We start from the raw sequence: 143,406 nt of genomic DNA, 5'->3' as shown, positions 1-143,406 counted from the left end.
GAGTGGGTAATCTCCTCCCTCTAGGAGGGAAAAGGAACAAAAAACAATGTAAGGCTGAATTTCTACCCAGATTTCCAGAACAGCTTAGGTAAGCATTTCTGGGGAGTGACAACGACCTAAGTGACACGGATAGCTGCATGTGGGACAGACTGACGAGGGACAGTTGTCACACGAGGACACAGACGGCACTGCTACTGTCTGCAGTGTCTTCTATGTGCAAATGCATCATCACTCACAGCGTAACCTACCCAGCCGTATGAGGAGACAACATATGCCAGCCTACATATTGCAGGGCTTTTGAGGCTTTCCAGCCCCGCTGTTTGTCAGATTAGAGCTGCTCCCTCTTAACCCCTTCCCTGCTGGTCTCCTACAAGCTCAGCATCAGGATCTCCTGGCAGGCTGAGGTCGAGACCAGAGCACTGTGGGGGACTCGTCCAACCAAAGGGGGACTCGTCCAACCAAAGAAGTGCCTTCTCACACCAAATTGCTGGCATTTCCTAGGTGTTACACACTTTCTGGGGAACACATTGCCTCTAGTACTCATGAGATGTTCAGGTACTGTTCTTCTAGGTGAAAAAGACAGTTTGGGAGACAGGAATGGTAATTTGTCTATGCTGGAAATAAGAGAAAAACAGTGTTTGACACCTGAGAGTTTGTCCTTGTTTCTTTTGTAAAGAATCCTGTCCTTCTGTGTACGTGTCCCTGTCTGATTTCTCACTGTCTGAGAAATGGAGCCCCATGCAAAGATACATAACAGACACCAGAAACAGAGCGGGTTTGCAGCAGAATTGATGTCTTCCAAGCCTGGAGCAGATATCACCAGGACCTGCTGAGTGACTGCTGCATTCATGTGGGAAGGCTTGCGCCTGACAAATGTGTTTGAATTCTCTGAGTACATCAGGGCATTGCTAGATAAGTATGTAATAGAGGACATCATCTATCATGATTTCAGGGAAGCGTTTGACAGTATGCCACAAAGGGAATATGATTTACAAAGTAAGACAAAAATGGTGTAAGGAAACTATTGATATCACTTACAAATCAGATTGGCAGTTCGAGGGAGAGGACAGGAATGGGACACGTCGTAGCAGCAGAAGGCTGGGCAAAGGCTGGATTTCTCTGAATAATCCTCAAAGTAACCCTAATCTAATCACCCTGAGTACTTGGGACAGGGAGGAAAGAGAAAACAAATGCACAGAAGCCAAGCATGCTGGCCTGAAATGAAATTGTGTTCCAATGTTCAACAAGGCAAGAGAACATTAGGCAAAAGCAGCTGGGAACCATACCCCACACGCCACCAGTAAAAACTAATTTGGAGGGCGACTCAGCACAGCAGACTGCCCCAGGACTCTTCAGTCACTCCACATCCGAGGCAGGATGCTCTGACCCTGCTGGGAGCAGGCTGACCAGCAGCTCTGAGCAGGGAGGGTACATCGTGATGGCAAAATAATCTGTCACTGCGTTACTCAGAGGTACATACAAAATCTTGTTATAAGTGGGCTTTGCCAAAATATCTGACTGTCAGCATCACGTCCATGCTGGTCCAGGTTTTTTGTCAGGATCACTGGGAAGAAGGAGGCAGAGAACTGCCCATTTCCTAGGGCACTCTCTATCAGGGCAGGATGTTCTTTGGAGTGGGACCAGCTCCTTCTGGGGGGGCGTGCAGCAGTTTTGCAAGTGGTCCTCATGGCCCTCGTGGCTACTGAGCTGCTACCAAGTAATGCCTTCCCTGATGGTCTTGGGAAGGTCCCTTCTGGCTCTTTCGTAGCTGGCTGGTTGGGAGTGGTGCTCCTCACCTCTGCACAGGCTGCTCTTGCTGCTTGGGCAGACAGCAAATGTCAGCCCGTACCAGCAGCATGCAGCCCAAAATGGCAGAGGGAAAGACGCAAAAAATAAAAATAAAAAAAAAAATCTCATTTTCACTCCTGCAAGGCTGGGGGTGCAAAGCCTACAATTTGTGCTTGTTTTCTGTTTTTTTCCACTGCCTGATTATTGCCAAGTATTTCATATAGACACAGCAATTTAGTTAGATTGATGGCCCTTGTCTCCCTAGTGACAAATGCAATGCCTGCCAAACGCTTGGCTCAAAACTGTCTTTACAATCATTCTGCTTTTTTAAAAGTTTAAATGCCCACTAGAGAAAAACTTAGTTTGTCGTTTAGATTGGCCTTGGCTAAATTAGTTCATTCCTGATCAACCATAAGGCTCAAAATGAGTACAGTACTCCTAGAAGCAAGGGGGTTCCTCATAAAAAGCAGCAACAGGGTGGATTTAAATTTCCATCAGGGAGAGCCATCAGAGAAGAATATGGGGCAGGAAGATAATATTGAGATGCAGATATATACCCCACAGGTGTATCACAGGATCACAGGCTGGATCACAAGGACAGGAGAGACAGAGGCTGGTGTCGGTGCACCAGGGAGGGATGAAACCTTGGTCTCGCTGCAGTCACTGAGAGCAGTGTCACAGTGTCACAGTGTCACAGTGTCTCACCGAGGTGCTGCATTAGTATCACAATCTTGTGGAGCTGCACAGTTTGCAGAAGAACCATCTCCTTGGTTTAGGGTATGGCTCATCTGAAGTGATGAGCTGGTTTTAGTCAAGCCCTTGGGGAGTGAGAACAATGTCTCTGCCTTAAATAAAAACAACACTAGAAAGGTCCCTGGGTGGGGCTGAAAATATTTATTACTTGGAAAAGCATCCCAGCCCATCAAGTTTCAATTCCCTTTACTTTCGTGCAACTTTTAAAAAAAAAAAGCAACAGCCATGCACATTCAGAAATACCCTTCGGGAATTAATTTCTTCTCAGCTGACGCTTTAAATGTCAGCCCTGAGCCTGGAGTAAATTTTCACAGGCAAGTTATAAAACTCCGAAAACGGGATTTAATAATGGTAATGCTGACAAAGCCCAAACCACAGCAAACTTAGTAGGTGCCTCTGTGTGTACCTTCCAGCCAGATGGGCTGAAAAACAGGTAGGGTGGGAGCTAACTTATTATTAGCTTGGTGCACTTCTGAAAGTGCTATAATTTGGAGATCTTCCTTTTCAGATTGGTAAAAGCCTGGATCTAGAGGCAGATTAATATTTCTAATTTCTCCACCTGCGTTATTTTATTTGACTCTGTATGGTGAACTAGCATTGTCATTGTTGATGGGTCCTGCAAGCCTATTTCTTTATGCAAGGCATGCAGAACGTGTTCCATTGCGTCCATCAAAATAACTTCGTTAGAGACACAGAGGCTGAGCCTGCTCTGCCTGTTAGTGGAGCTGAAATGAAAAATATCTGGCAGGAATGGAGTCTGGAGCAAACAAGAATTTACTTAGACTGAGGAAGAAAGTACGTTCTGATTTAGCGCTCAGCTCGGATGCATGTTTTATGCATGTGCATATAGAAAGGGAAAATTCATTGATTTGCTTCAGAGGTAGTTTATGTCTTGATGGAACAAACCGTGTAAGTGCCTGCTTAAGTCTGTTCCTGTTCAATAAAGTGTTTAAGCAGCTGCCTATGTCCTACTGATATTAATGTAAGATTTAAGTGTCTGCTTACAGTGAAATGTTCTCAGATGCTTTGCTGTACTGGGGCTGATGCATGCTGCTGTATTCTGGATACGGGAGGCATCGCAGGCTGAGAATGCAGAGACGAAGGACAGAGTGGTAGGTACTGCGTCACCACTGATGGCTTCTTCAGGTGTTCTCCAGATGCAGCTCTGGAGACATATTCTAGTGTTATCAGCGCACTTACACAGGGATTTATTTTTAAATGTGTCACAAGTTCTCCCTCATGCGAGTAGTTCATCCTCATGTGGGCAGCAGAAATGTGCAGGATCAGGACTGGTACAGGATCTCGTCCCATTGCAGGGATGTGCATGAGAAAGCTGGCACCAACCCTCCAGATCCAAGGAATTTGTGTGAAATGATCACACACACCCTCCCCCTGAAAAAAAAAAAAAAAAAAAAAAAAAAAAAAACAAACAAACAAACAGCAATTTGGAGTTCTAATTCTGAGGATGAAAGTCATGTAATAATTTTCCTTGCAATGTCTATCAATGAAAACTTCATCGACTTCTTTTTCAATGTTGAGTTCACTTTTGCAGCTTAGATGGGGCATTCGGGGTTCAGTCCTGCTTGGGGTACCTCACAGCGGGTACCGTCCCCTCTGTTTCTTGGTGGCTCCAGGAAATACCCCCAGGAACCGGCAGCTCAGCAGAAGCTGCAGCTCTCAGGATTGGATCCACACAATGATCTATGCAATACAAAACCTGGAATCGATGACCAAACCTAGCTGCTTTTCCAGGCTTTGTAACAGCTTTGGGAAGGTTCTTATTTTTGCTTTCTCCCATGCAATCAGCTCAGAGATTAAAATTCACTGTTGCTGCTATTTCCAGAAAGGAGTTGGGAGCTGAGCTGAGGTTTCCTTTCTTCAAGAGGTTTTTAGTGTTGATAGTGCAGAAGAGTCATCTGTGACAATCATTTTATTCTGTCAGTGTAGCTTCCTACATGGGATTTATTTTTACAGACAGGATCCTTCAGAATTTTTTTTTTCAATTCCATTTTCATTTAGTAAAGTAGCTTCTGTGGGTTGTCCTTGCACAGACATTTTTATACACCCTAGATAGATGGGTTGCTTTGCTGATTCTGGATATGAATTGCCACCTTCTGTACATTTCAATGGGGTTATTTTAAATCCATATTAGTGTTGGGGATTTCAATAGGAACTTTGCCTTGGACATTGCCCATGTCAGTCTATACAGAGGTTTGAGTCTCACTCAGCAATGAGATTTTTTTCTGAGGCATGAGATCCATGGATTAACTGACCATAAAATTCCCTTATCAGATAAAACATCCTTGGTGCTTCTCTTCTTTCAGGTCTTTTTCCTTCTCCACTTTTTTTTTTCTTGCTCATTTTCAATATCTCATCTTATGTTAAAATTGTAGATAAATTGCAGCAAAGATCATGTTTTATTAGCAATATTACAAGTCAAATTGATTAGAATTTATGTAAAAATGTAAATCGTTACATTTTAGGGAAAGGGATATCCGTGTAACAGCAACTTTAAACATTCAGCTGTCCACAGATAGGCTCATTAGTCTTCCCCTGTGCTTCCCTAGAGTCAAATTAAATGCCAATCACTACTCAGCCCTTACATCACACAACAAAGCTTTCCACAGGGCATGGGATTACACAGCCATGGTGCCATTTATAATACCAACCCTCTGGTGTGGATATTGCCATGTCTGCCATTATATTTCAGATACCAAGCAAACAAAAACATGTATTTCCATAGAAACTGTAATGTGCTGCGGAGTACTGCCCTTCAGACTGCAAATATCTCTTGTAGTAGACTCAAGTGAGGCTGTTACTATATTCTAAAGAAGAACTGGGTGCCATATGCTGATATGTATGCCGATCAGTCACATATATCCCAGTGTCTGTATTGCAGCTCTCATTTCTACCTTTGCATGGTGCATGACTTCTGTACTATGAGGAGGACTTCATGAGCACTGGTCTAACTCTGGTCCCATGGGAACCGTGAGGAACCCGGGCTGCTTAAAAGTGAAGATGTAAAAAGGGATGTCAGTGCAGAACCACTACAAGCCACAGGATTAAACACCTCATGTAAGAAAAGCGGAGTGCCTAGTAATGTCTGCTGTAGTTTCTTGTCTCTGTCATTCCCGGGCAGATCTCTAATTTCAAATGATTGCCACGTCTTTTTATTTTCCCTCATAGAGCAAGTCCAACTGCCATGTGCCCTGTCTGAAGCCCTACAGGTTGTACATTCCATGCGTACTTCATCCCAAGGGCAAAGACACTCAGGTTTAACCAAAATTGCTTGTGTACAACTGACACTTTTTGTTTGGCTTAGAATTAAAAGATCTGATTCATTGTAAACAATTTAATGATTTTCTTTTGTCAATCAAATCAGACTTTAAAAGAAAACAGCTATTCTTTCAAATGAAGCATCCAATAGCAGTTTGAAAGCTTTGAGACAAAATGCTTCACATTTCCAAAAGCTTTGTATTTTAAAAGCTAGACAAAATGCCATATTTTCCCCCATTTTATTCCCTTCCAGTTCTCTTCAGCTGCAAGTTTCACTCTTGGTAATAGTTTTGTCCCTCTGAGATGCTTATTGTGCAGAGATGTTGATAGTTATTTCAATGAGTAAGATCATTATCCAAAAAATAGTAATATTTGCAGCATGCAAAATGTTAAAACACTAAGAAAACCCACAAGGAAGCATGGCCATGGTTTCCACCCTCAGGCAACAAATTCTCCATAGGCAGGGACCCCAATCCACTGGTCCTTGATGCTGCAGTGCTGCAGATGGATGCTCTTCCTTAATGATTAGAATGGCATTTACAAATATTTTACCCTCAAAACTATTGGGAACATAATGAGAATAGAAATAAATTGCTTGTTGTATGTTTGAGAACTTGCCTTTAAGAATTAAGACAAGAATTATGTTGCTTACTTGCTTCTTTCTAAAAAAACTACATCTGTTTTGAAATGATGTTGTGCTTAAATAACTTGAATTTTCGAGTTTGCTTCAGTTCCAAAACCTCCGATTTGAAGGCAGCATTAATAATTGATGACAATGAATAGGCACAGCATATGAAAATACTCACCAAAATTACACCTTCAGCCACGGTGATTTAAAGCACCCCTATTCACACTGCTGCATCACTTTTGGGGGACCAAAGCCAGGGAATCACCCCTTATCCCTCTCCTGTTACTGGAATATTGAAAAAAAAAAAGAAACTCTTACAGGAAGGCTTAGAAAATGAATAGTCAGAGCCTGGACTGGGTGCCAGCTCTCCACACGTCATTTTTCATGTCGTTCTGGCTTTTATTAACTGTTATAAAATTGGCCTTTGGTGGCGGTTGGATGCTTCAGCCCTGCAGGTCCAGTGGTAGAGAACTGGCCTTATTCTCAGACGTAAATACTGCTTGCTGCAAGAGGCTCAGTCTAAGAAGAGTTTCACCTCAGTGTTGCTCTGCAGCACGTTAAAACTGAAAAAATCAATATGTATTCTAACAGACAGGAACAAATTGGGTCTTAAAGTGTAAATAGGTCTGTGTGAAATACAATAAAGTAAATTTAACTAGTGAACTGTATTAACTGTGGTGATTATTCTGCATTCAGGGAGGATAATTTATGTAATGTTCGTCAGTGCTGCTGGAGTTTCCACCACAGATCTTGAAGGTCATCGCCTGAGCTGGGACCTGAACCTTTCCAAAGGTAAAGAAAGTGTTTTCAATTAGATTAAGCCTCATTATTATTTTCCGAGTCATCTCACCTCCGTCACAGAGCCGACTTCTGAGAGCAGGGCAGGATGGTGCCGAGTTGTCTGGGAGCACGCGGGGCGTTTGCTGGGTCCCCGGGGCCAGTCCCGGCGCTGGAGCTGCAGCTTCTGCATCACCAGAGCACGGCTCCTGGGCTTCCTCGGCTCACGGCTGCTTCCTCTAAGGCAGACGTAGGAGAAGAAAGGGTCTGGGAAACACAGCTCTCTTCCTCTAGGCTGCGCGTGCAGAAGAAGGCCATGATTTTGTGTGAATAAATATCAAGTGAACTCATTTCCAAAGGAGTGGTGTTTTTTGTTGTTTTTATTTTTGCCTTAGAAATGTTCTTGTAAAGGAGCCTGGCGTTGGATGAAGTTTTTGAAATCTGAAGTGAACTTGTAGAGGATAGAACAGAGAAACTCATTTCTCTATTATGTCAGAATACTTTTTTCATAATAGCTTGAAGCTGTTTCACCTGGACTTTGATACAGTAGAATATTAGCTGTAATAACAGGATAAGTACCAGACTATGGCTGTTCTCGTGTTATTGAAACAAAAGTTAGTGTTGTATCAGAACTACGTGATCTAGCATGAGTGAAAAGAAACACTCCCATGTTCCCAAACCAAATAAAAAGAAAAAAACATGTTTACAGGAAAATTCCGGTACATTTTTTTTTTCATTTAGAATGAAAACAAACCTCAGGATTTTCTTCAAAGCTGAAAACCTGACCACCATCCCCAGTGACTGCCATAAGCACAGGTTCAGCTGCTAAAGACTTGCTAGGTGAAGTCTTCAAATGCAGAGCACCTTGCCAAGCCCAGCACCAGCCTCCAGTCTGAAGGTGATTTGGGGGCCTTCACCCAGCATTGAATCTGATCAGTGATTTTCATGAATTTATGGCATTCTGTATCACATCTCTCTGAGTGCATGATTGATGTATAACACAAACAGAAAGTAGGCTGGTAGAGAAAAAACTTATTGCATTGAGGAAGAATTTTTCTGTTAGCAATATGGGTAGCTTGGATAAATACTCCATTGGTTTGAAAACAATAAACATTGGGAGAGGCAGAGGGAGGAACTGTGCCTTATAAAATAAGCAAAGAAAATGAGACAGAGTCTGTGACCCCCAAGAGGAAAGGGCAGGTCTGCTCTCCTTGCAAATACTGCTGGGAATGGTCCCTGGGGTTTCCAAAAAGATCCACTCACTGTTGCAAATGCAGTATGGCTTCAGCAGCTTGTTGATCTTCGAAAAAATATTTTAATAAAAATAAATTAATCAGACAATACTTCTGAAACTATCTCAGTAATTTCCTTGTAGTTGAGACCTGAAGCAATATTTGTATTTAAGTAGTACACAATGTATGAGTAATGTTTTGTTGTTGTTTTGGAAAGGTCCTCTAGCACTGCTTCTTCACAAAATAAGGACTGCTAAAGGGATTTCCAGTTGATAAATCTGACTGCATTTTAGGCATAACCATTAAACTAATTAAAATCCAGCGTGACCGGTATCTTTCAGTTGAGTTTGATCATAAATATATTCAGCTGAACTGTTTCCATTGCCAGCTCTGTAATATCATCCTGGCAAACAGTCCGGCTGAGTTTCAGTAATTTCTCCCTCTCCATATTCTTCTGTACAGCCTTACTGTATTATGGTGTTATTTAGATGTATTTTCTCAGGATAAGAAAAATTTACTCAGGGCCATATTCTTGTCTGGTGGCATCGCTCACTTGAATCCACTGGAGTCAATAAAAAATAAAGAAAAATGAAAATGGGAGCTTACAGGTGCATAAGAAATTTTGGGGTGAAATTACCCAAGATTAAGTACTTCCCCTCTGGTAGCTTGAAGGAAGAGTTCAATTTCTATTATCTGTGTGCTCCCTAGTTCCCCCAAACTCTAACAGTGATTAGCTTTATCCTAAAGTAATAAAATTCAGGTAAAAATACTTTTAATAGGTTTGTTTGTAATGGTTTTCCTACAATGGAAACTATATGGGAGCTTGGACTGACCCAGAAAGGTAAAGAATAACACCAGACTTTCCATTTAAAATTATGTGAATATGTCATATGGGTAATGTCCTTCTTTTGACTATTGTATTCCACCACCAGGATTGCCAGGCAAGGCGAAATTGTGGAATCGTTAAGGTTGGAAAAACCTTATTTTCCAGATATCTGTTTTCTTGTTAAAATGTCAAATCTATTTTTTTTTTCAATCATCTTTTGCATTCCCTCAGTGCCTGAGTGGCCTTGCCAGCAACACAAGATGTGCCATGCTTCAGTGTCTTTGGGCAGCAGGACCGAGGCCCTGGCTTGGTACAAATCTCACGCTATGGCATTTTTTGAGTGATTTGGAATGAAGGAGGAAGGACCCAGGCAGATCCAAGTAGTGAAAGTCAGCATTATGGGGAGGCTTCCGCGGATAAGTGGAGGATCTTGGCAAAACTGAGATGCTTTAATAACAGATGGCAGGGAGCAGGCTTAGCTCATTCTTCTTCCATCCTTCTCCTGTGAGAAGATCCCTCCACATGACATCCTGCACTGTCTGCTTGGATCTGTAAGTACACAGCCTCCCAATACCCTGGCCAGAGAAGCAACATTGGGCCTGAAGTGATAGACAGCTGATAGTGTCCTGCATCCAGACGGAGCGACTTGAACAGTAGCCATGCCCTGCTATGCCAGAGCTAAATCTGGGTCCTGGGGTTTGAAAAATCCAAGGGTTCTGTCCCAGCAGCGACTGAAGGAGAATTTCTCCATGATTTTTAATCTTCAGGTTTGAAACCTTGAAAGGAAATGCGCCAGCCTTGAGCTGGAAAGGACTTAATAATGCCCCGGCTGGTGAGAAATAGCCCATATATTGCTGTGAAAGGTAATGCAGCCCTTTGTGAACGTCTGCACGCAGGAAGGTGATTGAAGTGCTGCTCCACAACTGCTAGTTGCTGCAGGCAGTAAGCAGAGGCTGGGCTGTGAGAGCTGTGAAATTCCACTTTCAGAGGAATCTGAGAAAAGCAGGTTTAAAAATAAGCGATCAAGCTGATTTCCTTTGTTAATGACTCAGTGATTCACCCAAGACAAAGCCTTTCAGCTTTGAAGGGTTCCACTCCTGGGAGTAGCTTTCTTTGGAACCAATTGTTTTGAATGAAAATGGGAGCACAGCTGAAACCAGTACTGATGAGACAGTACCCACTATGCCTAACTTCCTTACTTCGTCTTTGCCCCTTTTTCTCCTCCTCCTCCTCAACTATAGACCTCCTCAATCACTAACAGCTCCCAGCCAGGGTAAATAGACATTTTGCTCTTGGCTGACCATTTTAAATGCTGACCACCACCACCATGCTAGCTGCTTCAGCTGGGAAATGCAGAGCTCCAGTGGTCCCCCACCCTCGTGTCAAACAAATAAACTGGTGAAACAAACTGCAGCTGGGGGAGTTTCACAGTGGCTTTTCTCCTGCAGCGAGCGCGGGAGCAAGCCAGCAAGGCTGGAGGGGATGAATGTGTGACATGCCAAATTGCTGCATACATACTAAGCTGTGGTCAAGGGAAAGTTGGTAAGGAGAGGCAGTGCCTACCCTGGAGCAGCTGATACAGCTGGAACAATCAGGTGTTCGCTCAGACACACAACCCATTCTTCTGGGATGAAGATTTAGCTCCAAAGTCCAGTACAGGAACAATGTGGGAATAAAGGCTCATTTAAGGTAGGCTTCACTTCTACTTTTCTGTGTTCTGTGTGAAGTGCTCAACCCACACAGCCCTCCATCAGTAAGATTTTAGAGCTGAAAAAGAGCTTTTGTTGGCTCTTTTTCCAGCTATTAGAGATGCAAGATATCACCTCTCCCTAAAGGTCTCGCCCCTTTCGTGTCCTTAGACCACGAGGGTTAAAACAGAGGAGACCCAGGTACTTCACCCTTGGTTATTTTGATAACCAGTTAAAGGAGCAAATGGTGGTCTAAAACCCAGAGGCTGCTGAAGCCCCTCAGGTGGATTTGCTGTACCAAAATCCAGGGAGCCAGCAGCCTCTAGGGCTGATCCCTTTGACAAGCATCACGGGTCTCACTCCGTTTCACGTTCACTTTTAAAACCGTCTCCCAAATTTCCGCCCACAGGGATCTCACCCTGTGATAATGGAGGAAATGCAGAGTTTTGCAGCGGAACGGTGATGCACTAAATAACCCCTGCCAATAGCAGGCTACTTCACTGCCAGCTCCAGATGGGTTTTTTAATCAAGCAGAGCAATATTGATGGCCTCTTGCTTGAGCTCTTTCACTAATTGCCTTCCAACATGAACTCAGCAAAAGGTATGATAAATCTGAATTCCCACCAAACATAAGGCTGGGATGAAGGTGTATTTTGCCTGCGTATAGGCAGAAGTCAGCAAACAGGGAATCTTTACACTTAAGTCTTTCTTTTGAAGATGTTTTCACTGACTTCTCTGGATCTTGAAATGCATAATTTAGCATCTTATGTTTTACCTCGTTTAAAAGAAGCTGCCAAATCCTTATCTCCTTACCCGCAGCTTTAAGGCAGTCTTTAACACTTACAAAGGAGCTGTATTAAGTATTCAATGTTCTGTGCTCATTTCCATTATGTTTACTAAGCAGTTAGTATTATTAGGTTGCTGCTATTTCTCATACTACAATATGTGCTATGCAAGTTCTCAGATCTTCAGCACTCACCTACAGAAATATCTAATGGGTTTTAGCTTCAGGAATTTGTGTTTAAATTGGTATTTAAGAGGGATTATTAGCATAAATGTGAACATAGCTCTAAACTGGTGAAATATGTTCAAACACTACAGAAGACTTGGAACCTGCCAGCAGACCTTTTCTGACTTACCTGCTGTTTCTAATAGGAAATATTCATTAAACATCGACCTGTTGGTGAAAAGGAGGAGATATTTCAGCTGATGTTTTCACCAGTTGAGTTAATTCTGCTCTGTTCTCTAACTGTACTGAAGATGACGCTGTTTTCAGTTACACACTTTGTTCTCTGTTCTTGAGGGTTATCACTAATCCACTCTGTCCTTGCAGAATTTCTGGGCTTGGGCTCTGCCACAAGTTTGGGAGAACAAAGCTAGCATTTTTTTTATACTCATTAATTCCTATTCTTTGTTATTTTTACCCAGGGACCTTTTCATGTCCCCTCTCCATTACCTTCAACATTTCAGCCTTCCCAGGAAAGAGTAAGGAAAGCCCTTTCCTTTCAGCAGTTGTAATCCCTTGTGTGATTTCAAACTAAAACTGAAGAATTGAAGGGTCGGAGGAACCCTTGCTCTGCAGAGAGGGTCAGTATGGGGTTGGGGTTCAGTGACGCTTGCTACCCATGGGGAGATGGAGAAGGATGCATTTGGCAAAGTGCTGGTGCACGGTGCTGCCTTGTGCCAGCTCCTTCCCTTTTTGAGGAAAAAAAAAGCCCATTCTGCAGCCCCTCAAAGAAAAGCTCATTCTGCAGGCTGGGAAACTACCCTGACTGCATTCAAGCTCGAGGAGGGTTGTGTGTTTTTGACCCAAGGGGGAAGATGCCATCTCTGTCCCATGACGGAGGGGACCAGACACATCAGGGCCTCCAGGGGCTGTGCAGGGACTGTCACCTCCTCACACCTGATCATCACCCTTCTCCCACCAGACTCCATCAGACAAATGACAGGAGGCTGATCTGGTGCTTTGGATGTGTCTATCACCTCTCAGCAGTCAATGATTCACTGGCCAACTGTGGCTGTTTGTGTTGCCTCTTGAGAAGTGCTTGAACTAGTCCTGAGCATCCCCCTTCCAAACCTCCCTGTGCTCAGGGCATCTACAGTGCTCTGCCCAGCCGCCCTGGGGCCAGGCTGCCTAACCGTGTTAGGGGACAGTAATTTCCTGTTGAGACAGCCAACAATCTCCCTCATTTCAAATTTTCTGTTTAATTTCATTTTGCGCTTAAATTAATGCAGTTTTCTCTGTGCTCCTCTCAGAGCAGTCTACCTCCCATAGGGGCTCTCTGGGATTTCTGCCCTGAGCAGGCTGAAGGCACCTCTGCAGCTTTTGGTGTGCTCAGACACCAGGTCCCTGGGCGATGCTGTCAGCAGAGGGGTGTGGAAGTGATGGCACCTCCATACTTTCAATTCCTCACCCGATCTGGAGAGCCGAGGCACCAGGCCCTTGGCTTTCACCATGCAAGAGGCTGATTTTGACACAGACCTTGGGCACACTCGAATCCTGCTGCGCGCAGGAGAAGCACATGCTCCCTCCTGGCATGTCTGGGTTGTGTCCTCCCAGAACAGCAGCTCTGCTCTGCCTTTTGATTCTGCAAATCCTGGTTTGGGGAGCAGAGGCATCGGCCCTCCTGCACAGCAGGGATTTGATTTTCTCCCTGCAAGTGTATGTTTCTTGCCCTGAAACCAAGACCGTACTGCAGAGCCCCTTTGGGTGCGTTTCCCAGAGGATCCCAGGTGTCTCTCAGGGAGGTGACAGCACAGATGGTTCCCAAACCACCCTGGTTTAAGCTCTCCCACAGGTGAGTGCCTCAAGGCATGTGGATGCACCCTAGCTCTCCTTGATTAAACAAGCAGCTGCCACTTCTTCCCAAGCAGAGAGGAGAACATAGCTTTGTACATCTTGCCTTCAGCCTCTGATGATTTCCTCATCAAGGAGAACCTCGGTGTCAAACCATCTCTGTAAATATCCTTTGAGATGTTTGGCTACAATAAAAGCAGTTAGATGCAGGCACCAGGTGTTTTCATTAAGCACTATGTGGTGCTACAATTTTCATTATGTAGAAACTGCTTAAATGACTCTGCAAGGATGAGAATGCAGTGCCAACAGGGCTTTCAAAGAGCGACAATTTATTAATATTACTGAAAGCCTCGGAGGTCAGCCTTCCATTGCACTTGATATTCCATGGCACAGCTGCAAATACTGGGTCTCTTGCAGGTATTTTCCATTTCAAGTTACTGGCAGAGAAAAGTGGGAAAAAAACTTAATGCACAAATAGTGGAATGGATTTGTGGTACCATACCATTTGCTTCAGCAATCTGAACAGAGAAATAAACTTTCCAGAAGACATTTATAAGCATTTCTTTGTGTTTTAGGACTAACAGGTTTATGTGGGATGAGTCACGGTGCCATATTCTGTTTTTAAGAACAGTGACGCATCCAGCGTAATTCTTTCTGAAGTTGCAGCTCAGGACCTGCCTCAGGAACCCAATGCCACCTAGTGAGGCAGTCAGTGTGTGGTGTGTGTACAGGCCAAGTTCCCAGACACCTGGGCAAGGCTCCCTCACATATATCCCCTCCTGGTCTGCCCACTTATTCAATCTCTTGCTTAACTTAATGAGATGAAGACCAGCTAAATCATCTCCGGATGTTTTCCACTGATTAATCAAAAGGGAAACCTACAGTAAAGAGCTTTCCAACAAAAATAATGATGGTATTGTATGTGCTGCAATATTGCATTTGGATATTCAAAGTACAACCTTGATTTTCATTTTAAAACAAATTTCATTCTATAATTTCACATACTTTTTCACCTCAGCCTTCCCCATGCAGAGATATTTTTTAAAATGATTTCTTTTTAGAGAAAACGAATTAACTTAGTTGCTCTGAATTGATTTCTGCTTTCAGTTTGACAAGCCAAAAATGTTTTCATTTGGATGAAAACCTGAAAAACATCATGAGCTGGAGCACAACTACTTGGCTCTCCAAAACGGGAACCACTTTGTCCATCGATTTCCTCCCCAATAATTGCTGGGTGAGTCAGAGTGAGGTCCACCTCCCACAGATGACGACTAGGAGAACAGAAGAATTGATCAAGTAAAAAGGTAGCAAAATCCCAAATGCTTCTGTATTTGCAGCAAGCACTGGCTATTCCCACAATAAACATGCCCGCATCCCTTAGAAGCGCTTAAAGACGTAGTAAGCATTTTTTGTTAGTAGGGGGTCATCCCGGAATCTCTGCTGAGCAAATGGAAGAAGATGTGCCTGGCCTTCCCATCACAGTCTGGTCAGGTTGAAGGTCCCACCAGGAGCCCCAGGGACCCGCTGGTGCTGCGGGAAGCTGCAGGATGCTGAGCTGAGCCTCTTGCAGCACAACGGGGTTTTCTCTCCCACACGCCAGCGATAATGAATCACAAAGCCTATTGTTTCTTACTTAAGATTCACCTCCAGGGAATTCAGATGAATGCGGGCACGGAGGAAAGCCATCTCATTGCCGTGGGAGTGTGTCATCACTTCACTGCGGCTGGCAAAGACGAGTTCCCTCAGGTTAAACCTTCGTGGTGGAGATCAGCCCGTGCCCTGAGGCAGGGTATACGGAAAATACACAAACCTTGGATTCCTTTTTTTGCAACAGAGGCATATGAAACCTCTTCGGCGTTAGGAGATGACCTGTTGGTTAAAACGGGAGTGCCCAGTCAACCAGCACCAGGCTCAGGGCAGCCGGTCCGCTTGCTTTTCTCCTTCAGGTATTCCTCCGTGAGGCTCAGCTCCCGCAGCTGTTTCAAATGTGCCAATATGATGTCTGTCCTATGAATCACCGAATTACATATAGAATCTCATTCTGTTTGACATTCAATCCAGTCTCTAGGCCAAAACATATGGCAGCATATCGAATGCCTTAGCATGGTCCAAAAATTGAGCAGCGAAGGGCTTTTTGGCTGCTCAGGGAATGGCTCAGATCTAATTGCAGTGACAACACAGCAGTTGTTTACCTCTGGATGTTTTTTACTTCTTTTCAAAAGAGCATGGAGGCTGGTAAGAGGTGGCCAAGGAAGGGTAATGTGCAATGGTCCAAGTATGTCCCATAAGCAGGGGACTTGGTTTAGTCTAGGGCTTACCAAGAGACCTTGAAAAGAACAAGCAGCCAAAGTACAACACTATTTTTTTTTCTCCTGTTCAAGACTTAGCCATGTTCTCAAATATTTTAGAGCTGGTTGGAGCTTGGAAATACTTTCCTGGGCTTTCAACTTGTTCTTGCCTGCTTCATTATGTCAAATTATCCAGGAGAGCTACAAATGACTGAGATGCAAGGAATGGTCTTGGTACCAGTAAAGACTGAGCAGATGCTGTTATCCTTCCTGTTGCTGCTCATACATGAGAGGTTCTCCCGGCTAAAGGTTAGACAGCCATTACCTCCATGTTTCTTAATCACCTCATTTTCCCAACAAAATTTAATTTTAGACTTTAAAAAAATCTGTGGAAAACAGGCCTAACAATCTTTTTTTTTTTTTTTTTTCTGCATCATCTCCATTTTTAACAGAATTGTCTCAAAATACTGCAATGAACACCTGCCTCTCACAACCACTGTGAAGATTGCCTAAAGTTAGAGCAATGCCTTGAAGACAAATCGTATGTAGGAAGGCTAACTATCATTACTGTGTTGCTAATAAGGTTATTTTAAACTCAAAGTAGGTCACTGAAGGAGTTTCATAAAAAAAACCTGCAAAACACAGTATTTAAAAACATTATCTGAGAACAAAAGACGAACAGTCTCAAATGAAAGAAACAGACCAGGAATTAAGCAGTGTCTTTTAACAGGCAATGGTGCAGCAGCTGCCACAACCTGGGTGCTGTGAACCCATGGGTGGCACAGGGTGCAGAAGGGTTTGTATGCCCACCGAGGGCATTTTGTCCCCAGCAAGCAGCTCATCCCGAGATGATTGCTGGAGTGATTAGCAAAGAGTTGGGATGAGGTACATTACTGCCGGAATAATAATAAATGGAGGCTTTTGCTAATCTGCAGGGTGCAGATTGTCCTTCCGTAAAATGAGCCAGATGCTGATGGTATGATTTAAAACTGAGAAAAGTACAGTATTTCTGTTCAGCCAGGGTTTGCAGTAGGACACACCTGCAAGACATGGGAACGTTTTCCCCCGGTAGTAACCAATCCACAGCAGGCTGCTTGATTATTTTTTTATTTTTTTAATTTTTTTTTCCACAAAAATGGTTATTGTTACAACTTCCCTCTCCTGGAAAGCACAGAAATGTTCTTACTGAGCCAGAGCAAAGGTTCAGCACACCCAGCCATGGCTGCAGCAGGAAAACCTCTTTCACTGGAGCAGCTCATCCCATTTGAAGCCTTTCATCTTGGGTAATCCACGACTATTTCCTTATGAAATATCTGAAGTGGAGCACACAGATGTCACTAACAATTTGCTGAGTTAAATCGAAGTAACAGCAGACAGCTAAGATGTGAGTGCAGGTCCCTCTTTTCTGTGAGTAAGGAAAGTTTGTATGTGGAATTTGGAAGGCTTCCATCCATGATTCACGTTGGCCTTCTAATGCTCTAATGCTCCTAATACTTGTCCATGAGTGTACCTACCTGTAAATAAATTAGGCTGAAATATTAGACTGCACCTGAGCCAAGTGATTTCTTTCCTGGCAGTGAGATCCTCCAGATCCACAGCCCAGCATTTCCTGGCCAGTGCAATAATCACCATATTTTACAAGCTCAGCTGAGGTGGCTTACTGGAACTGTTTGCTATCCACTCTTGTCTTCATTCACTTCAGTTCAGTGTCCCCCAATTTATGTCAGAAAAGGGAGCCCAAAACCTCAGCAATTCCTCCTCTGAGTTCTAATTTACAGCTATTCATGCAAGAGGGAACTCATATTTCTTATTTCTATAAATAATTTTCTTACAATTTTTATTTCTATCTCCATGTATTGTTTGCAAACCAAAATATTGTGACAAGTTGGGAGCCCCTTGTTTTATGATCAGCATTAAGGAAAACAACTCGCAAAAACCTTGTAAAACCAGAAAAGGGTAGACTTCTATTTCATCCATTCCTAACAAATCTGTGTAATGTAAGTTTGTTTTTATACAATATAATTTTTAATGTAATTGTCATTTTAAAATGCAGTAATTAAGAATAAAATCCCCACTGATTAGTGTGGTAGCAGCCTGGGTTAGGCACAATGAGGATGAAGTGAACATTAGGAAATGCCACAACAAATTGGACCTAAATTCCACGAAGCTGCTAAAAATACAAACCTTTAGTTATTATCTCATAACTCCAAGTGAGAAAAGAAATTACTGCCGTAGTGACAAAGTGCAACACCAGCTCATCTGCACGCGGTAATCATCCTCCTTAATTGTGGTGGCACGCGGTGAGTATGCATCACACAGATGGGACCTCATTTTGTTGGCTCCAGCCCTTGCCAGCCTTCCCCACGTGCACGGTGGCTGCTGTGCAGGCAGGTGGAAGAGACCACGGTGCCCAAATGTGCCCCGGCTCCTTGTCTGTGCCGTGGGGAGGACCTGGGGACCTTGCAGAGCCACCTCCTACTAGTCTCTCAGCGAGCGGTAGTGCAGGACGCTGCCTAATATATACCTGGAGAATTTCACATTTGCATTTCACACTCCTCCGTACACTCAGATGGACGTATTCCCAATTAGCTTAACTTCTGCTAGAGCTGGCAGAACCGAGACAGGAGGAAATATTATCTTTAATGTCAGGGACTTAAAATATAACCTTTTCAGAGCATGGTCAGACTCTGACCGCATCTGAGGCCTCTAAACGATACTTTAAAGGAGATAAATAATATAATAATAGATAATAATAAATGTCAAGTTTGTCATAACTTGGAAATGCAATTTACCTTCTCGGCTGGAGGGAATATAAGCTTCTATGTTGTTCTCTGCCATTAATGTTCTGCCTGTTAATATGCTAGGTTTCTATAATTATCAACCCTCCGCTCATTATATTGGTGGTTGATTGAATGTTTGGAGATACGCACTTGCACCTCAGCCCACATCTTGGCCCTTGATTTATCAAATCTGAGCAGCCAAGGCTCTGTCTATTTAATAAAGATGGAACGGCTCAAGGGAGCTCTGGGTATTGTTGCTGTTTGCAACAGAAAAAAATGAATTACTACAGCTTTGATCTGCAAGGTTACCTCTGTCCGCAGTACAAACATTAATTACATCTAATGATGGGGTGCTGCAGACAGATTTTAAGAAACTCCTTAATAAAGTTTGGGAGACAAATGCTTGTAATTGTGTTATCCGTGCACAGGGCTGAGCAGCTCCGGGAAGCGTTGTGCGTGCTCCTTGGCACTGCCTCAGGGTCCACAAGGTCCTGACTCAGCTGAAGCCAGCCATGGTGCTGTGGTGGTACAGTGTGTTGGCTGGGGTAGGAAGATGGGCTTTGCAGCACTTCATGTGTCTTATCTTCTGCACTGCCAAGAAATACTGTTGGAGAAAGGACCTCTGTTATCATGAGAGCTCATAAGATAATCAACAGCACAGATAAAACCAGTGAACAAATTGATCGAAGGCAAAAAGACAGGGGAGATGTCAGCTGTCAATTAGGAAAATACCCCGCTATCTGCAGGCTTGCAGCAGTGCAGCTGCAGCGCTTTCAAAACAGGGAAAAAGGAGACAGAAAACCACTAGAGAAGCATTAAGGTGGTTCAGATGTTAACTGCAGCATTAATAGCCCTTTGAGAAGCAGAACTTAAAATATGAGATTAAATATTTTAACTGTGAAGTCTTATAATCCATAAAGTGGGAGATAAAGGCACTTCTGAAAGCTAGGAGCCCTCATAATGCAGGAAAAGCAGTACCTAATGAAGAAGACCTAGCAGGCGGGTCCCATCTTCGGAGGGCAGAACCCTGCTTCACAATTTTTACAAGTGATTTGAAAATGTCTATACTCGAGGATTCGCTCCAGCAAAATAAATAAATCTAATGAAGCAACTTCTCCAGAGCGTGTCAGCTGTTTGATAAAATAGTTTGCAAATTGTACATCTAAATGGAAATCAAGACCAGCCGTCTCACAACGGTAAGCGTGACAATGAAGAGGTCTTCGTTAGCATCCAGCATGCTGCCAGAGCATGTCTTGCTCACAAGCGCAATCTAGAATATTAAGGAGAGTGGAGTCTGCATCTCATGAGGCACAGCTAACCTTACATTTCTCCTGAAATTCGGATGATGCAAGATTCCCCATCTGTTCGTATTTGCCCTGCTGAGAGACTTGCTGCATTTCCTTGAGCAGGCAGACAGGCACGTGCCCCATCGGAGGCATCTTGGTGGGGAGAAAGGATGCCTGATGAGCACAGGGCAAGGAAGCAGAGCAGGGCCCTGCAGCCTGGTCCTCATGCCTACCCACCCTCGTGCCCTCCTCCTGATGCCTTCCTCATCTGGATAAATAAATTAAATATGAATCGGATCAGAGAGAATCTGAATCACAAGCACAGTGTGGTTCTGGAACCAAATCCCCATTTTTCAGTATCAAAGCCCCATCCAAAGATTATTGCCAGTAGTGGCAGAGCTTGCATAGGCTTCAGCAGCCTGCAGCCTGGGTGTTTGCTGCTGGAAAGAGTCTGCGGCATCTCCCTGCTCCTCTCATGTCTCCAAGATAATTCCCAGTGCAGCCAGTTGGTCTGAGCACACGGCTTCGATGGGGAGCCGGGCACGGCGGCTGGGAGCCATCTGGGTGCACAGATATTAATAATGCCTGTAATGTCGCAGGGTGATTAAGGCAGACGAGGAGCAGCCAGCACCACTGCTCTGGGGGATGCTGCGGCTGCCAGCGGGGAGATGCAGGTTTTGCAAACCCCAGAGCAGCCACCTCGTGTCCGTCCCCTTTAGGGACCCAAATTCTGTTTCCCTGGGGGGTGCAGACTTAGACGGAGCCAGGCAGGGAAAATCAGCCTCTGGGAGACATTTCATCTTCTCCTGCAGACTACGAGGCATCTGGTCTATTCTGGTTTTCTGAAACGCTGCTAATATTGGATATCCTCGCTGCAAATGAGGGTGATCCATCCATTAACATGAATCTTAAGATGAGGCGGCTCCCAGGCTCTCAGGCTTTCAGATACAATTGGTTCATTTTCACCTGCAGACTTTTGAAGGGACTGCATAATCTTTCCACAGGCATCACAGGCCATTTTGGCTCTTTCAGAGATTGTGGGAAAATGGAGCACAGAGCAAGCTGAGGCCCCTGCATTTTAAGCACCTGATGTAACCACAGAATTCTTAAAATGCCACGTACCTGATGGTGATTTTTTTAAGCTGATTCAACAACGTTGTCCATTCATAAAATAGCAGCTATCCAGCCATGGCTGTTTCTAGGAATACGAAGTGTGAAAAGATGCATTTTGAGGACAAAAATCGGAGAAAAAAAAAAAACACCAAAATAAATTAGAGTGCTTTTTATAATTCACTGCCCCTCAGATCATCCTGAGCACCTAATAATGATGGATGCTCACAAAGCTGACAGGCAATCTCTGGCACGATTGCGGCCTGTTTCCCCTCCCACTGCCTGCACGGTGATGCAGGGGGTTCCTGTGGGGACCTGACGAGCACCGTGCTCAGCACCCTGCAGCAGCAGCACATCCCTCTCTGGTTCCCAGACTTTAGAAACAGCTCGTGTCAGGGAACAACCACCCAGAGCCTTCTGCCTCTGGAGGGTAGGATGTGGGGAAGCCTGAGCAGCACAAGCAGGTCTGGGGAGCAGCACGAGTGGGGCCTGGGCTGGGATCAAGCTGATCTCTTCAGTGGGTCATCCAAAAAGCATCACCATGGAGCTTCATTTCTCCAGTGACCCTAGGAAGACCCCAGGCAAGGCTCCTGCTGCGGCTTGGAGAGGTGAGGAGGATTCAGATTCATATGGGAAAATGTTACCCAAAAATCAAACAAGAAGCCCATGACCTCAGTGTCCAATGTAAAATCATTTTCCGTAGCGAAACCTACTCATGAAGTGCATTTTCCTGATCAGACCTATGAATGCTTTTGTTGGAAGTGCTGTGCCCAGCACACACAGCCAGCACCCTGGCTGTCGCCCGTGCTCCTGCTGGGGCCCTGGGCCCAGCACACCTCGAAGCCGCAGGGCTGAGGATCAGCGCGGCGATGCGGGTGGCATGTGGGCACCGGCTCTTGGCTGAGCTTGATGGTTGTCACCAGCCTCAGAGACGTGCCAAGCACCTTGACAGCTTTTCTTTGCTGCATTTCCCCTCCTGTCTGCTGCTTTTGTACAAAATGCCACACATTTTCCTCCCTGATTTCCTAGCCACACAGCTGTGCTGGCAGCGTGTGTGTGCTGTGACAGGGGAGGGCACAGCCTGGGTGCTGCTAATGCCAGGCTGCCCCCAGGTCACCCCCATCTCTGTAACTGCCTTATGCCCAAACCTGCAGTTTCCATGAGCTAAATCCCTCCCCCTGCACCTCCCAACATGTCCTGGGCTCCGAGGGGCTCCCTGCTGTGATAAATCATGACTAGAGAGAAAGCTCTGTGCCTGCTGTCGTACCTGCTCTGTCCTTATAATGGCATTTCCTTGAGGTGAACCAAAAACCTGTAAGAACAGACACCTTCTAAGATGTTTGTTAAGTGTAGAACACCGAGCTGACTTACCGACACGATTACCTTCTCTTGTCTGCGCAGATGCAATTTGTGCTGAGCTCACTGTACCAGCCTTCACAAGACCCACCCAGGCCGGTGCTGTTCCACACGTGAAGCTGTCACATCCCCGTCACGTCAAACACCATCATCCAGTTAAGGGGGAATATTTCTTCTAGACACTGATGACAGGCACCAACCCCCCCGTAGGTCTGAAAACCGAGGCTGTGTGTTTCTGCATTATGTAAACTTCTGCCCTGATGTGCACCCGTCATCGTCAGCTCGCAGAAGTGCCAGCTCACACACTGCCGTGGTGCCAGCACCACTGGGCAAGCGGCTTCTCTCTCCCCTCTTTCATTACCATATTCCCCTTTTTTCCCTTTTTAGAGGCTCTTGCTATCTCAGACATCCCCATCATTTTTCAGAGTGCCTCTCCCCAATTTTTCCTCCAGTTGTCTTTCGCATGTCACAGCTCATGTGGCTGTAGCAGGGTGTGTGTCTCTCCATTTCTCTTGCTAAACCCCTTCAGGTTTCAGGGGTGGTATTTTCTGAGTTGCCTTCTCTTTGTACTGCAATGTTTCATAAGGAATCTTGGTGTTGTTGAGATCTGCTGAGAGACAGAGAGAAAGACAAGTGAAACAGCTTCATGTGCTCGGGAGGGCGATGACAGCACATGAGAACCAAGTGTTCAGAGAGCCTGGGGATGTGAAAAGACGGAGGCACAGAAATCTCAGGTCAAAAGTGAAGCCCCTCCTTCCCCTGCTTTGGGGCTTTTGTGGCATTATGAATTTCTCTGTAGTGTTGCAGAGCCCAAATGTATCTGAACAAGGGATATTGGGTAACAGCCATTTCCCTAAGAAACTCCACTAACGCTGAACACCTGTATGCACCAATAAATACAAGAAAAACAAAATAAATTAAAATTTCACCAAGAAGTGGTGCTCTGAGAGGAGCAAATGTGTTTCTTGGGTAAACAAAGTGCAAAGCATTTTGCTGTGGCTGAAAGTTTGTAGGCACCCTTTGAACAGAGGGCCCCTTTCAGATGAAGCCTTGGTGGTTCTTCTTTTCCCTCTCCTCCCCAGCTGCTCTCCTGCACTTTTTCAAATAAATTACACCAGCATTCCTCTGATGGCCCCTCACTAATACATCATGGCTTGGATTAGTCTCTTTGCCAATACTGATGGCAGCAGCAATCGTTCTTAGGCTGTGCAAGGTAGTGAAATGATACCTCTTGCATAATGTTGGTCTAATGAAGGATCATTACTTATTACATGGGGGGAGAGAGCAGAAGAGAACCAGAAAAGTCTTCTAAGCAAAAAGGGTTTTAATTAGCTCTCCAAGCCTCTAAGCCAAAGGAGAGCTTTCAAATCACATGCTGCATGCTGTTCCTGTAAATTATACTGGACCTTGTTTCAGCCCTGTAGCAGCAGAGGGCATAATTGAACCAAATCTGAATTTCCTGAGCTTTCCTTTTGCATTCTCTTTCTGGTAAGAAAAAAAAGAAGTTTGCAGATATAAGGCAGAGAAGGCTCTTTCTGTAGCAAATCAGCGTGTTTAAAATCAATGCAGCCTCCTTATGGTCAAAAGATTTCCCCTTCTGCTCTTTCTGGAGAGAGAGAAATCCCAGCAACCCTTCACAAGTCCCATGGTCCTCATTTCTCTGTAACAGCTACTGAGAGGTCTTTTGCAGGGCTTTTAGCCTGTGTATTTTGTGGGAAGCAGGCACAAGAAGCTGTCTGGCAGCAATGCTTCCCATAGACAACAGTCTCCTACGAGAAGCTCAGACAAAATGGAGAACTGATCTGAAACCAAGTCACCTTGTCTGAACTGAGGTATGGACCTGCCCTGGATAAGTTTTCTAGCAAATTTGTGCAAGTTTTTGTACAAAAAGAGCTTTTCTTTTTTTCTGCCCTTTTTTTTTTTTCCCTCTCTGAGCACAGGCAGGATCTCACTGCACTGTACTTGCAAACATAAATAGCAAAAAGAGCCCCAACTCTAAAGAGCTGGCAAGTGTCAAGAGGTGGCTTCTGACAGATGAGGGAGCAGGAGGAAACAAAACAAAAAGGAGTGGGGAAATAGGTCGTGCTGTTGCTATTTTTGTATGCATAATATTGATTAACCAACAAACTCAAGCAGTGCTTAAACTAGCTATGTGCTCGAGCTCCCTTGACTATTCAGTGATGCTTCATTAAAACAGTCAGGAGAAAGAAAAAAAAAGATATTCCTGTATGAAACTCTCAAAGCCCTGAAAGCCCAGCCAATTTGAAGCAAGTGCTCTGTGACCTAACTTCAAGGCTGGCAGCAGGAAAGTTTGTGCAAACCATAAATGAAATAGTGCATTAGCCTCTTATTTTGTTAAATGCAGCACAATAGTACTACAAAGAGTAGGACAATGTACCAAGATACGTACCAACGGCTGGCCAGGCACCTGGCTGCTGGCCCCTGGAACAATGTGGGTGATTGCATTTACCTTTCTAAATGTCTTAATTTCCAGCTCAGTCTGGAAAATGGTACAGTGAAAATCTGTGTGTATTTTAAAATATCTAGGTGAATCCCTTGTTTACGAGACAATTTTGAAAGAGAAAACAGAAAAAAAAAAAAGAGTCTTTATTTCAAAGGGGGAGCCCTCTGCTTGTGCTCTCAAACCCAGAGAAAGTCAAAGCGCTTGGGGACGGGCTGAACACGTTGGGCTGGAAGCTGTGCTGTGCTGATAAGAGCCTCTCCAGATCTGCTGGCAGTGCTGCCTGTCCTCGTGCTGGGGCTCCCCGCACCCTCCTGCTCCCAGCCGCGGCAAGGAAGAGAGTGGGAGGAAGGCCAAAGCCAGCAGCACCATGGCAGGGGCTTGGCTTTCAGAGCCCCACACACACTGCTCTCGTGGGCTGGATGCAAACATGCTCGGATGATTTCCCTCCCTAGGAAATCCCTGTGGGCTCACACAGGCTCCCTGCAGGTGACAGCGCAGTTATGTGACCCTGCAATGTCCCCATCCCGTGGGGACAGACATGGGAGGTCTGGACGAGGTGCTGGCTCTGCCCCTCTCTGCCGAAGCTTCAGCTGCAGCCATCTCTCTGTCCCAGAAAGTTAATCAACCAAATATTGCTCTTTGGTAGTAAACCTCCAGCTGCTTATTTCTGACAATTACCCTCATTTCCCCGGTGCTGGCAGGCAGCCACGAGCCTCCCCGCGGGACACACAGCCCCGTGGCCAGCAAAGCCCTGGGGTACCCCACAGAGGTGCTCCCAGGCATGCAAAGTGGGGCAAGGCAAGGTGCTGTGCCGTGCTGTGCCGTGCTGCCACCACCTATGTCCCCTGCCGAGGCAAGGAGCCCCCTTTGAGCTGAGCAGGTCCCCTGGGCACCGTCCTGCTCGTGGCCAGGGCTGCGGAGCGAGCTCAGCTTTGGTTTAGCTCAGCTGAACCTCCTGTAGAGATCTCCGTCGAGATCAATGTCAGCATTAGAAGAAGCTCTCAGCGACGACACGCTTGGATTCCCGTTTCCCTGATCCCAACTTCACGTCTCCCCATCTGTTAGCAGCTGATACAACGAGAGAAATTGCTTCCAAATAACAAGCTCTCGACTTACGGAGGAGTTGCTTGTTAAATGCATTACCTGGTGCTTCGGTTCTGTTCAATTACATCCCACGTTCATTCCCCAGCGGTCAGACCTTCTCTGTGGTGAGAGTGCCTCCAGCTTTCTTTCCTTGCTGAACTTCGTTAGCACACGCTGTTTGCAAAGGCTGCCAGCACATGAAGTGGGCTCAGTCCTGGAGAGGCCTGTGAGGAATACCGCCTCTACCACCTCTTCGGCCTGGTGTTCTGCTGAAAGGGTGCTGTTCTCACCCTTCCTGAACTTTTGGAAATCATCTCCCAGTTTTCACAAGCCCTTTCTTAGCTATCATAACTAATAATTTCCCCTGGGGACACCACAGCAAGTGATTTGCTGATGTCCAAGCCTGCTAAACCTGCCACGCTTCCCCTGGTTCACAAAACAGCCATTTATTTGACTGACAGAGATGACAACCTCTTTAATGCCTCTTTTCCCCAGTTCCTCGGAGACTTCAGAACAATTCACTGCTGAGGGAATAAACTTCGGTGGAAGCAATTAGAAGCGCTTGGCTGCAAGTAGCTGATCATGTAGGGAAGGGAAAAGCCTGTTTGCTCCAGCCCTACGTGCTCCCTTGGCCTGGTGGTGCTGCTGCCACCCTGCCTCATCCTTCCCCTTGCCTGGTAATGAGCTTCTTTCCCCGTGCTCATCACACGATGCCGGTTCTGGTGTTATGAAAAGAGCTCCATGTTTCAGCTCGTATTCAGAGCTGATGCAGTTTAGCACCACTCCTTTGCCTGCCAGCACACAGCATGTTTGCCCAATATAAGGGGGTTTCTTTACAGACAGCAAAGCATTAAGGCTGCGATGTGGGCCCCGTTGGGTGGTGTGCTCCAAAAGGGATGCCGAGTAACAGGTGGGGAGTTTGAAGCCCTCACCCTCAGCCAGACCATGGATGCAGCACAGCACCGTAAGTCAGGAACATGGGAAAGCCAAAAAGGTGTGCAAAAACATTTTGTTCCTCTCCCAAAGCCTGTGCATGGATACTTGTCTAGTTTCTTTTTCCTTACAGTCCTCACATGGTTGTTCTTCATTAACAGATTGTATGATGGCCCTACACTTGCCAATTCAGCCAAGGAGATATTAGGTTAAAGCACATCTGATGAAATATTGGCCAATATTCCAACAATGTAAGAAAATAAAACCAGCTTGGAGTTATTTCCAGTGCTGTTACACCTTTTCTGCAGTCTGCTTGCCTCCTTCAGCAGAAAATAAAGGACTGAGATAACTCAAAGTGCTTCTAAATTGAGAGAACGCTGCCCAGCCCTCTTGGTACTTGAGGGTGGTCTGTGGAGGTGCCCACTGGTGGAGGGGATCACCCCAGACCTCAAACCGAGGTGGGGAAACTGTGGCACCACTGGGAATAACGAGGGCAGAGGTGGAGCTGCATGCCCTGGGTCAGGCAGGCACCTGGGGTTGGTCTGTTCTCCTCCTCCACATTTGACACACAGCTTTTTTCAATGGGGGAACCCAAAAGTGGGTGATCTGTGCCAGGTGCATCGAGGGGAGGGGAAAATTAACTTCCCTTGGCTGCTGGCTGTGCTCGCAGGGAAGTTTTCAGATGTGCTCACCCAGAGCTTAGAGAGGAAAGTGCTGCCACCATCCTTTTCCTGGGGCAGAGCAGAGATATTTAGAAAGCAATTTTATCTGCAACCACAGATTAGTGCAGGAAGAGGCAGAGAAATTGAAAAGGGGTGACAGGCTCAGGAGCAGGGACTCAGGCGGGCAGAGGGGGGTGAGATGTGGCCCCTGCCCTGCCTGCCAGAGCCTCCCCAGCGCCAGGGCCTCGGGAAGAGGAGGGAAGGATCCTACAAAAGGAGACGGGCGGCCCCATCAAGTGGCAGCTCGGCAAACTGCAGGGAAATGCAACTGGACGGGTTCAGCAGGACGGCTAAATATTGAGGTATTGCTTTTTCCTATTGCGCTGAAACAATCAGAGTTATCGGTGTTATGCTCGCTTTCAAATAAAAAGGCTGCTGGCTGTTTTTAGCAGCACAGATTTAAGTGGTTACACTTGCTAAGGGGGGAGCTTAGAAATGGTACGTTTCTTTGCAACAAGAAATTCAGTTAATATTAAAAGTACTAAATTGCTTTTTCCAAGTGCCACCATTTATAAGAGCCGCTCTTCATTAGCGGTGTCATCAGGTTTGTAAGATTTTATATAATACGCGTGCAATTATTTAGCGCAATGCTTAGAAATTTGGTTTAGATTAAAGTATGTATCTGCCTCACACATAAGAGCCCAACTGCAGTGCGTGCTGCATAAGCGGGTTACAAATGAGACACTTTTGGTGAAAGGCAACGTAATGCTGGGTTTTAGCTCCAGCTGGGGGTGCAAAACGCCACATTCCCAGGCCCTGCGGCTGCAAACCCCTACCCAGGGAGGGCTCTGAGGAGGTGTTGTACAAGTGCAACCTTGCAAACACAATTTCCTACTGTTGGAAATTGCAAAATGAAATGTGGATTATTAGCTGTATTACCCACCACACGAGCTTAGAGACCAGAAGCGTGTATTTCAGCACTCAAATGTTACCACAGCAGTAAAAGGAAATGAAACGTTGCTGTTACTGGCATTGAAGTGTTGTCCAGGGTTATGAATCCTAGGGCCTGCAGTGAGCTAACAAATATTTGAGATACTTGATGTCCTGATTTCTAATGCTGCCTACACGGGTAGGGAAGAGTGGAGAACAGGCTCTGCTGTCAGCACAGCCCTATGTCTCAGCTCAGCTCCATTTCAAGTGCACTTGAGAAATGTTCATAGGACAAAGTCATGAAAAAATTTATGAAACTTGCACACGAGAAAAGTTTCTAGTGGCTCTTGCTGTGGCTCACGAGGCGTTCTCCTTCCTCCACATGCTGATGTGCCAGTAAACAATAAAGTGGCTTGGCATTGCTCACAGGAGCCTGTGCAGCTGGGGAAGCTGCTCCATCTCCAGCCAGAGATCCCTGGTTTAAACTGAACCAGTCTGAGACCATTTGTGATTAACATCAGCATGCTCAAAATATTCCCATCAGTTGGGTGCTTTGCTTCTCTAGTACCTGTGAAGAGCTTTGAAAGCAATTCTGTGATTGAGTCTGCTAATCATTTTCTCTCCTCCTCACCTTCTGTTATGTTCATTTAAGCAAATATCAAACTAAAAGCTACTTCTTCTGTGCAAATGAATGCAGACACCTAAAGGAAAGACCAGCTGACTCACATCTACCTCAGCATGAGGTATCCCACAAGAAAAAACCTTCAGCTCTGCTACTGAAAAACAAAAATCTCACTTTTGCTCAATCTCGACTTCTGGATTCAGAGCAGCACTTTGCTGGTGGAGCAGGCACAAGGAAAGCCACCACGCGATCCCCCAGCTATAAGGACACTTGCCAATGCCTTGGTCCCAGCGTTCCCCCAAGTAATTCAATATAATTCCAATAACCTGCTGAAAGGTCACTGTGTAGTGAGTAATTCAGCACGCAGCCGATAGCGAGACGATGGTGGTGCTGGCACAAGGCCCACGTGCTCTCGCAGCTAACTTGCTAAGTGAGGCCATTTTCCCCAAAAGACAAAACTGGGGCTAGAAACGCAGCCCTCGCACTGGGAGCTGGGCTTTTCGCTTTAATTTCACGATCGAGGATCTCTAACTCCCCCAAGGCACCCAGCTGGATCCTGGAAAGAGAAAACTTGTGGGTGCGGAGGCCCAGCAGGCGTGTCAGTGAGTTTCAGCATGTCGGAAATAGCAGCCAAAAAACCAACAGCATCTCTGGGGAGGTCACTTGTCTGGAGAGAGGAAATGGAGACCCCGTTTTGGGGTGTGCTTGGGTAAAGAAAAGGGAAGGTGTTTTTGGGGTGCTGCCTCTGGATACCCCCTGTGCCACGAGCCTGTGGCAGCGAGGTCTGCAAAGTGCCTGCTGGCTGCTCCCGGACCAAATCGTGGCTCTGGTGCCTGGTACTCATGGCACATCCACCTCTGGGGGCTCTGGGTCACCCAGCTGCACCCCAGTGTCCTCCCTGCTGGAGAGCTGGGTGCTGGCACCTGAGCACCAGGCTCTGCACCCATTGGTGGTGCATCCCCCAGTGCAGGGGAAAGAGGATGCGCCCCAGCCCAGCCAACTGGCTGTATGTAAGGCATTTGGGGTCAAATTCTTGGCCAGCATGAAAGACTTCTGCTCCCGAGGTCAGTTTCTGAACAAGGACTCATTTCAGCCTGAGAAGACAGCTGAGTTTTGTGTTGAGGCAGGAGAAAATATGCAACTGCTTCTCTACTCTAACAAACTCACTGTTCTTTACATTCCCAAGGATCTCAGACAAGACCTCTGATCTACTGCAATAAATAGAGCATGAAAATCAGGTTTGGGCTTCAATTTTATCCATGACATTAGCTCTGCCTTCCCTTTTTTTCCTCTAGCAGGGTGAAGTCCTAATAAAAAAGGCGAAAGTCACTGCTAATAATCTGGATATTACTTCTCCCTTCCTTTCTTTCAAACCTGAGCAAGGCAGATTTCAGTAAGAATGAATCTGCAGTTCGGAGCTCTCCAGCAGACCTTCACCTCCATGCTGCCCAAGTCACCGCTACCTCAGCATCTCCTAACTGCAGGAGATGCAGTTCCACTACCAATGCCAGCAAAGATCTGCCTAACACCCAGCTTCCCACCCCCTCCTGCAAAGAACAGGCTGATAAAAAGTAAATAAAAATAATAATAATCCATGGATCAACTTCTTTCCAACCATGAAGCCCCTTTTTCTCAAAACAGTAAGGTTGCACAGGAATTCTTGACTTTTTGTACTTTTTAAAAAGTTTCTGGGACCTGGGAGTGCGCTGATGCTAGAGGCCCTGGTCTGCATCACTCACACAGGATACAGGACGTGTCTCCTGCCCCCATCCTAGCAGGGTGAGGATTTTACAGTCTTATATCAAGGCCAATAGTTCCTGGGCATCCAGGGTGGGAGAAAACTTGCAAGAGAGCTCCTGGCTTAGGGGTGCACTGGGAGCATCCCCAAACATGCTCAGCTGCTCAGGAGTTGGGTTAAAGCAGCAGCCAGGCCTGTCCAAAGCTGTGAAAAGCCTGACGGACATATCTTGCCGTGTATCATGCTGTATTCGCTTGTCAAAAGCAGAGCACAGCGCAGAGGCATCTCACTCTTGAAAGGGCTTGGCAGCAAGCGTGGGTGGAAGTGCAGCCGTGGCTCCGATCGGGTTATCAATCATCCCTCCGCTGCGTGGCCGCCGGTGCCACCCAAATGGTGCCCGACTGAGTGCCCCGCGTGTGCCAGGAAGCCACATGGCCTGGGCAGCTGCTGAGCAGTCGGCCCAGCAAATGCCGGGGGAAAGCAAAGCATCCAGCCACTTCTCCTGAAGAACTATGTGTAAATTTGATGACAGGCTGGGTTATTGCCCCCGGTTTAATTGGCTGCTGGTTGGGGCTCCATCCTGGGAGCTTGGTGCTTGCTTGTGGTCCCTGTACCGTGTCCCTGGCGTGTCAGGGAGCACTGCAGGGCCACAGGCGGTGTCCCAGGGAAGGGACAAGCCGAATGTGACCCACATGGGAAGCTCCCCGAGCTCTTCTGGGGCTGGTTAAATGTGAAGTGTGGTGTGACTGCCTGTACCAATGCAGGCAGCAGCCTGGCTTTTCCGAGAAGTTTGTTGTAGAGATCAGAGTCATCTTCTAAGTCAGGAGGTGAGAATTAATCACATTGCTTAAATAATATTGCACGGTGGTGAATTAGTAGTGCCTGGACTGTAAAACACTCCCAGGCTTGGCAGAAGTCTCCTCTCTGTGCTCATTTAGAGGAAAAAAGTACTTTCCAGAAATTCATGAGCAGAAGTTCTTTTGCATCACAAAAGTCTCCTGTTCCTCCAGTAACATTTTCCAGAGGATTATTTTGGAACAACATGTGGGATCAAGGCCTCTGTGTGACTGCATGGTCTATTTGCCAGCTATAGTCCTACTAGTGCTCCTTTCAGCTCTGCTTTCTGTGGGAAATCTTGCCTGTTGCTAATGCTCCTGACCTCCCGAAAGGCTCTGAGACCCAGCGCTGACAAACGGTGTGCAAGAGCAAGATGTTACTGCAATTAGCCAGACTTGTTAAGCACATCCTGGCAGGTAACGAGTATATGCCATGTGTTTGTGCAATAATTCAGCAGCTTAAGAGTGTTGAAAAAAAAAATGTTTCTGTTTTCTAAATGCCTTCGGTTTTGAAGAAGGGAAGGACGCCACAGCTGCCTTTGCACGGAGGAGCCACGTGAGGGTGAGGCTGAGAGATGCTAGGGCTGTGTGAAGGACAGAGGGAGCCCAGCATCCCTCTTCATCTGCAGACACTCAGCACCCTTTTCATGCAGACAACCTAACCGGGGGCTGTCACACCATGAGCTTTGGTCCTGGAGGTAGCTTTCAGGCGATGAAACCAGCTGCCTGCAGAAGCTGGGATGTCACCACAGGAGGGTGGCAGAGCACCCGTGTCCTGAGCATGGCCACGAGGACTCACCCAGCGCGGCGGGGCTCAGAGTGGACTCCTAAAAGCCCCAGGACTGAACCACGACGTGAAGTGCCCCCAGCTCCTGCAGCCACCACGAGCTCCCTGCTGGCCCCATGCTCCCCGTGTCTATGGCAGGAATCCCTCCTCTCCTTAGCTTTCCTGTCCGGGCTGATCCCAGCAGCAAACGCACAGCCCGAGTGTGAATCAGTGTCGTGATTCATCCTGCCTGCAATGTATCCTTTCACTGTGATTAAACAGCTATTCTGTAAGACATGAACTTCACTTAAGACTACATGGTTTATTTGGGTTTGGGAATACAGATGCGGTCCTGTTCAAACTGCCATGCCTGGGAGCCAATGACAGAATATAAAAATAGCTTATGCTGTCAGCATGGCTTTTTCTTATTTGTATTCTGAGTATCATCACTTTGGCAGGCACAGGAAGCTCTTCTTGTTTGCATTTTATTTTGCCTGCAGAAAATTTACAGTTCAAATGACTTCTCTATGCTTCATCAGACTAATCGGATGACAAATTGCTTGAGCTACAGAGAAGAGACCTCAGACAACAGAAAACTGTAATGGAAGGAAAAATTAAATGCATGCTTTCTGTAGGAGCAAAGATTTTGTTTCATGGCAATCTCGATTTTCATTTTTTCCCTCTGTGTTAGTGCGAAGATTCGTGAAATGGAAATCAGATCATTTAATCTGATTACAAGGATCTGAAGACTTGACATCATTACTTTCTTCAGTGACACAAAACCTCAAAAATGCCCTTCTTTCTTACTTAACCGAAAGAAACAGCTAGGTTCTCTATTTATGCTGCACCTCCTACTTCCACTGAAGCCTCATAAAGCATCTAGAGAGAGAGGCTTGTTTTGTGCTCATCTTCTTTATAGTTTTTGATGGCTTGCTGCTCCCCAGGAAGTGTTTTAACAAATACCCAAAGATCTATCCCTTTTTCAGAAGGGAACAGGGAGATGGGATGGGTTTTCTCTTCCTTGTCGAGCTGGCTGACCTTGCCTGGAGTGACACAGAGCAAAAGCAATAAAGATACATTGCCCTAGTTTTCAATAAGAACCTTAACACAGACTAAATGTCAGTTTTGGAGCTTTGAGCTGCCCTTGAAAATAAGTTTACTCTTCAATTTCGATGAAGTATTATTTTCTGTGCAAGGACTCTCTCTGGTCTGGCATTCATTTTACAGGCAGAACTGTGGCACCATCTTCTGGATGACTCTTTAGACAATAAAAAATAACCCACCAAAAGAGATGGTTCTTTATCATCCCTAACAATGAGAACAGCTTGAATATTCATTGACTGTGCACTCCTGATTACAGCAGGCTTTAAATCATTTAATTATGCCATCCATTTTGGAAACACTAAGAGCTAGTCAAACTCTTGATTGCTGAATATTGTTGCAAGGGAATACAGATTTTGCTTCTGAAAGGAAACTTCTGCCTATAGGGTTGGGACGAGAAGGGTCCCATATATTAAACGCGGGGGCATAACTCTCCCGATGTTACGAGCTCAGATTATTCTGTAAGGAATCAGTTGTGAGTTCTTCCATCTCAGACTGCTGTTTATGAAAAGTTTGCATTTTGTGAGAGGAAAATTGAAGTAAGAGGTGCAAAAGGAGACTTGAAAAGTAGCCTGGGACTAACTGTAAACGTAACGCACAGCACAAGCTAACTGCCAGAACCTGACACGGGACTAAGGAATTAGAAAAGTCTGTAGGCTTTCCTGAGCACAGCTTTTAGACCAGTATTTACAGTTAACCCCCTAAAGCATTTTACTACCTCAGGGCACGGTTCACCAGCAAGTTAAGCAAGCAGTTTTACAGGCACTGAGGAGTTTGGGGAAGACGCTGAAGCACGGCAGTTCCCCTGGCACCACAGCTCCCCCTCAGGCTGGCAGTGCTGTGCTCTCCCCCCAGTGCAAAAGAACTTCAAAAAGCATTTGTTACTCATGTACTTGTGGTATTTTCTTTTTACTTTTATTTATTTATTTATTTTTTATTTGATGGTGATCATTGAAAACTGCAGCAGGTAAGATTACTGGTTGGATTCCAGTTAGTGACTCTGGGGCATCTGTCAAGTTCATAAACTTTTATACTTCTTATGACACTTTGATGTCTTTTTAACTAAAATAAAAAGCTCTTTGGATTGTGTTTATGCAGGACATAAAGGAAGGAGGGCTGCAGTGGCTTCTCACCCCTGTTCACTTTTCTTCTTCCATTGGAAAGATTAAGTAGGAGGGCTGCAGCTCTCCCCTGCGCCTCCCCCAGACACCACTTCCTGGGGAACACATTGTACCAGGCATCCCATAAATCTTGTGTGAAGGGCAAACCCAAATGTTCACAACCTAGAAGCTGGCACAAGAAACCATTTTTAGGCCTGACACTTGCAAAATTATCCACAGTCCCAGATAGCATGGTGCCAGGTGGAGAGCTCTGTCCCTTTTCCTCAGGTGGGTATTGATGCTTTTCCTAGTGATTTAAATGCATTGGGGATGTTCACTTGCAGCATTGGTCCTCATTCTTAAATTCAGAGTACAAACGCATCAGCCCATCCAAAGGATATTTTTTTTAATTTCCTTGAAACCATGCTCTGTGCGTGGGGAAGCACAAATTTAGGGTACTCTTATCAGGATGACTCTCCACCTCATGGGGCCAGAGAACCTGGACTGCGTGCTGTGTTACCTCCTGCCTTTTGATAGCTCCTGTAATGTTATATGTGATAACAAGTCATGCTATTTATCTTGGATGAGTGATAATTGGGTTGCTCTTCATAGATCGATATCTTGACAAACAAAATCACGATCAATACAAAGGAGAGCCATGACTGGTGTACCCTGGCATTTATGCCATCAGCCAAACCTGCTACAGTTTCCAGAACCAGCAGCATATCGTCGCATCAGATGAGATTTCTGGGGTCAAACTGCTGTATCTGTAAGCACAAGAGAATGACTTAGGTTGTCTCCTTCAGTGGCAACTTAGAGGTGCAGTATCTTGAAAATAACACAGGAGCTCAGAGCCCCAGCCCTGCTCCCACAAATTCATGGGAGTCCTGTTGCCAGCAACACGGCTTGTGCTCACCCATCCTGCATGCAGCCACTCCGGCAGCACGTAACGCTTTCCCACCCTGCCTCATCACTGCAGAAATCAGCAGCTGAAACTGCCCAGCTCACCTTGGTACGGGAAGCAGGACCATGGCACACCACCACCACCCAGGGCACATCCCCACCGAGCTCACAGCTCTGCCTCCTTCAGAGCTCAGCTCCTGGAGTTGCTCCTTGGTCCCCCCGGGTCACTGCATGCTGCCAGCCCTGATCTCATCAGCAGCAGCTTTTCCATTCAGATGCCCAGTAATTGAAAGCACTAGGATTTCTGACTTGCGTGCTGGGTTATAGAAAAGTACTATGGCCAGGCATTACACTCATGCTGTGAAATACGACATATGCCAGAGGATACACCAGATATTTCTGCTCCTTTCCCCTCAAGGTCGTGCATGATCAGGGTACAGCAGGAACTGGAGGAATAGGGTTAGAGGTTGACTCTCAGCTGGCACAATAGGTGGGAATTTTCAGAGAAAAATCATTGCTTTGGTTTCCATTCTCTCTCCCCCAGATTAAACTCTGGAGCTGTACAAGGGAACACAGACCTCTGCTCCATTTCTCTCTCCTCAAAATTAAACTCAAGCTATGTAACGGAGCACAGATGTCTGCTCTGTTCCTCTCTCTCCCCAGAATTAAAGTCTGCCTGCACAAAATAGCTCCAAAGAGAGGTTTGCTTGCCATGCTTATAAAATGCATTAGGAAAAGCATATGCATAGTGTGATTAGGGAGTCTATACAATGAAAAATGAGGTATACTTTAGCTACTTATCATCTCTGGTGTTATTTTGATGTCTTTCTGTCTCTGAACCAAAGCAAAAGGGAAGTTCATTTGACACACAAGTGCTTTGCTCTTCAAAGCCTCCAAAGAATACAGGTCCAGATGTTACACTGGTGATTAGAGTGGGACCAAGAGCGTGGAAATGACATGCAAATGTTTGCAATCTCTAAATCTTGATGATATCCGGTCACGTTTACATCACCTTTTCTCATGCTTTTCTCCCAAAATGTGCATGTCAGGGTCTGACTGCAGACATGCTGAGCAAGCAGCGTTTATCTGTGCAGATTCAAGGGCTTGTTTGCAAAAGGGTGCATTCCTCCTGCAGAACTGTCCCTCCTGTCTCAGCAACTACACAATCACCTAGGCCAAAAACAACTGAAGAAAACCAAACAGCAGATCTGCTAGAAGTCCACCACGTACTGGGTTTTCTAGGCAAGGCCTTCAAACAAAGCATTTTTGTTCTCTGTTCCTACAGCTTCTAGCACATGACCAGGGCTGTAAATTACTCTTGAGTACCAGTAATAAATCCCATCTCTGTTTCTCTCAGAGTTAAACACAACCAGCTTTGAAACTTGTATGCCCATGCAGATCCAGGCAAGGTTTTCCTTTATTCAGGAAGGAAAGACAACTCGTCCAGGCAATGGCTTTGGGCAGTGTGAGGATGGGTTTGCTCATGTCCTTCGGGAAAGGCAGAGAGACACTCCCTATGGGAGCTGGGGCCTTATGTTTGTTCGCTGCTCTCAGAGGGTCTGCTCAAGGGGAGAATACAGCTTTGTGCCACTGAGGCCAGCACCAGAGCTAGTTAAAGCAGATGAACGGCAGTGATCGTGTTTGGCTGAGTCAAGGGGCTGTTCTGCATGCTCTGGTGCTGATGGGTCTCAGGATTTAATCATAAGCCTGGCAATATTTATTATAGTGGTGGCTCGAGGAACAATTCAAATCAAAAATGTTGATCCCTGTGCATCCTAAATCTGACCTGGAAGAATCTCAGCTTTATTTTAGCAAATCACATTTTAATGTGCCAGAATAATAGTTACAAATAATGAAACTGAGTTCCTGGAAAATAAGGTAGAAGAACAAGAAATGACAGTGAACTCTCCCACTCTGAAGCTAAGGTAAGTGCAGTAAAAAGCTGAGAAAAGGTGCAGACAAGCCATACCCCACTGTGCAGGAGCCATCAGCGGCTGCAGAAAATGACATCTGGCCTGGGATAATCTGCCTGCGCACACAATGGCTTTATGCGAGGGAAATGTCACTGATCTCAGAGGACTTGTTCCAGATTTAGCTCTGGGATCAGGAGAGCGGCTGCAGCTCAGCCTCGCGGGGGCAGCTGCTCCAGGCTGCCTGTCCCAAAGCCTCAAGCATCCTCCGGGCTGGCTCTGGGTACCATGGAGCAGGGCAGCCTGTTGGCATCATGCCTTGTGCTGCACTGAGCTGGAGGTGGCCAGGATAGGGCCTTCTGTTAACTGAATGAACCATCCCCATCCCAGGGCAGGAATCTGGCCCGCTCCAGCTTCTTAACACACATCCCAGCCTGGTGCTGATGGCCAAATTATTAGCAGTGGTTTGAAAATCATCCTCTGGAGCTCACATCCCAAACCCACTACAAACTTTAAAACCAGAGGTGGAAGAAAGCACCCTTCCTGCCCTGCTGGGTGCAGGCACACAGCCCAGAAGTGGGGATGATCATTATTGTGTTGCCAGGCATGCCAAGGCCACATGTCAATACAGAGGAAGTTTGGCTAAAGATATCTGCCATGACAAATTGCACAATAAAAACAAATTAATATTTATAAAATATTTAGGCATTCCTGACTTTCACTTTGAACACAATTTTTTTTTTGCAAACTCAGATTAACATGTAAATACGCATATAATTAGACCATTATTTGCAAAAATCTTTCCTGTCATCACAGAATACATGCAATTTTTCTTTTTGATGCATTTTCGGTAAGGGGTCTGATTGTTACTCACTGAACGTGCTGTGCCAGCAAACCACACTTATTTTTAGGTCCTTTTTGAATTACTGAAAAGGTGTAACAAGGGCTTGATACAAATGAGGATTAGGAATGAAGTGTTGGTTTGCAAAATGGGATTATATCACTTCTGAATTACGAAAGACAAAAAATATCTCAAATATCAGAGAAGCTACTCATTAAACTACAAAATTTAGGATCCTTAACACTAAACTGCATTATTTAAAATGTCCATAGCCTGTCATTATTCCTTTTTTCTTCCTTTTTCCATGATGTGGATGCTTTGCTTTATAAAGGAAAAATCATGATTTCCTCATAATGAACTGAGTTGCTCTAAAAGAATTAGCTGAAAGACAACTCAACAACCCCAAATCCCAGTGCATTCATATTTGCACTAAACAGTGCTGAACAGACTTTGCATTAGATGTCCTGCTTGACAGTTGTGAAAAATCTTCCTAGGAGTGTACTTCCTTTTCTTGCTATGTGAAGATCATTTTCAATGATATTAAGAGTTGTACCAAAAATAATTTATCCTTTAAAAACAGAAAGAACAGGAATCTATTTGTGTTTAGTCAGTGGTTAATTTTCTTTATTTTGTTGCATGGTTGTTCATGGTAGTAAGGATTTCAACGTAAAATGGAGCAAGTTGTTAAATCAACGTGCTTTGAAAGATATTTTAAAAAGCATTTTAACTGCTTGAACAGTATCTTTTTGCATATATCCAAATATTTCAATTGTTAGAAGTATTAATACGACAATGTAAAGGCTTTCTGGTCTTAGGTATTGCCTTGCTTTTAAATCAGTATGTCCCAATAATAAGACATTTAACATCAACAGGTAGTCTGTGTTAAATTCAGGAGGAGTAGGAGACCCAAGAGCCGTTTGCTTTATTTATATAGTATCCGAATCCAGATTTTAAAAAACCTCCGGTGTTATATTACCTATCCAAGGATGTACTTACACAGCTAAGGCCTCTTGGCCAAGGTGCTTGGGAATAGCTGTTCCTGGCAAAGGAATCAAGCTTGAGCCCTGAGCCTTCAGGACACTTGCACAGCCAGGGCATGCGGATGGGCACGATGCTCCGGTCCAGGCCTTGTTTTGCTTGGATAAGCAGCTAAGCTCTTGCACTCTCCTTTCTACACCTTTGCCTATGATTTCACTTTTCTTGTTCTTGGGTGACCATAACATAACATCCCAAGTTACATAGTGATACAAGCACTACATTATCCCCACTGAAAATACCACCCTTAAGAGGGTTCTTAACTGCATCTGCCTTTCCATGGCCACATCACATGGCTGGCTCATAGCTCTGCTCTGATGAATACCCAGACCTTGCTCTCCTTTTCACACATGCTGAGCTCCTTGCTTAAGGCCAGAACAGCTGGATTTTGTTCTCTGGTTGCACGTGTCCTTGCAGCTTGCATCCCTATGCAGTGGCACTGCCAAAGCCACAGTTTCTATTCTATTTCTATTAAGTGCTAGAACTGTCACCCACTAAGGCAGGCACACAAATATATGTGTATGCACACACGCTCACAAAGGACTTCTCTACAGATCTCCAGGCTCATAAAGAAGCTCTAGTGTACACAGGTCATCGAAACAAACTAAAGGGACTTCATAAGATCAGGCTGCTCTAGAAGTTGCTTCTGCCAAGGCAGATTCTGAGAAAATCAGTACGGTGCCACTACGTGACCTTTGCTGACAACAGCCTGGGGGGAAAGGAACCCACTATTTTCTTCTCTATCTGCCCAGTCCTCCTCAGGCCTACCAAATGCTCTCAGACAGCTGGAGCTCATCATTTCTCCTGGATAAGTTATTTCAGAAACTCAAGCCTTTTTTTCTCCATTCCCCAGACTGATTCTGTGAGAGCTACCATAGTCCCCAGCTCCTTCTGCACCTGAAGAAAAGGTCTTGCAAGATTTCAAATACTTCCGAAAACTGTAGCAGAAAGTGTAGACAGAACCCCAAAATACAGAAGGGAGACAATAGGTGATAAAACTCAAGAAAGAAGACAAAAAAGATACTGCAGAACTCCTTTCTGGTGCTCTCTTCTTGTTTTAAAGGTCTCAAGATCTCTTGTATTTCTAAGAAAAATGAACTTCAGCAAGAAAAGAAGTTCTCTTAAGAAGCACACAGCTATAAAGAAGACTGAAACAAGAGATACTCTGCAGATCTTGCCAGACTTTGGACTCACCTAGTGCTTTACTGTACTATTGCTTCAGGAAAAGCCTCACCTGCCTCTTCCTCCCTCTCCCCCCAAACCCTCAGCTCTATCAGGCAGAACTGGCCATTAGAGGGCTATATATAGCCTTCCTCACCCATCCCTAATTGACTTAATAATGCCTCTGGGAGGGGCTAACTCAATAGAAGCCCACCCTGATTACAGCTACTTGATGTTCTTGCTGCTCCAGGCTGTGTTCTTTTTCTTTTTAATTGATCTTTTGGATCTATTTTTTTTATTTTTTTTTTTCCATTTTAGTTTTGTGTTTTAATTTGTATGCTAGTTCTTGTTAGTTAGCATCCCTTTACTATGTTTTTTGGTGTTAGTGTTTTTTTCCTGCTCTCTGTACTGCAGTGTTCTCTAGTGTTGCTTTTTTCCAGCGAAGAATTGGTGGTGGGGTCTCTAAATACTTCAAAACAAAAGGTATGTACTTTCTCTGTTGTTCCAGGGACTTGGAGCTCTAGAAGGCTATTTTTAACTGGCCTGTAGAGCTCATTTATCCTGATGAGATCTGGGTATTGTTTAGTAAGGTTCCATTATCTATGAAGAAAGCAGGTGGCTTTCAGTGATGTTGTAGCTAGTCTCCTAGTGTAGTGATAAAACTGAACAGGAGTGAGGTAGGTGTTGGCAAACGCTGGATAAGGAATCTCTTCCCTCCCTGGGAGAAAAAGCAAGGTAATGCTGTGAAGAAAAATTATCAAGAAAGAAGACCTTAAATAGCTTCCTAAAGGCTAGAAGCGGGAGGTCTGTGGCAGAGCCAAGGCTAGGCCTCAGGTTTGTTTGTTAGGCCTCAGCTTTGTTAGGCCTCAGTTTTTCAAGCTAGGATATAGCAGGACCTGGAAGCCTTTTGTTGGGGGAGGAGGCTTTGGTGCTGCCCATCTCAGGGGCTGGGGAGAGCCAGCTCCATGCTGGGGTGCTGCACCCTGCAAGTGTCTTGTAAGGGACAGGGCTGCAAGGAATAGTGAACTCTAGCAGACCTCAAAAATCTCGAGTTTCTTGATCAGATCCTATATGATGAAACACAATTTTGAAAAAAATGGCTTGGGAGGAGGGAACCGATGTTTTCAACAGCTCTAGAGATAAGTCATGTTGGTTGCTGATGAACTGTAACATCTTTAGCCACATCACAGACCCGAAGAAAATTCAGGTAAAGTGTAACATGAGAAAGGGATTTTGAATTACTTTTTGGTAGTCAGTTATTGTTTTAAACAGTCTTCTTTATGGTGGATAATTCTGTTTTGAGGCGCTACAGGTAATCTGATTTCAGCACGTGAATGCAGATTATTCATATTGTTAGCAAAAAAAATCTAGATGAATGTAGTAAAGCTCCTTATGAAAACCTGGAGGTTTGAAGCACTGTTACTTGGTCAGCCCCAGAGCCTGAGAAGGCAGTTGGAGAAGTGTAGTCAGCGCGAGGCAAGCAAAGATATTGTGTGAATTGTCTGCAAGTAGCAATAGGTGTGACATTAAGGGATGTTACAGGTAGTCCCTTGTTGACATCTTTGGGATTTTACTTTCCCATAATTTGCACTTGTCCATTTTCTCTTTCCAATGCCCAAAAAGTGGGATAGAGAACCGCTCTCTTGAGTTTCTTGAAATCCCATTGCAGATTACAGGAATCGGCACCACGCTCAACTCTTCTATCCACCCACCAAGTACTAATGAGATTTCTCTTGCAAGAACATCCAAGTGGGTCACAGTCTTTAACGTCTGCCATGGCCAGGCTTTCACTGTTAAAATCCGCTGAGTATTTTAAGTTTATGTGTAATATCCTGCTTGCTGTTCTGACCTTGCTGGAGCTGCACAGCAGGTGTTTTGCATCTCAGCTTGGGCTTGTCTGCACCCAGTGCTTGGGGTACCCTCTGGAAAGGATGATACAAGTTTGAACTTTCCCTGGAGAAGACTGAAATTTCCTTCCATGCTTTGTCAGGCAGCAGGGTAAAAGGCAAGCAGCAGTTTTTAAGGAGAAGGAGATATTGCTGCTGTCTTGCTCCAGGCTTTGGGTGCACGGGGAGTTGCTTGGCATGCCTTGGAGGGCAGTGGTGTTTGAGAAATTTCCTTTTCTCTACTTTTTCTATGAGCTATCTTACACAGCCAACCATGAAAAATTCCTTCCAAATTCCAGAGCTGTTCTGGTGCGCATTTGGGGATTTTGGTGAGTTTGGGTTCCTTTTTTTCCACTTATTTGGGTGATTTGCACCTGCTGTGCTGCCAAATTGCAGGGCTTTAAATCCCAGAGCAAGGGAGGCAAATAGATGCTCACCTAGAGAGGGAAGGAGAGGGGAAATACTTCTTGGGATACAGGTGTGCATGCAGTATACCCACCTCATCCTTTTCTGAGGATGTAAATGGTGTGTGTCTGCTTTACACCAGTACCCAGAGACAAAGTTTATGGTATTTCTCATTCAAGCATCAATCCTAGAGCTGGCAAGGTGGTTGCTCTTGCTCTGGAGACCTGTGCAGGGGTGTGGGGACAGGGCACGGACTCATCCCTTATGGGTCTGGGGCAGCTGAGGGCATTGTTTCCATCCAGGGCTCAGAGCAAGCCCCTTCCTCTGCAGTTACCCCAGCGCAGCTCTAGTTTCTGGAGCTGTACCTTGGAGCCAGTGCACTGACATTTTCCTTCTTTCCTTAAGAAAATGTAGCATTTAAACCTTTTCGTTGGTAAAGGATGCAATGGAAAAGTAGGTCGTATTTGAAGGATCCCAGCCCTGACAGCGTCCCTTTTAGAGCTCCAGACCCAGGTTTTGGGAGAGAGACAGAATCTGACTGCAGCAGTGCTCCTCACACTTGTCTCTGCTGTTTGTGTTCCTGTGTACAAATCACCCAAAAGATGCCCAGGATAAACTGCATTCCCGTGCTTTTAAGGGAAGGATTTTGTTGCCAGCAAAATAATTGTGAATTGAAGCTGCCCCTGCTCAACTCCTCTGACACTCAGCTGGGTTTTACCAGGAAGCAGATCAATTTTTCACTTTTAAATAGTGTAAGTTAAATTAGCTGGAACCTAATTACAGAACGCTTTTGATTAAAGTCAGACAATACACTCTGGAAGCAAGGATCAGAAATGACAAGACTTGATGTCAGTGAAGGATTAAGACAGAAAAGGAAAATGACTGATTAACTTTTTAAATCAAACCAGAATTGCTTTGTACACTGAAAAAAGGTTTCAGTGCAGTTGGACAAGCCTTTTGGACTCAGGAAAACTTGACTTTCAATTTCATCTCAAATGCATATAACTGAAATCCAAAAAGACACCAAAGATGATTGCTACAGCCACTCCTAGAGATCAGGAGAGAAGTAATTGTAAGTCTTGTGTGAGATCTAAGAACTGCATTAAGATAGTCTGACCTGTAGACATTAATACTTCTGGGTCAACATCAGCCATGCAGGTAAACATCTGGTGCTTGGTTTAATCACCAAACCTTTATAAGGTGCTCTCTAATTATGTGCATCCCACACGATGAAAATGACCCTGCTACCTGCTTAGAGAAATTGTGTTACTGGAAAAACAAATGCTGATTTAACAAAACTAATTTTAAAGAAAAAAACACTTTTGTATCTTTAGCTTAATAGTGAACAATTTTCTCACTGCTCCATTTGAGTCCTGTAAACTTTGTATTCTATATGGTGATGTATTTAGGCATGTCTTTTCTGAGCTATTCTGCTCTGAAATGATCACACAGGGATTTCTGTTTTTGAGCTTTTTTTCAGGTTCTGAGGGTGGAATATTCTCCAGTACCATGGCCTTTTAGTTCATTGACTTTAACATGTTGGGAGGCATTGACGTCCCCACCTGGTGCTATTCTATGGAGATGAGAAATTTGAGAAATGAAGCTCATTGGGAAACAAGGTTTCCTAGAGATTATATATATGCAGGGACGGACACCTAGAATTTGGAAACAGACCAAGGGGGAGGCCTGAAGATGCTGGAAGATGGGCTAGAGGGAGATGTCTAGGGCAGAGATGTCTGCTGCTTTTCCCACTGTTCACCCATGTGTGGTTTCTGGTCACTTGGGAGGCAATTTTTGGCTATCCCATAGCCCCATATTTTATTGCCTAACTGTTAGAGTGGAGACATCAAATGAAATAAAACCATGAAATGACTGGCAATTCCCATTAGGATGGGAGAGTGGACCCCCCATTGCCAGGAAGAGGTTAAAAGCTCCCTGGTGCAAAACACAGCCGCAGGGAAAAATATTGTAACCTGCTCCAAGGGGCTGGTAGCTTTAAAAACAACAAAGATCCAAGAGGCAACTCTCCCTTCCTGGGGATAACGGGTTGTGAACAAATTTGATGGGGACCCCGAGAGGATGAAATGACCCTCCGGAGTGCAGATCTTGAGAAGAGTGACAGGTAGAGTGTGAGACTGAGGCCTGGCTGGAGCTGAGAAATCTGGTGTGCTAAGCACCATATGGTCCTCCTCGCGCCTGTGCGAGACCTCCTTTCCACACCCAACTGCTCACAAAAAAATAGTGCTGGTGCTATCACCAGTTGCCTTCAATCCCTTCAAACGGGGTGACCCCACCGTCTGGCCTTCACTGCTGCAGCCTGGACGGGCCCACAGGCCGTAGGCTTTGTGCTCTTTCACTTACAAGGAGAAACGCAGTTTCATCTGTTTTTTTTTTTTTTTGGTAGGTTTCTGTTTTTTATAGGTGTGTGCATATATGTGTGTGTGCTTTTAATGTCCGGTCTAGCAGAACCAGAGATCATTTCCCTGTTAGCAGATGGTTATAAGATTAAAACCAAAGATGTCCCAAGCAAAGGTAAATCCCCACTGTCTTGCAGCAACTATCAGCCCTTTATGGCTCTTGCCACTGCCACCTGCAGCAGAGGCAGTGCCACCTGATGTTGGCATCCCCCCTCTCACAGTGGGCACTTCTTAGCTCCCATGGGCGTCACGTAATCCTGAGCCATGTGGAATCTCTGAAAGGGAAGGGTGGGAGGCTTCTGTCTTTGGGGAGCACATGCATGGTGTGACATCTTGTCCCTATAAAACACTTCTGCTCTCCCCATTTTTTTCCATTCATGCTGATTTCTAATTGCACCTTTTTTAGCAATTTTTGATTAATGCATGCCAAGCGCAGTCATCCAAGTGTGAAAACAATGAGTATAATTTAGTAAAAGTAGTAGTCTCAGAGTGTAGGTTCTTGCTGTTTCTCAACTAATTGCAGACCTATCATGTCTGCTGGTTTGAACATACATTTCAGTGTTTCATATTTTATCAAAAAAAGTGTGGATCTCTAAAAATGTCATGTGCAGAGCAAGTTTTGTAGTGTGAGGCTCAAGAAGTGGCAAGGAGATGCTCTTCTAAGCTAGCTGGGACTGCATGCAAAGAGCTGTTGTGAAAGCCAGAGAGACATGCTCTGCCATATGAAAGGACAGATGCTAATAGTCATCGGGAAGACTTACTAACCTCTAGAAGAGGTACCGAGTGTTGACTGTAAAATCAGGTTACTGCCACTCTTTTGCAAGGATTTCCAGCCGGGGGGAGCTGAGGTGGGGATGACCGAGCGCTGAACAGCACCAAGACAGAACTCAGCTGGGGTGGTGGAAAGGGGAAAGTTCCTGTAGCCTCTGCAAGCCAAAGCGTGCCAAGCTGGAGAGCAGCAGGGAAACCATCCTGGTGGTGCTGAGGGTCTTCAGAATATCTGCTTTTGTGTGTCCAAGATTGACAATTTCTGAAAACAGAAGCTCAAGTGCTCCTAAAAATCTCAGGATTATAAGAAAAGGTAATTAATGAGAGTAGGTGAATTAGGCTTCCAGTTTGTCAATGCAGTCAATGGAGATTGGGCTTTCATTTCCATGAATATGCTACCAATAAAATTAAGGAAAAAAATGCGCTGGTCTACTGCTCAGTTATAACTCTCCTAAATGTTTCAGTATTTTGCGTGGCTGCACTTTTTGGGCACTGGACTGGTTTCTGCCCCAGGCGTGGGAGCTGCAGGCAGGTGGCTCACAGGGACCTGGCCCTGGTTCTCTGCACCAGTGGGGGAAGCTGTGGCCAGAAGGCAGAGGGTGGCTGGTGTATTGCTGCCTGCTTGTGCCCTCTGGAGACTTAGGGGTGCTCTGTCCCGTTGCCTCAGCCAAGGAAGTCTGCCTCCCATAGCACCAAGCCACCTCCAGGCAGTTACTACGATAGCTGAGAAGTGTTTCATATTCCCTAAAGAAGTTATTTCGTAATTTAAATAAAAAAGCTTCCATAATATTTCATAATCAAATTTTCTTTCCTATTTTTCTCCAAGGGCAGGAAGAAAGGAGGGTACAGCTGACAACGGCTGTGTTTTTTTTTTTTCTTTTCCTTGAAAAAATGAAATGTAATTGTAATTCTGACCCCAAGCCTATTTCTGATGGGGAAATAGTTTTAAAAAATAAAAGTTGGGCCCCCTCCCTTTGCTGTCATAAGATATGACTGGGTTCTTTACAGTTCCACAATTTTCACACAGAATCTTCTGCATCAAACTCCAGTTAAACTTTCAGAAATTCATTACCCCCACATGCCTCTTGTTTGCTCCTAGAGCACACATGGATTTTTTAACTGAGCTTTATTTTGAACAAATCTAATTAACTTAAACTCCTGCAGCTGGTTGGTCGCTTACAGAGAGAAATCTTCAGGTATTTTTGAGGCAGGTAGTGCTGTCTCTGACCTACTTAGGGCCCAAATCCTGTTAGAGCACTGGGGTCCTGGTGGCAGAGCTGTTTGTTGGGGTGGTGGCGAATTGAGTATGTAAGTGCTTGCAGAAGTGGGATCTAAATCTCGCTGGATACGTGCTGGAACACAGGGTGATGGGTTTGTGCCCTCAGTGCCGTCCTGAGCCCTTGCTGGGCAGGATCTGGCCCCATCACAAACCTCTCGTGGTGATGGTTTAAAGCCACAAGGAACTGGAAGCGCTGTCAGCACGTGAGGGCAAGGCAAGCACGGACCTATGCAGGGAACTGCTGCTCCTGCCAGGCTGTGCCACCCAGGATATATTCTAATCACTGGGGTTACGTTGGGAAACGAGGCCAGCACGACGACAACACACATGGAAAACGCTGCTCTGCTGTCAAGGAAATGCTACAAAAGCACGAGGGAGCGCTTAGGGAGCGGGACAGCAGCGGGGCTGCCGCGGGGGGCCGGGGGCGGCAGGCAAGTTTGCCTGGGGAGATCAAGAGGGGAAAGAAGGACACGGCAGGGCATGGCTGGCCCAGCTGCTGCTGCACAGATATGAGTGGCTTCTTGGCAGGTTTTTTTCCTTTTTTTTTTTTTTTAATTTATTTTCCTTCTTTACTTTTTTCTTTTTTTTTCTTTTTCCCTGACGTTTTCCTTCTGAAATAAAAATGTTTCAAAACTAAATCAACAAAAAATCTTTTTATTTTCCATAATTCTTTTCCCGACGTTTTCCTTTTGAAATGAAAGTGTCTAAAAATTAATATATCTATATATTTAAAAATAATAACAATATGAGTGAGTGGTGGAGCGAGGGGCGAGCGCTGCACGCATCAGCCAGCGGGTGGAGGTCGGAGCGGTGCGGGGAGCGCGGGGAATCTTTTATTTATTTTTTTAACTCTTTTCCTGACCTTCTCCTTTTGAAATAACAATAGTTAAAAATAATATACATATATATATATATGTTTTAAAAAAATGATAATAATAGCAATGAGTGAGTGGCGGAGTGAGGGGTGAGCGCTGCGCGCATCAGCCCGCGGGCGCAGGTCGGAGCGGTGCGGGGGGGCGCGGGAGGGGGGTGCGGGGGGCTCGGGGCGGCTCCGCGGGGCGGTGCGGGGGGTGCGGGGCCCCGCCCGGCTGCTCCGCCCGGCGTGCGCGGGGGCAGCGGCGCGCAGCGCATCCCCGGCTGGCGGGCGGCTCCGCTCGGCTCCGCGGGGCTGCGGCGCCATGGAGGCGGTGGACCAGGTCCGCGGGGTGCGGTGCGGGGCCGGGGCGGGGGGGGGGGGCGGTGCGGAGCGCGGGGCTGACCCCTTCTCTCTGCCCGCAGCTCGCCTCCGCGGGGACTTTCCGCGTGGTGAAGGAGCCGCTCGCTTTCCTCAGGGTGCTCGAGTGGGTGAGTCCCGCGTGGGGAGGGATGGGGAGAGGTGCTTCGGTCGCGGGGGGGTCGCCGTGGTGGTGGGGGGGTGGGGGGGCTCGGGGGGTGTCCGCAAGGTGCGCCCCGCGGAACAGGTGGGAGCCGGGCTGGGACGGGGGGTGCCGGGGTTGAGGATGGGGACCCGTCGTCCTGCGGTGGTGGGGTCGGTGGGACAGCCTGGGGGGGGGGTTGTGGGTGCCCGTTATCCTTGTGCCGGGTGTAAACAAATTTTTAAGAAAAAGGGGGGAGAAAAAAAAATCCTCGTTATGCGTTGAGCAAACTTGTCTCTGGGCCGAGCGGGGAAGGAGGCAGATAATTGGTTTGCGGAGCAATGTCACTGCTGGTTGCTCTGATGCTCATTCGTAGTGAAGTCTGCAGGTCAAATGACATTCATCGCCAGTAGGTCTGCGGGAGGAGAGAGCCTCCCTGAACGGAAAGTTCAGAACATGTCATGGAGGATTAATCACATTCCCCTAACGCCGACTGGCTGGGGAATTATGTAAGCCGCGTATTTTTGGGGGGCGCGTCCGTGCGCGGGTGCCTTTACCCGCACGTTGGCACCCGCTGCGCGCAGCCTGCCCGCGGGGTGCTGCTGAGGGGGAGTTTTGGCATGTGTGGGGGGCAGCTGCTCTCCCCGGAGCCAGCTGCTGGTCCCTGCACACCGCCAGCAGCTCCTCTCCACGCTGAGAGCCCAAAGCCCCGGGTCCCGTGGCGCAGGGTGATGGGGACGTGGCGGTGCCGTGGGCTCGAGGTGGCCCTGCAGCGGGGTGACCTGTGCGTGGTGGCTGCGGAGGGTGGACGAGGTCCCCAGAGCTCCTGCAAAGGCAGCTGGCGCTGCTGCTCCTGCCTCCAGCAGAAGTCGGGGTGCTGAGGGGCTGAGCACCAGACATGGTTCTGGGGGGCTTCAGCCACCCTGCAGCACTCCCTCCTGCTCGCTGTGAAAGCAAACACGAAGCAGAACGGGGAGCAAAGCTTTTTTTTTGGCAAATAGCTGCTGGGAGCGCGGTGTCTTCAATATCTTCCCGCTGAAGCTGTGCTGGTGGTGGCTGGGCAGCGAGCGCTGGGGGGCACAGCCTGAGCCCTGCCAGGAAACTGTCCCACCCCCCCCAGCACGTTGGCATCTTTGAGACACTAAGTGGGAACTCTCAGGGCTCTTTTCTCGATGATTCCCTAGTTCTGTAACTTTTTCCAGCAGCTGAATATAAACCTGCCTTTGTCATGGTTGAAAACTACATGTGAAACTCTCGTGGTTGCATGTCTGTAAACACACGTGTGTCTGTACGGAACAGCTCTGACACTGCTGGCGTGGATCAGTCCCTTGGGAACGAGGAAGGAGGACGCAGAGTGCATTACAACTTAAGATGGTCTCAGAAATTACTCTTTCCCCCCTTTTGAAATGTATCTGTGAGTAGAATTAAGTGCATCTTAGTGCAAGGAGTGTGTAAGACTGTATCTAGCTATATACTCGGTAGGCTTTTTGGGTTACACAAATTCCGGTTCTCTTCACTTCCTCGTGCTGCTCCCATCATCCTTCTCCTCTAACCATGCCCACCGACTGCCATTCAACTCTCCCCACCATCTCAGGTCTCAAATAAGTGGCCATCTTTTCCTCAAACTCCTTTCTTTTTAATTTTCAGCCTAATTGCCATTTTAAACTTTAAAAAAGCTCCAGCAGATTCTGTGGCAGCTTTCACATCCCCCAGCAGCCTTGCAGCCTTCAGTGCACTTGATCAGAACAGTCAAATTACACCGCTAATTGCTGAATTTACAGCTGTTTCATTTTGGGTGTTAAATGATGTGTGAGTGGGGTTTTTATGCAGAAAGTGCTGGTGACAGAGGAATTTATTAAACCTGCTCTTGTTAACGCTGATGAGTTTCTCGGAGGTTCGCAGTAATCACCTATCAGAAGGTGTGACCGGTGCCATACGAGTGACGTGACAGCTGAATCATAACACAGCTTTACATGGAGTTTTGGGATCTGGGAAAGCAACAGCGAGTGATTGTAACATTGCCTTCTTCTGGCTTATTTACCATCTCAGAGGGAGGTGTTAACTCGTGCTTTTGGAAAACTTGCGCTTTTTTTATTCGCGTTTCCCAGAAAGCCAGGTTTTTGATTTCTAGTGTGAAATCAAGCAGGTAGGACCCAGGAGTGGGGAAAGCCCTTTCTACGGTCTAAGAAGGAGGAAAACTGGCACTTCTCCCCTCTTTGTGTGCTGTAGCCCCCGTGCTACTCGTGGCACCTCTGAGCACCTCCCACCTGGGTCCGAGGTCGCATTTGGAGAGAAGCAAAGCTCACGGCCCAGCTGGAGACGCACTGATTCCGGGCGTTGGGTCATGGCATGGGGAGGGTTACAGCACAGGTGGCAGGGCTCCTCGGGCTTCCCTGATGATTTCCTGGGTCTTCCTCGGAAAGGCTGGTGGCCTGGAGGTGGTGTGGACCAAAAATGTCCTCAGCTGGTCCAAGCAGTCCCGTCTTGAACGTGTGCTTTTGGGCAATTTGGGTAGGCCCATGGAGGAAGTGGCTCAGGGGTCCACGTGTCTTGTTATTAAACCTCTCATACGCCAACTCCAGGAGCACCGTTGTACAAGCAAGTGCAAATATTTGCAGATCTGGAGACAACTGGGGTGGCTGTAGGCTTCTCAGGTGTGAAAGCGTGACTGCTGCAGGAGCAATCTGTTGGTGTGCGAGTTGCAGCTTCCGTGCAGTCACAGACTGGTATCTTGAGGAGCAGGGACTCGGTCAGGCCTTTGTCAGGCTTCTGTTCTGATTATCACCCAGAGAGAAGATGCTGAAATAGGGCTGAGTCTTCTGAATATTCATGGTACAGTGATATGTTTACGTTTGTATTTCTCATGTACATTGTAATCTTATTTCCAGCCAAGAAATTGCATTTAGAAGCCACGTAGAGACAACGTTGGCTCAGGCCCAGGAAAGGTTAAAAAAAAGGGGGGGGGACTTGTAACAATTAAGCCTCAGAGTTGCATTTTTTTTTAAAATCCAGAGCTCTACCATGGTAATAGTGTACTTACAGCATACAGATCACAGTTCTGGAGTTGGAAAATTGCACACAGCTGTACAAGATAGGCTCAGGGCGTTTCCAGTTTTGAGTCAACTCTTGCTTCATGGCACGTGTTGGGGGCAGAAGAAAACAGTTTAAGAGCCAAATTTATTCTTCCTCCCCGTCGTTTCCTTGTCTCACATGAAGACCCATGGAATAACAGACAAGGATATACTGCTGAGTTTATTTCATGGCTATCTACTGTGGCACTACAGTCCTTTGCGACCAGTTGCAATGCCATAGACACTATTAAAGCTCCACTTGAGAAATGACTCCCCTATATGTGTATCTGACAGTAATGAGAAAGGAAAGATGAAAGAGAAGAAATATGTTCATCTCCCTGCATTAATTTCCATCATGTAGATATCTGGATGTGCTTAGGTTGCTTTTATTGGGTCCGTGAACAGTAAGTAAGAAAAGCAAGTTTATCAAGCGTGTTATATTTGTCCCACAGTTGTTGCCTCTCTGGAGCCCTACTAAAGCAAATCAGCTGAAAAGCAGGGCGTTGTGCATCTGCAATGTGACATCTATATGATGTACTTCTCCTACCTGCAAAAAATGTTACCTGCAAAAAATGTTTTTTGTAAATATGGATACTTTCAATCGTTAGGCTGAGGTTTTTAAGGACTTTCCTTCACAGTGACTTGCCACAAACAACTCCATTCCTGTGGATGCAAAACAGCCCGGCATTTGTCCAGTGACCACATAAAATACCAGGAGCTGCGGTGATGTCCGTAACGCATTTCCCTGTAATCCTTGATAAGTAGCAGAGGTGCAGAGCCTGCACTGCTCTGCAAGTGGAGGGGCACTGGCATAGCCCTGGTGGCTCTGCAGGTGCTTTACAACTCATCACAAGCTCCTTGCTCTGGGCAGGAGCTGACCACCGCCAGCCTGGAGCCCTGCCCAGGCATGGGCACAGCTGAGGGAGTATTTGGGCCACAAAGACCATACAAGGAGCTCTGCCTAAGCCAGCGCTGCTTTTACTGGGGCAAATGGGAGACATTTGTGTTGCAGGACAAGCCCTATGGATGCATTCACAAGAGTGAGTCATGCGCGCCCTCTGCTCTGGTTGCTTACAGGACTGTCCTTCTGCTGCGCCCCTTTCACATCGGGGTGTATGTACCTGGGAGCAGTTTTATATCCGTGGTTTTCATCTACCGGTGGTGTAGCAGTCTGAAAAGCACTGCTGGGGCTTTTCTTCATAGGTCAAGTTGGATGTGGACATTAAGCAGTTTAACAAACCCGAATCTGTGCGAGGAGTTGTTTCAATTCTTGCTTTGTGCAGAAAAAAAAAGTCTTTGCATGACTGTAGGTACTCACCGCACATGATTCTTCATGGGATGTACCAGAGGATTTCAAAGCAGTGCCTGGCATTTGGACAACAAATCCCCATTCAGCTCTGATGGAAACCGGACAAGTGAAATGCCAATGTGGTTTCAAAACTCTGTGTGTACATGGACCAAGCTGACCTGGCTTTGCTTCCTTGCCTTTGCGATGAGATCACTTGACTTGGGAGATGGGAAGAAGGTCAGGCTGTTATCATCTTGGCAAGAGTCAAGCTCACTTTGTTTGTACTGCCTCTGAAAGGTTAGCACCCTTGCCTTGCAAACAGATGCGAACTTGGAAGGCAAAGGGTCTCTCAGTCTCGAAAGACAGATAATAAGTCTTGTCTTTTGTTCTACTGCTGATTGCTCGTCTGGCCGTGGAGCACTTTTGTTGGATTATATTTGCATGCATATGAATGGACTGAAGTAGATGCACGCTTCCAAGTGTGTCCTGGAAAAACCTAGAGATCTTGGTGATGAAAGTGAATGGGGGGAACAAGGTGACTCTTGCACAAGGCATTCATGATTAGTAATTTGCTCTGTAAAGTGTGCTATGGGCCTAAGATATATTAAAGTTGTTTGAGCCTCTTCATCAAATTTGCTTGTGCTTGCTTGGTTTTTGCTCAACCAGAAGGTTGCTGTCTGGCATGGGCAGAGAGTGATCCGTGAGGAGTACTGTTGGTGATGGAGCAGGGCAATCCTGCTAGAGCCTAATGCTCCTTGTAGATGCAAGGCTGGAAGATTGGAGTGTTTGATCTTCCCTGCCCTTGTTTTAAGAGAAAAGACTTAATAATATCTTTTTATTGTTGAAAATTTGATGTTGCTTATGCTCATGCAACACCAGGACCAGACTGTGCATTCTGTATTGGGTCTGTCCATCTCCATGTATAGGATACACAAAAATATTAAATAAATAAAAAAGATTGGTTTTTGGAAGTCTTCCTTGAAAAGCAGGTTGTTTTTGCAAACCTGGCCCAGTTCCTATCTCACAGACCTTGTATGTAGAGTGTCAGGTCAATAAAACGTGCTACTTAATCAAAAAACTGTAAACCCATTTCTATGGTATTTTAACGTTAGAAAGGTAATTACTGTGTAACTAACCCTTCTCTGTTAAGCTGTCATTAATTGGATGACTTCTTATAGGCAGCTTAGTGTAATGCATGCAAAATACACTGTGGTTCGGTAAGGACAAAACCTGCCACTTCGAAACAAGGGCGTATGAGCGTCCGACAGCAGTGAGCCCTGCAAAGAGGCTCTGGTGGGCCCCGGAATTGGGCATACAGCTTCTGGGCATGTACCAGGACACCACTGCTCTGCAGGCAGCAAGCTCTGTTGGAGAAGTTATTTTAATTAGGAAGAACTGGGAGGTAGATTTTGCCATTAGACATCAGGCTCTGTTGCACATGGCATTTCACAAACGTGAAATTTAGGAAAGATCTGGGAAGTTTTTGCTGCAGACAGATGTGAGAGCGTATGTCACTGTCAGTGGGACTGGGGCAGAGGCAGCAGAAGCTCTCACAGTTTCTGCATGGTGTTTTACCTTGTGGTCCTAAAGTCTCAGCTCCTGGGAGTCTTGTGATTCGGGAACCTTTGGCTCAGACAAGCCATATGCTGCCATATGGTAGCAGGAGAGAGATGGGAGCCCTAAAGACTGCAAACTCGGAAGACAAGTGGAGGAGCAGGAAATCTGTTCTGTGATCCCGCGTTTGTGCAGACTGCAGAGCTGGCCCTTCTGCACGCTGCTCACATGGATGTTTGTGTGCATAGATCCCATCGGAAACTGGGAATCGTGCTGATCTTGTATCTGGAAGTTGTTTTTAAAATGGTACAGACGCTGGTACAGGCAAGGAGGGAAGGAGAAAATGTCAGTAAAGCCTGACCACATTGGAAATAAATAGCATCTTTCATTCAAGATGTGCCTAACGTTTCCATTTGAGCTCATGTTATAATCATGGAAGTATCGATTGTAAAAGGTCACCCAAGTATTCGTTTAAATCTTGATAATTCTCAGGCAGGTCAAGCCCAAACTTAGTGGGACCGGGCACGTAAGAGTTATATTGGGTTAGCACTTGTGGTCGAGGAGCTGCGCTCAAGGAAGCAGGAGTTTTTGGAGTTAGAAAGAAATCCGAGTGAAACTGGTAAAATCTCCTTATGGTAAGCCACCTTCTTGATGGCAGAATCAGATGGTATTATCTGCGTGTGGCTGCTCAAAGTATTAGGAATAGAAGATGAGGAGAGAGACTCATTAATGCTAAATTTGATTATATATGCAAACGAGGTTTCTGTGAAAGGAAGAACAAAAATGATCTGACTTTCAAACTAGCAAGAAGATGCACGGAGATAGAGGGCTGTGCCATTAGACATACACAGTTAAAGGCTCCTTGCCAATTTTTATGAGGGAGATGTTTCAGTCATCACTCCTGTAAATCAGCATCTGCATAATTGGAGCCCCGGGTAAAAGCCCTGCCTGTTGCCATCTCCGGATCCAAATGTTGCAGGCAAGGAGGAACGTGCTTGCGATAAACAGCTTCCATCCTTCGGATCCTGTGGTCCCTATGTGAGCCTGAGCTCGTGGCTCCACGCGTGGTCCCCAGGGGCAGGAGTCTTCCTGATGATGGCCCGAAACGTGTACCCAGGGAACCCCTTCCTGCTGTGGGACGAGGGGTGCAGAAGGGTGATGCTGAGCTCCGCGAGCGCTGGCCATGAAGGGCAGAGCACCACACCTGTACCAGCTTTCTCCTTTGGCACCAAATAAAAGCAGTTACATGTTTTATGGTCGTGGGATACCCAGTGGAGAACAGCACTGGGCCATCTGTCTGTCTGGCCAGCATCTGGCCAGAGGGCTCTTAAAGGGTGTGACTCTCGGGGGGGGGGGGGGGGGGGGGGCCACAACGTGCTGCAAAGAACGTTGCGGAAAGGAACATAAGGGTGGAGGTGCTGCTTTTAAGGTGTTTGTTCGAAGTGACATATGTACTGCAAAGCGTGACATAGTTGCTAAGGTGACAGCTTGCTTTCTTTTTGGCAAAAGCAAGGGAATACCAAATATAGACAAACTGCCATTGTTTAATTCGCACAGTTTTTATCTTTTGGCAGAAACTTCTCAGGTTTGTCTTTGGAAACAATGTTTTTCCCATTCAGAATACCTCACCGCTCAGCTGGAAAAGCTAATATTGCTGCCTGTTCTTAAGAAAATGCTTAGGTAATGTAAACTGATGGATTTTTCAACGGTTCTAACTGCAGACACAAATTATGACATTAAAAGGGTTCGGTAATAGCATTCAGTTAATTAGGGAAGATTTCCAGAAGAGAAATCCGGAAGATTTTTGCGTGTTCTACTTGTATATTTTAGCTAATTGCTCAGAACTGAGCTCAGACACCCAGAGAGGTGAGAACTCCTGGCGGCCATGCTCGGAGGCTGTGGCTGTGATGGGAAGGAGCGATCCCACACTGGACAGCTCGGGTACTGCCAGCACCGAATGTTTCTGTAATATTGTCAGGGGAGAAAGCTCAGCAGAGGGTTAGACTAACGTGGGCCCGAGAGAGAGGGGCTCTCCAGAGCAGCAGCCATCTGCAGTGGGGGGCAGCGTTGTAGTCCTCAGAGCAGAAAGTGCTCATGAGCCTCATGCCAGCTTCAGTCCTGAAGCAGTGGGGAAGGTGCGCGGTGCAAGGAGACTGCCTGGGAAAGGCTGCAGCACTGCGCCTATCGCCCTTTTTTGTTACACCTTTCCTTCCTCTGCGATGTTCTGACGGATGGAGAAGCGTTGCTGCGAGCAAGCTGTTCAGTCTGTGCCCCTGCCAAGACGCCGTAGCACCTGGGAGAGGGTTGCGTCAGAGGCGGTGCCTGCGGGAGCTTGTGCCGTGGGGAGCAGAGTGTGCAGCAGCCAGGGGCTTGTTGGAGAAAACTGGGGGAGCTCTGGGGCTGCCCAGCCTCTGCTCAGAGGCGCTATCACACAGCAGAACTCTGGGGGGGTATTGTCAGAGTCAGAGGTCACAACACCCTGTATAGAGGGACTGGGGACACCTCTTTGCTAAGGTCCCAGCGGGCATCCTAGGCACCGAGGAGACAGTCTCCCATGCCTCTGTGTTAAGGAAGCAGGCAAAAAACTGTGGAGCAGGAAGATTTCAATAACGTGTTATAAACGTTCAGATGGGTGTACAGTCCCGGAGCCAGCCACTGTCAGAAATAAATCTGATTTGACTGTCCTGCAGAACTGCTGGCCTGTCAACTTGATCCTTATTCCACAAGAAGTACCCGCTGCAAGCGGCCTGGCTGAATGTTCTCTGGAAGTGCACAGGAACCCGAAGTACCAAGGGTGAAATTCTGCTCAGAAGGTCTCTGAAAGCAGTGCTGCCTAACAGCTGTGTGGTCACTGCTGCCTCAGCGGCTGACTTAGAGTAGCAGCACTTCAGCAGCTCTCTGAATTTCAAGAAGAATTTTGTGTCTGTCCTCAGACTTCACCTTAGATGTTCATGTTCTGCCCTCTTGCGTTATTCCTCGGGTGATGAAAATGCAAAGTATCTTTGGTTTGAAGTGTTAAGCCTCAGCTCAAACCCTTTGGTTGGGTGCTGGTGTTGGAGCCCCACGTGCGGCATTGTATGTGCTGATCTTCCTGATGCTAGGGGAAAAGCCTCTCTGGCACCAGAAATGACACGATAGAAGTAGCAAACCCATCATTGCTGAGTTCCCAAAACCAAGGAGATGCCTGGCCTCTTGGTTCAGCCTGCCTTTGGGGGAAGCTGGCACGTGAGCTGTATTATGGTCCATGGCTGCCTTCAGCATCCAAGTCAAAATGCTCCAGGATTCAAGCAAATATCTCAATTTCAAGCAAATTCTCAAGCAAACTTGAGCCTTGCATGAAGTGTTTTCAGAGTGATCTTCTCCCTGTGTGTCTGCTGGGGGTATGCTCAAAGTAAAACAAAAAGGAAAAAAAATAAAAAAATCTGTGTGCAAGTTTAAAAGCAGGTAGCCGCTTCCCCTGCTACTCCTCGTGCAGATGCACACGAAGAAGTGCCACTGCTCTGCATCATTTTCTTCCCCCCGCCTTGAAACAGTTTTCCTATGGAGCTGGCTCTGGGAGCGATTGAACAGGGCAAGGTCACAGCTCCTGAGGACTCCACAGGGGAGTTACAGCCGTGTATGTATTATGGACTGCACGGTGGGCTTAGGTTTGATCCTGGAAATTGCCTTATTACCACAAAGTGCGTTCACTTGCATAATTATCCTTTAGAGTGGAGCAGTTTCTCTGGGTGCTTTCTCTGAAATTGTGCTTCAAAACCTCTCCCCACCAAACCACAGTGAGCAGAAGATTCCCCTCCCCACCACATCCCATGGCCAGAAGCCCGCAGAGCTCTGCTGGTTGCCATCTCCAAGGGCAGCTGGCGTGCTGGAGTGGAATTAGGTCCCGCTTTGCAAGAACACGCCTGCCAAAAAAATTAAACAATGGATGCCTTCCTGTTCAATTTTAACATTTTAATTAAATTCTGTGCGGCTGTGTGCCTTTGATCTCACCAAGCTGATATGCACAGTGTCTTTTGTTGTGTCCTAGCAGCGTTTTATTCTAATCTTGCACGCAGATGCAGGAATGCATTTGAGTATGAATAAAAGTGCAAAAGCTGCATGCTGTCAAGTAGCGAGTGCATCCCAAACAGACTTTGCCAACTGGTGACCAAAGGCACATGGACCAAGAGATTATTCGGCAATATTTTAGTGATGTCTCAGTAGAGCTTCTTTTTAAATGTAGTCTCTCCCTTTTTTTTTATCTACTGTGAATGGTATGGCGAGAAGAATGTTGTGGGTGGAATTATCCACTGAAAGATTTGAGGCTGAGAGTGGTTCATGGCAAAAGAGAATCAGCTTCAAGCGGGGTAATTAATAAAAATTAATAAAGTTTGATCCCTCCGTCAGAGCAGAAGCAAGGCAGTGCTGCCTTCCCTGTGCTCAGGGCATGTTCATTGACTCGTCTCAGCCAACTGCACAGTGCGAGAGTGTTTGGCAGGCTGCTGCTTCTCCGTACAGAAACACAAAACGTGCATACCGAGCGGCACGTGGCCAAGCAGCCCCGCTGTGGCTGGTCTTAAACGCGTGGCAAAGCCCTCAAATAAAGACGTGGTTACACGTTGCTTCCTCTGCGCTGCTGGTGACTGGGCTTTGGTGATGACAGGAGGTAAGTGAGGTAGGAGCATGCAATGCTTTCGTGGCAAAGGTATCGAAGTAAGCTTTCTCCTGTTCTGTAGCTTGGGGCTGGTGACTGAGGAGCTGTGGAGTATTTGGCCTTTGTGATTCGGGCCATACCTAGGTGTCAGGGAAGCAGCGGTCATCGCTGCATCAAAGAGTTGTTGGTTGAGCTGGTTGGAGAAAGGAACTTCATTTCATGGGGGGACAGTAATTTTTTATGTAAGTTTCCATTGGAATCTTGGGCTTTCTAGTGAGATAGTGAATGAAGAAATGTTTTTGCCGGAAGCTACAATATTTCAGCTTAGAATAATTCCATTAAGAAGCAGCAGCCAGGTTGTGTTTTCCTCCTCCTCCTGTCTGCAGCCCACTGCGATGCGCCAGGCTCGCTCCTGGTGCTGCACCATGTCCAGCATGGCCTCATGCTCCCAAGCCCTTTGCATTGGGACTTGCAAAGGAGAGTTGACATTTTTGGAGCAAAGACAACAACTTTTTTGTAAAAAGGTAAGTGTAAATGCAGAAAACGGCCTTGGTGGAAAACTTTCAGCTGGCAAGCACTGAATTTTTAGACAGTGTGCATATTGGTGCTGTAGTTTATGCTTCTGTTTTGTGCTTAGCCCCCTTTTTTGATCAAAAATGAAGTTTTTCAGAGCTGCACCGTGTCTGGCAGCTCTGCTTCTTTTGCACCTTGGCTCCCTGGGTGCGCACGCTGCCGTCGCAGCCTGTCGTGTGTGGCAGGCGGCTGTGCGGAGGGGTGCCCATCCTAGCACGAGATCCATCCGTGCCTGCCCAGGTTGCGAGGCCCTGGCAGGCAGCAGAGGCTGGCTTCACTGCGGCTGACGTATCGACATATGCAGGGGACGCGGGGTGGGCGCAGCAGAAGGTCGCCCGCTGCCGCCGAGCATGGTGCCACGGTGCTGTTAAAATCAGCTCCTTGCCTGTGGTGCTCTGCGGCTGGATCAATGCACACCCCACTGCAGGGACCAAGTGCTGGCAGAGGTTGTTATTTTTGGTTTTGTTTTTGCTTTTTCTCATCCCCTCCATCATGGTTTTCACAGCAGAACGGCAGCAACAGGAGACCGAGGAGAGGCTCGGAGCAGAACCGCGCCAGCACAGCTTGTGCTGCTGAGCAGCGAAACGGAGAAGCTCTTTCTGCCACAGCATCAAAATGCTTTGCTCTTTTATACAAATGCTTTTCCATCTTTTTGTTTCTGTGCTCATTAGCACTGGCCACCGTGGATGTTGTATGGGTTGCTAATGCAGCTGAAGAGGCTCTGACAAAGCTAACAAATATTTTTTTGCGCAGCTTAGTGCCCAAAAAGTAGTGACTCAGCAATGATCCAACATCCCTCATGGGACGAACAGTTCCCAGCTATTCCCAACTCGCAATAAAATCTGCGTGTTACGGGGCTGTCGGGAGGCAGGGCTCCAAGTACCCCACATCTGTACCGCTCCTGCACAGAGAGATTGCTAAGCAAGTACTGGGTGTTAGGACAAGAGTACTCTCTTAAAAGAGATTTTCTGGGGATTTTTACACTCCATCCCGTGATGCGCTTTGGGATGCATTCAGCTTTCTCTTCTGAATAGGGCTCCAGATGATGGAAATAAATTATCATAAATTAGAATAGATTGCACTCTTCAGCATCTCTACATCTGTCATTATGTTTCTTTAACAGTTCAGTTTAACATTTATACACACTCTGACAGCAGCTACTGGTGTGTATGCTATAAATATTGGCTTGCAGAAGACATTAATGGAGTTTAGGTAAACGTTTGATGACGCTGAGATTCTGTTCCATATGGTGGCATGCAGCAAAATCGAATGCAACGCACCATGTATAGCGCTCCTGTGTGCCTTAGGCACTGGCCTCCTGGCATGTTATCGGTGTACCGTGCTACCAAGAAATGCAGGTGCCCTAAAAGAGTTTCCTGCAGTCTGTTCTGTTGTTACCACCTGTATTATTTGTGATGTTTGAAGCCAGCACGTGGCATGTACGGATGGGAAGGGCCCAGGGAAAAGCGATGTCACCAAAACAGCAGGCAGGAATTAGGTGAGGAGCTGCAGGAGTGCTCTGCTTTGAACGTGTGAGAAGAAAACCCACGAGATTTTTCTGGCCAAGATGCTATTTTATTAGTATCCAAGCAAGTCCCAGAGGCAGGGCAAAATCTTTGCATGTTGGTTGGTCGTAGTTGCTAAAACACTCTCTGAACAAAACTGTCCCCAAAACCACACATGACTGGGGAGTCTGACTTGCATCCCGCTGCCTGATGAGAAGATGTAGCTGAGACCATCGTGGCAAAAATTAGAGAGAAATATATTCTGGGCTCTCTGATGTTCCTTGCCATCATTCAACAGAATTAGGATGTCTCCAGCAACTTTTTTTTTTTCTCCTCTAATTGCACCACCTTGATTAGTGCAGCCTGATGATGTGGCTGCCTTCTCCGCAGCATTTCTCTGATTTATCCCTCTTTGGAGCTCCAAGGGTACAACGCGTTTCGTTCGGCTCTGCGCTGCGGAGGGGCAGCTGGGACAGAGGACCTGGGCAGCCCAGATGTGGGGCCCTGGGAAGCATCTGGCCTGGGCTGGCCCCGGGCACGGCTGACCCGGTGTAATGCAATGTAAGTAACGGAGTGACCGTAATGTACGGGCTGGCTTAGAGCAGGGCAATCTGCAGAGTGCTCTTCACACTGTAAATTGCTGAAGGTCTTCATGATGCCAGTGAATTAAAAATCCGAGGAGAAAAAAACCCTGCAGTGCTCTAAGTTCAAGACACTTCTTTTAAAAGCCGCTGGTGGGGAGGGGAAGAGATAACTTATCTCAATGGAAATGTATTTAAATTCCGTCTCTGGCAGAGCACTGGGTTATTGCAAAGAAAACCGTGCTCCCTGGCACTCAGCTGCAGAAATTGTTGTATAGACCAAATGGGTAATGTGGTAACGCTAGCCCTTGTGATCAGAATCATTAGTGAATTTTTCAGGCCCTTGCAGGTTGTTTCTTTTAAAAGCAGCTGCTTCAGGTGTTTTGGCAAGGCACTGGTGTTTATTTGCATGGGCAGTTTGGAGGGGCCTTGTGTGCTCCTGAGCCTCGTGAGGGGGGCTGCCTCTCCCCCTCCTGGCTGGGCAGAGAGCCCTTTCTTACAATTTCTCAAATTTCCAGTTTTTGTCACTGTTCTGACTGGTTGTGTTGTTGTTCTGCCTCAACTTTCCTGTTCTTGCTGCCTCCTGCAGAAAGAAATGTGTTCACAAAACCATTAGCAAAAAAACTCTTCCCTGACAAAGTAAAATCTTGCCTGTGATTTTCCTCTAGGCAGCCAGTTGTGTCTGTCGGAGCTTGAGGCTTGTGTTTGTCTCTTGACTGATGCTGTAAAGCAACTAAATTGTATTTAAAGAAAGGCACTGTTTACATTTGCCTGCTCTTAAAGACGTTTTATCCTGAACATGATTTCACAGTGAGCCTTGCTCCAGCGGGAACCCAATCAGCCCTCTCTGAGCTGAAGGAGAACCTGGACTCCAGGGAGTATTTCAAAGCCCTGAATCCCTCTTTTATTCCTGTTCCTTGTGTTTCTTTTTGGGGACTTTAGGCTCTCTGAGGCCAGCAGTAAGACTTGTAATTTCAGACCAGAGGCTCTGGGTGCAGCTATGGCAGGCAAAGGTTTCTCTATGATGTCCTCATACAAGCACGGTGAATTTGAGAAGGGACGTGCAGCAACAGGATGTTCATGGGAACAAGCCACGTGGGTGCATGCATCTTGAGAATATCTCCTTTAATGGGTTATTTAATTACTTTGTTTTATTTAGCTCTGATCTAGACTGTAAAGATACTCTTGTGTGAAAGGAGAGAAAGGAACCCTTATTCTGGCTGGATTTTTTGTTTGTTTTCAAATATGCATGGTATTCCCATAGAAAATGGGTTGATGTGCTTCTTCAAATCTGCCAAATTTTAGCTTTCACATGTGACCGATGTTCCTAAATGGAGATGACCCATTCCCAGCTCCTACTGTCACCTATACCTGGCTGAAAGGCCCTTTAGGGTAGGACGGGAGAAAAGTTGCACTTCTTGCACTCAATCAGTGCGAGTTCTCAGCATTTAAAAATATCACAAGTGAAAAACATGAATGTGAGTCATACAGGCAACCTAAATTTCCAAGAAAATATAAATATCAGAGAAACACATTCTTCAGATGTTTGTTCTTCCTGACAGGTAGGAAACATCCAAGGTTTCCGTTTGAAGCGTTCAGTCATCAACATCGATTCCCTGCTGTCAGAGTGACCACTGGGTACAGGAGATGCCTATTAAATGTTAATAGCTAACAATCTGCAGGAGCTAAATTAGTCACAAGGGTCTGAGTGAGCTTTGTGCGAAGGGAGAAGGCGGAGAAGGCTGTGACTTCCCTTCTTGTGGCAAGATGCTCCAGCGATCTCCGCAAATATACCTCACTTCTGCGTGGGTTGGTCCTCACTTTGGACCTGGATGCTTGTACATACCTCACTTCTGCATAGGTTGGTCCTCACTTTGGACCTGAATGCTCATACACATCTCACACAGCTGGTGCTACACCCCAGGGCAGCACATCTGCACCCTTTTTGGGGGGCAAGTGTCCAACTTGCCTCTCGGCAGCTGGGAAACCAGGATTTTGTATCATCCGGGCTTACTGGTATTTTGATGCCAGCATGTGTTAAAATGCATATGCGTTTCCTTGTATTTTAACAGGATTAATATTTGTCATGGCTATTTGATAAAAAAAATTCCAGAAAATTATTTAAAACTGAGGCATGCTGCAGAGATCAGAGAACTCTTATAAACTGTTGAGTTGGTAATGTCAAATTAGATATGAGAAAATCCTTTTCGGCTTAAATGGTGAATAGGCTTTTCTCAGAACTTTTTCCATGTTTAATATCTTCATTCATCCTACTAATAATTGTTACAGCTTTGGCTTTCCCCGTGTGTACGTGTGGGGGTGCACAACAGATACAGTTCGGGCCCTGATCCGTTCAGCCAAACTGCACATCGCTAAGGGCATCAGGGAGCCCCAGAAAACACATCTCGGGGGTATGTTATCCTCCTGTGGGTGCTGAGCCCTTCATGGACAATTTCATACTCGTATCTGAAAACCCTGCTTCTGCTGCTGTCTGAGAGAATGGAGCCCGTGAGCGCTCTTCAGTGCTGACACGTCAGCATTGTCTTCTAAGAATCCTACAGATTTGAACTAGAAATACCATTTGCGTAATATTTTGCAAGAAAGCTACCATGAGGCTCTTCAGGGGGAATTGCAAGCATTAAAAATCCTGACTCTTTTTTTTTTTTTCTTCTTAACTTTTGGAGGGCCCCCTCGATAACAAGCTGCTGCGATAGCTCAGGAAGGCAGCGCGCGTCCTGCTTGCACCAGATGGGTCTCGTTTGTGCTGCCACTCGGAGTCGGCAGCGGCAGCAAATGGAGTGGAGCCCGAGGCAGTGCTTTGCTGCCTGAAGTTGGTGCCTGATGAACTACAGAGATAAAATAAGGCGAGAGTCTGCCTCCAGCTTTTCCCTTTGAGTGTGTGCTTAAGTGTTAGGTGGCCCGTGTTTGAAGAGACAACGTGAAACGTGCTTTCAAATATTTTCTTGAAGTTCTGTTAATTATTTCGTTATAATGGTGAGGAACAAAGCGGGAGAATCAATACGCCTAATTATTACATCTAAATGCAAGAGAAATTAGCCAGTGAACTCTCTCTTCTCTGGGGAGGATTAATCTTCCTATGCTCTATTTCAAATGTCTTCCAGAAAAATGAAAGGCTTATCACCTAGGAAACACGCGGCCCTAAGCGCCCAGGTCCGGCCCTTGGATTTACAGGCGGTGAGGGGACTCTTACTTAGTTGGTCTTCCAAAGCACAGAATTAGATTGTTTTGCTTGCGTTTAGCCATTGTAGTTGGAGTTTTGTGGCTGAGGGATTTGAACGACAAATGCTCGCGATGCACACACCACAGGTAATCTGGAGATGCCTCGGCCAGCTCTGGATGCAGTGGTGGAGCTGTGTGTCCCATGGGAAGGGGATGGGCTGGGCCTGGACCTGACCCTGTCAACGGGGCATTGCTAATTAGCTGAGCTCAGCAATGAAGTGCTATATTGGTGGGTCTATACTGCATTCAGAATGGCAGTAGATTCTGGTTCTAGCTCTCCCCTGTTGATGTGCACCAAGCCAATAACATTTCATGGTACTTTCTACTAGGTTGATCACAATAATTTTAAGATGTAAGGTGATTTCAAATGGAGTGTTAAATGAATAAATTCATTTTTATATGAAATAGGTTTAACCTCACTCCCCCAGTAAGGTCTGGTTTTCTTTAGGTTTTGTTATTTGTTGTCGTGTGTTGTTCCATTGGAAATCCAAGTCTGGAAGCACGAAGATGTGCTTGTCCAGAATATCACCACGTTCCTGCACGTGCAGATCATGCCCGGGAGAGATGGGTTAGGTTTATTCCTTGCCTGAAAACTCACCTCAGTGTAAAGAAGATTCAGCTGCTAAAATATGAAGTCTGAAGGAAAAAAAAAAAAAAAAAAAAAAAAGGTCAGTTCCTTTGCATAACACTGGGGAAATCAGCCTTACAATTCACAAACCAAGATGACAGCTTGCTGTAGGGAAATACTTCAGTCCATCAATTATTTTGCATTTTTTGGATTGCATTACTCATGGCAGTTTATTAATTAGTTTCTATTTTGCACTCTTCCTTAAGAGAAAAAAGATTTCAACTCATTATGTATCACCCAGTACCTTTCTCCCTTCCCAAATTACTCTCCTAATCACGGTCGGTTCCCCTCTTCCCTGGCTGTCAAGTTGATTAACTGGGCGATTATGACTGGAGGGCATGGGATGGGCCACTGATGCACCACCTGATTATGTGGTCATGGAAACCCCCCGAGGTAAGACCTCTGTTATCAAAATAAATTGGGATTTTCTGCCAACTAATGGTTGGCGGAGCTTGCACTAATGCTAGATTCTGCAGGATGATGCACTATGGAAGCCAATTAGCCTTTGCTGTGATAAGCTCGGCTTTGATTAAGCTTCTCCAGGCTTTCTCATCGCCAGAAACATGTATTACTCATTCAACATGCAAATGCATTTGCAGTGTGTAATTACAGAATTTTCTAAAGGAGTGACCTATTTTAAACCGGGCTTTTGTTGCACACTTACTCCTTAGTTGTTCTTACCAACTCGATCACGCGGTGTAATTCAGCAAACGTAATTGACTGGTTTTAGGAGTTAAAATATCCTCTTGTTGAATGTTTTATGCTTCAAATACTGAATATAATGAAGACCACTGCGGTGGGTACGTAAGCTATCTGCAGCCACTCTGAAAGCCTTGCTCTTTGCAAGGAGCTTTTGGGAAGCAGTGGACTGGCAATGCTGCTGTCCCCAGCTTCAGCCAGTCTAGAAGTGATCTCGTCCCGATAATGCCGAGAACAAATCCTTTTTCTGTAGCTGTGGACAGGGATAACTTTTATGCTGCTGAATGTGCAGCTTGTTCCACTTGATGGGAATTCATTTATTGATCCCAACTCATTTACAGGGTGATTGTGGATGAAACAATGTAATTAAATTTGATGATGGCTGTATATCACGTCTTTAATCTTTGACACTTGGGATTTGGATTTTATGGTGTGCCTTCTGTAGGCGATAATGGCTTGTGAAGAGCACCAAAGAGTTAATGTATTTTCACACTCCATGGGAATACATTTTCTGTGTTACTTTCTCATGTATCGTGCTGTTAACTGAGTGACAGTATCATGTTTCTTATCCGGTCATACATATTATGATAGCTTTAGTCACTTCGTCTTCGAGATTGTATGAGCTTGTATATCTACATCTGTGTTCATATGGTGCTGCTTTTGAAAAATGTTTATGAAATGAAAATTTTGCTTCCAAACCTAACTCTGTCACAGTCGTCATGAGTAACATAAGCCTTCCTATAGGTAGATGTGTATGCTCCCTATTTGTGGTGCCTTTAGTTTATTGCCTAATTTTTTTCATATTCATAATTAGGTACTGTGGTACTATATTTGGGTCATATCATATTGGCCTGTTTAGCACTTTCTGATTGAACGGCGTTGCATATTCTCACGTCATAGCAGAAGGAAGAAATGCAGCAGCGGGCAGAGCAATGCCCCAGTCTGTACTTTCCCAATTTTACACCCCATCTCCTGTTCCGTGGCTACAGGCTCCGAAGTGAGTATGGCCTCGTTCCTCACTTTGTGATGGTGTTGTTGAGGGAACCAAGGGCTTGACTACTGCAGAAAACTGTGGCTGAGAGTCATTACAAGCCCCAGTCCTGGATGGTAAGCCCGTGTGTGAGAGGGGATTTGTCCCTTTCTGCAGACTATGGTTGATGACTTCAGTGTCTCTTGCTTTAGCAGTGGGGCTGGTGGGTTCAAGAAGTGCATGGTGGGAGGGTGTAAGCACATCCTTCACTTGTGGGGCTTTGCTGTCCCAGACTGTGCTCTTTTGCTAAACAAGTTCTTCCTACTGATAGCATAGATGCTCCCAGGGTTCCTGCTAATATCACAGAGCAGACTTCTCTTCTTGCTCTAAAATACCGTGTTTATCCTCCTCCAAATTAACAGTTTTCAAGTGTCCCACTGGACACTCAGTCTAGAATAGTCTGAGCACTTCTGCTGTTTTATTGTGCTTGCCAGCTTTTATGCATGTACACAGGCTCCAGTGAGACCGCAGCCTAAGCATTACTGTGTCCTTTATTTAAATTAAATTCCATCTATGGTAGTAATTTTGCAAGGGAAGGTCCCAGGACTCAAGTTTGATTTTGATTATCTGAATTGTGTTTTAAATTCTGCAGTGTTGACCTTAAAGAATTTTTTAAAAAATCTTAGAAATTGTATTTTTTTTTCCATTCTATCAATAGTAACTGCAAACTTGAGCATATGCTGCAAAAAGCATGGAGGCAAAGCATTCAGTTAGAGAGAACACAAGTGCCTTTTTAATCTGAGAAAATTAGCAGAATGGATACAACTTCCAGCAAACTGTGGCTTCAGATCCGCAAGCTGATAAAATCTGCATATTAGTCACAAGTTATTTTTCCAGATTTCCAGTTCATTCTGTTTTCTTAATTAAAGATGCTGCAATTCCCTTTCAGCCCTTTCAGTCTGTTTCATAACCAGTACACTTGGTGTGTGAAGGGGGGAGCCAGCATCATCACCACCACCTTTATTATAGCTCACATCTGGCAGGTTGTGATTGTCTCTAAACCAACAAAGATGCCAGGCCGTCTTTTATTCAGGAGTAAATCTAAGGAAAAATACATTCTTCTCTTGGGACCAAATACTGTAAAAGTGAGATTTTGCCCCGAGGGAAGATGTTGTTTTATGACACACAAACAAAAACACAAGAAGTTATTAAATCCAAACCCATCATTGCGTGTTTTTTTGTTGGTGGTGGTTTTTGTTTGTTTGTTTTGCTTAGCATCTCAGCACAATCCAGTATTTGCCCACTGGATTCTTCCAAATCTGAGGTAGATCTGCACATTTTATGCAAGTGTAGAAGCTCATAACCTTTCCGATTCGTTGCAGGGGTAGAAGTGTGTCTGTCTATGTCCTATACCACATGGCACCCATTGCTTTGAGGATTAATGGTACCTTGGTGATTTTACCTAGCTATCACATGTTCTAAGTGCCATAAGGTTTTCCTAATTATAAGAACAGTGCCTGGCCCAGGGAAGGGGCACCATCGCTAGCCTCTTTCTGTAATAGTGCAAAGGCTCAGAAAAACATTTCCCTATCAGAAATGGTAATGGTCCCTTTTGGTGTACCAGTCGTGTCATCAGAGAACGAGCTTTTCTGCCAGAAATAGCACCCACCAGTTACAATGTGGGCATTGCTGCTAAGGATAACATGTAAGAGTATTTGGGCTGAAAAGCTTAGCTTTTTGTAGCCTCACAATGACTGAGGAAATCTGCTGCTCTTAGCTGCAGTCACAGAAAGTGTTTTCTGCACTTGTTTGGCACGTGGCAGTTTGCATGGAAGTTGTTCAGGTGGTGCTTCTGAGCTGGAGTTTGTCCCGTTATCCCCTCTGGAGAAGCACTGGTGCTGGCAGTAGTGTCCATAGAGAGGTTTGTAGCTGGCACAATCAGAGCAACTACCATAAAATCTGCTGGCTCTCATGGTTTCCTAATACTCAGATAGTTTGGTGCTGCCTGTTATTGGCATACATATCTGTTATTCTCTTGTACTGTGTTTTCTATCCTAAATTTGCAAGGAGAGGCTATTCACGTCCAGAACACGCAGGGATATACAGAGGGAAAGGTAGATCGTGAGCATTGGCCTATAAGCAGAACACAGCCTTCAGCAAGGGCCAGTTTGATGTAGCTGTTTGATGTATATGTGCAGCACCTGTTTCCAGTTCAGTTTAGCTCGTCAGTAGGCAGAAAACTGTTCCACTGTGTAATGTATTTCCACCCAAAGGATCATTCCTGCTTGTGCTTTCCACTGTCCAGTTTTCTTCCTTGTGCTCCTCTCTTTTGCCCCATTTTCACTGCTGTCAGCCTGATCACTGCCTAGAGCTGTATGTCATTGGTCCACCACTCATGGGGAGGACTTCTGTGGGTTGAAACAAGACTCCCCAGAAGGACTAACAGAGAAACTATGAGATTTTCCAACCCATGACGGCTGATGCAAGAGTGGAAGTGAGTCCATGCATTTAGATAAAGCAGTGAAAACCTTTTTTATCCCCATGAAATACTAAAATGCTGTTAAAGCAGAACAGTTGTTGTAATTTTATGTGTGTATACATAAAGAGAAATTAACCTTTTCAGGTTGGTGGCACTCATTATCCTAGAGCTGTTTTTTACAGGGTCCTTCTACCACATTTATAGATCATTTTTATTTTCTCTTAAAATTTGCTCTAACATGTTTTGTATTTTGGAGGAATTTTCCCTTCCATGAGATGAAACAATGTGCAGTCATCTGATTTTTTTTTTTTTTTTTTTTGTGGCAAACTCTTAAATGCTGAATTCATGGTGGACTATGATTGTGTTGAATTTTCTGCTATTTTTCTGTACTGAAAATGTCCTCCTTATTTTCTGTTATGGCAAACTGATTGATATGCTCATACAAGATTTTACCTCCTCAGTGTCATGTCATTAATAAAGACAACGTTTACTAATAGCTGTAGCATTGCGTCTTTTTAAAAAATTATTATTTATTTCCAGCATGACCTTCATATTGGATTTATCTATTGTTAGGTTGAACAAGTAACAATATTCTATTCTGTTGTAACGCTATCATAACAAAATACATAACAAAAGCATTTGGGTATAAATTGACTGTTGTCGCTACACAATTATGTGGTTATGTGGAGGCAGTGGGTGATTTCCTTATTTCAAAATACCGCTTTTCTGAAAAGGCCACTACAAGTGATGAGGTGATGTGTCTCTTGGCTGCAGGAGGATTTGGGGGAAGAAAAAATTGCAAAGAAATGTTTCACAAGAGCAGCCTCTGCTGTAGGAGTCGGCTTAAACAAACAGGCACAGCTAACACCTCAGTGCATGCACCTGAGGAATCCTGGTGGAAATCCTGCTGGGGTGGCCCTAGAGGGCATCACCAGAGATTGCTGTGACCATCATCTTGGCTTTGAAGCAAATCTGTGATTCACCACGGGTAAATGTTGACTTTTTTGTGTTATTGAGGTGAGACTTCTGCAGTCGTCATTCTGGATGCACGGAGTAGACAGAATGAGGGACTGCATATGTGCGTCCAGTGCAGGGCTGGGCAGGTATCTGTCATCTGCACAGGATAAGTGCTGCTTTATGGAGCAATCGCAGCTGCGATATTGCCGTGATGATGCTGTAATACTTAGATCTTCAGAAAAGACAGTTGGGTGCTATGGAAGTTGGACCCTCTTCAAAAATAAGCTCGAAGTCATTTTGGAGGGTAGGAGAAACAAAGGCATGGTTCGCAGGGGAGCAGCAAGGTAGGCGAGGCAGCCTGGTGTGGTGGTGTGGGTGACAACAAGCCTTTGGCAGTGTCCTTGACCTCCATCTCCTGGAGGCAAGGAGGCTTCTGCTTGAATGCTAGGGCACAGAAAAGCCTGTAGGAAACTCTCGGTGCACACCGCAGAAAGTACAGGGCTCATTTTGAAATTGAATTTCTGTATTTGCAATTTAAACTTTTTTTTGGGCCTTTTACATGCTTGAAACCTTCATTACCTGAAATGAGCAATGGAGAGCCATTCTTCAGGGCTCTGTAGGTAAGAAAGCAACACATTTCCATAGGCACACTGACTTTTTACTTCCACAGCAGAGGCTGTGATCACAGTCTGTATCCCCCCCCCTAGGAACATGCATAGAGCAGATATACCCTTTAAAGATTGAACTATTAGAAACATTTTCCTCTTGTTTCACTACTATTATCTTTTTTTTTTTTTTTTTTTTTTAAGTGAAAGCTTGTAAAACATAGGCAAAATGTAGAGCTGAAAGGAAGAGAAGCCAGGAATACTAAAGAGAGAGAGAGCTTGCTTGAAAGTGTTGGCCAAGCAGCTGTTCATGCCTCCTATTTAGCATGAATGGAAGACATAGCCCTGATTAAAAATGGTAGGTAGCAGCTGCACAGCCTGGGCTAAGGATTACCAGATGGTTAACTGTGATTGACTTGTCTCCATGGAGCTCAGTGGGGAGGGAGGAATGGAATATCTGAAATGTGATGAACATGCTAGGTACACAATTTTTTTTTTTTTTTTATAATGAATGTGCCAGATTTGTTTACATGCTTCTTGAATAAAATATGGCTGCTAGTTTGACTTAAGACAGACATCTTTAGTACATGCTATGTTGCAAAACCTTGCTCTTTTGATTGTAGGTGTGATGATTTCCCCCCTCCTCCCCACCCCCCCAGTGCTGTGATACAGCATAAAATAATTGGTTGACAGAATGTTGATTCTGCAGCACGGGGAGGATTTGCACAGATGGGAGTCAAAATATGTCTCCTTGCCTTATGCTAATGCCACCACAAAGGTTAGGGAGAAGTTCAGAACTGAATGTGGAATCCTTGTGCTGCTTTAGCTGTTGCAAAGTATTTAAAGTCAGTACCTGAAGAATGAAGATCTGGATCCAACTGCTCGGGTTGTCTGCTCACTCTGCTTTACAGCAAGAGGGTAGCAGCACTTGCTGTGAATTCAGAGCACAGTGATACTAACTCGGCTGCTTTTCCTTGCTGTGTGCCCATCGTGGCCAAAGCAGATTTTATTTTTTTAAGCCTGGGAAGGGCCAGTGCTCGGCAGAAGTGCAAGAAATCACAGATCGCTCTAAAAATACTATGGCAAGGGGATGACGCATCAGCACGGCTCCAAACAGCGCCTTCTAATGGGGCTTGGCCAAATTTCTTCCAACTGCCAAACAATTGGCACTTGTGTAAGCAATATGTTCTGCAGAGGCCGTAGCCATGTGCGTGGTGATGTATTCATCGTACAACCAGTTTGTTGGGGCGGCAGGAGAAAGGAAGCATCGGCTGGGTTGATGGGCAGCGCATCTCTCCCAGCTCTTCTGGGCACACCCAGAAAAGCAGCTGCCCCGTGACTCAGTTTCCGTTCCCCTCCCTCTGACCTCAGCTCCTTTGCAGCTCTCCTGGTGTGTTTTTGGAGGACGCCCGGAGCCCTGGCATTCCCACTGAAGGCCCCAGGGCTTGCTCAGAGCAGAGCAGAGCATCCTGTGCGCTTCCGACCTTCTGCTCCAAGCGACCGCCGCGACTTGGCAGGCAGGTGGCAGGAGGTGGGAACTGCAGCTAACCGAGAATAGAAACCGGTCATTTTGGAAGTAATACCTTGGCACGTCTTTAGGAAAAAAATAAATAGTAATACCAGCAAATAATTTAGGAAGGCAAAGATAAATACCGTGTTTGAGGGAATGCATCGCCTCCAGCTGAGGGGAGTGGGAGGCTTGGGCTGTGCGTTTCTTTATCCTCTGCCGTGAATGTTTTTACTTTGTCTGCATTAATTTTTTAGATCAAATTACAAATATGTCAAAAAGATGGAGCTGACAATTATGCCAACTCATTCCCTCGGATTTGAGTATGAATGAAACTGTGATACAGATTCATCTTTGTAAGTGCTTTGTTACCTAGAAAACATTGCTTTTGAGCCTGTGGCAATTAGTACGGGCATTAGTCTCACCTGAATGTCATTGCTGCATATAAACACAAATAAAATGATAGTTAAATCTTCCAATATTGAGATTGAAGTGGTTTATTTCATCTTGTGGGGTGTGAGCGTTTTGACAACACCATAGCCTGCTTACCTACCTTATCCTTCACTAAACATAAAAGCAAACCAAGACCGCATCTGATTCATCAAAAGAAGCATCAGTCCCTTGAAAGCAGATTGAAACTCTCGTTGTCTTCAAATCGTACCTGTAAGTGCCAAAGGGAGGCAGTGGGCCTGGGGATGGCAGCCAGGCCCCCTCCCTCCATTTGGGATGAAACGTTTGGCTGTGGGTTTTGTGGTACTGCTCGAGTGTCCTGGCTGCAGCAGCACTAACAGCATCTCCTGATTTCAGAGGCCTGAGAGCTGTGAGGTTTGTCGTGCCCTGGTGAAGGAGCAACAGGCTTTGGTCTCCTCATACACACCACACCCCCTGGATGTCAGGGTGGGGTGGATGCCCACAGCCGGATCGGTGCCCCCTCCCCACACGTGAGAGTCTTTTCTTCTTCAGTGATGCTTGGCAAAGCCATGAGGGAAGCAGCCTTCACGTCTTACCCCTCCAAAAAAAAAGACAAGGCTGCCAAAATTTCGTCTGCTTTGAGTCATGAAGACATGTTGGAATCTTGAAAGTGTGCTTGCCTTGAAAAAGATACCCACACCCCCAACCTCAGATCTGGTCAATTGAAGGATTTTGATTTTGATCCATTATACTTTCTTTCTTATATGTGTTAAAGTCTTGTAACACAATATTTTTCAACTGAAACTGTTCATTTTGAAAGCTTCAGAAGAAGAATTTTGACAATGTCAAAAATTTCTGTACAGAACATGTCATCCTGCCTGTCAACAGCTATTTGTGACAAATGAAAGTTTTAAAGGGGAAAATACACACTCATAAAAACCGTTCTTTGGGAAATTTCTTTCCGGCTGCATTGTTTAATGCATTATTTCAATTTTGATGAAATAGAAAACGGTTAGTTTAGACCCTTAGCGTGTTGTGGGAATTGAGGGCAATTCCTCTTGAGGCTCCACCAGGAGGTCCCTTGTTGTCAGTTGGGAAGTTTCTTCTCAGCTCTGCTGGGAAGAAACATCCTTCAAAAGCTGGTCTCGAGGGAAATGCTGGGGTTTGGGGTGTAAAGGTTCGTGTGGTGCCTCCTCATGGGTCCCTCTCTTCCCCTCCACAAGCATCAGGAGCCTCTTACTGGCTACAGAGGCACCACCAAGAGTGACAGCACCATACCAAAGGTGTCTTGCCAAGTTGCAGGATCCTCCTGTCCCTCCGGGTGAACCACACATGAGGCACTGTGTCCAGTATTAGTTTTGTAATTAGAAAATGCACCTGGCCATCACTATGGTAAAAATGAGGGGAGCTGAGCTGTCTGCCGGCACTGCTGCAGCTCAGGCTTTCCTGTTTGCCTTCAAGATGGCCGCCAACAAAGGCTTGTTAATGACATGGCAGCGAAGCTTCCCTTGGAGGTAAGTGTCTATGACCAGGCTTTTTAGGTTGTTTACTGCTGCATGTTGTAAATACTACCGTATGCGAAGAGAAGTATTTATACCATATTACTCTTGCACAGCATTGTCTTCTGCTACTGCAAAGATGCTTGTTATAAAACATTCCCATCTCGGTGAGCTACTTGTCAATAAGTGCTTGATAGCAAACAAAAAATATCCGACTGCTGTTGTAAACAAAACAGATGCAAGTGATTTTTCTTCTTAGCGTTGTGTGCTGAGCTCTAGGCTTTGGAAAACACGGCCTCATCCAACCCCATCTACGGTCTGTTTTGCTATTTCACTCTCAGCACAAAACCCATCGTTTCCAAGCCATTCCGTCACGGATACCTCACTGTGTGACATTTTCCTGGTGATATTTCTAAGCAGACTTTTTGTCCCCAGTAGCATAAACACCATGGACCAAGATTTCTTTTTTTTTTTTGTAACTCAAGGCCTAGTGCTTTGTATTGAGAATAGCACCTTGCTGTGAATAAAAGCTCGGTCACAAAATGTCAGGTGGCGATGGCATCCTGCCTTTCGTACTGCTAAATTTGTCTCAGAAAGGGTGTGATGAATTAGTTCTTTGGCTAATTACTTGGACATATGTAGTCTGCTTTGTGAGTGCTTGGGTGGCTCACTTGTACTCACACAATATAAATCAAATGCATCTCCTGCTGGCTGAACGCTGCCTTGAATGTAGATGGTTAATTCAGAAACTGCCTTTTTTACAAACTGCACTGTTTATCTGCTTAAAATTAACTTCTAACATGAATTATTTCCACTGTTATAGAAAAGTGTGGACAATTAATCCAATTTATTTTGCGAGTGTAAAGCAATATAAAATTGGCTTTAAAAAGATTGTCCATAATGTGTGATTTTGCCTTAGCCAGCTTAACTAAAGAAGTAAAATCTTGATGTTGATTTGCTGCAACATAGAATGTAAATACATATAAAATACAAAAATTACACATATGTAATGAGAATATACATTTTTGCACACATGTATATATATATAAATGAAATAGTGTGTGGGTGGCTGTAGGCATCTGGATTTGAAGCATCACCTCCGAGTCTGAAATCTGTACCTGGATGGGGCAACCTGTCACTCAGCAGCGGTTTGAATTTGTGATGTGCCAAGAGCAAGCTGCATTAAGCGAGGCTGGATTAAACCTCATCTGTGCTGTAAAGGTCATTAGCAACAGGGGTTGGCCTTTTCTCCCACTCCTTACCTGGATATCCACAGTTTCTTTCAGCTGGATGCTTTTGTGTAATCATCCTTAAGAGTAGTCTATGGATGGAAAATAAAAACTCTTTCTGAGCTGGCTTGTGAATATTGCTGTGGTGCAAGCCATGCATTTGCAGTCATTCCTGACGAACATGTGCAGACATTCCAGCACTGTTGTCCTGATGTGTGTGATCCCTAAACTTCATATTTAAAACATGGATAGCTTGGGGAAGCCAGGCAGCAGCTTTTGCTTGCATCTGTGCCTTGCATGCCTGCATTTTTAGCTGTGTCTGCAAGATGAGGTGGTGCTAGGCTACTGGTGCTGGAAGGGTGCTAAGCCCAGGGAAGTTCAGTGCTGTTTGCATGCAGGGAGAGGTGCTTCAGGACTGTGCCGCCCGGATACGTCGTCTCCTCTCGTGGTACCCGCTGTGTTCATACAGCACAAAAATCTCATCACAGAGGATTAGGGGGTTTAGTTCTGCATTGTGCAGTTGAACCGGTTAAGCTGCACTCGGTTTATCCACGTGCCCAGATATCTTGATGAATTCATCCTGCCCTACAGCACGTGCACCTACTGTGAATTAGATTTATATTTTTAAATTTCTGGACAAAAAAATCTAAATAAACTAACGGAGTTGAGCAATTCATCTGGATTAATGGGGACTGACTCTATTAGCCTAATACACCACTAATCTGATTCCAAACTGTTAACATATTAAAGCTGCTTAATTATATGTTTGTTTGACACAGTGTAGTAATCCTGTATGATTTAGGGTATATTGTCACAGTTCTTGACTTGCAGTGACTCACCATTGATAAAAATACAATTAAAGCCCTTCAGTGTGGGTTAGGCACTCACTTCACCCTTTGTTGTGTTGAAATGTGGCTCGTAGTAGGCGCTGCCAACCATCCTCACAGCTTCTACAGGCCGGAGAGATGGAGAAAGAAAGAGTTTCCACCTCTGTTTAATGCATGGGAGGGCAAGAGGATTAAAAGACTGGTTGCTTGTGCAGGAAACCAGTGTCTGAGCTGAGAAGTGAATCCAGGGCTCCTGAATCCCCTTCGCTGATTTAATAATATGACAAACTTCTTCCTCTACTGACGCTGCTAATGAACCTCAGCTTCATCATACTGCAATAAATACAAAAATTGAATAAGGGAGGAGGTCTGGAATTACTTCTAGATTAAGCAGGAGGTCAAGGGATAAGAGGATATAGCACTTGGATGTATTTGGACAGTTTTCTGGTATCATGCAGTGTTTTCTACCCAGTCTGGAGACAGCAATGCTCCAAAAAGCGAAAAGCCGCCTCACATCTGCTCACTGTGAAGAGTGGGATAATGAAATGCAAAATCAAAGCAGAACGCAAGGCCTCTGCTTGTTTGAGCCAGGCTCTGTTGGAGGAAAAGATACCCACCCTGAGAAAACTGCTCAGTCACTGGTGAGTACTGCTTGTGCAAGGGGCCTGATCCTGGCTCGTGAGGAAGATGCTGCCCTGATCCACAGCAGGAGTAGGGCCAAACCTGGGACATTTCTGCATCACCCACCACACACCTCCGTAGCGTGGTATGTTTTTCTCAGCAGAATATGCAGTGTGCTATGTGCCATGGACTTAATTTCCTTGTGTGAAATATATCATCTTTGGGGCTCTGCAGAGAACCAGGAGCAGGTGCAAAACGTATAACTCCTGATGAGAAATGAACCCAATGCACCAAGGTTACTCACCAATGAAGATCCTACCAGCTAATACCCCTGTCCTAAAACCACAGGTGGCACCTCTGCTTTTCAGTTGGGCAAAATCTCTGCTTTGTTGTCCCAAATGATGAGGGTTTTTTTACACTTTGCGCAATACCTTTGAGATTTTGTGTTGCTAGCAAGGTAGGGCTGCAAATTTTACACAGCATCTTTGAAATCAATACAGAACAGAGGCATGTTTACCTGCAGCCTTATATTTAATTGAAAACTTTCAGCTTTTTAACTACAACTGACAGTCTTTCAGTGTTTCTTGCAGCTTGGTGGGAAGATCTTAGCTTAAGCCTGATGTAGAGGATGTGGGGCTTTGGTGGCCATCTAAAGCTGAAGTCTTCCTGGAATGTGTGACATATAAAGTGGTGCCTCGAAAACAAATTAAATCATTTCTGGTCTTGTGTGTCTCTCTCAGATTCAGTATCTGCATGGCCTAATGAAGCAAATGCAAAAAATTCAGATTTCAGGGACAGTCTTATATGAGGATGTGGACAACAACATCCCTGAACCTAGCAGTGCTGCCAGTGGTAATGCTTTTGGTGGACAATACGGGGACAGTCTCAAAGGGTATGGTGAAATGAGGGCCACCCAGAGTGATGCTGTAAGTTCCGGGGCATCTGGCAAGGCTCCAAAGAACAGAAAGTTCTAATTTCTCTACGATGCTGAAGGTTTCAAGTCTGTTGTTATGTTTTGTCACCCTGTGAGGGTTTGCTTGCTACAACGAAGGACCTGGGGCCCATCAACCAGTAGGGAAGGTCTGTGCCCAGTTAGAGAAATTTGCAGCTCAAATCAGAATAAAAAGAGAGCTTTGAGCCCCTCCAGGAGTGCCTTTCACATGACAAGGCAGTGTCAGGATGCTGCGGGAATATTTCCTCATTGATCATCTTCACAGCATGGCAATGCCTGTGAGCACCAGGCGCAGTGGCAGCGTGCCCGGAGTTGGTGCTGGGGGCTGCTTCTGTGTGCCCCTGCCTCCGCCTTGTGTCCACCTGGTACTGCATTGGGGGCCTGGGGTATGGTACCTCCTGTGATACCTTTTATTTATTTATTTATTTGCCTTCCAGGTAGTTTTCTAATGGATGCAGAGGTATTAGTAACTCATGTTTTGCCTCCAGTTCTCCCTCTGAGCTGACTGTAGAAATGTCATGCCTGTACACAAACATATGGGACTGTTTGGAAAGATTTTTTTCCACCATCTGAGCTGTTTTCTTTCCATTGCTTCCACTCCTGTGTTATTTCTGATTGACATGGGAAGTCGCTGTCCCAGCACCGTTTGCTCCAGCCATCAGGACAGTTAACTGTGCTTTTTGCAGTTACCACTTACCCTTTCCCAAGGTACTCTTTAACCCTGTTGTTTTATACCTTTAGCCCCGACGTCCTTCATGGAAACGAGTTAAATTCAATGGTCGGGTTAGGTTTTCTTTTTCTAAAAGTTGGTAGGCCGCAGGAATGGCTGCAAACATAATGCCATTGGCAGGGGCAGCTGTAATGAAAGCTTTGGTACAAGAGTGGGTCTTGTGCCATCTGATTTTGGAGGGGGAGGTGGCCATCTTCTCTGGGTACTGGCGGTATGTGTGAAAGTCGTCCCCTGGGCTAAGAAATACCCTGATAAACGAGCGTTTTCAGATCAGATCTGCGTTAATCAAGAAGTTAGTGACACCTGGTGGCAGGCTCTGGCCGGCTGTGGAAAAACATGAGCTCTTCTGGTGACCCAGATTCAACAGCTGCCCTTCCAGCGTGCTCCTGCAAAATCTGCTGCAATTTACTAACAAGGGCAAAAGGTTCCAAATTATGGTGCTTGTTTTCCAGGGTTTTGCAGAGAGAAAAAACCTGGTAGGTAATTGTGTGCAGCAATGGGAGCATCCCTACCCGGAGTTGTGCCTCAGCTGTGCAGGCAGGAATATGTCCCCGAGCTGTCCCCAAGTCCTTGCATTCAGCTGGTCCCCTCCTCTCCAGTCACCCAGAGTGTGTTTTCTGTAACAGATGAAGAATTTGGGAAGAAGAGACTGCAGCAGGGGCTAAGCTCAGCTGAATTCTTATCTAGTACATTCTGAATTAATTAAATGCATACTTAACAGGATGCATAAGTTTGGTATCACTTGTATCTGGCTCATCTTACAGAGACATAAGGGGATATGTTACTGACAAGACAATAGCGTGCCTGCATTTCTCCGTACGGGCTAAACCTGCCAGCACCTAGCTCAGCAGAATGCTTTTGCTCAGTTAGGGGAGTTTTGGAGTCGCTGACTGTTTGGGTGCAAGCACCTCCGTGCACAGGGCCTGCCGGGCTGATGTGCTTGGGGAGCAGCAGTTTTGGATGAGCCCCAGCTGCTCTTTGGGGCCGGCCCTGGGCGCTGCTCGCCGCTGCAGAGCCAAAGGGATGGCTTCTGGGAGGTTGTGCTGGCTGCAGGCGGGATCCTTGCTGCCCCTCGAAAAATAGAATGGTTCCATTTCCAAAACTGTAAAATTAAAAAAAAAAGTTGAATATTTATGAAGGCTCCTTGAAAGTAATATTTTATCCCTTATAAGCGCATCTTCTAGTCAATGGAAGTAAGTGTAGCATCATTGTATCAGTGAGTGACATGAAAGGATCATTCAGAAGGTATTGCTGCTGATGTCCTTCTCCAACGATGGTTTCACTGCAAGAGATTAACAATCAAACATGTTTCTTGAATGCTCTAAAACTCCCAGTGTTTTGGGATCAGGGGAACAGAGACTTTGCTGCATTCCGGTCAGTTCGGTTGTACTGAGGTGTCCTTCCAGACATCATTTAATGCTTCAGAAGTATTTTATGCTTTCTGTTTAATTAGTTTCCTCTGGATGTGGTTGGATCTTGTATCTTGACTAAGTGCTTCTTCTCCAAACCACCTGAGATGTCAAGTTGATCCCGACAGAAATGCTGAAGCAATCGGTATTATTTGGGAGCTGTGACCATTCAGAGCTGCATCGCTGGTGCTGAGCTGCTCCTGGCTGTGACAGCTCATTATCTCTGCGTTCCCAGGCACCGCAATATCCAAGTCACTCTATCTGTGTTCTTGGGAAACCTTTTTGTTTATCCTGGTGGGTGGAAAATACGTTTGCATGTGATTTTGCACGTATTGCTGTTTGTCCATGCAGTAGAGCAACTGTGTATAGTAAGCGGTACAGCAGCTTGGGTACTTTTATTGGTGCAGAGGCCAGGGGGGAGACTTGTACTGCTGTTTGTTTTATGAAGTCTATGATATTATTTGTATTCATATTTATATACTATGGTATATACATTTACATATCTATATTAAATTTTTAACAATGTGTAAGCGTGGATGAAGATGACAGCTGTTTCCAGTCCCGATGAAGTCTCTGTATACCTCTCAGAAGTGGTCAATAAAGAGTTTTCCCGGTCTAAAATATTCGTCGATGTCTTTTTGAGCTAACCTGGCTTTTGTGAAGGACAAAGACAGTAACATTAGCCACTCCAGGTGAATTTTTAAAAAACACTTACACCCAAGTGTATTTGTTGTGATCTGTGGACTTCGTTGGAATCACTTTGTTGAACCTTTGAAACCGTTCTCAATGTGCAGTAGGTGGTTTTGTTTTGTTTTGTTTAAAAATGCTCCATTTCAATAAAGGTGAAAATATCAAGCATTTAAACTCACTTTTCTACTTACTGCTCAGATGGAATATGAATATGTAAAAGCACATGATGATTTGGCATTACGTCCATCTTCTCCTTTGGTCTGGCAGACAGCCTTTCACGTGCACACATCAGGGAAGTGGAGTACAGGGAAAACTGAGGTATCCTTCTCTGGCTGGGGGGGGTGTGTGTTTCATTGTGTTTATTACAGCTGGGTCATCTTAGCAGTCGAGCTTATTTTTAATTGGAGTCTCCTGGTTTTGCACAGGTGGCTCTGTTTACATTGAATCCCATAAAATGTGGTTAAAAGCAAACCAAGAAGAGTTATTGCTCTTTTCTTACACATCAGGGGGAACAGTGATGGAATCATAATTGCAGAGACTTTTCCAGGTCAAAAATGCTGTGTCTGGGGATGGAGGACCCTTAGCATCTGCTGTTTCAGATACCAGGTACAGAATATATTTTGGGTATAACATCTCTCAGCTGGAGCAGCTGATACAGCTTCACCAGATTGAAGAGAGTCACTAGTTTTCATTATTTTAAAGAAAATTTAAGGAAATATGCCTATATCTCCGTGCCCTGAGACAACCTTGTGATACTAACCTTTTGACCGAGTAAGCAGCCATTTTTAAATGTACTCAGAGCCTGTAGTCTGCATTATATGTGTCAGCAGATCATGGCTTATTAGAAAAACAAAACAAACACAGATATCTGGTTTTATCTATGTAACAACCTACTTTGTGCTCCCATCAAAAATAGGGAGGGAGCCCTCTTGAAGCCTGGGGGCTTGCCTGCACTTATGATTTAGAAAGCTATTTCAAAATAGCCACCAATTGTGGCTGGTGCTGGGAGATGCCACTGCAGGGGAGGGATGCTCTGCTCTCAAAAAAATAAAATCTCACCCAAAAAATCTCTGCCCTGTGCAGATCCCAGGTGCAATACATTGAACTTTGCTGGCAGCCTGATCTTTCAAGGCTTGACTAAATGGATTAACCTCTTCCAAGGTGCTGGGCTGAGGAGCTCCGCTAACAAGATCTGCCTGGGTATGGAGTCCTTATGGTGAAGTCTGTTGAAGTAGTGATGTGATTTATTTAGTCAGATAGGGGACGGCACTCTCCCAGCTCAGAGGTGCACAGCTTAATGTGCCACAGATGTTTATGGTGGTGAATCAGGGCCCTGGAAGCTTGCAAAGAGGGAGGCTTTGCTGCCAGTGCTCCTGCTGAACACCAGCTTGTGCCAGAGAGCAGCCCCAGCACCCTGGGTGGGGGGCTGTTGTGCAGAGGTTGGTCATTAGGAGGCTTCTATGCTTCTCCCTAACTGTTTTTCCTTTTCCTTTGTTTGCAATAAATCTCACCAGCGAAGGAAACAATGAATAACTTTCTGAAGGTGCTGATGGTTGTTCCAGGCTGGAATATTTTCCTTAATTTTTTCTTATTTCCTCAGAAACGCTTGCCTTTTTCTCCAGCAGGACGGATTCATTGCATTATGTATGTAACTTGTCATGAAAGTGCTGACAAAAGAAGTTGCCAAAGTGGCATTTATTTGCATAAATTTAGCATATGAGAACCTACTCGCGATGAACCTGAATGCAGGGAAAAGCTGTTTGGTACGAAGAGCAATGGTCCCCACTTGCTGGGCCGTGGGTTATAACTTTGGTATCAGAGACAGCCAAAGATGCATGGATTAGTGCACAATTAGTGTGCTATGAGTGATATTTAATGGTATTTAAGATGGTTTGGAAGGAGCCTGTGCTACTGCAGTGAGACAGCGAGATGCTGATGGTGGAAGGCTTGCCTACAACTCATCCCCTCCCTGAGGTGAGCTCCAGCTCCTCGTGCTGTGATCAAGCTGAGGCTTGGCAGCAGAGTTGTAATGATTCGAGAAGCCCACAATTTCCTGTGTTTGCCTCCTGTAACATCCGAAATGTGAGAAATCCCCACTCCCCTGCCCGTTCACCTGCTGCCGGTTTATCTCACCAGTGCACGTGCTGTCTACGAGGAAAGGTTATGACAAAAAAAAAAAAAAAGGAATATGGTACAGTTTGAAATAATTCCAAATGAGGAGAATCTTGTGCTTATCTGGGAACCACCCTAATATTAAAGGCGAGTACAAGGATGCTCTTTGCATGGGACTCAGTGCAAAGCACTTGGAGGCAAGGAAGGAGGCAAGCTGAACTCCTCTATCAGTGAAGACTGATGAGAAATAAACGGCCGTGTGTAAGAGGCAGGATCGCACCCAGCCGTTCCCTGACAGATGTGTGCAGATTGCCTTCAGAGTGGTCACACTGGAAGCCCAGAGGGGGCTGTGTTCATGGACGAAGAATACAAAAAGAGCAAACGTCCAATGCTGGTTCCTCAGAAAAGTGCTAGCAGCAGGGGTTGGTCTGCTCAAAGCAGCTGCTGCTGGTTGTGAAACAGGGAGAGAGAAAATCAGAGTCCGTGAAAACCCGCGGGCATGCCGATGTCCTGGGGCCGGCCCTTTAGGGGCAGAACAGGGAGGCAGTGCCTTGTCCCGAGGGCAGTGGGCAAATTGGTATTGAGATTGTAAAGGATCTTTGGTTCAGCATCTCAACTAACCTGCGGTTCTTCCCTGTAGGCCGAGCTGGAATTCCCCTCTGTTAGTTTAAGGTGAGGTTTCTTGCTCGTATTTTGTAGAGACTGCAGCCGCACCTTCTCCTTCCATGTGGAGAAGGCAGAGGGTGACCCGGGCAGGAGACAAGAGCAGAGTCCTGCACCGTCCCCGGCAAGGCTGCAGCGTCTCGCCCTATTTCAGGCTCATTTTGCAGCTGGATGTTGAACCTACCTGGAACATGAGGGGAGTGGTTTCCCTTCCTTCCTTCCCCTCCCTAAAGGTTTGGAGGTGTTTTTCCTGGAGGTTAATTAACATGTTGCTTGAACTTAATAACTGGCTCACTTCTCGTTTCTGGCTGCTGTATTCTCCCACAGCCTTCTGAGGATGCAGTGTAGATCATAGTAGAATTGATATTAAATTAATCATTTTCCTGAAAGATTTGTAGCTACTTTCCCTCTGTGAATGTTACATAGGAGCAAGTATGTGGCCCAGAAAGTGGATTTGGGAATAGGTTGCTTGAAATGAGCAATTTTTTCCTCAGCAAAAGCACTTTCCAAAAACCAAGACCACGCGTGGCTTTACAGGATCTCTTCTCATTTAGAAAGATAGAAAGGTAACGAAGTAGTTACTCAGCTTTGTCCATCCAATGGGTAATTTTTTTTCCGTGTGATTCAGTTATTTCTCATCCTTTTTGATCCTGAGAGTTCATTGAGTCCATCCTCCTGCCCCAAGGCAGGATCAGCCTAAACTGTTCCTGACAGGGATTTATCTAACTTATTCCTACTCTGTACCACGATGGAGACCCATAGCCTCCTGAAAAATACAACAGTGCCTCAATACCTGCAGCTACTTATTTCCATTCGGTTCTCAGGAGCACCACGCTATGAAGGAGATAGAAGCTTGCAACAGAAGACTGTCAGTCGTAGGGCAGCGTGCTTTGACATGAACTGAGCCGAGGAGCTTTTGGCATCGTACATAAAAAGTGCACGATAGAGTACGTCAGAAGAATTACAATGATTCACTTACAGCCACAAGCCCATAACTACCACACTTGTTGCTGTAGTTTATAATGTAGAAGCTTTCAAATGATGCAGAAAACGAACGTTTCTGTGTCTAAACTCAAACCTGTGACTTGGGCGTTACTGGATATATAATAGCAGGCAACGGTGATATTTATGAAACAACAGGACAAATCCCTCTTGAGCTGTAGTAATAGATGTCATAGACATGGAGGAATATGTTCTTAATTAGGTGGGTGTAATTTTCAGGTAAAGTTTTGCACTGCTGGGGTGTTTCTTCCAGGACACAGGGCTGCTACCAAGGAACTGAGGCTCAGCTGTTGGCTTGGCTGCAGGCTTTCCATTCGAGGCTGGCAAGCAATTTCTTCTTGTGCCTTGGCTATAAAGGAGAAGAGTTCCTTTTTGTCTGCCGGGAGCTCGAGGCTGCTCCTTTTAATGATGCACAGGCCCCGTTGCTGTGGGATAAATAAGGCTTTCTCTGTGCAGTGGCTGGATTCATCACTTCAAAGTTATCTCTGGATTTTTCACTCTTAGCGGTATTACCCTGCCTGACGCTTTCATTTGCATTTGCCTAACGCTGTGGTGAAGAGGAGAGGCGCTGGGACAAAGTGCAGCTGCTGCTGTTCCCCTGGCAGGGGGGGCTGAGGTGAAGAGCTGATCTGCTACGAGCCTCCCCTTTTATAACCCTGACTTGGTGCTGGAGCACACAGAGGGCTCTGAACGATGGTGGAGGCAGCGTTTGGCTCATAAATATTTGCGTTTCATCACCACATCAGCAGAAATCTGGCAGGCTGTTATACCCAGCCAGGTCTGTCTTCGGTGACAGTAATATTTTAATTGGTTTCGCTTCTTGTGCTTATTAACCCAAACGTAACGTCTGCTTTGATGTCAAGTTCAAGGGGAAATCAAATCCTCTCCAAAATTTTGGAAAGAAATTGCTTAAATAGAAGCCTGTTTTTGTGATGATTTTTTTTTCAATAAAACCTTTTTTTTTCCCTGCTTTTTGCAGAAGAAAAACCTCCCGCTGCCTTTATCCATACCCTTAGTTCAGCCAGCGTGTTTACAAGGGCTGAGCTTTAAAATCAAAGCCCCATAAGGACTCAGCTGTGACTTTGCCTGGATTATAGCAACGACAAGATCACTAAATATCTGTATTATGTTCTTACCTGCTGTAAGCTCCGGGGAATATGCAGCCTTGGCTCTTTCCTTTGCATGCCACCTCCCCTAAAACCCCCCGTGCCGGTGCCCTGGTGAGACATGGAGCATCTCCATTTCTTTTTGGACACCCGGGGGCATGCAGTGAGCACAGCCGGGCTCCAAGGCAGGGAGCAGCTCTCTCTTGCATCTCCGCCCAGCGGGAAGCCTGGCCAAGCTCACAGAAACCTCAAAAGCAGCCTGGGCTTCAAAGTGCCTTTACTTTGGAGTGGCTCTCACATGCCTTTATCATTTCTTTATACGCTTCTGCAAGGAGGATGGGGGCCTTAAGATAGCAGAGGCACTGAGGAAAGCGGTATCTGCTGATGTTAGAGCAGGAGCAATACCGTGGAGGTTGCTCAAAGGCCCAGGTGAGTGGTGTTGCTGGAAGGATGTGGTGGTCCCATCCCAGCATCACCTCTGGTGGTGGAGCCGGGTACTCAGGGGAATGGAGAACTGGCAAAGAAATAACTTGTGGTTTTCTAAGAAAAACACTCTTCAAAGAGGGGGTTGCTGGGAACTTCATGTTTTGTTAGCTTGTGAGATTTCTGAACAAATTCCTCTGCATCAAATGCCTCCAGGGCTGCTGCTGCTCTGCTGCGAGCAGGCACCAAAATAACCACGGCTGGCAGCAAGGCCAGCGTTGCCGGAAGGAGTCCTGGACGTGACAGTCTCAAAGCTTCTCTGCTTTCCTGGGTCCAAACCTCAAAGAGGGAGAGAGAGCAAAATTGTTTTGCTATAGTTCTTTAATTAGCTAAAATCTTGGAGATTCAATACAGCCAGCCCAGCTTGGGATGGATTGACTGAACTTCGCCCTTCCAGGATAATCGTGCTCCAGAGAAACAAGGAGAAAAATTCAGAAGCAGCCAAAGATTTCTTCCAGGGTGTGAATACCTGGCCCTGGCTTGGCCACGCCGGGCATCTCCTGAGGGAACTGCATCTCAGTGTCTGTGCTAACATGGGAATGTAATGTCAGCAGCGGGCCCTAGACATGGCCTCGGGAAATGTTATACTCAATTTTTAATTATATTCCCTGTAAATAATAGCCTGTTTCCCCCATTACCTTCCAGCACTTTACGGATGTAAAGGTGAGGGCAGAGTCTGACCTCTGTTTGATTTTGTTTCAACTAGTTTTAGCCACAGACAGTATCAATTACCCCAAAGCTGAATGAATTTAGTTGTATTTTAGTAACACTGCCTACAAAGCCTCAATTAAGCCTGTGTACATCTGAGGTTATGAACTGCACAATATTGTCAAACTTTGTCACTGACAATCCTTCTACAGGGGATTTATTTTTTTTTTTTTACAAAAACAATGAAAAGAAAATTTAAGAAAATAACTAGAGACTACACAACTGGCTGAAATAAACTTGAGACTAGTGATTTTTTTTTTCGTATTTCCCACTCATTCCTTCCTGAGGAACAGAGAAGTACTTGCAGTTTCAGTTAATCCAAGGCATGGGCCATGGTGTCATCTGCTGGCAGTGACCTGGCTGACATTTCTAAGCCTGCCCCAAATTGCCCTCTGCAGATGGGAAGATGTCACCTCCGAGCTGGGTGCTAAAATCCCGGTCAAGTAAGAACCAGCAGCCCATTTATGCCTGCAATTATTAATTTTAACAGAAACCGGCAGGCTGGAAATGCAAAGATCTTTCCTGCATTAAAACATCTTCAGGCGACGGTAGAGCTCTGCGGAGCTCTATAAAACCTATCAGCTCTAATGAAATCACTCTCTTTGATCCTAGTCTCCGTTTTGGTTTTCTACAAAATTAAACAAAACTATGCAAACATCATAAAAGAGAATCAAATTGTTATATTACAAATAAAGAGGTTTTTTTATTTCTTTCTTATGGAAGATGTTTTTATGAAAGCTGAATTTAAAAATACTTGCACGATACAAGGGGAGAAAATGGGTACGTTCATTATGTGGGTTTGCAGCTACAAGGTGATTCTCAGGTTTTAAATGTCACGTTGGATATTCTTTGGTCCTTTTTTTTTTCTTTTTCGTAATTGATGAGATAGCTCTTCAAAATAAATAAAAATAAAAAAAAAATAAAGGCAGGCATATGAGACAAGAAGTGAGCTGCAGTTGCAAGGCAAAGAGATCCCAGGCTGCTCAGTGTGTTCCCCAGCCCAAAGGTCCTGGCCCTGCACCTCTGAGCCTTGTGCCGGGTGCCTTTCCTACCCGCCACGGGATGTGGCACCAGGAGAGGGAAGCTCTGCGTGCACAGGGAGCATCGTGGGGGCAAGGATGGGCACAGGCTGCGTGAAACTGCCCTGTGGAATGGCACCTGCATGCCCCCTTCACAAGCTCCTCCTGGATGCCTGGATAGTACCTAAGCAGGTATCGTGTCCATCACACTTAATGTGATGATAGGCACAGCCGAATGACAGCTATGCTCTGATCTTAAATCTGTCCAGGCCCTGGGGTTCTCTGACTTCTTGATGCTTCTCAGTTAGCAGTTTGTATGTGTTTTATTTATCACCTGATGACAGGCCCCAGTTTTGCAGTAACAAAAAGGCTGCTCTACTCTTAGATTATTAAGTAGTCAAACAGCTTCTGAGCAAGCACTGAAAAACTGACTAAGCTATTTGAGCATTTATGATTATCATGAAAATTTGCTTCTGCCGTTCAGGTATTTTGCTGCACAACCAGCATATGTGCTGCCACAAGCAGGTTTTGCAGGTACATGTGGGCTACAGTCACGAATTGCTGTGCACTAAAACCTGGGGGTGGTTTGAACCAGGCTCAGTCTTGGTCATGGACATCACGGGGTGTTAGCTTTGTAATGCTGCTTGAACCTTGTCTGGCCTTGCTTCATTTTATGTAGGGTGCTAGTATTTTGTGTTCTTCTTGGTACAGGGCTAGTCCTTCTGTATGGTTTGTGAATTTATTGCTCATAATTTATGACTTTTGAATGAGACTTGCAGCAGACCTGGAGATGACGTGTAAGTCAAATGAGTAAATGTAAGTATTCTATGAAATAAGCCCAGCACAGAGCCGGAACACCACTGCCTGTGCCAAGCACAGTCGCAGTTAGAGAGCAACCATACAGCCAGCGAAAGAAGTGGATCTAATGTTAGTATAATATAATGCTGCTCCTTCCAGCAGTAATTTGTTTATAATCATTTGGGGAGCAGGAACAATATCCATCTTAATGTTCTGCCTAACTCTGTTTGAAGAAGATAGCTGCACGTCAAATTGTTTAATGCACGATAAGGGGTGAAGGAAGTTCAGCTGCAATCTAAAAGCTGCTCGAGTTTTGTGCAAAGCAGAAGCTGCTTGCAGCGAGCAGGGGGAACCCAGCCACACCTGGCCTGGCAGCTTGAAATAAACTCACCAGACCTGAAGGCCTAACTCAGTGCAGGTGATTCCAGGCTAACCAGGCTGAGAGTTTAAGGGACCATCATTAATCCCATCTGCAGAGGCTTGTTGAGCCATGGCTTTTAAGGGAGGGGGGCAGCCTCAGTAGCAGTTCTGTACCAAGTGGCTGGTATGGGTGGAAGTTGAACAGGCCGTGTGCTTGCGTAAGTCAGACCTAAAGCTCTTCCTTGCTGTTGGCTTCTTCTTCTGCAGCATGTGAGTAAATGGAGATGTGCAGGGTAGGACTCAAAGCATGCACGAGGCAAGCCAAAGTGGCCAGTGAGTAAGGGGATCAGGAGCTCTTAGGGTAATTAAATTGTGGTGTGTAGTCTGCCTGGGCCTTTTGTGTAGCCAGTGGAAAGAGACTGGTGGCTCCTTGAGGTAATTTAAGAGTTGGCTTTGATGCGGAGAAAATATCTGGAGCCATCTGGTTTCCTGTAAGTGTCCTCTGGGGAGGTGCAGGAGCAGCCTCACCAGCACAGCCTGGCTATGACCCCATAGGGAGCCCCGAGGCCAGGTTCTGGTTGTGACTTGCTGCTTCCTAGCCTGAAAGGAACAAGTGTGGTGTTGCAAAACAGCCAAGTAGATGTGGGGTACAGCAGCTGCCTCATGGGGAGGAGAGGCAGTCCTTCCATGCTGGTTAGACCTTGGGAAAGCATCCTGTTTTGGGCTTTGCCCTCAAAAGAAGAGGTAACTGGGGAAGCAGAGCACAGAAGGACGCAGCAAAAATGAGCTGAGAATAGAGGCTGTGGGGGGAAAAAAATAAGTCGTATGACTAAGGCTGTTTACCCTCAAGAGGAGGGAACTGCAAGGAGATGAGATTGTTGTGGATGGGTTCTCCAGGGCTGCTACGGAAAGGAAGGGAATGGGTAGTTCTCTACATCCGTGGTGGTGGGGATGAGCAGAAATGATATTAAGGGATATATAACTTGAATATGAGGATTGAGAAACACCGGAATAGATTTGCCCTGGGAAGCTGCGGAGTTGCAGTTGCTGGGGGTCAGAAGTTAGACAAACGTCTGCCAGAAATGGCACGGCTGCCCCTGCCTCGGGTAGGGCAACGGGCTGCCTGGCCTCTCCTTGAGGATCCTGCCAACCCTCTTTGCTGGGTGAAGTTAAAAGCAAGTTCCGCACAAAAATAAGTCAATGCGGTGCCTTTTCTCTGCGAGGAAGGAAACGCAGCTTGTGCCCGGGAGGAAAAGATGTGGTGTAAAGTAGCTGTGGCAAGGGGTAAAACGTGACTGAGACATGAAACCAATATAACTATAATTTCCTTCCTGCTCTGTAAGTATTAATAATAGATTTATTTCTTCAGACTATCAAGATGGGTAGCTTTATTCTATGCTGTGACCTAAGCCACTAATGCACTGTGCTCAGAGCTGTATCTTGCAGGCCTTTTCCTTCCCTCTCAGGAGAGGTTTCCTTATGAAGTGCCATCATAGGAAGCGGGGCCAGGTGCTCCAGTACGACGCGTTACGGTTCTTCATAAGCAAGTTCCCCTGTTTCCGGAACAAACAGTGACTTTCCCACATAAGGCTCCTCCGCTTCCCTTCCCGGCAGCAGGCAGACCTGCAGGGTGACTGATTTTGATGATAATAAAGAAAAGCACACTGTGTGTGCACTGGGGAAATAATAAGAAAATGATTTCTGAGTGCTTTGGAGTGGGATTCTTAGGACCTGCATCCTCACCTGGGGTTTCTCAGTGCTCTTTCCTTGCTGCTCTGTTTGATGCCCATCAGCTGGACGTCTCCCCAAATAGCCAGGCCCCAGGCAGTTGGTACCAGGAGCACATCAGCAAAGTGCAATAAGAAAGTTAGGGAATGTTATGACAGATAAAGGCTTTGGGATGGTATAGGGCGAGCAGGCAGGTTTAGGAATTATTGTCCCTAATGAATGAGGTGCAGTGAGCTGGCAGCAGTGGTGGTCACTGGTGGAGATGCTCACTGAGACTCCTGGTGTGGGTGGGTGGAAGTACCCTCAAACAGCCCTGCTCTGTTCTCAAAATCAAAGCTAAATAAAGCCTGGAACACCGTGTCTGTTCAGAAGCATTTCTCAGCTGTTGAGGGCTTAGCAGCAAGCCTGGCCAGGGGAGTGTCGGTGTGGTGTGTGATCTCAGGGCTCTGATCAAAGCTTGCTGATTTGCAAGGTCCTTTTTTAAAATCGGTGATGGGAAGAACACAGGCTTTGCTATCTGCCAGTCGTGGAGGTTATTTAGAGTTACCCAGTGTCCTCGATTGCAAGAAGCCCTGGCTGGCAGTGCTGCCAGCAAGAGGCAGCCCCACACGTGGGGTCTTCCAGGCTTCAGGAAGGCAGTCGGAGCAAGGAAACCTGGGCTCAATGTTGGCTTGTTAATGCCGGTGTTTGTGATTTCTAGATGGAAATGTGCTGTGTGGCTTTTGCATATTAACGGACTTGCATATTGGGCAGTCTTTTAGAATTCAGATGCTGCTGAAGATATATATATATATATATAGAGAGAGAGAGAGAGATGTTTTTTTTTTTTAACCTCGTGTCAGATATGCTGAGGGTAAACAGCTCTGCCCTCTAGTGCTGCTTGGCAAAGCTGTTAAAACCGAGCACGTCGGTGATGCTGGGAAGGTGCCTGACCCAGAGCACCCCTTGGAGCACACAGACCCCTGGGGCTGCACAGGGAGGGTGCTGTGGGAGGGCTGGGACCCGGCAGTGCCAGGTGCTGGCATGGGGTCTGGCACACAGCGTGGCACGTGGCACACCCTCTGCATGGCACCCACGAGGTCACATCTCTCTTTTTCACTCAAGCAACCCTGCGAAGCCTGATATTTGCTCTCCCATAATGTTTATTATGCCTTTGAGAGACATGCAGAAGAGCTAAATGATGAGCAGCCATTTGAGCAGCTTGGCTCTTTCGGCCCCATAAATAATGAATTCACTGGTGTGAGAAAACACACGCCCAGACACAAACCCGTGCAAAGCCTTGCAGATGAAAGGGAATAAGAGCACAGAAGCTGGAGATCCGAGCGCAAAGTTCTGTGCCAGTAATTTGGGAACTGCTTCTTGGAGACAGAAACTGTCAGTGAGTTAGGAGTTAATTGCCTCAAGGGGAGACAAGCATTTAGAGATGCCTGGGAGTGCTAGCTGAGGTTTGAAGTGATAGCTTGCTACCTGCCTGGCTTCTGGGGAGGGCAATTAGTTTGAGCAGGATGTTTGCTTTATTGTCTGCAAGTCCTGTCTTAAGCAACAGCTGAAATAACTCAGCTGTGAGTCAGCTTGTGTGCACGCTGGCTCCCTGAATCTCAGGAAGGTGCAGAAATAAATTTTGAATTTGCTGGCCAGCTTCAGCACGGTTGGACTGGGTGGTGTGGCTTCAAAGAGCCTGTGTTTCTGGAAGTTTTCTTTTAAGAAATAACAAATAAACAATACCTGTGTTGCCTCTGAGAGTACATACAACCTTTTGCAAACACCAGGGCTTGGTTAGCCCCAGCACCCACGAACAAGTCGCCGGTCTGGAGGGGTGAGGACTGCAGAGCAGTGCCTTGCATCAGGGGCACAGCCCATCCCGTGCTAATAGCAGGGAAGAGCTGGCTGCTTCTGCTTCACTGGCAATAAACCAGGCAAGCACAGTGGTGAGGGAAAACCAGGTGTCTGCAAACCTCCACTGCACTGGGTAAGGTGAATGAGATGCAGGGGGCTCACCTGGGCAGACTTAGCAGTGGCTTGCTGCCTGGAGAACAGCATCTTTGTGATAACTCTGTTAATTTATCTTCTGGAAAAGAGCAAAGAAAAGCATACTAGTTTTTAATTAGTCCTTCAAACATGAGTGCTCCTGGACAGCCAGTGGGAGCACGCAGGCAGTGGTTTGATTTATGAAATGATGAGATTTCAATTCTCTGATCCGTCTTAGCTTGATTTGTCCAGATAACAGCTAAGGCATGTTCATAAAGTTTGATCATCAGCTTACAGCCTTGTCTCACGTGGCTTCATGATTCAGTTCCCAAGATGAGATTATCATCTTGTGGAGCTGGGAATTTGTTTAGGGAGGGATGGACAATCCAATTTGGAAGCACTTTACCCCTCGGTGGGTAGTGATGGTTTGGGGGAATCTCATGCAGAGTTTCAAGATACTGAATTTCAGAGCTTAATAGGGGCTTGCAGCTCTCATGTTGGCATTGAAACCAGATCTACTTGACTGTTTCACAAATAGCCCACATGTGGGGTTGGATGCTTTACTAGTCAGAATACAGTGATTTCTTTTTTTAACATTTTTTCCCTGAAACCTAAGTTTTCTATAAGTCCTGATTGGCAGTATTTTTCAAGTTTATTTCTGAAGCAAATGAAGCCTACAAGATCACGTTTTTTGAGCTCCCTCCTCCTCCCTATGGATTTTAGGCTTGTTAGCCTGTTTAACCAAATTTGACTGTGGTTGCAGGTGTGGTGGCCCAGGTGGCTGTGTTGAGCAGGGACCTGTCAGTGCCTCTGGAGAAGGAGAGGCTGCTGCAGAGGGTTCCTGCCAAAGGTGACAAATGCAAGTGGGAGAGAAGGAGAGATTGGAGAGAAAAAAAAAAAAGGCATTAGTAATCCAAAAGCTGGTGAAAAGTTCAGCCACAGCTGCTTCTTGGTAACTGTCAGATCCCTCCTCATCCCTCTTTATCTATTCCGTGTAAAGATAAAAGCTCAGATGTAAATGCAAATAGAAGGTAATTTTGCAGAGCATCGTTCCTACAAGCGCTACATTCTTTACAGGATGAAATAATATAATTAGAGAGATAATAGCAGAGAGAGGGAAACGGAGAGGTGTGAGCAGAAAAAGAGCAAATAAGTTTTCAGCCAAGTTTCAGAACGAAACAGAGCTAATGAGGTGGAGCTCATCTAGATGGCAGCAGCAGGCATTGCTTTTCTACCAAGAGAAGTGAGGTGCCTGGAGAATAAGAGTTAGTAAATTGCCAGGCTGGTGGATGGGGTAGAAAGGTACAAAGAGCCACCAGAGGTAGCCTGAAACAGCTGGGGTGTGATGGATTTATATATACTACAGTTCATTCAGAAGGAGTTCCTGATACTGGGCAGCTCACTTAAGATCCGTTTACTGGAAATGACTGGCACAGAGCTCATAGGTGAGAGCTTGTGTGCACTGCATGAGACTGGGCAAACTGGAGTGCTCCTGGGGGTTCCTCACGTCAAGAGATAATAACAAATGCTTGAATTTCATATTCACAAAAATGTGCAAAAGTCTAAGGACAATGAGCTGACTTGCACAGACACCTTCTGATACTTGGACAAGGACAGTCTCCTGCGATCCACAGGGAAGTTCCACCTAGAGGACTTGTGCGGCTGCCTAACGCAGAACTTAAAAAATGCACCATTCCCCTTCGTTCACAGGGGAAATACAGTACCTTACCACCCGACCCTCCTGAAGCTGATGTTCGGAAGACCCCTGCTGCTGCTGATTCTGGTAAGATATAGCCAGAGGAAAAAAGGATAATACTATTTTCTGTCGTGGGCATGGCTGGTTTTACTGAGCGTTGGGATTACACAAGATGTCCTCATGACCTTCCATGGTCAACATGTCTTAGAGCTGAAGAGACAGGGCAGTGCATGACCAAGAAAGGGGCCGTCTGCTTGGGCACTGCTTAGAGAGGTGGAATCTTTCACCAAAAGGCCAACCCACTGCTTCCTTCCAGCCTCTTTCTCCACATGGAGATTTGTCAGTGGTCCCTGTCCCCCAGGACCATCTACTGCTCTGGGTGTGACCAGGAGGGCATCCATTGCGGGACCGAAGTCCAAGTGTCCTACATCATGAGATGGGCACGTGCAGGCAGTTCCTGCCCCCCGGCACACGGGCATGTCTGCTGTGTGGTGAGGACCCAAGGTAGCTGTGTCCTGCTCCTGTGATGGATGTAGTTGTGTGGTGGGGTACGGATCCCAGATCTGAGGGAGCTGGAGCAGTGGGATGTCCCACATCTGGGAACAAGACTTTTGATAACAGCTGGCTGAAGACTCTTTTTAGTCAGATGTGGCCTGCAGACTCACCCAGGCATACAAGATTTGCCAAAGGAAAGGCTCCCTGCTCAGCTGCAAGCACAACAGGCCTTGCATTCCATGCAAACCCTTAATTACAGCCATCATGGAAAGCTGACTTCTTTGATTGAACTGTAAAATGAGAAGTTGGTGGCAAGGCCTATGTTTTGCTTTTGTATCTAAAATCCCAGTGCTAATTAGATGTTATTGAAGCAGAAATGCACTTTTCCCCTGGCCAAATCATTGGTTGAAATGCATTTTTACCCTTTCACCTAGAGTACTTGAATCTGGGGAATAGTGAGACCTTGTGCATGCTTTCTTGCATGCTCAAACCAGGTTGTAAATTTGAAAGTTACTCTTTAAAATCTTGATTTACCTAGTGTTAACATGGCCTGTGCTCTCCTCTTCCAGGTTCCTCCTGAAGGACCTGTGGTGATTGATGGGAAGCCGCCAAAACACATTGTGTCACGTCATGAGGAGCAGAGGACAGCCTGGGACTCTCATTCCCCCTTCTCTTTGGGGGTGAAGAGCTGACAAAACTAAATGGACATGCCACAGGCACTGGAGTCTGGGGAGATGGAGGAAGAGCAGAAGCCCCTAGCAGTGTTTGAGACACTGAAGAATTGCTGCCCAGGGACGTACACCTGGATATCAAGGCCTTTGTTTATAAGAGTGATTGCTTTGCCATGTCTCCTCGAGGACCTGGCTGAGCATCCAAAGAGGGAGCATTTGCCGTCACCTCTAGCAGAGGTGGGCTGGCCTATACCACCTGTCTGCTGTGGTGCTCTGGGTGTCTGCACGTGGTGTCCCATCACCAGCGCTTCTTCCTCTTGGGGGTTTTGCTGCCCACGTATCTGGCAGCTTCAATTTTCTTTGCCTTTTCCTCTCCTCCTGTACTTGGACATCATTAGAGATCTGTGCAGGGACAGTTCTTAGGCTAATGGGTTTCCTTCAGTCCTGGTACCTGGGCCCTTTCTTTCTTCATCCTTTCTATGGCCAGCAGGTGTGGAGACTGTGGGCTCTGCTCCCTGACCCCGAGGCCAGGCACTGGCAGTTTAGTGACACCACCAGCAGGGCTAACCTTGGCTTATAGCACAGCTTCTCTGCATCTCTGAGGCTTCCATCGGCCTGCAGGTCCACTTGCACAAACATGAATGAGAAAACAAGCACAGCATGAGGCTGCGTTTATTTTAAATCTTGGGGGCTGCTGGCCCCAGCCTCAGGGGGACATCCAGGTCTCCAGACTGGGCTTGCTGGGAGCAGTCCTGGGTTGTATGAGAGCACCAAGGGACTGTGCGATGGCATAAATGATTTTCCTTCCTCTTACCTCAACCAGGAAAGCAAAGGTGGCGGTACTGCTGCTTGGTGGCTCTGCCAGGAGGGAAAGCAGTCAGCCGAAGCCATCTCCCGTGGCTCCCCTGCAGGCCCGGGGTGCAGCTGGAGTGTTTTGTGCTGTTTTGTGCTCTGGGCTGTGCATCAGTCGGAGCCAAGGAAGCAGCTGAATGGGGTGGGGGCAAATGCAGAAACTGCAGAACTGCTTTAGGTTCATGTGGAAGCCCTAGGAGAGGGGTTTAATATTGTTTCCTATTCTTTGCAGTTCTGTCTGAGGGCGAAGCTGGAGTCCTGGGCTTGCAGGGGAGGCAGCTGCTGGCCAGGCACCTGTGCTGGATATTGCATCCTTTCCCATGTGCTCCTTGCCTGCTCTCAGCAGTTTCTGTGCGTGCCCACCAGAGAGCATCCCTGGCACAGGGCTGGTGTCTCTAGAGACAGAGCTGGGGATAGTAGGGCTGGGTGTGAGACCAAAGCCACCTTCCTTCACCCTTTCCAGCCCTGATACCTCGCCCAAACCTGAGCTGGATGGAGGTTATAGCCCTGCTGTGTGTCCAGGGCAAGGGAAGCATCCCGCTGGCAGGAGGATGTGCTGCCATGTGAAGTCCTGCGAAAGCCTGGCTCTCCTGCAGCAAACACACAGTGTCTGCAGGGGAGGACGGTGCTGGGGGTTAGCAGGGAGGGTCTGCCCAATGCATAAGGAGCAAATGGGGGTTTGGGCAGAGCCTAAACTTCCAAAATTCAGATGGGTGAAGTCCAGTGCGTTATAGCAGTCTCCTGAGTAAGTGCACAGACAAATCTTTTTCTTTTTGGTGATTGTTCATCTCAATGAGTTTCTTTGATTGAGTATGGAGTTGGGTGCCCTGGCACGGTCTTGTGTGTGAGATAAATATCTAGTGCTCGGTGTCTGGGGAAGGCAGAAACCTGTGCTTTCCATGCACCTGCGGCCTTTGCAAGCATCACCTAAACTTCAGCACTGGCCTGAAGTCCCAGGGTGGGCAGAAAGCTTTGGGCTTAGAGGTAGGGTTCGGCTGTGCAATGCTAAATATCTCACCTCGGCTCTCGCCCTCAGGAGGCAGAGATGGGCAGGAGCTGTCCTGCCCAGCACAGGGGGACGGTCACCTCCATCCCTGTGCTCAGCTGGACATGTTCCTGCAGGTAGCTGTGGGTCAGAGGGACGTGGCCCTGCTGAACTGCAGCCCTAGTGCTTGTGAGATGGGCTTTGAAGGAAAGCTGAGGAACGAAACAACTCGGCTATTTTTATCCTTGCACCAGCCCGGGGATTTCAATTGACAGGATTAGTTATGAAGCCAATATTATGAGTTTAACTATAAGTGAAATAACACAACTTCTGTGGGAAGCGGAGTAAAAGAGGCAATTATGCAGTAGTTTAATAACAGCACTCTGCTGGCTGGGAAGCTGAAAACTTACAGTTGACAGTAATTAGATTTTTTTCATTCTTCCTGTTAAATAGCTACAAAAATTACAATAGAAATTAATCTGGTTCACTCCTGTTCCATGCTGTTTTCATCATCCAGTCCATGCCCGTTTGGCTTTCAGATTATTTTTGTTCTATGTTTTTCTAGTCTTTGGTATTTTAGAAGTGCAGAAACAGTACTTAATGCTGAAAACATGGAAAGCAACATGAAAAAGGAGGCTGGGGGAGTGGGCGGTAACCCCACCAGAAATGCAGGAGGTGTTTGGATGGGCAGTGAGGGCTTTCCAAAGGGAACTGCCAGGAGTAGCAGCCAGACTTCTAAGCGTCCATGCTTAGAGGGGTGGGAGATGTCGGAGCCCGGCTCTTTGCCAGACTAGTTTGGAGAAGGTCCTGCATGGTCTCTAGGGCGTGCAGGGCTTCTTCTCTTCCCAGTCTTTGCAGCGGTGTGTGCTGGCATCTCATCTCCCTGCTGTCTCCATCCCAGGTGATGCTCACCTGTCAGCTGCCCTGTTTTTGAGCACTGTCCTCTTCTTTTTCATGTACAGGCATGGCATGAGAAAAAACTTGATGCTAAAACCCTGAATTACTTTAGCAACTGTGTACTTCCAAAATTGTAGGGTGGAACTTGATGAGCCAGCAAATGTGTGACATTTCGGCTGCTTATGATCCTAGCTTGAAAGTGCTATGGAGCATGAAGGAAAAAGCTCTCAGGTTTGCGCTGTCATCATTGAAAGCTCAGGATGGGATATTTGCTTGGAGGCTAAAAGTATTCTTCCTCGTGCTTTCATTTCTTTTATGATGCAAAAGAGCCAGGTATGATTAATGGCATCGTGGTCCTGATGTCGTGAAGTGACACGGGATTGAACATGGGGTTGGGCTTTGTAGCTCTGATGCCTGGCAGGATCTCTGACACGTGTAATAAATATTTTCTGCAGCAGCACACCCAACCTCACAGCAGAGCATCTCATTTCTTTTCCTCTACTGTGGCGGGAGCAGCACAGTTCAGGTTCACACTTGTGTTTTAGCTTTAAAACACTCTGGAGATGCCCAGATCCATTAGAGGGGTAAAGGCCACCTGCAGGTATGTTGCAGCCCCATTTGCTTCTGCTTCTCCGCAGAAATACGCTGTGCTCTTGGCAGATGCAAATGTTCCAGATGGTATTGTGAAAAGTGCAAATTAGAGATTTGATTCCAGCCCATCTTCACTTTAATGAATCCTGTCCAGCTCTCTAGCAGAGCTGTTTTTAAGCTGCCTTTAAAATGCATCCCATCTTCTTTCTGCTACCCCTAAATCTGCATCAGCTCATTCCTCTGTCACTGGGCAGAGCACTGCCGGGCACTGCAGCCTGCCATCCAACCTGTGTGCCTTCCTGCACGTCATTCTGCTGCTCGGACAGCCTGCAAAGGTTGGATACGATCCATCCATCAGGGTGTCCAGCTGTCCCGGTGCTGGGGCCAGGTGCCAGTTTGGGGACCTCGCAGTAGGCTGGGTGGCCAAGGTGACGAGTGGTTCATGGAGCTGCCAAGGTGTGCAGGGTCCTCTTGCAAAGCCATGGTGGAAGAGCCAGGAGGCTGAAAGGAGTCACCCTCTGGGTTGTCCCCTACCTGGACCTGGATTTGGTTGGTGAGGTAGGGAGGGGAGAGCTGTCATCTCCTGCATTAGCTCCATCTGGAACGGCATGTATGCTCCCAGCCATGTGTTGTGCTGATGCTCACACGGTGCCCCAGTCACCACCCTGCATTAGCTTATTCCAGCATATTTCTGTGTTACAAAATTAGATCCATTTTGCAAATTGCTGCTGCACTAGTAATTGAATTGAAGGGGTTTTTTTTTGTTTTTCCACTTTTTTTTTTGCACTGGAGTAAATCAGGAATAAGTCAACAGAATCGAGCCCTCAGTGCTTTCAGCAACATGCTCATTTAAATTGGATGCAAGAGGGTGTCTGTGTTTACATTTGGCCTGCCAAGAATCTCTGTTTCAGAAACTGGCTTACATAATATGTCAAAATTGGTTTACTCATTAGCATTGCAAACAGCGTGAAACAAGGCGCAGATTGATAAACTCGCAGCAATATTTGCATCCAGAGCCGGGCGGCGCAGGGGGAGGGGAGGTTCATTAGGAAATGTTCCATTTCCATGGGAAAAACAAACGGCTTCCAGTTAGATCTCAGACTTTGTTAATTTTCTGTCTTCCCAAACTTAAATAGAGGTTGAGAGGGAAATGTGAAAAATCTCTGCTGGCAAACGGGCAGCCCTTGTGAGTATTCCCTGGGCTGGTGGGTTATCTGCAGTGGCTGCTTCAGGTATATTTTCGTTACAGCACAGCTGGGATGGAGGCTCTGATAGTACTAATTAGGTCCTGCAAATGTGGCATGGGCGCTGATGTAGCTGCCTGCTCCTGCTTTAGCCTAGCCAGGCAGGCATGATGCAGCCGCGGGCAGAGCTGAGGACAGTGGTGCCATGAGCTGGAAGGTTTTCAGCATAGGTCCTGCATGGTGGGATGTGTAAAACAGGGCTGCTGGGGTGGTATGAGCACACGTACCAAGAGTAAAGCAGCACAGTAATAAGCGGGTCTAAGTGTACCCTGTACTTTTGGGCACCCTCCTTGCCCTTCCCATCATAGCATGTGGGCTTTAGGCACCTTGCGCTGGGCTGGGAGATGTGAGGGGAGATGGCAAAGTGCAGATGGGAGAAGAGCAGCCCTGTCTCGTGCTGTCCTCCAAGTCTGCTTTTCTCCCAGGGGAGGAGGATTTTCTCAGCAGGCTGCAGCCCTCAGGGTCACTGGTGTCACTGCATCCCTTCCAGCTGCTCCGGCCAGGAACCCTCTGCAGGCAGGGGCTGAGGCTCTTTAGACCCTGGAGTGGTGCAGCAAAGCTGGCAGAAATCTGCTGGATGTGTACAGCTCTGCAGTGGTATCTAAAGGAGTTTGGAGCTCAAATCCCATGAAGCATTTTAGTCTGCTCTGAAACTCCCAGCTTAATCAAAAGTGGAAAGCTCTGATAGAGCACGGAGAGGGACGTGTCCTAGCAGTGCTGACACTGGCAGAGCCTGGTTTTATGCTTGGTGATGTAAAGTGTCCCATCCAATATTTCAAACGAAGTTTTCCAAAGGAATCTAATAAAGCCAAAGCAAGCACCAGTGCTGCAGGGCCTGCTGCATCCCGATGAGAGTTTTGCCTTATCAGCAAGCACCAATGCATCTGCTGTCAGCAGCGTTAGACCCGATCCATTCATGGCGTGTCACAGTTTGGGATTAAAAAAAAAAAAAATCAAGCTTGGGTCTCCTTCCATCACGGAGTCTGTGTTGCAGCGTTGTTTGGAGGAGCTGTGGGACAGGATGGGGCATCACCTGCTGCCACCCATCGTGCTCTGGCTAAACCTGCACCCTCGCGTCCTGCGCAGGTACCCAGGTGGGCACGTGTTTTGGAGGGCCAAGGCCTGGCAGCTCCCAGGGGCACCTCTGCAAAGCTATTTTAATGGACGCTTTTCAAGGCTTTTCCGAAGACTTCCGTGAGGTTTTTAAGTAGCAGCAATTGTGTAGCTGTTTGTAATCCAGAGGTGGGGTGGGGAGGGAAGATAAAATGATCCCACCAGAAAACGAGAACGAGGGCTGCTTGCGTTTCGCTTACGGTCACGCCTTGCAGCAGGAGGCTGGTCCGCGTGAGATGCAGCGAGTTTCGGTGCCAGCTGTAGACCTGAGCACAACGCAGAAGACCGTGGTTGTCTGATCGGTGTGGCTGCGACTCGGGTAGGCAGCACGCACAGCAGCAGGCAGGTGCTTTCCCCTCCGTTCGAACGCACCAAGCTGTGGAGCAGCGCCTCAGCATCTCTCCCCGGAGAACTCGCTCGGCACCGTGATGTCTCCTTGCAGCGCTGGCTGGCAGCGAGCCGCCTCTGTTGGAGAGGCAGGGCCGTGGTGCCAGAAGGGACATCTGGCAGCGTGGTGGTGCGGCTCCCGCTCGTGGGAAACAGGCCCAGAGGTTCGGAGCTCGTCAGGGGCTGTGTGAGCATCCTCTGTGCCCGGGCTGTGAGCATCCAGTGCTGTGAGTGCCAGCCCCAAATGGACAAATTGAATTATCAGGTGCATTCAGTCCCCTTGGCTTTTATCTTTATGTTTTTCCCTGTGAATTCCAGCTCTCCTGGCACAATCTGAATTCCAAACTGCTACGGAAAAGTAAATGCGCTCAAATTTTGCTCTGCGGAGAACTGCTGTCAGCCAGCAGGTATTTCTGTATGCCAGCATGTAACTTCTGTCTCCAAATAAAAGAGAAAGTTCACGTTGTGTTTCATCTATTAAGTCACATGCGTTTGTTGCAGAGTCTGGAAAAGAGGGCAAAACAGTGATAAACCCAGGGCTGGTGGGGGGAAAAAAAAATAGCATGGAGTGTGAATCACGGTCTCACTTACACAAAACACCGCTGGGGCAATGGGCTTGCGATGAGAGCCGGGCTCCTTGCAAAGAGAAGGAGCCATGGATCTGTCTCGTGCCAAGGTCTGAAACCTGGTGAGGGGTCTGCGGGGACGGGCTGTGGGGTCCTTGTGTCTCGGTGCCGGGGCAGCAGGCGTGGCAGCATCCCAAAGACCCGGTGTGCAGCTGCCAGAGATGAGTGCCGCTGGCAAGCAGATGCCTGCGTGTCGGAGGCAGTGAGCTAAGCTCCTGCTGTGCTTTCCTCCTCCTCCTCCCAGCAAACAGAGGCACGGTGAAGGTTTGGTCTGGGTAAATTAATAGCACAGAACTTTTCCCGTTTGGTGGAAGGGAACCTGTGGGTTCCCCCTAGGTTTTCTCTGACGCTAAAGAAGTGGAAAAAGCACGAGTTTGAGGGAGATGCTCTGGAGGTCCAGTTCTGTGAGGGCACGGGAGAAGCTCAGTGCACGTTACAGTAAACGTGGCCTGAAAGGTCTGATCCCCTTTCTGGACGGGCTCCTTGCTGGAGCTGCAGGCAGCTGTCTGAGAGGCAGTGAGAGGCACGGCAGGGAGGTCTGCAAAACACAGCAAAGAGCCCCCAAAAGCCAGCAACGAAGGTGCGCTGCCCCGGGGGCAACCTGCAAGTGTCAGATTCGGAGGCTCTTATAAGCTGAGCCCAACTTCAGCCCAGCAGTGGTGAGGTGCTCCTTTCCCCAGAGCGTGCACGCAGAACAAAGCCGTTCTGCATGCACCGTGGGGAGGACTGGGCTGCATCTCAGCACGCCGTGGTGGTACCTGCACCGCAACAGAGCAATCAGCCTCTCGCCACGGGGAAAGTATTAGATTTCTCCACTTAGGCTGTGTGTAGTCATTGTCTAATAATATGACCATTTTGCTATCCCTCCGCAAATAAGGCTGAGGCTGCTGCCTGATTGGTATATCAGCTCACTTTCTCTCAGCATTGATTTTCTTGCTCTCCTTATTTGCTTCATAAAAAGAGAGGCAAGGAGCTGGTGCTCGCTCCCTCCCTCCCTCCCTCTCTCTCTCCCTCTCCACTGCGAGAAGCTTTTGGGAGCCTTTATTTTTAGTATGAGACAAACCTTGCTTTATTTCAGGAGACGCAAGTTGGATTATAAATCCTTTTGTAAATGTGTATGGTGATATTTGCTCCGGTAAGTTATATGCATATCTATTTATTTGTGTAACTGTGCTGTTTTGGGGGAGAAGTGGGTTTTTAAAGGAATTGCAAAGCCCACCAAATTGTTTTTAGCTTTGGTTTCTTTGTACTCTCATGCTGAGCCCAACTGTTCCATGGTTTTTAGATACATTGAAATATTTTTGGTTTGTATTTTGCATTGCAGAGGGGGGGGTGCCTGCTTTGAAAACTTGTTTTGCACTTCATTTTACAGCAGAAATGTGGAGAGTGAGGATTAAAGGAATGTTAAACGTAACGCTTGTCATGTTTCTTCTGGCACTTTTAACCAAAGGCTCCTCGAAAATAATGCAGCAATATTTGATACAAAAAAATCAGTTAAGAGCTATTTCGTATCGATCAACCTGAAGCATGAATATCTGACTGCACATTACCTTGGAGAGATCAATCTGAAGTACGGCAGGTGGGCAGCAACGTGCTCCTCACCAAAACGTATTATTGAAATAAAGAAAATCTTTAAAATAATTAAGAGCATAGCGTTCTTTTCAGAGTGTAATATCGTTAATGTAGGTCAATAGACTGTTGCTCTGACTTTCTGCTCCCTGCCTCTGCTTTGTACAGCTCAGCAGCCTCATTCCTCCGCGCTCTCGGCTAACTTGGAGACCTCTTTGTTACCTGTAAATAACAGCGAGGTGCAGTTATTTCTCTCTCCCCACCATAGCTCACCGTGTGCTTTCCGGGCAATGCCTGACGGTGATTGTAACAGTACGGCTGAGGAAAACAAGATGTGTAGCTGTAACACCTCCAGACTGCATGATAAACATTTGAATTCGCTGCTTTATATTCATTAATTTATCGGCACTTTGATTCTTTCATACTTGAATCATATCCCTGGGAGTCGATCACGTCGGTGCTTCACAAGTCTTTAAAAACTCCATGAGCTGGAGCTGCTGTGAGAACAGGCTCGAGTATTTACCTGCTTGGAAAATTCACACACCCTACCCGGAATAATCCACCTACTCTCCTGATCCCAGGGCATGCTAATAGGTGCTTGAAGTGTGCTCCAGTAAGAGAGTAACTGGCTTTATTAAACCCATAAGAGAAGGTAAGGATGTGTCTGGCAGCGCAGGCTGAACTCTTCCAGAGCAAAATTTCAAATTGGCAATAACTGCTTAGTCATTTTAAGCTGCTTTTGGGCAAGCTTAATTGTTCCAATGTTTTTTTTTTTCTCCAGACGGAGGAGTTGCACTTGCCTTCCCACCTGTGTGCCCAGCAGCTGCAGGCAGCACTGGGGGCTGTGCCCACTCTGCAGCCAGCTCCCGAGCCCTGCTGGTGGCTGCTGGAGCAGGGAGCCTGTCCCTGGGGCTCCGCTTCCCACCCCAAAACAGGATGAACGTGTGCCCGGTTCAGTTTTTTTTTTTCCATTTTTACATGATTGCTGTTTCGTAAGCACCGTGTGTATTTATACTGCATAGCTTCCCATGAGCGTGTGTGCTCGGCACAGTGTTGGGGGACAAGGTGCGTAACCATAATGGTCGCTTTCCCAATCTAATCTTTTTTCCCAGTCGTTTAATCTCTCAGGTGCGGAGGGCGTGAGTGAGCAGCACGTATCTCACACACTTTCTAAGCATAATCCTGCCTGCCTGAGGATTGCTTTAAGCATTTCCAGCTTTGCCGAGCCTGAGGCATGTGGCTTAGCGCAGGAACCTCCAGGTGAGCAGGAAGGTGGCCAAGGAGCACGTTTGGGTGCCCCTGGAGGGGAAGGGGCGGCTGACATGAGCCGAGGAGCGTGGTTCCTGCCTCCAGCCCTGCAGAACGAAAGGGCTGGGGTTTCTGTGCCGCGTAACTCATCATAGCAGGGGTGCCAGACTTCCCTGAAAGCTGGGCATGCTGTGGTTAATTAAGAAGATGGTTTGGCTTGTCTTTATAGATTTGAAGCAGGAAAAGTGGCCAGGGCTGGTTGGTGTGACTGCAGGCAGGGCAGGGCTCACCCTCGCCAGCAGCCGAAGGAGTAGAAGGCCCTTTGTGAGCTGTGTGGTTACATCCATCGCTGCAAGGCTTTTCCTTGGCAGAGGACGTTGTGGCTCAGCAGAAATGATCCCTCCAACCCCCACATGCTCTCTCTACAGGATATGGCCAAGACAAACTCGGGGGGACAGCAGAGCTTGCCCTACTCCCTGTGTTGTACATACAAAAGTCTTCCATGCTCATGGTTTTCTGTCTGTCGCCTTTTGCCCATCCTGGCACTGCAACGTGTGGTCCTCCTCCACCTCCTGCTCCCTGGTGGTGGCAGGTCTGGGGGTGGCTTCTCCCCATCTGAGCCCCCTCGGAGCATCCTCTGCCACCTCTTCTTGACCATGCCCAAAGAGCTTCACACACCTCCAGGGCTGAAACCACAAAAGCTGTGCCAGTAGGGTGGAGGAGCTGCTGTCTCTTTCTGGCAGGTGCATTAGGGTTTGGAAGGAGGTAGAAATGTTATTTTGGGGGAGCTAAAATGTTATTTTTGGGGAGGTATCTTGGGGAGCTGCTTCTCCTCTGAAACGCGTCTTGTTGGCTGTGTGGCACCTAGCAGCTCAGTCAGTTCCTAGAGAAATTCCTTAAGCTCTTAAAAGATTGATTTCTTAAATATCTCCTCCTGAATGCCAGATATTCTTTTTTTAGCCAAGTCCTTGGAAGACTTAATGAATACTTTCCTCACCTCTGTTAATCCTGTTCAGATCAATAGGTACTCCACGGGGGGAAAGGTATTTTTGTTGATATTGGATAGCAGCTGCCTGTCACTGCTGGTGATGGCAGGTGGTGTTTTATTCGTCATGTCATTCTTGATTAAGGGTTCTTGTACAATTACATGACCATTTTTTTCAGAAAATATTTCCCTGTATGTAGGATGGCAGATGGCAACTTGACCCAGAGGTTGGTCTTTCTTGATTTTGCCTTTGGGCTCTCTTTCCTTCAGCAAGCTGAGCACGAGTCTTTTCAGAGAGCAGCGTGGTGCCCCTCATTGATGCAGCATGGTCTCGTGGTGGGCTGGGGGCTGTGGGGGAGGCTGGGGTCCTGCAGGGGCAGCATGGTACAGCACTCGCTCAGTTGTTGCTTCATTCGGTGTCTGGTGCAGGTGGGGAGGGGGCTGACTCTTGCTAGTCAAACCAAACCCTTGATTTGCAAAGTGGTGACGGTCCTTTGCCCGAGAGGATGCTCAGAGCCCTTGAGCCTGCGATGAAAATCCTCTTTGCTTTGGTGTCTGGGGTCAGAGACGTGGCAATACTGTGAAAGTCTTCAGCCTTCCTCTCCTGTCATGTCCAACTATTATTTTGGAGGGAAAAAAGGAAAATGAGAAAGATGTGGTGACCCCTTCTGTGCATACAGGGGAAGAGACAGGTGATCAGCATGGGGTTCTGTCTCTGCAGTGTATCCCTTTCCTTTCCTTTCCTTTCCTTTCCTTTCCTTTCCTTTCCTTTCCTTTCCTTTCCTTTCCTTTCCTTTCCTTTCCTTTCCTTTCCTTTCCTTTCCTTTCCTTTCCTTTCCTTTCCTTTCCTTTCCTTTCCTTTCCTTTCCTTTCCTTTCCTTTCCTTTCCTTTCCTTTCCTTTCCTTTCCTTTCCTTTCCTTTCCTTTCCTTTCCTTTCCTTTCCTTTCCTTTCCTTTCCTTTCCTTTCCTTTCCTTTCCTTTCCTTTCCTTTCCTTTCCTTTCCTTTCCTTTCCTTTCCTTTCCTTTCCTTTCCTTTCCTTTCCTTTCCTTTCCTTTCCTTTCCTTTCCTTTCCTTTCCTTTCCTTTCCTTTCCTTTCCTTTCCTTTCCTTTCCTTTCCTTTCCTTTCCTTTCCTTTCCTTTCCTTTCCTTTCCTTTCCTTTCCTTTCCTTTCCTTTCCTTTCCTTTCCTTTCCTTTCCTTTCCTTTCCTTTCCTTTCCTTTCCTTTCCTTTCCTTTCCTTTCCTTTCCTTTCCTTTCCTTTCCTTTCCTTTCCTTTCCTTTCCTTTCCTTTCCTTTCCTTTCCTTTCCTTTCCTTTCCTTTCCTTTCCTTTCCTTTCCTTTCCTTTCCTTTCCTTTCCTTTCCTTTCCTTTCCTTTCCTTTCCTTTCCTTTCCTTTCCTTTCCTTTCCTTTCCTTTCCTTTCCTTTCCTTTCCTTTCCTTTCCTTTCCTTTCCTTTCCTTTCCTTTCCTTTCCTTTCCTTTCCTTTCCTTTCCTTTCCTTTCCTTTCCTTTCCTTTCCTTTCCTTTCCTTTCCTTTCCTTTCCTTTCCTTTCCTTTCCTTTCCTTTCCTTTCCTTTCCTTCCATGCACAGGCTGTCTGGGTGGAAGCTGTCCCACCACCTGAAGAACCACGCCGCAGCTCACCTCTCACCAAACTTCCCCAGCACCCTGGCAAAGCAAATATGCTGCAGCAGGCTTGAAAGCTGTAAACATATGGGCACTAACAACAGATTAACTGAGTGATTTAGTCTAAGGGGCCTGGTAGATTACCATAAAATTTATCTTAATTAGAAAAGCAATCAAACTTGCACAGAGTCAATGAGGATGAAACATCCCTGTTGGCAACAGTGAGCGCTCTGTCCCCCAGGCCAGGGGATGGGGTTGTTGATGGATAAGCCTTGTGCCCACAGTGAGGGTTTTGCTGCTGTTTGCCCACTTTGGCTATGGGTGGAAAATGCCTCTCTGCTGAATTATTTGTTCTTGGACCCATGAGAGCATCCAGCGAGCTGCTCGGAACGAGGCCAGGGGTGAACTTGGACTCCTCCAGCAACAACAACAAAGCAGAGGCTGCTGAAGGTGAAAGAACAGAGCATTTGCACATTTTTCTTAAAAATGTGTGCAATTACCCGGAGATATTTGAGTGTTTGCCATGTATAGCACAGCTAGTCCCAGATAAAGGACTGGGGCTTCTAAGTGCTACCATAACACAAATAATTAATAAGTCTATCTCCCTCACTGTGCCCTCTTCTTCCTAGCGAATATGACCATAATTAGCTTTTACCTGATCCTGAATTTATAGCATGTTCAATTGCTTTTTTCATTTTCTGCTTGTGTTTTCTTTGCTTCCTTATTTTATCGGCCCTGGTTTTATTCCACAGGCCTGAATCTGCAGATGTAAAAGCTGGATAATCATCTCCAGCAGTGCAGGTATAAAGATTGCAACAGCCAAAACCATATTGATGCATTTGGGTTTCGAACAAGCGCCTGCTTTTTTCTGGGTTCTGATAGGATTTGAAGTACATTGGGAAGTGGCACAGAAGATACACAGCAGCTGCTGGCAGTTGAGAGAAAGAAAAACATGCCTGACTATTTCCGAATTGCAAGTATTTTGAAACACGAAGGAAATGGGGAGCGTTCAGGCAAGGGGGTTGCCAAGTTTTTCTGTTATCTTTTTTTTTGTGTTTAGAAACAGGTATAGCTGCCGATTTCAGGGAACACCAGTAAGAAGGCATGGAAAGAAAAAGAGACAAGGAAGAGGTGTGAAGGAATATGGTCTGGGTGAGGATGGAGAGGAAACAGGGACAGCTTAAGCTGGCCAGATGAAGTGTGTCAAGAGCTAGTGAGATATGGAATATTTATTATTTTTTTTCCAATTTAAGGACACTGTTATTACTGTTCCCTAAAAACGTTAATGTTTAGGTGTTGCTCTTTATGATCTAGTGTCAGGAAGGAGAGCAATGCCATCTCTGGGGACAGTGTAAGAGGAGTGGAGGAAAAGAAGAGGGAAGGGAGCTTTTAATGTTGAAAACGGTTCTTGCTCAAAATGTTCCCTGTGAATTCCCAGAGCTCAACAAGGCAAGCATTCATTTATAGTCCATCGTTTTAATTATTAGAAAAGAAATTATTTTTACCATGTGTGCTGATAGCTAGCCAGGAGCAAATTCTTCTTCCAGCCCTTTGCATAGAGGCGGGTGCTGAGGTCGGAGCTGGCGCTGATGGAATTTTCCATCCAAAATTGCTCTGAGACGAGGGGATTGGTCCTGCACAGGAGCCTGGGCACAGCTCGAGCCTTCCTCTGTCACAAAGGATGCCATGGTGAGGTTGGGCTGGAGCAAGAAGGGCACCTCTGTGATGGTCAGGACACCCACCATGGGTCTTGGTGGCCAGGACTGGCTGCACACACATATTGCCTGGAAAAGCAGCCATGATTTCCTAAAGGAGAACCTCGTTCCCAGTGGTTCTGCTCGTAAGGGTGTTGTGAGGCTGAAAGACTGAAAAAAGACGTCCAGCCATCATTTCAGGGAGCATTGCTGGGGATGTGAGGAGGACGTGAGGCCTCATTGCTTAGCAGTTTGAAAGCACTCTCAAATCCTCATGGGACAAAGCTGTTGCGCTGGATTATTCGTCCCAAGGGTTCTCTGGATGCCTTCCCAAACAAAATAATTCTCACCCATTTCCTTAAGTCTGCTTGAGAAATGAGACAGAGCCGAGTGCAGGCATGCGTGCTGGCGGGGCGGCGGGTGGAGAGGGAGCAGATGACACCAAGTGGCTTCGCAGCAGCGCGGGGAGCCGAGAGGAAGCTGCTAATGGCCTCTGATGAGCACGGCCATGATAATAATGAGGTTAATGCCCTTTCATTCACCCAGAAACATCTCAGCAAACGTATAATCCCTGCTAGTCAATGGGCAATCATTAGGTCATAAATAATACAGCGTGATTGAAGGACAGGTGCCTTTCCTGTGGTAATCATGTGGAGTTGCTCCTGACCCAGGGAGGGTTTCGCTGCAGCCCCCACGCTGCGCTGCGCTGCGGGCACCCAGCCGTCAGCGCATTTTCTGGTCAAAGGAGAGCTCCCACCTCTCGGTGCCACATGTGGCAGGCTGTAATCAGAGCAGGAAGATGCTCCTCCGGCACTCAGGTCTGCCAGGCAGCGCTGGGGCGGGTGGAAAGAACAAAGATGCAAATTGGATAACGAAGCAATTACAGCAGACGGGGAAGGTGCCTTGTCCCAGGGCAGACGGTGCAGCTACCGTGTACGACACTTTTTTTACAAACTGCATGTGTATTCCACTGCCATCCAATGCTGCAGGAGGTATGGGACCATCATGGCTTTTGCTGAGCCCCTAAGGGACCCCCATCAGGGGTGTCAGTGACATTAGGTTCTGGGGCACTTTCTCAGAGTGCTTCATGTGTGGACACTGCTCAGCCATAAGGTAAATCCCTGTGTTTATTGGAGAGAGTAAATCCGACTTAGTAATGATTTGGATCACACTCCGTATGCAGTTATGTTATATGGTGGGCTGTTTTAAACCCAGATGTTTTTAAACCCACCAGGCAAGCAAGGAAACGAGCAACCGTCCAACCTTTTTATTTTTATAATTAAATGTTTACACTCATTACACAGTAAGTCCCATATAATCAGACTCTAATGCCCGCAAAAAAATCCCATGTTTTCAACAAGGAGCAGGGACAGAGTTGCATTCACACATGAACTGGAGCAGCCTGGGGGTGGCCACTCTTGGCACTGGGGCACCGTGGCAGTGAACATCCCCGCCGAGAGCATCACAACTGCCTTCTTGTGCCAGCAGGCTGGAAAAGTCTTCAGGCCCAAAAAGGAGTGCACGTCTCCGCTGAAGTGGCATATGTCACAACATGAGTTATTCAGGGATCGCATGCACAAATTAAACAAATCTGTCTCGCTTTTGCTCCCACCTCCTTAGAAGAAGAGGGTAGGGATGTGGAGTTAGGAAGGCAGCAGAGGAAGAGCTGTAACTTCCAGGCTGCTGGGGGGGAAGGAACTGCAGGCGTTGGCTGGGCAGAGCTACAACTCTGTGTGATACATCCCCAGTGAAGCAGGTGCACACCCACCAATTACTCAGGTACTCATAAATCTGTTGGCGGTGAGTATCGGCGCGTTTAGTTCTGTGGTTTCCTTGCCGACCTGTCACTGCCCATGTGCAAAAGGCAATTTATACAATAAGGCTACTAATAATAGTAATAGTAATAATGAAGCAGGTCCTTGTAGATGTCTTCAATTATGTCAAACCTTTGGCAAGTGGTTGGAGGGGCTGGAAGAGCTTAACATCTCTGCCCTGCTTGTGCAAGTGGCTTTGTTCTCTGACAACTTTTCATTTCACCAAGTCCAAGAAGATGTCGAAATATGTCTTTATTTTCTGCCAGTTAACTCTTCCGTGCAAGCTGCCAACCTTAGCATTAGCTTTCAACTTTATGGCTGACCCATTAAACACGGGATGAAACATCTCATCAGCTTGCATTACATTTTGAACTTAATAAATAGGAAAGGCATTACACAGATTCTGTCTGGCCATCTGGAGGAACAATGTTCTTTACCTCAACGAATGGCTATCTAATCCTCTCATATACAGTTGGGTTTTATTCCATTAAAATATAATGAGAAAAGACTACCATACCATTATGTGGCGGGCCTAAATGGGATTTTTAGAATAATCAATGAAAGATGAGTAAAATAGATAAAGATTTTCTTCAAAGAAAAAGAGAGAAAATTGTCTCCTTGGGATTAAAGTATTGTAGAACTGAATTATTATAACATGATCCTCACTCACTAAAAATACCCCAATTTCATTTCCATAAATCTTTCCATTTAGAATCAAATTAAGTATTTTTTTTTAATTTTAAAAACACGAGGCATTAAGTGAAATGCTGTGCTTTAAACAGAGGATGCTGCAGGGCCCCTGCCCACTGCAGGGCTCCTACCCAGTGGCACTGAGGATGGTCTCCGCAGGTGCCACCAAACCCAGCCCAGGGATTTGCTGCCACAAATGGCCCAGGGAAAAGCCCGGCCACGTGGGGACATTTTGGAGCCCGCTGTGAGGGTCCTGCTAGCCTCAGGGATGGAGGACGGGGTGTTTTTAGGCAATGGCTGTCCTCGCCACACTGTGTGAGAAAAGCCTGATTTGCTTAGCTCAGTGCAAAGCCAGGCAAAATTGTCGATGCAAGTATTTTCCTCTGACACAATTGTAGCTGCATTTCCATTCCCCTTTCAGAATGCACTAGAAATGAAGCCTGGTACCCAAGTGAGAGCTATGAGGTGCTTGGTGTGAGATCTGGACAAGCTGTGTGTGCCCAGCCCCAGTGGTGACCCCAAAAGTCCTGTCCCAGCTGCCACCACATCCTGGAGGTTGTGGGATAGCTGCTTGAGCGGTCTTTCACCAACATGCTAAAAGTGAGGCAATGATGGGGCACACAACATTCACAACGTGGGGTTCCTCCAGCCCCACACCCTCAAATATTCCCTAATCCCCAGGCTCCTGGTCCAAGCAAGCCAGGTCTGGGCAGGCACAGGCTTGCTTTTTGCAGTGCTGCTGGTTATTTCTAAGAGGGCACACTAAATCCTGGCAATTAGTGGACAATTGCTCTAGGCTTTATTTTTCAGCAGGAGGAGAATATATTTCAGCTCGCTCCCTGGATAGTTGTTGGAGGAAAATGAGCCCTGCTAGTCATCGCCTCCCCCCCAGCGCTGCGTTGGCTGCAGTGCTATCCACCTCCAATTCATCAACCAGTCAAACTGATATAATTAGGAATCCCAAAGTCAATAATCTGATAATCTCCAGTGCACGAAGGCTTGTACGTAGGAGAAGTGATTCCAGGAAGTCTGCAGCTCGGATCCACGCAGGAAAAATGCCAGATTTTAAAAAAGAAACAGGCAGGCAACTGGAGGAGAGAGCGCTCCCCAATTTTTCACCGGTGACATATTTTGGGCCATCAGCTCTGCAGTAAATGTTTTCCCGTAGAGTCATTCAGTGCCTTTGAATCTCCCCTTTACAGTCTTAATAATGATGTTCAGTTGCCGGTTGTGCTCCATAAATAAATAATCCAAGTGAAGGGAGGCAGTGCGCGGGGCGATGCTGGCTGCAGGGCACGGGGGTGCTCCCTCCCCCTGGCCCCAGCGAGCAGAGGAGGCACAAAGCCACGGAGCTCTGGCGAACACTTTTCAGTGTGTATATTATGGGGAAGTCTTACATCCAAAAGCCCTGCCAGAAATACATGTCTTTGTGAAATGCTTTCAATGTGTAAAGTGACTAATAAAAGAGGAGGCGTTTCGAGAATTGCTTGCTGCTCTTCACAAGTGTCAGAATTCCCCCTCAGTTTCCCAGCACCGAGGCAGGACCCAGGGCCAGGAGCTCTCCTGGTGGGTTTCCGGCAGCTTCAGTTCCCTTTTGCCCTCCCGGCCCAGTAGAAGCGTTGAGGACCAGCCCTCATCGTGGGGTGCATCCCCAGCCAGCCCCGCAAAATCTGCCAGCGAGCTGCCAAGGGCTGCTGCACGGGGCTGGTGTGATCCCAGGCAAGGCAAGTGGCTTATATAAAAGTTTCATCAATTTTAAATGACAGCGTTATCCTCCCAACAGGATGTTTTAGTGCAACGTGCTCTACGTAAGCCTTTTAGCTCGCCTCGCTGGGAGCTGCTCTGCTTTCTTCTGGTCCTCACGGCAAACCTGTTGAGGGGACTTGTCTGAAAGCCAAGCGCTGAGAAGTGATAGGAAACCGTCCTGTTTGTCACTCCTGGGGCAGGAGGAGACGTACCTGGGGTCCCGTGCTGTGGCACTGCCACCTGCCTCAGCACAGCAGGGACCAGCTCCTGGCGGTGCCAGCCCCAGGCACCAAGGGGAGTGGGGCTGAAGCCTCACTCCAGGGGCTGCTGAAACGAAAACCTGGATGTGTGCATGCAAATAGGTGCTTCTGGTCGGGTGGCTGCAGGGGGGACCCGTCGTGGGGTGGCCAGCAGCTCCTGACCAGAAGTAAAGAAGCTGCTGGCACTGCACTGAAGCTGGAATCGAAGAGAGGGCTTCCAGCCGATGGGCTGGTCTTCCCGTCTTTGCCTGCCCTGGACGGGTGTGAGCTGCATGTGCTCTGCTGGGAATTATACTGCTATTTTTTCTCAATGTGCTAAGTGTCCAGCTGATCTTTAAAACATGCTAATCTGATTCAACAGGAAAGACATTATGACTGCACAGTACCGTAATAAATTTCTGTTAAGCTAGGCTGTGAGATTTACCTGGCTTCCCTACAAAAATATGCCAACAGCACCGGCCAAGGCTGCAAGGTCACGGGGAGAATATCATCGTTAGAAAAGCAGGGGATTAATTAAGTATTAATACCTACATCTATGTGCCATTCAGAAAGGCACTGCCATCTTCAGAGACATGCTGCCTTGTTAGAAATGTGTCCAAAATCTCATGGAGGGTCTTCCAGCCGGGGCTGGGCCAGAGGTGGGCAACATGCACAGGCAGGGATGCGATGCCCCAGGGGCACGGTGCTTCTCCCAGCTGCTCCTCGGGGAAGGCAAGCACGGTGCTGGCCCTCAGGGCAGAGGCCACATAATAAATAACCAGAGGTAAGCACGCAGTGGGAGATTGACCTGATGTGAAGGGGAAAAGTGATATGCATGCACAGTGCAGATGGGACAAGGGCTGAGCGTGGATTTATAGGCAAAGAGTAAATAGGAACATAGGGAAACGCTTTCCCCTTCTCCATAAACTTTTCAATTTCAGACAGGCTAGATTCAATAAAATTATCTTGCATATGGAGGTTTTATTGAATCTGGCCCATAAAGCTCCCATTATGGGGTTTACAACTGCCATTTACACAAATCCTGATATAATAAAATACAATAGTGTTTACAGCATTCCTGCAACTGCCGCAGAATTACAGCACGCACAGAACCCACCAAGTAAATCTTGGCTTAATGCACCAGGCGATCCACTGGCAACATAAAGCAGCAAAACTTGGGGGGGGGGGGGGAAGAAAGACAGAGAGTTGCTTTGCCAAGAGGAGAATTATGCCTGCTGCTTGGCCAAGACACCCTGGGGAAATACTCAAGATTTAAAGTCTTTGCCCTGCTCCCCCATGAAATAAAATTTAAATGTGCTTCCAAAAGGTGCTGCGTGGCCTCAGCGCACAGCTGCGAGCAGCATCTGACCCAGCTGCAGCTGAGAGCTGGGCTGGGGCTGGCACAGCCCTCGCTGGAGCTGGGTATAAAAATCTCCAGCTGGTGCCTTTTCCCTTCCCCACCTGTTCCCACACTGTGGGTGCTGCCTGGGTGCTTGTAGCGTAGCGTGTGCTGAGCAAGGATAGAAAGTGGTGGGCAGCCCTGGTGGGATGTGGCTGCAGGGGGAGCAGCAGGAAGGGTTTGCTGAGCAAGAGGAGGCATCTGAAAAGCCTCATGGCACTCAGGGTAAGTGGTGCTGGATCTGAAGGGACTGAGGTTGTGGGGGCCTGAGTCTGCTGCCGAAGATGCTCCTTAAGGAGAACATCCTTTCTGAGGAGGAGTAGTCTGAGCTGTGGGTTTTGGGGTGGTGCTTTGGCCCTGGTGAATAAGCATGGTGGCACACAAGCTAATTTCCAATACTCCACTAAAGGAGGTGCATTGAATTGCACGTCTTTCTTCTCCCTGTCCCCATGCTCAGAGCTGCAGGTGATGGCCGTTCATTTACGGTAGGCCTGTCCTGCACTGCAGCCCTTCGCTTCTCTCTTTATTGCAAGCCATTAATCTTTGCGGCTCCCTATGCATCTGCAAAACACTTGCATTTGCGACTCCATTAATTAGGCCAGAAAGCAGGTCAGCCCTAATCTCTCCTGTTCTCCTTAATATATTGTTTTCTGACATTGCCTCACAAATTGCAGTGAGGTGATTAATACTGATTTTAGTGCTGTTCCACATGTAGAAGGAGAACAACACTTTGTATTTACAGAGGAAATGTCTGGTTTAGGATTAGGGAACACTACTCAAGTTATGGCATGAAGATTTATTTTGAATTACTTAACAAGCCAATTCATAGTAAACTTCAGCTTTCTTTTTTTTATTTAGTAAACCCAGCTTAAAAAAAAAATCAATCACAATTTTATCAAATTTCTTTATCATTAGGCACCTAAACACCTTTGCAAATCTGCCCCTAAGTGATATGCAGTGGAAGTGAGTAGCAGGGTGGCACCTTGCCTTATTTTCCCAGGCGTGTGCACTGCTCTGTGCATCGTTCTTTGGTTGCCCTCCTTTCTTCTCTCAAAGCATGGTCTGCTCCCTGCTGGCTCCAACCTTAGCCATCTTAAGGTGGGTGAATGGTATTGAAGTGTACATCTGTGCTGGGGAAGCCGTGTATTGGATATTTTTCCAGATGCATGCACTTTGTTTCCTTTGGGTTTCTCGCCTCTAGTATATTTAATTGTGACTGTGACTGGGGGGCTACTTGTTACCATATCTGACCCACTGCAGATCTCAGAATAGCTCAGTTAAAGCTGATGTACTTACTTCAGGTCTATACTGATGCAATGGGAACAAAGCCTAGCCTGTCCTTTAATTTAGATCACAGTTGTGTAAGTAAGCTCTCCCCACTTTTGCTCTGGATATTCCAAGGCAGCCTGCATCAGTGAGGTTTTTTCTTCCTCTGTCTGAACACCTGAAATAACTATAAATGCTGATGTGTCTGTGGCCTGCCCAAACCCTCCTTTACCTTCTCCTGGAAGATTAAGATGTGTTGTGGGTTTGCATCAGAACCACCCTAATTCTTTGTTCCTGCCCAATTTGCCTGAGCTTATCCTATGTCTTATTTTTATTTTATACTGTTTTGCTGAGCTTCAGTTTATGGCATCTATGTATCTATCTTGAATTATAGTAGTAATTTAGGATAAATATCAAAAAGTCATCTTTTTTCTCCCCAAGCTTTACATTAAATGGAATAGGGGCAACATGAGCAACATGACTGTTTCATTGTGCAATGGGATGATGGCCATATGAACTGTCTTGGTCCACTACTGCTATCCCTGCCTGCTCATTATAAATAGTTCTGCCCGTGTTTTATTTGTGTCAGGACTGACTCGTTATGCTCAGTCAATATTCGTCCTTCTCTTCTAGTCCAAACTTGCCCATCAGCCGGGTGATTTAAATAGCTGACTGTCTTGTGAATCCCAAGTGGGCTTTGGGGCTGGAGGGGAGGGCTGAGATGCCTGACACAGACAAACGGTGATGGTTCTGTCTATGTGAAGCAACAGAGCTTCAATTTTTATGGTTCTTTGTATTGGCTTTTGGGAAGGGTGCAGGAATATTGCATGGCAAAGCTGTGAGTGCATGGAGCGATGGATAACCTCACCCAAGGGGGCAGCTGCTGCTGCACGGATCTGCTTGCGGTGGTTGCCAAAATGAAATAAAGATCTTGTTTCTTTTTTTGACAGCTTTTTGCAATCTTTGCATTTGCAACATGCGGTGGGTACTCTGGAGGACTGCGCCTCAGTGTGGACTGTGCAAACAAGTCAGAGAGTGACCTCAACATTGACATAGCCTTTGCCTACCCGTTCAGGTATGCCTTGGGTCGGAGCGGTTCGGTTGCAGGTTGCTCCTGATGAAGCTCCAGTTTGGGGCTCCTGAATTTTGCTCACAACACTATTTAGACTGTGGGTGGGCAGGAGGAATTAATTTGGCTGGACCTGGTGTGGATGGGGCCATAGGAACCACTGGGGAATAGGAACTCAGTGAAGAAGAGCAGCTGAGGGCAAGAAGAGCCTCATAAAGGCCAGGACAGCACAGGGAGCCATGGCAGGCAAGGGAAGAAAAAAAAAAAAAAGGCACACTGACCTGAAAAAGAAAAAAGGGGATAAAGTAGTCATTAACTGTGGTGTAGCCATTAACTAAGCTGCAAATGAAGGAAGTTTTAATGACAGTTTTGAAATTCTTTTGAAAATTACACTGATTGTCTGTCTGCATCTCTTGGTGCCTTAATGCTTTAAAGTAGGACCATTAGTAACTGAGGAGGAGGTTTTGTTGTTCAAGTACATTTGAAAACTATAGTGAGGTTAAAAATATGTATGAAATGCTCCTGTGTTTTAGGATCCTGCTTCAAAAGAACACCCACAGTCTTCTGTTTTTAAAGATGTCAGGACCACTCTAGAAACCTTTCACTTCTGCATAAGTGATTTCTTTAAGGAATTGAGATGATTAAGAAAAAAAAAGGCATAATCCAATCTCAGGCCCAGTATATTAGGACTGAAATTATTTCGGTTCCTTGGGAAATCACATGCTGTTTTGCTTATGAGTTTGTACAAACCAGATGTAATAGCATCTATTACTTTAACATGTTCTAAAATGTAGCATTTTCCAAACAGCAGAAACTGAATTTGATTCCTTGAACTGTTGTTGTCACTTGACACACATTTATTACCCCAGCAGTCCTATTTCCTGTTATTACAAATGTTTACTTTTTATCTTCAACTTGTCTGTGTTTTCTTTCGTTTCTGCTTAGTATGCATGAGATGGATCCTGAAAATTGAGTTATATGAATTTGTAATGTGATTCACTTCCAAATAGGTCATTTCTTCAGCATTCATTACAGAATACACCCTACAGTAAAGTGGTTTTAATTTGCATGATTATTAAGTAGTACTTTATACAAAGTTAATAAAACTGAGAAAACTAGTCAGCAAATATCTCCGGATGTTTTACCAGGCACATTGACCATTGCTTTTGGAAGGAAGTGGCCAGATCTGCAATTCCCAGTCTTGCTTATTAGGAAACTAGAGATGTTGTTGAGTAATTGTAGTGTATGATACAAAATCAGGTTTATTTGCAGGAGGGATCCAGCTGGGACTGAGGCTGTAGATGGCCCTTGAGCTGTTGGTGTGGCTGCCAGCTGTGGCTGGTGCTCTCTGAGCAGTGTGGGATGTGAGGAGCCAGCACCTGGATATATTCTTGTGGTGTGAATGTACCTGCAAGTCTGCCCATTTTGCGTGCGAACATGAGGAACATGCAAAAAGCACGTGGGGTAGCAGATGCAGACGTGTGCATGGAAAATCTGGCCCAGTGCTGCCTGTGGAACTTGATTTCATTTTAATAAGTTTTATCTAAATGTTTCTGTTTTGTTTTTTCATGAATTTGATCTTTCCACTTTTTTCTAGTGCTCCTTTCACTGAATGGAGAGGGGATGCTCTAAAAACAGGAGTGGCCTTGATTGGAAAAGGCAATGTCTCCTGTCAGAGCAGTTGATACCCTTGGAAAAAATCAGAGATGCTTTGAGCTCAGGCTCCTTCATCAGGTCTGTGATCCTGAAGCTTACCTGCCTGCATGGACACGTAGGCTTTGTGTAGGTAGGATGAATTTCCCACCAATTGTCTTGCATCTGGGTCTGAGTAAGTCCGTATTCACATGGCATTTTCCTTTCCAGTGCCTTCAGTTTTCTGATTATTGGCTGACAACTGGAGCAGGTGTGGGTGGAAGAAGGGATGCTGCTGAGCATCTGACACCACAGCACTGTCACAGCTGTCAGCGGTGGCACTGAAGCAGTCACATACCTGAGCGCTGCTTTTTAAGCTGCACCTTCCAGCAGGACTTAGGATGTAGAAAAGCGTGCAGCTGTACTAGCAGCTGCTTTCATTCCAATTGCTGTGTGTGAGGATATTCATTTTCTTCTCCTAGAAGGTGCGCAGCTAGACCACGGCTAGTTAAGTGTCAAGAGTTTCAAGCAAGTAAACTAAATCCAGTATAAGGTGTTTTTCAGTTTAATTCTGGGCCTGGATTTGTTTGCTCTTTGAAAAGGAAGCGGGGAAATGCAAATAAGCATGTTAACCTCTGGAGAAGAGTTGTGGCAAAGTGGTACACCAATTCATGTAAGCTTCTTGCAGCCCACATCCATGACCCTGTAGTCACGCTGTAATGTGCAAAGAAACCCGTAGTCCAACCCTACCACCCCACCAGCAGTGTTTCCTGGAGCTCTGCCGAGCTTTTCCGCAATTCTGCGAGGCTTTTTCATGTCCAAGCTGATCTTCATAAGGCTGTTTTTAATGATCACCCTAGGTTTTTTCCTTGTTTCTTCTGCTGGCTTCTGCTTCTATCACAAAGGATTACTTTACATCTTCACACTTTAAAACACAAGGCAGCCTTTCGACTGGATACCTGTATGTGCAAATCAAGTTTTACAAGTTTGTATTTTGGGGACTGGAACATCTCTGGTCCCACGTTAATAAGTTTTTCTCAGCATTAGGCTCTGTGCTTGGTACAGTATCTGTTGCAAATTTGGCACATATCTGGATGTTCAACAACTTAACACTCACCCCAGTACTGATTTTTAAGAAGAAAGAAAAATCAGCTTCTTGGAATTATTTGTTACAGTCGAACAGTCCGCCACCATTTCAGATTGGATTTGTCACTCATCCAAGTGCCCTGAAACAATATTTTTTCTTTGGGAAAGGGTTCTGGTGAAGGTCCTATGAACTTGTGTTTTTCTTCTGATCTCAGCCACAATTTCGTTGCACACTTGGCTATTAATTGGTTTTGCTTTGACAGCAAGTGGTTGAGTAGTACACCTGCTGTGCACATATATTTCTTGCTGGTATTCATCTTTTTAAGGTGTCTTTTAACCAGTCCTCTAAGAAACATTTTTTTTCTTGATTGCCAGCTTAGTTGACAGGCTTTATTTACTGGGTTTGTACTGAGGAATTTTTGCTACTTTATTGTTCATGTCAGAAGCCTAACATTTTTCTTGTAACTGGCAGAGTTGCACTGAAGTGTTTGGGCTTCAGCAGCTGATTTAAATGAAACTTTGCAAAGGAGCAGTGCTTTCAGGTTGCTGTGCTGCCAGGCACAGGTTACCTGCTGGTATCATATCTTCTGCCTTGTGGATAGCTCGCTTCTGCAGATCCCTGTCTTGACCAAGTGCCTTGCTCAGACCCTGGCTGCAGTGCGATGATGGGGATGAGCTCCAGGAGTGGATGGACCGGGCTGGACAGGTCTGCATCCAGCTTGGGATGGAGACTGTAGAAAACTGTGGCTCAGCACCACATTTCTCTATAATTGCTCTAACTTTCTGACTTAAAAAAAATAATAAATATAAAACTGGCTTATAAGTCAGTGGGATAGAGCAGGGTTGCCTACTAGTGCTAATGGGAAAGTCTGATGAGAGGAGATGTCTATGCATGCCTTTGCACTACAGCAGTGAGCAAAACAAATGCTGTTTTCCCTTTTTATTTTAAATCTCACATTATATTTCCAGAGTGCTAGTAAAACTGTCTCTTGAAGTAGTCCCTGAGTCTGAAAGAAAAGGAAATTGTATTTTACGGGAGCTTTTCACTCTTTAGGCATCTCGTTTGAATAAAGATGTTTCCACTGAGTACCCTTTAAAGTGTACACCTCATCTGCATGCGATGGGTAGGCTAATTTTTCCTTTGAAATATGACAGTCAGGCCTAAATTGCCTACTTAGAAGCTATAGATGATAATTAAGGAGAAAGTAGCGAACTCGGTGCTTTACAGCTATCTTTCTTTGGAAAAAGCCTCTGTCAATATTAGCACATTTCTGTGCCAGAATGTACCAGTGTTCATTTTTTAACCCATTTGTAGTAAGTCTTGCTTCAGAATTCAGTGGAAAACACTTTCACCAAAAGATTATAAATGTCTGTCATTGCTGGGAGACAAGGAGCTGCTGATAAATAGGAGGTTTTTAAACTTTAGTAGTCATCTGCAATGCTGACTTCAGGCGACTATGGAAGTCTCTCCTCTCAGCAGTCTTTGTCAGCTTATTTTATTTTCAGTATTGTTTCAAAACCCAGTCATTTTCCATGCATGTTGGTGGACGGTCTGTAAAAGTGACCATTGCTGAAATTACCAAAATGTCACCAACTTTCTGGAGGTGGTGTCTGCTGCAGAAAAGGGAGAATGTTGCCCTTAAATCTTCATTGAGTTGTAGAAGCTTTTCTTTTGACACTCAAAGCAATTGGATTCTTGATGAATGTGGATGGTATTGATCCACAGACTGGCTTATTTTGCTTTGTAGATGCTCTATTTTATGTTTAATGTTCTTTTGGTGTAAGAAAATCTTTAATACTTTAACTGTAACTTGATCTTAAAGTGGAAGTCACTCTTGGATTTCTTAACATATGCAACTTTTTTTCCTATTTGAATTTTTAATATATATTCATGAATAGTTTCTACAGCATTCTGTGGTGGTGTTTTATCTATGCCTGCCACAAAGGCTTTTTCTAAAAGTCAGTCTTTTTACCACTTCCCTTGCAATTTTTTTTGCCTATTTTCATGCTGCCAATACAGACACAACCAAAGCAGAAACCCTTCGGCTTTGCTTGGTATTTGATCCCATGCCCCAGGTGGCAGTGATCAGACAAGTCCTTCCCCTGCTCCCAAATCTGCATTTGCTGTGCAGCAGCCCTGAAGGTTTCCCCAGAACCGTAGGGTTCCTGAGAGAAGGTACTGACTTCTACTTTGAATGAAAACGTCTTGACTGGGAGTTTTATTGGAGTCATGCTGTAAAACTCCACAGAGGACTGAATTTGATTGCTTCGAATGCCTTAGGACAATATACTTGGAAAAATTATAGTTAAAATACAAAGTTAATGTGAAAATATAATACAAAGGAATGAATGTTGCTGCACCTTCTGTAATTGCTCCTGTATTTATGTCTGCTGGTCCTGAAGCTGAAATTGCTGCTTTCAGGGTTTATAGACCTAGATTAAACTGTATGTGAACCCTGCTTCTTGCAGGGTGAAAAACTTATGGTTTTGGGTGATTCTGGCTGAACACCCAGTGATACCCAGGAATTCGGATTGACTTTACGTGGAGTTGGTAGCCCATTAGATTGTGGGAGGCAAGGTGAGATGGGGGTGGTGTAAATGCCATGAACTGGTGAGAGCAGCCGTGGAGCGTGTTGGCGGGGTGCAGGAAGGGGGCTCAGAGCTCCCACAGTGCTCCACGTCGATGCACTGCCCAGGGGCCTGGTGCACCCCCTGCCCAGGAATGGTCTCATTAGATTCATCTGTCTTTTATAAATTTGCCTTATGCTTTCTATTCCTTGCAATATAACCTTAGAAGTTGAGATCTGCATAGGTTTTTCTCCATATGGAAGCCCGTTTTGTCATTGGCTATGACAGGCTTGCTGCTTTCTGAGCTGATTCCCTTGTCTGTCCGGGGGAGAAGGGAGCACATGGGGGACAGATGAGCTGTGGGCTCCCTCAGGTCTTCACTGTGGGACTGGGTACAGTTGGACAGCTGTGGGTGCAGCAATGCTAACACGTGCCTGTGACATTTCCAGGCCTCCCAATTCGCACTGTTCCATGGGTCCAGTGACATTTCTAAAGGATAATCAAGGGTTACCTTCCTTCAGAGACAGTAGCCAAGCTTCTTGGTGGCTAGGAAGCAGTTTGCCCCAAGAAAATAGCTTAGTGAAGGGAAATCCCAGCAGTCTGTACCACAAAGCATAATTTGAGAAAGTATTTGGGTTTGCAAAGACTGGTGGAGGATGTCTTTGACTGCTGTGCTCTGCTTGCACGGAAAGGGAAAGTGTGCCTTTCTGAGGAGAGCTGTGAAAGTCTCTCAGGAGATAAATCTGGGTCTGGATGTGGGCTTGGAATTGGGGTTGGGATCACCCACTCAGCTTTGCGAGTGCTTGCAGCAGCATGTTCTATAATGAGCTGTTTTATTTCCTTTTTGGTGTTACGATGGATTTCCTTTTTGGTGTTACGATGGAGTACTAGGGCTTGGATTGCTGTTACGGGCGCAGTCTGGGGAGGCTCGCTGCTACGAGCGGCGCGCGGCTGGGACGTCTTCCTGCGGGAGCGTGTGGCGAGGCTGTTGCTGCTTTCCAAGAAGTTTGTGAACGCAACCACTGGAAGCAGGTCCCATGAGAGGGCTCCCAAGCCGTGGACACCACCAGGGCCAGGTCTCTGTCTTAATGAGGATGTCCCTATTCCAGAGCTTTTAGACTCCATCCTCCAAATGGTTTTGTTCTTTCCCTTCCCGGAGACTTGGGCACCTTGGATGCCGTCTGTCTTGCTGTGCTAAAGAGAAGAGAGAGGAGGTGGGGGATGGAGAAGGCTGGAGCAGAGGATGTGCATGCCACATGGCTCTGGGCAGGCTTTGTGGCGTGCCCACTCTGCTGCTGGTGCTGGGGGAATTGCCACCTCTCCATACATGCAGTGTGCGGTGTTGAGACAGCAACTGTGGCTGGCAGCTTGTCCTGTTAAAAACAGCGGCCTAGCAAAATAGTACTGGCCACATGTTTGCACTGCTGCTGTGTGTGAGTGGGGACTGGGAACCTGACAACTTTAAAAAAAAAAAAAAAAAAAAACATGGAGGGGGAAATATTTTCCAGCATTTTGACTGGACATGAAGAAGAGAATATAGGTTGGTAGGTTTTTAGGATGTTCAAATGTCCGGGATAGAAGTTAGGAATAAATGTCCGCAAGATGAAGTGCGTGTGTAAGTGTGAAACTACTGATGGTGCTGAATAATCCTAAAGAGATCAGGGCTTTTTTTTTTTTTCTTTGGAGAAATTGAGAGGACAAACTCGAAGTGAAATCCTTTCAAACCCTCTTTGATCAGCAATCTGCTTGCTTGCTTTCTCTAGAAAGCAAAGAAACAAAAGACCAAGCTTGGGTTGCTGAGTCAGATGGAGATTTTTTTTTCCTGTTTCCAGAGAGAAATGAACTGATTTTGTAGTGATAGATGTGGCAGAAAATAGTGTCCTAAAGTCCATTTCTGCTTCCTTAAAGAAAAGCAGCAGGGCTGCCAAGCAGCACCGCAGCTGCTCTGGAAGTGGAGGAGGCCAAAAAGGAGGGTCTGAAGGCACCTTTGGACACTGGGGAGACTGAAGGAGGGGAGGGACTTCTGGGGGACTGATAAAGCAAGGAACGGAAAATTGCTGGGACACCTAGGAAATATGGGTAAGCACCTCACAAATTTTGAATGGCTGTAGTATGTTCGGGCAGTGCTGGGATATGTTGTGGCAGATGGGCAGTGGGAAATGTAGGGGACTGAATGCTCAAGCTAATGCTAATTCTCTTATCTCAGGAAAAAAAAGCTTTCAGTGCAGGCTCGGAAAGAAAGTCTTGTCACTCTTAGCAAAGGAGTGGAAAACTCAGCTTTTGCCAAAACATCACAGGTGCAAAAGGGACAGGGAACAATCACCTCCATGGTACCTGCTGTCCTGCTGCAGGGCTGAGCCCCTCACATCCCCCCAGCTGCCCAGGGGTCTATTAACACTTCAGGTATTTGACTTTGAAAGGCTGGAGAGAACTTTGGTATTAACGGCTTGAAGCAGATCAAATGTGGCATTAATGGGCTGGCTGCCTCAGAGAGCGACTTTCAACAGCTCCAGGAAGCCTGCATGCAAAGACTCAGATCTGAAGGGAATTACTGGATAATGGTTATAATTGGCAAAAAAAAAAAAAACGTAAAAATGGAGAGATGGAGGACAACTGCTTAGCAGTGGCTCCCTCTGCAAGTGTTCGTGGTGTGTATGAGAGCTCACAGCATGGCTCTGCTGCTGCAGGGTTCCCCTCCTATAGCATTATGTCCTCAGAGAACAGATTTGGGGGAGGAAGAGGAGGAGGAAGGTGTGGAGCTCAGATCCAGCCACCCTCCTGAAAGCTGGAAGTCTGTTCCTTGCTGTGTGGGCAGCCTTTTGGATAGCCAAGATTTAGCACCAAAAATGTAGGGATATCCAATGCCAGGGGAAATGTTCTTTGCAGTAAGGAGCAGTATGTGCACTGCTTCTTCCTTAAGGGTGTGCAGTGAATGATGATGTGGCTCTGGAAGAGTCAGTGGATCTTGATTTCATTATAGAGAAGGACTTCCCTTCTCAGGAAGATTTCTGCTTTCACCTGAGTATTAAAGGTCACTTTTAAAGTATTTTTCTTCATGCAGGGAGCATCTCCAGGGAATGATGGGCTCTGCTGTGAGAGGAAAGGGTCCTGTTTATTAGTGCTCTTCCACTAAACCTACAGAAAATTCACATTTGGCACCTTGAGAAGGTGCATATGTCCAGGGACTGGCTGGCTGGAGATGCAGGTGAGAAAGCACATCAGCACAGTCCTCCAAAATGAGGGACCCGTGGTGTTTCTAGGGGTGACTAGAAAAAATGCCTTTACTTTGTATACCAGAGAGAGAAAAGCAAAAATTCCCATCACGTTCTTGTCTTTCCAGAGCAGCTTTGTCCTGTGCATTTCAGCCTTTCACTACCATATTTTGAAATATCACTTATCCCTTGTTTTGGAGATTACCAGCCAAGATAAACATTTTGCAACAAATTCCTCCGCGGGCGCTACCTGCAGTAACTAATTTCCAGTGGTGTATTTCTCTGATTGCTTTGCAGACAGTAAATACAATTGACAGTGTGACTGCCAGAAATAAGTGAAGGGGAAAGGAAGCCTGATGCAAGGATAATGGATCTTTGAGCTTTTGCAAGCGCGTGTGTGGGTGTTGCAGATTTTGTTCAAGCATGTTATAGACGGGTGTGGGGGGGGTGGATTACAAGATGCTATTTTCAGAAAATAGGACAATCTGCCAAAACAGATTTTTTATCATGTTTTTTTCACCACATCCTAGTAAAGAAATGGAGAAACACTAACCCCCATTGAGAATTTTCAGAGGCAGAACTTTGTCTGTTATTTATTAATCCAGGCACTGATCAGAGCCCAGGAGAGGAAATCTGTGCCTGTTCGTCAATAATACTTGAGCATGCACTTGCTGTTAATTGCATGTTCTGTTGGTTTCAAGGCTCAGCCCTGAGTGCCTTGCTAAAGGAGGAGATTTCCTGAAACAGAGGAGATCAGATCACCCTGTGTACGCTCCTGCTTGGGCTCTTGTCCTGTGTGTGCTGGTAGAATGGGATGTGGGACGAGCTGGGCTTTTGGAGCAGTTGGCTCTGTCTGCTTTTGTGCTCCAGGATCATCAGGTGTCCTAGGCTGCTGGAGAAAGAGAGGGGCCATAATTGAAAGCAAATTGTCTTGAATATTGTACTAAGGAAGTTCAGCAAGGAAAGGCAGCTTCACATTTGCATGGAGGGAGCACAACTTCTGTTCCCCACGCACATGTAGCAGCTGTAGCTTTGTTCAGCGTGCCTGGCTTCATGTATTGTTTTCAGAGTATGAGTAATTAGTGTCTGAAAACCTAACCACTCTTTGCTGTCGGGGAACAATGTAAAAATCCTTTTTTTTGCTGTAAAACATTCCTACCCTCTTCTGATCTTGTCAAGCCAGACAATACAGCTGTCTTGTCATCATATTTCCCACGGCAGCGGAAAGTTTGCCAAGTGGTAGAAATCTCACAAGCCCTTAATTACTGTGACTTCATCAGTGCAACTCGACTGCCTTTGGTGGACTTTGCTTCAGATTCATGTGAATCGGAGGGAAAACAGACCCAGAAAGCTTGGCAATGGTGGTGCTGTTAGCAAACAGCCACAGCAGGTGAAGGGTTGATGTTAGCAGTGATGAGCAGTGAGGCTGCCCCTAGCAATGCTCTGCTGAGTGCAGGCTGTAAGGTCATGTTCCTGAGTCACTGTTTTTACTTCTCAATTAATAGCAACACTTAGCACAGCACAAGGCAAAAAGCATTGTCCAGCTCAGGTTTTGAGGAACTTGGGAGGAAAGGTTTCTGTGACTTTTTTCCCTAATTAAGTAAATTTATTACTGAAGTGTTTCTTATTTGTATTATCAGTCAGTGAAAATCACTTCTGCTAATGCAGCCCAGCAGCATTGCTCAGATGTTAACAAAGTGCAAAGGATGTGATTGAAGAGTTGCTCTCAGGGCTCCTGATTTCCTCTAGGAAATGGAGAGGTGAAGATGAAATGCAGGGGCGGTGCTGGAGATGGAAAAACAGCAGAAGGAAGACACTGGCCAAGGATGACTCGGAAGAAAAGGTGGGGTGGAAAGAATGAGAGATGAGAGAAGATGAAAGAAGAAGTCAGAGGAAATAGGAGGCATAACAGGTAGAATTATATTGCAAGTGGGAGGCAGAGGTAGAGGCAATTAATTTTTTGAGTCATCACCGAGCAATCCTGCCCCCAGAAAGGCTGACTCAGCAGCACTGGTGGAAAAATTTGAGCTTCCAGATTAAAGAAGACTTGATTAGTAAAACTGGACTTTTTATCACCGACCCTCCTCTGTCTTAAAGGAACTTTTAAAATGCATCTTGAAAAGCCAACATCCTCCATCACCACCTCAGGGCCTCCCTCACCTCCCATCCCTGCCACAGCCTCCTCTTCCCAGGTCTGTGTCATGATCTATTTTGGGGCCATTTGCACCGAGATCTCAGTGGTTTGGGCAGAGATATGGTGTCCCCAAGAGACACCAATTACTGTACATCCTGTTAGAGGCTGGAGAAGTCTAGAAAGAAAAGCTAGTGAATAAATATAACTTGATGGAAGAAGCTCTTCTGTGATCACGAGGTATCTGGTATCACTGACAGATGCTTGGCCAGGAAAGTACTGCTGGAAAGATAAGAGTAAGATGTTAACATCGTGATTCAGAACTAAGATGCAGCAAAGAAAATAGGGAACAGAAAAGGGAAGTGGTGCTGGTTCCTTCACTGTGTTGCAGCAAGGCTGGCGGGCTGTTGATGATGGGCAGGATGGGGCTGTGGTGACTGAGGGCAGCCCAAGGGGCAGGGCTGGGCAGCAACTCTTGGATAGGAATATTCTTCAAGTTATTTCACCTTTGGTGTGTGTAAAACGTTATGTTGCCAAGTGTGGTATTTCAGGACTCCAGGGAAAGAAGAAAACAGCCCTAAAGATCTGTTTTACATGGTAAAATATAGTCAGAATTGCCTTGTTCTTTTGTTCACCAGAGCAGTAGGATTGTATTTAATGTAGCTCGGCCCGGTTCCATAATGTTTGTGAAAGTAACTTGAGGGTCGGAGCAATCCTCTGAAGTCTGTTTGCAGTGTGAGGTGGTAACACAGCACCATGGAGCTCCATCAGCACAGCACGGCCTGGCCCTCTGCGAGGGGATGGCCTGTGCCTGCCTGCCTCAGCTGAGATGTGGCCTGCGCGCCTGCTGCAAGGCCCTGAAAGCACAGCAGGGATACCTGAGCATGGCAGTGCAAATACAGTTAATTATTGAAGGGGCCCTGGACCCCACACACTACTGTGGGTGTCCTTCCCACCCCAGGATTCTGGGTGGAAGGGGACAGAGGGCTTGGACCTGTCCCCAAGTCCTGGAGGAAGGATGAGACCAGAGGAGGGCCATTGGCACAGCCTCTGTGCATGGTGTTGCATTCCTTTGGGGGATTGGGGCGGGGGTTTTGTGCTGATCCGGATACTGCACAGGCTTCCACTGAGTTCAAGGGGTTTTGAAACAGGTTTCCGTCTCCCACTTTGGTTCTGTGTCCATACAGCACCCAAGCAGTTGTGCACGAGGAAAGCAGAGAGCTTTCTTTTCTGACCATGCACATCATCCATTTCAACCCTTTCTGTAGTCCTGGCAATGGCTAAAATGAAGCCACTTCATCTCCAGGCTGCAGAACAGGCACGGCAGGCACTAGGAAATCTTTGTTTTCCTCTTATTGCCCTTTCCTAAAGGTGGAGAAGACCTAATAAAAAAAAAAAACGCACATGCACTGATGCCACAAAGCTTTGCAATCACATCAGGAAGCTGTCGGATGTGTTCAGAGGCATCAGTCACATGTGTGCGGCTCTCATCAGACTTGGCTGCGTTCACAGGGAAGATGAGGCGGCCACTGCTTGTTTCTGTGATCTAGGCACGTGTTTCGTGATTCCACCCCATGCTACTACAGCGACAGGAGCTTGGGGAGGAAAGTGCCTGAGGCAGATAACTGGCGTTATGCATCAGCCACTGATGAAAAGGTTCTGCCTATATGCTTGGATACATTTAGTTCAGACCAGGAAACAGAAGTCGTGCAATCCTCCAATGTCCATTAATCCATCCTCTGCGATCTCTGCCGTGGGTTCTTTGTTTTCCCCTAGAGACTGAACTTTTTATTTAGTCATACATTCACAGCTGCTGCCGCCAGTGGCTCGCTGCTGTGCACATTAATTGCCCTTGAGCAGAGGAATGTCTCCCAAAAGGCCTCATCCTTTCTCAGCACCAGATCATAACTTCTTTAATTGCTGCTTTTGACTTTCTGCTGGCTTTGTCCCTTCTGCTCTCCCAGCTCAAAGCAGAATTGCATGATCCCTCATCGGGCCCCATGTCCCCACTGATGCTAATCTGGGACGCGCAGTGGTACCAGCCAAAGCACACACTCACATACACCCAAGGGACCCCATTTCTTTCTGAATAAGAAATTAAAATTATTAGAGCAAAGAAGGCTCTGGCAGGAGCTGTCAGACACCCACAAATCTATTAGCTTGGTGGCTGATTGCAAACGGTGTGTGAGCACAAGCTTTGATTGCTAAAACCAAGGCATGCAGGCTGTTTCTTTGACTCAAGTTGTGTATTTCTGCTGCAGCTCGGCTTTAAAAACTTTCAGCATAGAGGGCTCTGTACAGCTCACAGCCCCACGGCCCAACAGCTGCAGGTAGCTGTGCACTAAGTTGTTTTACACAAGTTTTGAGTTTCCAAATGTAGGTATCCCATGGTACTGATAGAGAGGATAAGACCTGTTCTGTTATTCCTTGATGGTAAGAATTCAAGGCTCAAATCACTTCTCGTGTCACCCTTTTTCAGTTGTTGCCATGGCAAAGCCCCAGAGCAGGTGAGTTGTACCAAACCACTGGAACAGCAACTTTTCTCTCAGATTGATTAAAAGTCTGATGAAAACATGTGTGCAGGTTCTGGGTCTCACCCAGAAGCAACCTCACATGTGCGAGCAGCTCCAGAGAGCACAGGCTACAAGGCTGCTCGCAGAGCTGGTTATTCAAGCAGGAGATCCATGTGCATCTGGAATGAGACAGGGAAACAGCAAATATCAATGTATCTTTATTCAGGTAATGGTTCTCTATTTCTGTGCTTCACCTGCTGCTCTTTGGAATATTTTCCAGGTTGCATCAAGTGAATTTTGATGCTCCCACTTGTGAAGGGAAGCGCCGAGAAAAGCTCTCCTTGATAGGGGACTTCTCCTCTTCCGCGGAGTTCTTTGTCACCATTGCGGTCTTCGCCTTCCTCTACTCACTGGCTGCCACCGTGGTTTACATCTTCTTCCAGAACAAGTACCGTGAAAACAACAGGGGACCTCTAATTGTAAGTGTGCAATTACTGCTGGGTGCGGCCGATTGACTTTTCTTTGGAGAATTACATGGTGGCTTTTCCACAATTACCATGAGCACCCAGTACATTTGTCTCCATGCTGGTTTAGGAGCTTCCTCACCTTCCACTTATCACTATATGCACCCATCAACCTTTTCCTGTTTGTGCCTTTATTTTTCTTTTTACTGATTCTGAAAGGGTCATGACAAGAAACAAGTGCTGCTATGTATTCATTTTCTTATAAATCAAGGCTGTGAAACCCATGACAGCTATTTTGTTAGAGGTGTCCCTTACCTGTTAGTGCATCACGACCTGTGACAGACCCCTTGGTCTTACTTGTGCACCAATCCTCAGCTGCATCAAGTTTGGCCAGGTCCCTGCATGCACAGGTTTTAGGGGCACATCACACTGCTACAGGGAATACTCTCCTCCTTGGTCACAAGAATAAGGTTACACTAAAGAAAGGAAATACCATGCTCAAGTGTTGGTGCGAAGAGAGCAATTCAAACAGCAGGCAAGGTTTTAGTCAGGACTTAGCTAAGGAAAAAGTTGATTCTCTATTTCAGAAAATATGAAGTTTAACACTCCCAGGAACTAGGCGTTGAGGTGAGACCTGTTTCTTAAATGACTGAAAGCCACCAAAAAATAACATCAGAAAAACATAATAGGAAGGAAAATAAGTCACCAGCTCAAAAAGTCTGTACCTGATAAAGGAAATAGCTCCAGTAACAGCAGGTGAAAGATAAAACTGTAGGAAGGTAATCTTGGCAGTTTTGAGAGAGAGATTTTCTGCTGCAAGAAAATGTGAGTAATTTAAGGTTGCATCATTCGAAAGTGATGAATTGATAAAGAAGTAAAGGTTCTCAATCTGCATTAAAGGGAATGAAGCTTCTTCCTTTTGAAGTCTTTGGGAATTTCCCTCTCACCCTGGAAAATTGAGGAAGGAAGGGAAATCACAGAAAAAGGAGAGGTAAACTGGGCAAGATGAAGGATCCCTTTAGAAACAGTAAATAAATAGTGCCTTGCTTTGCTTGATTCAGTTGGTACCAAGCAATATCTCATTTCAAACTGTCTCATCAAAGGATTAGTTGCAGGGATATGCCATTTTAACTTTATTGTGGAAAATAATTTTTTTCTTCTGACCAACCATGCTATCCTGCATAATAGAAAAAGGAACAAGATAAATAATGCTAATATGTCAGCTTATGATGCTGCCATTTGCCATTGTCTAGGACTTTCCTGACACAGCTGCTGCAGTTGTGTTTGTCACAGGATGCGCGGTGCAATCCGCTACAGCATCAGTGTGGCATTGATTTAATTTGTTCTGTGTAATGGATTGTAATTGAATCTACAGGTTAAATTTAACTGGTGTCTGTTACCAAAGCCGCTGTTTGCAGTTTTCCAGTCTTTAAACCAAGCCTAAATGACCTTATTTGTTCTGAATGTAAAGATACTTCTGTGCCTTACAGCAAAAGCAGCTCCTGCTGGGGCAGGAGCCGGGCTAAGAGGTGCTGGGCGGTGGCTTAGGGTTATGTCCAGTTACTCCTGCCAGGAAGGGAGTCCCACGTGCTCCAGCATCTCCTCTGTGCTGCCAGCTCTGTTTTGTTTACAAAAAAAAAAATCTTTTCACCTGGATCACATCCCCTGTGGTCTCCTCAGAGGCTGCGCACTGCAATGGTTGTAGATATCTGCAGCGTGCCTGGGGCAAGGTGTGAGTCCTGTGCGGTGGAGATTTAAGGAAAATGCAGGGCCTAAGGCAGAGAAAAATAAAGCAGCTGTAGCCAGAAGGAATTGAAGGGTGAAGGGACGCTTGGAGTGCAAATCAGCTCCCCAGGGCTGCAGGGCTCACCTGAGGGATGTAACACCTTGTGCAAGGGAGGTAGGCGCAGCTCTGGGAAGATGCTACCCTGCAGTGAAGCACCCAACCAGATCACACCTGTAACAAATCAGATATTTGATTGAGATTGTTCCTGCCAAAGACAATCTCTGCAGAGATCTGGGTTGCTTTGTGCTAGCTGGAGCTGCACCAGCAGTCACCCAGTGCATCGGTGTGGGAGGCAGAGCCGTCCTCGCTCACCCCTCCTAGGCAGAGCGGATCAGTGGGTCAGGCACCGCTGCCAGGCTACCAGGTTTTTGTCTCTTAGTGATGAGCTTAGAGATGGTTTTGTCTGCCCTTGCTTCTGCTGCAGTGCCTGATCACAATTTTGTATTTAAAACTCTTCCCATTTTAAGCCTTCTACTTCCTCTTGGCTTGGTAGCTGCTCAGTCTGGGGTGGCATCTGCCTGCTGGCTGCCTTTCTTCCTGACAACTTCTTAGGATTTGAAAAATAAGTATGATAGAAGTAGAGAGAGGAGAAAAAAACAATAAAATCAAAAATCCCTTGCACAGGCAGTAAAGCACTATCAATGCATCCCAAATTGCAGCAGGCCTGACTGAATGCAGACCATATGACGGTAAAGAATTAAATGAGCACTTGGTCACAGGAAACTCATGGAGAGGATTTCAATCACAAATGTTTTGCATTCACCTTGTTCACACAAATACAGAGAAGAGCAACTGCCTGTGCTGAGAGCTCAGCTGAGCAGCACTTTAACTGTGGAAAAATATTTTAATGTTCAGAGAGGAGTGAGATGTCATGGCAGGGAAATATTTCCAGTACGAGGAGCTGCTAGCTCCTCCTGTGGCTGTCTGGATTCACTGTGCAGTGAGCAACAGCTGTAGCTAATGTGTGCGCCCTCATCTTCCCTTGCTGGCTCCACAGACAGAGAATTTGGGTGGTTTCATCCTGGATAGATAAATCTGAGAGAAGACCTTGGATTGCCAATTCCTAAAGGAATGAGGGGAGTATACCTGGGATTAAAGTTGCAGAGGGAAAAATCACATGCATTTGTGTGTATGCTTATATCTCTTGATTAGTATCCCAATCAATTGATATAAAAGCATAAAGTGATTTAGCCAAAAAAAAAAACAAACTGGCTAATGTAACCCTGGAAAGAGATACTTAATTTTTGTAGTGATTTGATAATCTCATGATTGCAGTGCATAAAGATGCTTACAGGTAAGGAGATGAGATCCTTTGCATCTGGAGTCCCGTGAATAATCACTTTAAGCAGGAAGCCATTTGGTTCTTTACATGTTTCATGGACCAAGTGAGTAAAGTATACTGCTAATTCTCTCTTTGGAGGTGTCTTTGATTAAACATGTTTAATTTCCTCTGCTTTGCTCTGCCTTCTTTGCCTATTTATTTTCTAGAATAGAGGGCCACCTGTAAAAACAAAGACGAATTCCTTTTTAGTAAAAAACAAAACAACAAAATGTGAATAACCTGAATAGTCCTTTGCATTTCAAAGAGCTATTTCAGCCCACTTCTGTCATCTCTTTTTCAAAGCTCTGTGACCTTGCTGCAACTGTGGGTGCCTCCCAAAGAGCCCCACGTGTCTCTGCTGTCAGAGAGCTCCCAGGACCGCAGACCGCAACAAGAAGTGTGTAACTGGCTCAAAGCTGGGTTCTGCAGGAAACCATGGGTGGGACCTTGGGCAGACCAAGGGGCAAACAAAGAGCAAGGGGAGCCCACTGCCCTGCCCTGGGGTGCAGCAGCATGCGCCTCGCCTGTGTGCTCGGGGCTCCTTGGAGGGAGGTACGAGTGACATCGGAAAAGATGAAGCACGTTTTGCTACCAAAAAAGAGCTAAATTGTAAGGTGTTTGTCACCTGCGGCCGCTGGCTGCTGTCCCAGGCTGGGGCTCTAGTGGACCTCTGTTGGTGGGGTGGTTCCTGTGCGACTGTGACAGCCAGGCTTTGGAGTGGTTTGTCCTGCCTGGTACTGTGCTGGCCGGGAGGGACAGCAGGGCAGGCAGGGATGTGGGTTACAGGTCCCTGGGGACTGCTGAAGGCGCTGAGCAGCTCAGAGCAGGGAAAGGCACCTGCTGCTGCGCGGAGCAGTGGCTTCTGCAGGCGGGCTTGGCTGGCTGAGGGCATGCAGGGTGCTGGGGTTCTGGATCCACATCTCACTGCTGCCCCCAAAGTCAGGAATTTGGCAAAAGCCGGTGGCTTGATAGCAAAGAGAAACGTGTTGGTTACCACGAGAGGAAAAGGCATATTCACGGTTCTATTCTAAATCATATAATAGATAAAATTGTCCCAGTTAGGTGTTTTTTGGCGAAGTTGGTAATAGGAAGTTTCAATGTGAATAAGGCAGCAAGATTTTTTTTGCTGTGCATACTTCATGCTCTTAAAAATTCCCTCCTTGGATATTCTGCATATTTTAAATCTTTTCTGCTTTCTCCTACATGTTCCTATTTTGCTTTCTTCCCAAAGGCACCTGTAGGCAGACCAAAGTATCTCAGCTGAGATCTGAAAAAGAAACTTCACAATTAGAAGTACAGAGTAACCATACCACAATACACACCAAAGAGATCTGTAAGCATCATTTCAAGACAACTACAAAAATTACTTTGTTCCAAAGGAGGGGGAAAAAAAAAAAAGAAACATGCTATGGGGATATTAAACATTCAAATGCTAGATTTGTTTTAGTATGCAGGCACTCTGGCTTTAATTACCAAGGAGAAATTCCCCAGATAAACATTAAGCCACAGAACAGCTTAGCTTGAAATTCACTTTTATTTTCAGCATGTCATTATCTTGTAACTCTGTTCCACCCAGAGCTGTGAAAATGTTCAGCCAGGAATCCAAACCCACTTGAAAACAAGAAAGGTTCAAGTCCCAGCCAAAGCTTGAAGGTTAGCAAAGATTCAAAATAAATAGGGAAGACACAAGTTTGCTCTCGTCATGTATTTTGTTCCCTGCACAGTGTGGAAGAGATGGAGAAAATTCTCCAGTCACAGAATTGTGGAAGGGTTTGGGTTGGAAGGGGCCTTAAAGACCATGAAATTCCAACCTTCCTGCCCCACTTGGAGCAGAAAGGTTTGTGTTAGTGGCTGAAGACCACGCTGACTTGACTCCCTGCAGTTTTTGAAGCAATTTGAATCCTTCAGACTGCAGCGCCGAGGTTCAGCGCGTGCTACCTGGAAGTGCTGGAGCAGCTCGCAAGTGACGTTTGTGAATGTTTGTGAGCAGGAAGGGTTCAGCCAGGAGCCTGACGGTGTGAGCTGGAGAGCAGGTCTGAACCCCTCTGCTGTAGGCACCTGCTTGGAGAGCTTTTCTTACTTTAAAACTTCCCTCTTTTTAGCAAGTTTCATCTTCTATATTGCATTAGTTTTGGTCTGTTTGTCTCTCCCTTGAATTTCTACCTGCTGTTTGTTTATTTTATTGTTAATGCACTGATTCCAGAGCTTGATTTCACTTGCAAAATATAACAGCATGGCAACATTGAGAGAGAATTCATTATTGTTTAACAAAAGTATTCCCCAACCCCCGGTGCATCCTAGTCTATTGGGTTCATAGGAACCTATATGTGGGGTTGGCAGCCAGGTATGTAACACGTCAAGCCTCATAGCAAGAAAAAAGCATACACCATCGTAATTCATAGCTTAGCAAGTATGTGGCATCTCTACCAGCTGGAATTTTTAGGAAAATATTTTAAATTGAGCTGTTGCCTCTAGGAAACAATTTCTCATTCCGTTAGTGTGAGGACACAAAGCATACAGTAATTTCTCTTGTTGGAAATCTCCCCGAGAAGAGAATACACCGTGGGCTACGTGCCTCTGCCTACACCGGGTCCTGCTGGGCGTTAAGATATTTGTCAGCTCCCGGCCTTCGCAGCACGCTCTCCCAGAGGGCCCGTTTGGGCAGCACCAAGGGAGGTCAGAGGAACTCAAAGCGCCGTGGCAGACACAGGCCTGCAGAGAATAAGTTGTGGCACTGTTTAAAAAAAGGATGTATCCTTTGGGAAGCATCCAAGCACGCTTAATTTAATCCCGTCTGTGTGAGCGGAGCGGTCCTTTGTTCAGGACTCGCTCGTGCGGCTGGTTCATCGGCTGCTGCCTCTCCCATCGCAGAGGCTCACGTCCACGCTTCGTGCCATGGAGAGCCCAATCCCCAACTGTCAGGGTGTCCGTAGAAAAGGAGACTGATTTTTCCCAGGGATCCCTTATTTCTTTGGATACAGACCCTAAATGCAGTGTTCTTAACAACCGTTTTCTCCTCCTTTCTCGCACACCTTTGCTTTGTAGGGGAGAGGGAGAGCAGCCCCTGCGGGAGCTGGGGTATCAAGCCGCAGCAATGCAGTCAGCGGTATGTTAGACTTTGGCACCTCCACCATCTGCTGTGGGCTGACAGATGGGATGAGAGATGACAGCAGAAAGGCTCTTCTGTTTTAGCAAGACACAAGAAAGCTTGAAAAATCACGCCTCCTCCCCCTTCTCCCCCCCAAACCCACACAGCAACAGTGTCACTTGGCCACTTGTTCTGGCCAAGACAAGGAGAAGTTTATGCCTGTGCGTGCTCCTGAGGCCTTTCAAGGGAAAAGTGAGCAGAGTGGTTCAGATCAGAGCTGCCGGGAGTCGCTGCAGCCTGGAGGCACCGCCACACCTTCTCCCCTCTTCTCTCATCGATGGGAATTAGGAGCAAAAGCGCTGCCGGGACAGAGGAGCTGAGCAGTCTCTGTGCTTGGCAAGGCTTTCTGTTTATTTGTTTGCTCGTCATAATTAGCGGCTGCACAGTTCATGCAACAGGGACATTTGGCCTTACCTGTAGCTTGTGAGAAAGCTCATCTGGTAGCTGAGGATTAGCCAGTTCCAGGTTCTGCCTCAGATGCTGCTGCCAATGGAAACGCTTCCCATTGGAAACCCACACCAGGGACAGCCCTCAGGAGGGCCCAGCTCCTTCCTGGGCATCTGAATTTTTAAATTGCACCAGACATCCCAAGCAGCCAGATTTCCAAGGCAGCTCAGCACCCTGCATATCGTCCACATGCTTGTAAGGATCTGCCCTCTGGCTGGAGATGTTGATGGCAGCCACAGGGCACATCAAGCTCTTCTGAAAATTAGTGCTGTAGGTGATGATGGTAATCACGACCTGTTGCAAAATAACAAGCTCTTATTTATTTATTTCTCTCTCCTCTGATTCAAGCTTTCAGTTTTCTGGTGATTTTTTAAAATTGTTTTTCTTCTCAATGGACACACCAGTATAATGCTCCCAACTGATTTGTCTTTTAGGATTTCGTTGTGACAGTGGTCTTCTCATTCTTGTGGCTAGTGGGCTCATCTGCTTGGGCTAAAGGACTGTCAGATGTAAAGATTGCGACCGACCCAGACGAGGTACTATTACTGATGTCAGCCTGCAAACAGCAGTCCAACAAATGCTTGCCTGTTCGCAGTCCCGTTATGTCGAGCCTGAACACTTCGGTTGTAAGTGAATTTGATTATTTTCACCGTTACCTTACAAACGTATTTTCATCTCTTTCACCTGTGTTTTGACCTAAATTAGCTGATGCAAACCCATTAGCTGAAATGCTGTCACTGCAAGTAGAAGCTTGCTGTGGGGAAAGGTAGAGCCTGACTCAGAGCTGGTGCCGTGGGACAGGAGTGAAGGGCAGGAGCTTGGGGGAAGCAACGTGCCTTTCCGAGCGTGTCTGTCAGACAGCTTGCTTGTAAGCCACCCATCTTCAACACTTTGGAAAAGGGGTCTGTGCTGTCCTTAAGGAAGGAAAGGTTTTGTGCCTGACAGATTCCTTTAAAAATCCTCAAAAAGAGCAATATAAATCAATCTCTGTGTTTAAATGGTATATTTAAATGTCATTTCAGTATTTAGAAAATGTTTAAAGAACAAAATTATTTAAAGTCAGCTGAGCAATTAATTTCTCTCTTTTAAAAATATTTTCTTCCCATTTTATCTTTCCAATGTTTCTTTAAGCTAAATTATGTTCTCAAACAACAAAAAATTGGCTGAAAATCCCAACCTTGTTCTAAAAAAGCAGGGGAAATGCAGTTAACCTAGCGAGCTAGTGCTAAGGGTGGTGAATTTACGTGTTTGCTCCACAGCTGAGGATCCTTCCTGGCAGATTTGGGGAGAAGGACTGACTGGGAACGGCCCTGACTTCTCCAAGGACCATGCAGGGTCCCAACCATCAGGCTGGGTGGTGACACCGCGGCTGTGGGGTGATGAGCTCCTTTTTTTCCCCCCCCCAGGTCTTCGGATTCTTGAACTTTATCCTGTGGGCAGGCAACATTTGGTTTGTGTTTAAGGAGACGGGCTGGCATTCCTCGGGCCAGCGGCACCCTCCGGACACCATGGAGAAGCAGTCCAGCAGCTACAACCAGGGTGGCTACAACCAAGACAGCTACGGGCCGGCCGGGGGCTACAACCAGCCGGGCTCCTATGGGCAGGTGGGTGACTACGGCCAGCCCCAGAGCTACGGCCAGAGCGGGCCAACCTCCTTCGCTAATCAAATCTAGGGTTTCACGCAGCACAAGCTCTTACATCCCTCACACACACAGCGTTTAACAGGTCTCAAGTTTCAGCAGCACCAGGTTTTTAAGGGTTTCACACAAATTAGTACTACAACGCAGTGTTCAATGTCGATCGAAGATCTTGCCCTACCTTCTGAGGTGGATGGGAGGTGGCCTGTGGCTGGGGCTGACATTTTTAGCCCCTGACTGATGTCAGGATGTGCACATTGCAGGTGGTGACCTGGAGTCCGTGTTGTAGTATGTTCTGTAGAGATAACTTTATGGTAGTTTTGTATGTGTTGAGATGGTAGAAGCATTTTGTAGCCACAAGTCTGTAGTATTTAATATGCGTAATATAACTGAATTTCCTTCTGCATTTTGGTGACAAACAGAAGTGTTTTACTGTTATTTCTACTGATTATTCTGTATATCCATGCATGTAACATTTTCAAAACTGCCTGTCTGTGACTCTTCAGAGCATTTGTTTTGATTATATCTTCTGTTTCATAAGATTTTACTATTATTTCAATTAACCATGTCATCTGTAATTTAGTGCATGGATAAGCAGTTTCATGCTACCAAATGTCTGGACTGTGAAAATGGAACTTCTCAACTTCTGCCACTACACTTTGTTAAATGTCCGTTTAAAAGAAGTATGCATCTTTTATATATTTTGCAGAGTTGAATATATGGCTTACCCAAGTTCTGAATGCTTTGTAACAAAAATGTTTTTCCTTGAAATGGCATTCAGTAGTACATATGGTACCTAACCAATGTTTATTCCATTTAACTGAGCTAAGTATTCATTCTATAAATCGCTATTTCTATGGATGTTTTGTGAATCTTTTAACGTGAGCTGTGGAGATTAAGGACCAAGTAACTGTGTTATATGTTTACAAAGGTATTTATTTAACTAAGATAACAGAGGTGCAGATATCAGTATACAAAACCACCTGAAGATGCCCTGTTGCTCAGTACAGCAAAACATGAAAAATGCGTGTACTGTTGTGACCTTACAAAGATTAAATATTCCTCTCTACTCTCTTCTTGTAAGACAGTCTTTCTATACGTGCTGTTCAGAGATTGTTAGATATCCCTCTGTTCTGTTGCTGCGCTGAGCGCTAGCTTGGTGCTACTGGAGAATGTAACTGGATTGACCAAATAACCCAGGTTCAGAGGAACTCACCCTAAAATAGCCAGAGCCAGGTTCATAGCCAGTTCCGATTTCTCCCTGGAAAATTAATCCCTTCCTTGCTATGGCATATGGGATGCATCGACAGAAATTAAAGCCTGAAGCACAATATACTAATCCAAACTGATCATCTGCATTTCTAAATAAAAGTGTATCAGTATATAATCTTATTGTATGAGCTGTAATGTTGAAAGCATATTAGCTTAAAACAGCTTAGTTTCTTCTATGATTGTTGTAACCAGTTTATGGCTACTCGGTGGATGAATCTATATTGTGATATCTATTTGACCCTAATAAAGTTATTGCATACAATGCATGTTTTCAGAGTATGATAATATTAAAATGTCACTGCAAAATAACTAAAAAGATGGATAGAATATTATCTCTGTGCTTGACCTTATTGGTCATATTCTCACTGTTTTCCAACACCTTTATGAGGCTTGTTTTAATGTTCAGTGGAGTACAACACTTCTACAGATACTTGTCATTAAAGGTCACTATCACAACTTTAAACAAAAATTAAACTGTGCAATTTAATATCTGCCCACCTCTATGCCTCTCTTTCCATCTGTCAGTAGGACTAGCCCTGTGCTGTGCTAACTACACCAGTTCTGTGGATTGCTGGAAAAGCCATTTCTCAACCTGAAGAACAGACAAACTTGAATAACTAAATGTCCTTGTATTCCAAATGGGATCAAAATTCAATTTTCTGGGTCTGAAAATTTTTATTTTGGCTTTCTGTTCTTTTTTTCCTTCATTTTTAAGTTTGGAAAAAAAGTTAAATATAGGCAAGCAAAAAGAAATTGAAATCTGTGCTAGTGGGGAGGGATGGGAATGGGCTCTTCACATCTCATCCTACTTTCCCTCATATAATTTTTTATTTTTTTTAAATCCACTCTGTATTAGTTGATTGGGACTATTGTAAACTGTGTACTCAAGGCCTCTCTCTTAGAAGTAGAGGAGTACGCTTTTTGTGTGATCCAAATTTTTCTTCAGCAACTTTTCCACCTAGGTGATTAGGGTCCCATTTCCAAACTTCTCTATGCTGAGTGTCAGAAACTTGAGTGAAACTTGAGTTTTGCTGAGGTTTGTTCCTGGTGGAAGTGAGACGTAGACTTATTTTGGGTATTAATTGTGTAACCCCTAATCTAAGCAAAGATTGTCTTGTGAAGGGCAGAGCTAGTGGTATAGTTGACAAAAGCAGTAAAAAAGGCACGTGTTTTCATGAAGGACTTGTCCTTTGCTTTACTGGTTGGCCACAGGTACACTATTGCCTTGCTGCCACGCAGGACAGATGAGCTGGTGGTTGTCCGACACATCCTTCAGGGACTAGTCTTCACTGTGAATTAGAAGGGATGGAAAATCTCTTCATCTACAGCTTCTCAGTTTAATATACTCTGGCAGTAGCACAGGTGAAAACAAAAATGATACATGTACTTGTCTGTGTTACATAAAAAATGTTTCTGAATGCTTCCTCTGTGTTCATCTGGATTCAAGTCTTATCACATCCTTTGGCTATCGCTAAGGAATTGGAAGTTTATTTGAACGGGGAATAGTGACTGTACAGCAGAATGTCAAGCAGCAAGACAGCAAAGACTTTATTTGATGTATCCTGGTTTTAAGACAAATAGCTAAGTAAACTCTAGCATCCTCTGTGAAACTGCTGCTGGCAGACCGATTGCTTTTCTTCTCCATCATTAGTGAGTATCTCTGCCAGTTAGTTAAATAACTAGGTCAGCCTGGGAAAAAAAAATGTTAGTTGAGCTTCTGTGCTGTCCCTCCTGTTTTCCCATGTGTTTCTCTTTATAGCCCGTTTCTCAGTTACCCTGGATGGGAGCATATTTGCATTACCAAGTGTAGCACTGAGGAGGAGAGGCAGGTACCTCTGTGAGCACGACAGGGAGCTGGGAGCACAGGACTTTCTCTCCGTGTGCCTCCCAGCCAAGCAAGAGG

General features: G+C 46.1%; 1 protein-coding gene across 1 annotated transcript; it reads left to right on the top strand.

The window, feature by feature from the left end:
* The first annotated feature begins 48,521 nt into the window (after nucleotides 1-48,521).
* On the top strand, nucleotides 48,522-141,765 carry SYNPR (synaptoporin). The gene is made up of 6 exons (XM_035547003.2): nucleotides 48,522-48,621; nucleotides 48,704-48,769; nucleotides 118,168-118,292; nucleotides 131,709-131,907; nucleotides 139,029-139,220; nucleotides 140,001-141,765. The coding sequence occupies exons 1-6, from the start codon at nucleotides 48,604-48,606 to the stop codon at nucleotides 140,265-140,267; spliced, it is 867 nt and encodes a 288-aa protein (XP_035402896.1). The 5' UTR covers nucleotides 48,522-48,603; the 3' UTR covers nucleotides 140,268-141,765.
* The last annotated feature ends 1,641 nt before the right edge of the window (nucleotides 141,766-143,406 follow it).

This window comes from Cygnus atratus, chromosome 10 (assembly GCF_013377495.2).
Source record: "Cygnus atratus isolate AKBS03 ecotype Queensland, Australia chromosome 10, CAtr_DNAZoo_HiC_assembly, whole genome shotgun sequence".
Taxonomy (NCBI): domain Eukaryota; kingdom Metazoa; phylum Chordata; class Aves; order Anseriformes; family Anatidae; genus Cygnus; species Cygnus atratus.
The sequence above is the reverse complement of the archived record's forward strand: the minus strand, read 5'-3'. Positions and strand labels throughout refer to the sequence as shown.

Excerpts from the sequence above, each read along its gene's own strand:
- SYNPR (XM_035547003.2), top strand. Across the intron at positions 48,770-118,167 it reads TCCTCAGGGTGCTCGAGTGG|CTTTTTGCAATCTTTGCATT; the intron begins GTGAGTCCCGCG and ends TTTTTTTGACAG. Across the intron at positions 118,293-131,708 it reads GCCTTTGCCTACCCGTTCAG|GTTGCATCAAGTGAATTTTG; the intron begins GTATGCCTTGGG and ends AATATTTTCCAG.